Source organism: Mytilus edulis, chromosome 11, assembly GCF_963676685.1.
Source record: "Mytilus edulis chromosome 11, xbMytEdul2.2, whole genome shotgun sequence".
Classification (NCBI taxonomy): domain Eukaryota; kingdom Metazoa; phylum Mollusca; class Bivalvia; order Mytilida; family Mytilidae; genus Mytilus; species Mytilus edulis.
In genome coordinates, this window is record NC_092354.1 from 47,357,262 (window position 1) to 47,481,743 (window position 124,482).

General features: G+C 32.5%; 5 protein-coding genes across 5 annotated transcripts; 3 read left to right on the plus strand and 2 right to left on the minus strand.

Moving 5' to 3' along the window:
• The first annotated feature begins 7,543 nt into the window (after positions 1-7,543).
• Positions 7,544-9,347, plus strand: LOC139495721 (orexin receptor type 2-like). Its single transcript, XM_071284051.1, has one exon. The coding sequence runs from the start codon at positions 7,649-7,651 to the stop codon at positions 8,735-8,737; it is 1,089 nt and encodes a 362-aa protein (XP_071140152.1). The 5' UTR covers positions 7,544-7,648; the 3' UTR covers positions 8,738-9,347.
• A 15,121-nt stretch (positions 9,348-24,468) lies between these two features.
• LOC139494867 (aplysianin-A-like) lies at positions 24,469-33,206 on the minus strand. The gene is made up of 7 exons (XM_071283025.1): positions 32,986-33,206; positions 32,414-32,611; positions 31,487-31,679; positions 30,623-30,727; positions 28,195-28,410; positions 27,448-27,553; positions 24,469-25,158 (listed from the first exon to the last, which is right to left on the minus strand). The coding sequence occupies exons 1-7, from the start codon at positions 33,110-33,112 to the stop codon at positions 24,484-24,486; spliced, it is 1,620 nt and encodes a 539-aa protein (XP_071139126.1). The 5' UTR covers positions 33,113-33,206; the 3' UTR covers positions 24,469-24,483.
• Positions 33,207-40,947: 7,741 nt separating this feature from the next.
• Positions 40,948-67,695, minus strand: LOC139495724 (sterile alpha motif domain-containing protein 9-like). Its single transcript, XM_071284053.1, has 6 exons — positions 67,615-67,695; positions 49,255-49,586; positions 47,897-48,110; positions 45,950-46,029; positions 41,396-45,101; positions 40,948-41,037 (listed from the first exon to the last, which is right to left on the minus strand). Exons 2-6 carry the CDS (start codon positions 49,550-49,552, stop codon positions 40,980-40,982), a joined length of 4,356 nt encoding a protein of 1,451 aa, XP_071140154.1. The 5' UTR covers positions 49,553-49,586; positions 67,615-67,695; the 3' UTR covers positions 40,948-40,979.
• A 152-nt stretch (positions 67,696-67,847) lies between these two features.
• Positions 67,848-97,416, plus strand: LOC139495725 (uncharacterized). The gene is made up of 10 exons (XM_071284054.1): positions 67,848-67,951; positions 70,846-70,978; positions 71,444-71,714; positions 72,214-72,884; positions 86,083-86,214; positions 86,582-86,668; positions 87,163-87,841; positions 88,171-88,317; positions 88,706-89,423; positions 96,501-97,416. The coding sequence occupies exons 2-10, from the start codon at positions 70,862-70,864 to the stop codon at positions 96,997-96,999; spliced, it is 3,321 nt and encodes a 1,106-aa protein (XP_071140155.1). The 5' UTR covers positions 67,848-67,951; positions 70,846-70,861; the 3' UTR covers positions 97,000-97,416.
• Positions 74,687-83,716, plus strand: LOC139495723 (uncharacterized). The gene is made up of 2 exons (XM_071284052.1): positions 74,687-75,133; positions 80,626-83,716. The coding sequence occupies exons 1-2, from the start codon at positions 74,795-74,797 to the stop codon at positions 83,026-83,028; spliced, it is 2,742 nt and encodes a 913-aa protein (XP_071140153.1). The 5' UTR covers positions 74,687-74,794; the 3' UTR covers positions 83,029-83,716.
• Positions 97,417-124,482: the final 27,066 nt, after the last annotated feature.

Here is a 124,482-nt window from a genome sequence, read left to right on the forward strand (position 1 = left end):
AGAAATAGACATGAAAAGTGGGGGAATAGTAATGTATCGGTAAAGCATAGGAATTCTATTCGCTATTTCAGAATCTACTGAATGATGGGTAATATATTTACAAGCTTTTACAAAAACGTTGTGATTTGCTTTAAACGTCATAAACGATGAAAATTCAACCAATGACGTGAAGTTATTTTCATTTTTTGGGTTATTAATAAAACTCTAAAAGATTTTAAACATGGCAATTGAGGAAAGATTGAGAGCAACTTAACAGATACATTACAGAGGTTAACAATTTATAATAGGGTTTATTATGTTTGCACCTGTCTTAAGTCAGGAATCTGATGTACAGTAGTTGTCGTTTGTTTATGTACTTTAAACGTGTTTCTCGTTTCTTGTTTTTTTAAATAGATTAGACTGTTGGTTTTCCCGTTTGAATGGTTTTACACTAGTAATTTTTGGGCCCTTTATAGCTTGTTGTTCGGTGTGAGCCAAGTCTCTGTGTTGAAGGCCGTACATTGACCTATACTGGTGTACTTTTATAAATTGTAATTTGGATGGAGAGTTGTCTCATTGGCACTCACACCCCATCTTCCTATATCTATTTATGTTCTAAAAAAACTGCTTGTTAAAAAAGAAATCTAAATCGACTTTTACTGAAGATAGGATATATTAATGCACTGGAATGATGCATTACAACTGTAGTCATCTTGGTTAAGATAGCTATCAATCACGTTCTTGTAATTTCTTAACATACAGTTACATATATCAATCAATAAAATTAACACAATAAAATATAAGGGTCTGTATGAGGCTCTAAGAATATCTATCAATGGAGAACATCTACAGAAAAATAGAAAAAAAAAATAAGAAAAGACAAATACGATAACAACAAGATTATTGAATAATGGGGTATCAACATATATTATCGCTATTTTGTGCATTGTTCCTTTGATATTTTTTTTGTGCTAATTTTTTATATCATGCTACCCGCTTGAGCTAGAAAATTATCGCTAGAAACTAAGGATGTACGTGACGTTGCTAATGAAATTGACATAAAATTGATAACGTCGTCTTAGGTGAAATAGCGATAAACAGAGTATAATTGGTCATCTCAACTCGATTGCTTTTCTCGCTTTCGCCGTACCAGCTCAAGAGAGAAATTCAAACTCGTTGAGATGATCAACGATAACCTATAAAGATATATATAATTGTTGGTAAACCACATAAAGGATAGAAAAATATAATCCAAAACATTAGAGAACCCTCAAACATGTACTGTATGTTGTTGAAAGCTGTATTACTGGCGGGTTACATGTGTACTGTAAAATGGCTTTTCTTACTGAATACACTTGCATATATTTTTATACAGTTTCATCAAAGCCAGTGTACATAAAGAATTTAAATATAGGCAAGCATTGCAGGAGAACACGTGACTGTTCTTCTCCTTTTATATATACAGCCCCTCTAGCCATGCTATTGCCGGGTATCTTAACATTTTTCATCATGAACATCTCCGGAAGGGAATATCTCACGGTTCTAATTTCAGATAATCATAAAATATCAATTGGAACCATACCTCTAAAAATAATATGAATTGAAGACTTCCATAGAGCATTGGCTAAACGAAAAGAAATTGAACGCTTTTGTCCGAATGGGTTAAAGCAGTCAGGTATCTGATAAAATATTGAATCCAAAAAACAAATATGTAAATAATTGAATAGATTCCGTATTCAGAGACATAGAAGACATAGAATAAACATGAATAATACAATTTGCTAAAACTATCCCCTGTCAGTATATGCGGGAAAAGAACGATTTAACAAATGGACGTATTTCTGGGTTACCTTCATCAGAACGCTACGTCATCATCACGAATTAGGTGACAAGTACTAATTGTCAGTGTCTTTATTTATTAGTGACCTGTATTTCCAGTCTTTGATCTTTTTTTTCCCTCAGTTTATATTTACTTGTATTTGTTTGGTTTTATAGCTATTTTCATCTGAGCGTCACTGATGAGTCTTATTTGAATGAAACGCGCGTCTGGCGTACTAAATTATAATCCTAATACCTTTGATAACTATTATGTCTTTTAAATCGATTTACAATACTTAAACATGAATAAACTTTTGACACGTTATATACAATATAGAATTAGACGGGAACGAGCTTTCCCGAAAAATATACATCCCTTTCATTAGAAACAAAAACAATGAAATCATCTGTGTCCAAACAGCACATATAACTTGAGTGTATGATAAACACAAATAAAAATAAAATTGAGGAAGGAAATAGGAAATGAAATGTGTCAAAAGATAACAACCCAACCATATGACAGGAAACAGGACCATAGGCCACCAATGGGTCTTTAAAAGAGCGAGAAATTAAAGCCAGGGGCTCTTGACTTAGGACAGGCATTAAAATGTGTCGGAGTTATACATGGTATGTGAAATCTCAACCCTCCCCCTTTACAGATGAATGAATAGTTTACGATGGTCCAGTTTCAACTTATCTAGAATGGTATGGGTTAAACATGATGATTGTTTTAGTTTTCTAGTTGAAAAAGTACAACTTAAAGTATACATGGGTGCATAGTTTTTTGTTTTAATTTAAACAATGTAAAGCCCCAGTCCCACTAGACCACGATCGCACAACGCTCACCGCGATCTAAAATAAATTCAGATCGTAGTGAGGTCGCAGTTTGAGCGGCATGAAAATGTAAATTTCCATTGCTTTCACGATGCTACTACGTCCTCAGTACGCTTCTACAACGATCCCGCTACGATTATACGAGGTTTTCACCGCGCTTATTCTGCGACCTCACTACGCTTATCAAGATCTTTCTACGCTCATTAGGTTCTCACTACGACCATACCACGAGTTATCCGATAGCAACACGATCTTACCACGCTTCTACTGCGCTTATAGCACGTTCTTACCACGATTATACTACGTTCATACTGCGATCTTACTACGTTCTCAGCAAAAACGTCAACGTCGTGTTCCATATCAATACAGTTCCATTCCTTCTGTTTCTGATTAATACGTAGATTTCTCTGAAACAATACAGTCATGCCACCAAAATCTACTAGAACACGTGGGCGTGGTGGTAAGGGTTGATGTAGAGGCAAAGGGAGTTCTGATAGTAACGAATCCTGATCCAGCAGAGATGACGGACCGATCAATGCAACCTAAATTACAACCTATTGCTGGTTCATCAAGCTCAAATGACGATATTTTAGTGAACGATAGCAGAGATGACACACATGTGTCAATATTAGTAGAAATAGGAAGATGTGATATGAGTCAATGAGACAACTCTCCATCCAAGTAACAATTTATAAAAGTAAACCATTCTAGGTCAAGGTACGGCCTTCAACACGGAACATTGGCTCACATCGAACAGCAAACTATGAAGGGCCCCAAAATTACTAGTGTAAAACCATTCGAACGGGAAACCCAACGGTCTAATCTATATAAAAACGAGAAGCATGGTTGGGAAAATGGACAAGAAGTCCTTATTACAAACAGACAAACAAAACCTTGAGAGATTTCATATATTTAATGTGAAAATGACAATAAGAATGAAAGTCGTAGTATGAACGTAGTGAGGTCGTAAGAAGAGCGTGATGAGGACGGCAAGGGCGTGCTAGAATCGTACTGTGGTCTTGAACAGCGTAGTGTTAACGTGGTATGGTCGTAGTGGAAGCGTAGTTGGGTCGCGTTGAGAACGTGATGGTCGTAGTGAGGTCGTAATAACGTCGTTGTGAGATCGTATTGCAGTCTCTCCGAATAGAATCACGCTCTCGCTACGATGGCACAGCGACCTTTGCGATCTTTCCACGACCTTAGTGCGCTCTCGCTACGCTTCTACTACGATCTGTTTTCATCACGACCGCACCACGATTGTTTTGAACATCTTCAAAGTTGGCCACGCTCATCACGATCTTGAAGACCTCACCACGACCGTGCTACGACCTTACTGCGATCTACACGATCGTCCTACGATCATCAAAATTTGCATTTTTTCGCAAATCGTAGTGCGATCGTGGCCTAGTGGGACTGGGGTATTATAATTATAGAATAAAAACCTCAACTAATTTATATTAAAGTTATTAGAGTTATGCTGATACTAATATCAAATTCTGTTCTCCGGAGTTTATACGTTACGTTAATTTATTTAATAAATATTTTATCATAGGAGACATTTTCACCATATTCTAAAAAATGCATTGCATTTAAACTAAATTTGAGGCAATGAGATGAAGAGCTATCCTTTTGACCAAATAAATCACAGCAGTCAGATTATTATTCATCTTTATAAATATATTGTAACATTTTTATTTTCTTGAGGCAAACGCTTTATATTTCTGTTCCTTGAAATGAAAAGAAATTCCAGTTAGGTCAAAAACGCAAGACACGTCACTCTACTTTTTTCTTTAATAAATAATTGCCTTAGTAAAATGCTACATGGAATATGTTCAGTAACATAATGCTGTTACCAATTTTTCATCTATGACTATAAAAATGTTTTGTGTTATTCATATAAAATAAACATATTATTTAAACAGTTATAATTTTATTTTATAAAAATTATACCAAGAATATTTGTATCAAAGGGAAATAACGAAAACAAAAACATGTTCCTTATAATTTACCAATTTATAAGATTGTTTAAAAAATGTGTGCCAAATTACATAAAATAAGGAAACAGTTAACATTATTGATATATATATTTATCTTACCTCCTATACATTTCTGGGAATGTGATTGGTTAAAAGCGTCCTCGTGGAAACCGTGTATATTTGATATTAGGTTAGTAGGGAGGCGGGGCTTATTTCATACACGGTTAGTAGTGGAGTTACGTCCCTTTATATTCTATATAAGGTAGCAGGGAGGCGGGGCATATTTCATTCACGGTTAGTAGTGCTGTTACGTCCCTTTAGCAAAACAAAACAGTACGGATAAAAAATCTTAAAAGATTTCAACAGACGAAGAAATTGATGATTAAGATTGAAATAAATTCATAAAACACATTTAAATCTAACAAGTTGTCATTGTTGGCCTCTGTTCTTGTAGGATTAATGGAGTAGCTTCTTAATTATGTTAATGCTAACTCGGTATTGAAGACTTGGTCATTCTGATAGGTCACTGGTCTAAATTTTACACGTGAATATAGTCGGTAAGATAAATTCGTTACATAGTCTGCTAGTGACGTAATACGGTATATATGGGGTCAGTAAATTCCATATGGGGATTCGAGCTTCGCTCTCACCCCATATGGAATTTACTGACCCCATATATACCGTATTAGGTCACTAGCACACTATGTAACTAATAATATGTAGGACACGGATATGCGATAGGGTCGCTAAAGTGCGGTGGTCACGCTGAAGTACGATAGTCTACGCAGACGTGCGATAGTTAGTTCGCTGGTGTGCGGGTGGTCTATCTGACGCATGTTCACTGGTTGAAAATAAACAGATTATTTTAAGAAGTACATGTAGAATATTTGAGAGTATATAAATCTATATGCAATTAAAAAAGAAAATGTGGTATAATTGGTAATGAGACAACTATCAACAAGAGATCAAAATGACACATAAATTAACAACTATAGGTCACCGTATGGCCTTCAACAATGAGCACAGCCCATACCGCATAGCAGCTATAAAATACTCCGTAATAACAATGTAAAACAATTCAAACGAGAAAAACTAACGGCCTAATTTATGTACAAAAAATGAACAAAAAACAAATATGTAACATATAAACAAACGACAACCACAAGTACAGGCTCCTGACTTGGGAAAGGCACATACATAGAGAATTTAGCTGGGTTAAACATGTTACTAGGATCCCAACCCTTCCCCTAACCTGGAACAGTTCAGTGGTTTAACAGTACAACATAAGAACGAACTATAAAATCAGTTGAAAAAGGCTTAACTCATCAGATGGATAAATCTACAAATACAAGAGGACGTGGATGGGTACTTATAAACAAACTTTACAACGAAAAGACACTAAGTACAGATCTGACAGCACTCGCAGTTAATGACAGCTACATCAAAGCCACTAACAACTTATAAAAAAAATCCTTCATCTAAGACTAAATTATCAATCTGTACACATCCAACATCCAATAGATTTAGTGTTAAGACGTCATAAACAGTCAGAAAAGACATGACATTGTACAATGCCAAGATACAGGTATCGACAGATTGTAGATCCATGAATGAGTATAACAATAATATTTAATTTGCTTTTAATTTCCTGACAAAATGACAAAACCATCAGTCAGTGATGATGTCTTTGTGGTTTCAAATGCTTTTAATGTTCATTCTTTTTCGTATTGGAGTAATGCAGCGTTATAGTCTGTTGAGCTGGCTATGCCATATTTTGGATTAAGACGTATAGATAAATAAATGTTTGGCACCCAACCGCTAGTATACATTCAATTTCTTTTGTATGGCCCCGAAACGAAGATGTCGGTGCCATATAGTTTTACCCTTGTCCGTAATTCCTTAATTCTGTCATTCCGTCATTCCGCAACAAACCGTTATACTGAGTTTTTTTTCTAAACGTCTACAGATATTGGGCTGATTTTTGGTATGTGAGTTAACTATAATGAGATCAAGTTCAAGTTTTGTTCCGCTCCGCTAATTTTTGCCAAAATTACGGGATTTGGACTGATAAATTGTTTAAAATCACAGTTATACGGACTTTTTTTCTAAACGCTTTCAGATATTGGGATGAATTTTGGCATGTGAGTTACTCATGATGAGTTACAGATCAAGTTTACGTTTTGTTCCGCTCAACTAAATTTTGCTGAAATTACGGGCTATGGACTTTGATAAATTGTTGAAATTCACAGTTTTACGGACTTTTTTTTAAACGCTTTCAGATATTGGGCTGATTTTTGGTATGTGAGTGACTCATGATGAGTTACAGTTCAAGTTTAAGTTTCATTCAAAAATATCTACCTTTAATAATATGGTTATTGTTATATACGGCAGCTGTGGCGTTCCATAGGTATCGGCCATGTGATAGTACATCAGTTTTATCGACAAGTGAACGTATGTAAATACTAATGATATTTTATATTCCCTTTACATAAACATACGTCTGTTTCGATTGCCCTGTTCTGTTCCGTTGAGTCTTTGGTAGCGTAGCAGCCCTTTAAAATCTCCTGAAGAACTCGGATTATTTGAAAAAAATAACTTGGTAGGACAAACTTTATGCATGCCGAGACAAACCGTATATTAAAAGAGTCTGTTTTGAAGTCAGTTCGTTTTAAGTGATTTAATCGTATCTTACTTAGAGCTAGTTTCAAAGTTGTGTTGATCTTTATAAACATAATACTTTTTCAATATTAAAAATGTTCAAATGATCGATACAATACACATGTGCTTATGTCACTATACTTGACACACAAGGTTAATTGGTACATACAAATCGTGTTGATTAACATGTATCTATATTAATAATCCTTTTCCCTTTCCGCATCTATAAATATCTCTTCCGATTTTTTTAAGAGACGAAAATGATTTACGTATTTCTTAAAAAATATCTATAAATACGTAAACATGTATCAGGCATATCATTAGAAAAAAGATTAAAAGTTTGGGAATAAAGGGATTTTACGAAAGACAAACAATTAAGTAAGATGGATGTTGAAGCTTGGAACTCCGATCTTATGGAAGATATGCTACCGAAAACAATATTTTTGATATGCTGCATGGTGATTGGATTATTTGGAAATGGTTTCACCCTTCTTATCTATTGCGTGAAAATGAAAATGTCTGATGAAAGATATTTTATTCCAGTATTAGCTACGGTAGATCTTTTTGCAGCAACCATATGTCCTATTCTAGGAGTTATGGAAAGTAGAATGATCGTGACCTTTAATAATGCATCTGTCTGTAAAATATTTTGGGCAGCTGCATCCTTTTTGACGTTGATGTCCGTCTTTGTTCTAGCTGTTATAGCCATTCAACGGTATTTAAAAGTGTGTGGTTCCGTCGGTTCTACTATGAATATTTTCTGGAGAAGAATATCACTTATGATCTGTATAGTATTATCTGCAGCGTTTGCAGCGCCAATGATTATACTCCATAGCGCTGTGGAAATCACAAACGTAGAAAAGAACTTAACAGGGTTCCAATGCGCAAGGACGAATGAAGAAGACGAAACTGTAGTAATTATCTATGGAGTAATATTAGTATTGACTATACTAATTATTATGACACTTCTTGTAGTCATATACTCGAAAATTGCGTTGAAATTGTACCGCCATTATAAAAGTATTGAAAAACATGGAAATTCAATGTGGATAAGGCAAAGCGATGACCACGAAATGCATACTAGTGATACCCTAGTGACAGGATCTAGCGATGAACACGGTTCTTCCAAGGACTATGGTTTGCAAGAAAAGGAATTTAAACCACAAAAGATTCCAAAAACAAAAGTTGACAAAGATAGCAAAAAGACAAATATAACACACAAATTGACAACAATGTTTATGGTTATAACTATGTTTTTTATTTTGTGTTATGTTCCAAAAGTTATATTGCTTGTTATGGAAGGGCTTTATGATGGATTCTGGGAAAATATGTCGGACAACCTACGACATGTTTTGACTTTGGTGAATGAAATTTATATAATCAACAATATAATTAATCCTTTTATCTATGCTTTTATGGATAGTCGTTTTCAGAATGAGAGTAAGAATTTATTTCATTGCATTAAAATATGAATCAAAAAATATATAGCATAGCTGGGACATATTATATTGACTTTTTATAACAGTCCCAGAGCAAAGTAAACAATGTACAAAATGCAATTCGGATATGAACGATTCTGTTAAGAGTAATTTACTAGATTTATCTAACTAGATTTTAAACCTCGGCTTTGGTGGAAGGGGTTTTAATACTGTATACTTGAATTATTTTGGGGTTTTTTTTCTCTCGAGTTTTTCTAATGTATTCTGTTCTTCTTTAAAGCACCAAATTATACACTATTTTTATTTGATTTTTTTTTTCGTTTATTTGTTTGGTTTTTTTTTTTTTGTTTTTTTTTTGTTTGTTTATTGGGCGTGGTCAAGTATGTATTCCCCATCTAGACCTTCATAATAGGTCAAGATTGGCAGTAATAAAATATGTGTACATACACATATATAATAAATTTTTATCTATCACCACATATACTATTTTTTTGCAGTATTTACCTAACAATAAGTTGAAAACAAATAGTTAAGTATAAAAGCTATATTCATACACACTATTGTTCGGTGAATATTAAACATTTTGATTTCCAAAACATATTTCTGTCACATTGTGTGTCTTTAAAATGAACATTGATTAATCGATTGTTGTTTTAACGCCACTTCCAACACTATTGTACTATTTCGTGGAAGTCAGTTTATATTGACAAAATGTTAGAAATTATTATAAATTAAGGAATGTATCTCTGCTTTGGCTATACTTTTGGGACCTTTTGGATTATAGCTCTTCATCTTTTATATAAGCTTTGGATTTCAAATATTGTGGCCACGAGCATCACTGAAGAGACATGTATTGTCGAAATGCGCATCTGGTGCAAGACAATATGTACCGTTAATGTTATAATATTGACTGAGAAAGCCTGAGTGACTGGGGAGAACTACCGACCTGCGTAAGGAAAACTAACAATCCTAGTCGATTAAGATTGGAGTCGAGTGCTCCTGCATCGTTTGTGATATTAAAATGAACATAAACATCTGTTCTTTTTTGACTTTATGTAGATCGGGACCGAAGTAATTAATTGAAATGGTTTCACCTTGTGATTGTAGTTGTTACCAATCATATGTAAATCAAAGTTGTCCGATGATGTTGATATTGATCATCACACCTTCAGTTTACTAAAGTTCTGCGTATTGAATGTTATGGCTAGCTGTTATAAAACCAAGTTTAATCCATCAATTTCTATATAATACCCCAGTCCCACTAGGCCACGATCGCACTATGATCTGTGAAATAAATGCAAATTTTGATGATCGTAGTGCGATCGTGTAGATCGCAGTAAGGTCGTATCACGGTCGTGGTGAGGTCTTCAAGATCGTGAAGAGCGTGGACAACTTTGAACATGTTCACAACAATCGTGGTGCGGTCGTGGCGAAATCAGGTCGTCGTAGACGCGTAGTGAGAGCGCACTAAGATCATAGTAAGATCGCAAAGGTCGCTGTACAATAGTAGCGAGAGCGTAGAGAAAGCGTGATTCTATTCGGAGAGACTGCGCTACGATCGCACAGCGACGTTATCAAGACCTCACTACGACCATCACGTTCACACTGCGACCCAACTACGCTTCCACTACGACTATACCACGCTGTTCACAACCATAGTACGATTCTAGCACGCCCTTGCCGTCCTCATCACGCTCTTCTTACGACCTGACTACGTTCACACTACGACCATCATTCTCATTGTCATTTTCACATAAAATATATAAAAAAAGCTCCCTAGATTTTGTTTGTTTGAATGTAATTATCCATTTGCTCTAACGGCATAACCATGCTTCTCGTTTTTATATAGATTAGACCGTTGGTTTTTCCGTTTAAATTGTATAACACTAGTAATGTTTTGGGTCCTTTATAATGTGCTGATTGATGTGAGCCAAGGCTCCGTGTTGAAGGCCGTACCTTGGCCTATAATGGTTTACTTTTATAAATTGTTACTTGGATGGAGAGTTGTCTCATTCGCACTCATACCACATCTTCCTATATATATTGATACATCTATGTTATCTCTGCTATCGTTCACTAAAACATCGTCATTGAGCTTTATGGACCAGCAATAGGTTGTAATTTAGGTTGGATTTGTCGGTCCGACATCTCTGCTTGGTCAGGATTCGTTACTTTGCTACCTCTGCCTCTACATCAACTCCTACCACCATGCCCACGTGTCCTGGTAGATTTTGGTGACATGACTGTATTGTTTCCGAGAAAACTACGATTTAATCAGAAATAGAAGGAATTGAACTGTATTGATATGGAACACGATGTTGACGTTATTGCTGAGAACGTAGTAAGATCGCGCTATGAACGTAGTATAATCGTGGTAAGAACGTGTTATAATCGCAGTAAGATCGTGTTGCAATCGGATAACTCGTGGTACGGTCGAAGTGAGAACGTGAAGAGCGTAGAAAGATCTTGATAAGCGTAGTGAGGTCGCAGAATAAGCGCGGTGAGAACGTGGTACAATCGTAGCGGGATCTTTGTAGAAGCGTAGAGAGGACGTAGTAGCATCGTGAAAGCAACGAAAATTTACATTTTCATGCCGCTCATACCGCGACCTCACCACGATCTAAATTTATTTTAGATCGCGGTGAGCTTGGTGCGGTCGTGGTCTAGTGGGACTGGGGCTTAAGGAAATCATTCCACCTAGTCAGGAATGTGTTTTCCATCCGTTTGACTTGTTTTAGCTTTTAAAAAACACTTTCAGATCAAAATATTCCTTGTAGGTTGGTTTTTTTGTAATATTACTTTTTTGATATATCCCTGGTTTCTGAATGTTTTGCTTTGAGCATTCCTAAATAAAATAATACAATCAAATCAAGAAAAAAAATCTTCGAACGCATGAATTTTATGCAGCATGTTTTTATTCATATTTTTGTAGCCCAATGTTAATTTTCTGTGGGATTCAAAACATATTTTGACACTGGGCCATCGTATGAAAGTAATGAATAAGCTTAACAGAAATAATCAAAGATGTGTTGTCAACACCCAATCACAATTTAAAAAAAAATGAAAAACATAAAATAGCAAAATAGCAAAAATGACGAACATCAAGGAAATTATAAACGGAAAGTACCTTATCAAATGGTAAAATTTAAATGTAAAACACTCCAAGCAAGTGGAACAAAAACGACATATTCCTGACTTAGTGCATGCATTTTCTTTATTTAAAAGGTGGTGAACTTAACCTGTGTCCTTGACTGATGTGTTTTCGACTAATAATTTATTTAAAGAAGTACAAAACTATTTCTTACGAGGTTCCTGAATAAAAACACGTACATACATATGTGGTTTAAACTATTTTCTTTATATCTCAACTCGACCAATCCTTTTAAATCAGTGCATAAACAATGCGTGCTTAAAAGAACGTTCTACAAAAACAGTACAATAAAAGCATAAACATTAAAAATAATGGTACGTTTTTTGTATAATAGATTTCAATAGCATAACATAAATCTTATTTTATAGCGTTTACAAAAACGCTTCAGCTTTTTGCCTGGTTTGATTTTTGAACTGTGCATACAAATGTATACTCAAGCAATCAATCAGAAAATTGTCTTATACATTTCGTTGCAGTCGTTGCAATTGTGGCATAAGTACTGTTTAAACGTTATATATTATTAAAAAGAGAGGGGAAATATATCAAACACTTCCGTCTAGGAAAGACTTATAACGTCATGGCAACTATTGAAAAACGATAAAAAGACAAACAATAGTCTGAAATTCACATCATAAAGACCAAATAGCATGAACCCTAAACGAATACGTGGTTTTCTCTGTGATCTTGAGTAAGTTAGTAACATAAAGTTAGCATAACAATATTATTGATTTTTGATGTTAGACCTTGCTAATATATTTGTAAATCTTGACTAGCTGTTTATGTGTATTATTCAAAGTATCTATCCATCCATTATATTTTCAAGATAACACAGTACAATTTCGTAAAAATCGTCCTTAATGGGTAACAAGTCTTAAACGTAGATCTCGTCTAGTCGGAAACGTAAGTGATGAAAAGTTTCGCACGGTCTATTTTAATTTTCAAAATAATAGCCTTAAACGGAAAAAGGTCGTTATGTAAGTGTAATGATTCCTTTAGGATGTCGAATAACAATTTTGTCTTAAAAGGACAAATGGGTATATTTCATATTCATTTAGAACGACATACAATGCGACCATATAGATATAAGATGATGTGGTTTCAGTGCCATTTTGTCAAAAATTTGAAAATTAAACCATTGTAGCTAAACCCATTCAAACGGGAAACCAACGGTCTGTAATCTATATAAAAAAACAAGAAACAAGAAACACGTATGAAACCCAACTACAAACGACAACTTATGAACATCAGGTTCCTGACTTACATACAGGACAGGTGCAAACAAATGCAACGGGTTAGAAATGCTAAATCGATAAATATAAAAAAAAGAACATGTGGTATGATTGCCAATGAAACAAAAGACCAAAATGACACAGACATTAACAACTATAGGTCACCGTACGGCCTTCAACAATGAGCAAAGCCCATACCGCATAGTCAGCTATAAATGGCCCCGATAAGACAATGTAAAACAATTCAAACGAGAAAACTAACGGCCTTATTTATGTAAAAAAAAAGACTAGCAAATAAACTATGCAATAGATAATGCAAACTTATTGAAAAGTTACCATTATACAAATTGACGAAGTAAAACAGCTTGATTTTAATCGTAATTAAATTTATTTTCTTAACATTATTATAAACAGTTTCATTGAATAATTCCTCCTCTAATGCTATCATGCTGTCAATACCATTTCTGTTACTCACTCCACCTTGAAAATATCTCCCGTTTCGATTGGCATTGATTCATTTCTTGCGCCACCAAGCTAACGATCAACGATGCTGAACCCTTTTCTGTATATAGTAAACCTCGTGCAATTATTAGTATCCATATTTCATCTCCTATTCGAAAGGATTGAAATGATATGTAATAAGTGCAATATACACTACTTTTATTGTTGATCTTTTTTAATGATTTTTTTTTGTTGGTTTTTTTTTGTCAGTTCAATAGTTTTCACAATATTGTCATGCACAACTGCCTTCGTTTATATTATATATGATTTTGATCCATTGACGGCAGGACAAATCATGAAATAAAATGCAAACATGTGGTCAAATGTAATTTTGCTGAGGTCAACATCTATAAATATGAGTTTCTACAGGGGTGATAAAAAAAAACTTCCTAACTAATTTGCGTTTTTTTTTTAATCAACTTACGGCGACCAAGGTTCGACTTTTTTCATTCATCTATATAATCGTGTCGTGAAAACAAACCCACCAAAGACACCGAATTCTGTATCCACGCCAGACGCGCGTTTTGCCTACAAAAGACCCATTAGCGACGCTCGAATCCAAAAAAGTTAAGAAAAGGCATGACCAAAATTCCTAAAAGATTTGCCAAATACAGCCAAGGCAACCCATTCTTGAGGAAGAAAAGCCTCAGCACCTCAAAAATTCCACATTTTTGTAAACAGTTATAAATAGAGTCTATTATAGGTTGAATAGCAAAGCAGAGATAAAATGCGTTTACAATTCCTTTTCAAAACCTCAAAATACATTTTAAATTTAAGTGTTTACTCACCGACATCCATTAAACTATCCATTTTAAGGTCAAGGATCAGTAAATGAACTAGTCCATAGATTTTTTTTAAATTTAGAACTTGATTAGATATTGAAAATATACATCAGAAAATGTAAAAAAAAGTATATGTCACCGACTTCGTTTTCGAGAAAAAAATCATTTTTAAATGGTCCGAGAGGGTACTTAATTACATTGAATATAGAGGGGGAATCTGTATTTTTCTTCTACAATTTTCTGTTTCCGGTATAAATCACGTAAACCGCTCCATAGATTTTTTTTTTTAAATTAACATTTTCTTCCTCTTTGTCTTACGAATTAGATGATGTTAAAAAAAAATATGGTCACCGACTTCGTTTTCCCTGTAGAAGCGACGCAAACTCAACATTTTGGAAAAAAAAACCATCAAAATTCGTGACGTCGTTATTTTTATTACATAACGTCAAGTTATCATGCTAATTATTTCCAACGTTCTTCGTGTTGATCATGCACGATTAATATGTGTTTCGTATTGATAGATTCTTTTTATCTGGATAATTATCATTAATTTTTATTTTGTATTTCCGATATTCTTTATTCTTTATATTTAGGCACCCCATTATGCTCTTTTTCTTTTTTCTTTTTTTTTTTGCCTTTTATTCTGCAATTTTTGCCCATTATTCTGTATTCCGTTAACCTCAATCAGACCCTCTTTTATGGAACATTTTTAAAAGAAATTATACGTTATAAAAAATATGATACATGTATGTTCATTATCAATACACATGTCTAAAACAATTACTAATTCAAACAAAAATACATTGCAAGTACATGAACGCAAAAATAGTAAAAACATAAAAATAGAAATCATCAGGTTTACTGTCTACAATCTACAAGTTGACGCAATAAAAGATGTAATTGAAACTATAATTTGGTATGCCCCCGCAACTGAAAGTTGGGGGGGGGGGTGTTACCCCTGTCCCTCTGTCCGCCGTCCTTCTCCTATTATAGTTAATCCGCATAACATCTACAGTTTGAATCCTAGAACGTTTTCACTTTGTTGTCTGTTAGTACATATATTGGAGGTGTGCATGTGGTCAGGGTTGTGATCTTTATTAATATTTGCTCTAAAGGGAGATTGTTGAATTTTGTCACTTTTTTGGGTAACCAATTCGTAAATCTCTTAGACTATAGTGTAGATCATCTGTTTGCATTTTTTCTCCGTTCCGATATATGATTTGGCAAATTTTTGAAAACAACGGTTACTTTACTTTAGCAGCGGAACATGTAATAGCTCGTTTTTTGGTACTATATCACGACAGATCGAGTTCTGTCCATATACTACTGCTTAACATCGCATATATAAACAAACATTATATCAACGATTCTACAAATTATTGAAAGAGTGTCGTGCGGTTATTTATACATCTTCAAGTTAACAATTAAAACACGCAGACAAACTGACATCTTTGTAAATATTTTTTTTTGTTCTGCATAAAATTTATTGTATACAAGTCTACAAAAACGTTTTAAAAAGTTTAGTAAATAGTTATTTTTCCATAAGTGTACATGTGTATGCTCGAAGTATATATAGAATCAGTACATGATACACAACATGCGACAAAAAAAGGGGGGGGGGTAGTAATAACAGGAAACTAAATTAAACTAAGGCTTTGATCGATGTAAACTTCAATAAAACTGGAAGTTACACAAGGGGAACAGGAAAATAAGAATATATTGCATCACTTACGACAACCTTTGAATTGACCAGTGACTTTTTTTTATTTATTACTGACCAGCCACAACGAGATGATCCAACGAGTTTTTAAGGGTTTATATGAAGTGTGGACCTAAATGTTCTTTATCTTTAAATACAACGCTTATTCTGTAAAATCCTCAATAAAGAATTTTGTAAAATTCTTCTATTATTAAATGATTTCTTAATTCTGTACATGGTTCTTGTCTGTGTCAACACTGTTGTATTAAATTATTATTGTATTTTCTGTTGTTATTCTTTATAATTTTGCAAACTTTTTTGTTCAATTTTTACATTCGCCAGTATCCGTTATTCTGCAACTCCCTTTGAGATCTTATTATATGTGACAATAAATTAATGTCCTTCTCTCTCTGATTTTCGCTTTTTCTCAAGACATTGCACGGTCTTTGAAGCACGGTGTATTTTCCAGAAGATACATCGTGTAAAACATTTACAAGGAAACCAAACATACGGAGATTGAGATATAACTTAAAAACAGATGTACAAATTAATGTTTAATATGTCTACCAAAATAATCCCCCCCCCCCCCCCCCAAAAAAAGAAACACACAAAAAAAATAAAAAAAATATAATCGCATACAGGCTGAGACATGACTCGTAAATGTTTGTTTTGTTATTTAGTTCATCCACACAAATGAGGGAGGGGGGAGGACCGGGATCGGAACTCCGGGATCGGGTATTTTTAAATACAGGATTTCGGAATTAATCTTTTCGGGATCCGGGAATCTTTTTTTCGAATTTCGGGATGGCGGGATTTATTTTAAATTACTTTAAATTCGGGACCTCTGGATTTCATTTTTTAAAGTCCGGGATTTCGGAATCGGGACCCTTCCTATTTTTTTAGTAGGTATATAGTAGTAGTATGATATAGAGATGATCGATATAATCTCGTTCTCGACCTTCAAGTTTTATGGGTGAAATAGAATTGATAACAGTTCTATTCTATATTTGAGATGCTACTTTCAGGGTACATTTTTATTTTTTATTCGGTTAATTTTCACCCATATATATATATATATATATATATATATATATATAGAACAATTTCCTTTGAGGAGACAACCATACGAATCAATACTAGTAAGACAATTCTTTTAAGGATCCACTGAATGTTCTTTTATTAGGATAATATTCCATGTATAACTCTTTAAACCATAAACTATTTATACATGTATCTATTAAAAAGATTTGTGTTCTATTTTTAACATCGAAACTTTCAACAAAATTGCGGACGTGAAAGAAAACACCATTAGAAAAAAACAAACACGTCAGAATACAAAATGTAGCGATGGATTAATGATCGTGAGACATCATTTTTGTTTATTTTTCATTTGTTATAGTCTAAAAACTGTTGTATGAATATTAAATTATTGTTCCGACCGTAAAGAAGGTTAAACATTTAAATGTATTATAGTTTAGTGTCATCTATATGACTGACTGACAGCAGCGGAGAATTTATGACCAGTATTAATTTATGTGGTTCATTTCCTTTTCGCTACTTTGAAAATATTTTTAATTGTTCCGAATGGTGTGATAATTTTCAAAATAGGGGATATCTAGTCTTACCGTACAAGACTAAGTTTAGTATTAATGTCCCAAACTTGCACCCCATTCTGCTTATTTCCTGCTACACGATGTCTTTTCCCAGTGAATATAGCATGTATAGGGTTTTTGTATGGACAGTTTTGACATACTACGTATAGAATACAGGGGCGGATCCAGGATTTTGCAAAGTGGGGCGAAGTTTTTTAAATTCGCCGAGCGGCGCGAGGCGAACAAATTTTGGGACCTTTTTTTGGCTAAAAAACATAAAATAAGTGTAAAATGCACTTTTTAAACGGTTCTTGAGGTGGGGCATGTATATTTAATAGTTGCTGTCAAGTGTAAGAGTTGGACATTTTTGATGTTGTATTCTCCCCATAAATTGTCTATCATAAAATTATAGTATGGGTCAAAAGCTATGAACTGATATATTTGATGTGGGACTTGTCAGTAAAAACAAGACATGGAAAATTCTCGCTTGTTGTATGTTAAGTTAGCATAAACTCACAGATTTCTTGTTGTAAACAAGATACACGCCGCGCTATTCGATGAATTTTACAATACGAGCGACACGAGTTAAAAAAGACAAACAAGTAATTTTTATACAAATGTTTGGTTGATATGTTTTACCCAACACAATTGAAAATTAACCAAAAGCTACGAATGAGTCTGAAATGACAACGAATTTATGAATGACGGTCGACAAATGGAGACATAAAGGCCACACCAGCAGGCAGGTTGCAGTCTGATCTTGATAAAAGTATTCGATATATCAGTTCATGCAAACCCCCGTCCCGAAAAAAATACGCCCGTTTTTTATTCATTATGTTCATTTAATGCTATATTATTCTGTTGGAAATTTTCGTTTCTATTAGCCAAAAAGTGGACAAGATTATTGTGTTCAATCTAAATACGGCCAGACTCTCAGATCTCAGACTGCCTCCTCAAACAATGGCTCGAACCTTACACTTTAAATCTATCCAGAGCTTATACTGACTGGGGATAATTATTCAGCTATGTTATTTTAAGATAGGCGCGGGCGTTTGGGGTTAAACATAATTTCGTAGGTAAATAATTTTAATGTGGAACTTTTTTCATGAGATTATATTAGAGTATAACTTTTTTTTGGTTGAATTGTGAAATAGAAGTCAATACGTTCTTGCTCACTCCTTTGTCGCTTTGAAGGTGTCATGATTTTTCATGCTCAGAATTGCAAATGTGTTCCTTTAATTTGAATTTCAAAATGACTAAGTGACGTTTTTTCGACGAACTGGTCAACTCAACCATACCGAATCACTCTACTGTGATGCGACTGCCATATAAGTGAGAGGTTTAGCGCTATAAACCCAGGTTAAATCCATCATTTTCTACATTTGAAAATGCCTGTACCAAGTCAGGAATATGACAGTTGTTGTCCATTCGTTTGATGTGTTTTATCATTTGAATTTGCCATTTGATTAGGGACTTTCCGTTTTGAACTTTCCTCGGAGTTCAGTATTTTGTAGTTTTACTTTTGAAATAATCAGTAAATACTGGCGAAAAAAAATCTGTATATGAAAAGAATTGTCTCATAAAAATTAAATACACGGGAAATGGCAAAGTTTACGAAGTCTAGTCTAAGTCCAAGCAAAAAGGGGGGCGTACGCCTTCATGCCCCCTCTGTATCCGCCACTACACGCAGTTACTGACAGCTTGTTCAAAGCCAATAACAACTAATAAAAAAATCAAGCATCTAAGACTAAATTCTCACCAAGATTTCTGTAAATCAGTGTTGATTGAGACCCACTGGAAAGAAATGCACCACTATTATTCTGTGTAACAGATTGTCATTGTTGCGTCAACCAGATTGATTTCTTGTTTTACTTCATTTGAATTTTAAAAGTGTAAGAAACATTGATTTCTTGTCCAAAAATACCGTGTGTTGCACTTATAAACATTTCTTCCTGTTTTTAAAACATGCTAAATGTTTATAATTACATGATTGTGTAAATTAACATTCAAACATTAGATGAATTGCATTTATTTCAAACGTGCCAGAAAACATGCTCATATTCGAATAAGCTGACAATAATTCAAGTGAAACAGGGATGGGGATATACAAAGTACTGTAAAAGAAAAGTTAGAGTATCTATACTAATAAACGAGAAGACCTAATTTTGTGTGTCGCTTCTCTTCCTTCTACAATGTATTAATCATCATGCCTCTGTGTTCTATATAGGTATAGTCGCATTTGTCATCTTTTCTTATGATTATTCAGTTTGTGTTATTTTGGGAGGAAAACGAAAATAAAGGTGTCAGACCACCAATTAAAAATCCCTATCTGTTCAACCGAATCTTGCAATTTTCACAGCTATCTAAATATTTTACCTTAAGTTTAACTTCAAGGAAACCAGGTATATCCTGAATTGTACATGTATCACCTTTCTACATGCCAATTTTCAACCAATGTTTAAAGTCTTATATGAAATTTCTGATCTTGAAAACACAGGTACTACCATAATAACTCCCTGTTTTCTTGAAATCTTAAATTAGTGTACTATGTAGCGCATTAATCCTGAATTTTTAACGCAAACTCATAGACAAGTGAATTTTGACTCAAAATGGTTTAAATATATTTCCCTTTCACCAGAAGTTTCATTTCTGCATATTTGTTGGTTAGTTTAAGTAAACAATGACATCAAAAGTACTATTTTGTGTCAGAGTTCAATATACTGTCGAGACCGCACTGTTTTTCTGTAGAAATAGTGGTGAGCAACAGTGGTCAACAGTTTTCACACTTGTTTTAACTGGTCGGCAGATATCCAAACTCAAACACCTGATTTTCGTTTTGAAGGTCGTCTTCATGACTTTTCATATTCATTTTCAAAATCCTGTAGCATTTCCTCAATTTTAGCAAACAAGTTCTTTCTCCTAGAAGATACATACTTTCCGTCAGATTTACCGTTGTCCCATTGAAAAGTCGCCGGTTGAAATTTTAACATTGCAAAATCTGGTCAAAGGGACGTAATTCGTACAAAACGTCGCAATATTTCGCGGAATCCGCTAGACGGCGTTCATTTACTGTTACTTGACCTTAAAAGTGTAAAATCAGAGAACATCTTGTTTCTTTCCAAATGGGAAATATCTATCCTTAGTGTATATCTTCTTTGCGAACTTACGTGTATAGTTTATTCATTTGTCGGTCACCTGAAATAGGACCATAAAATATATTTATATAATAAAACACTTAATAACAGGAGATGTGATGTGTTATTCTGTATTGTTTTGACAGTACACCAATAACACGAACAATTGGAATAAAAATTTAGAGTCAATGGCTAGAGATAAAGGAGGGGTATTTGTTCGTTTTGTATGATTTTTAATTTTGGTTTCTTTTATATATTTCGGAGGTTAGTATGACGTCCATAATCACTACACTAGTACACATTTTTGTTTAGTGGCCAGTTGAGGCAAGCCTCCAGGTGCGGGATATTTTCACTGTATTGAATACCTATTGGTGGTCTTCGACTGTTTTCGGTTCTTTGGTCGGGTTGTTGTCTTTTCGTCACATTCCGCATTTACATTCTGAATTTTAACAACTTAGCAAAAACATTATTCAACAGGTATCTATATATATACCAAGAACTTTAAAAGTGACAAAGTTCGACAACCGTTTTTTTTCTACTTTCGGTTTTTGTACTTTTTACTCCAGTAGTGTTACAGACTTCGATTATTTAGACTAAAATTTATGATAGAAGAGATGATTTCTCATTTCTTATCGTTAATTATCCATTTTTAGATGGTGACGTTCCCTTGTCACCATCTTACGGTGTTTATATATCTCAACGTGTACGAATCGCTCGTGTATGTAACAATGTTTTAGATTTTAACGAGAGAAATTTAGTATTACTGACAAATTATTACACCAGGGTTTTCGATATCACAAACTAGTCAAAACATTTACAAAATTTTATCATCGATATAAGGACATCATTCGTAAATATAGCTCAACATGCAGACTTCTTATACGTTCAGGTATTTCACATCCAATATTTTATGGAAATATTCTTTATAAAGCACAAAAATGTCAGTATTCACCTCAAAAGCTAACAAAACCTTTAATTAGACTTATTAAGCAAGGATATAGTTACGATACTATTGCCAGGTCATTAAAGATTGCATATTTTGGCGTTAATATTGATTCACTTATAGGGTCTTTGCATCGGAACTAAACACCTTATTTAAAAACCAGTTGTTGGCATGACACGGCATATGTTCTTCTCATATATGTTATAATGGTATGATACTAAACCGCTCACGGGAAGGATTGTGCCTGATATTCATATGATGAAGACATACTCTTTCAATCAGTTTAATTGAAGTCTGGAGCTGGCATGTCAGTTAACTGCTAGTAGTCTGATGTTATTTATGTATTATTGTCATTTTGTTTATTTTCTTTGGTTACATCTTCTGACATTAGACTTGGACTTCTCTTGAATTGAATTTTAATGTGCGTATTGTTATGCGTTTACTTTTCTGCATTGGCTAGAGGTATAGGGGGTGTGTTGAGATCTCAAAAACATATTTAACCCCGCCGCATTTTTGCGCCTGTCCCAAGTCAGGAACCTCTGGGTGAAATTTGGAGTTTAGTATGGCGTTCATTATCACTGAAATAGTATATATATTTGTTTACGGGCCAGCTGAAGGACGCCTCCGGATGCGGGAATTTCTCGCTGCATTGAAGACCTGTTGGTGACCTTCTGCTGTTGTCTGCTTTATGGTCGGGTTGTTGTCTTTTTGACACATTCCCTATTTCCATTCTCAATTTTATAACATAACAGACCTTCCCAAACCAGATCCTCCAATGGTTATAAAAATCTTAAATCTTTACATAATTCCTGAAGATAAATATAAAACAAATTATGTCATATGTCTGTGCTTTTTCTTTATCGCTAAAAGTTCAAGATACCAGTCATTAATCATTCCACATGCTTACTCAGCAACACGTTATATTTATGTGTTGCTTTTTTGAACGATCACAAAACAAAAACAAAATGTATATTTTCGTTTGCGGATTTGTTCATGTTCGCGTCTACATACATTTTAAGTTAAATGCACGTAGTTGTACGTTTTCATGTTCAGTTAAATCTTACTTATTTGTCATTATCCATCACAGTTATAAGATAAAAAAAAATGCATAAGACGCATTGCATTACTTTTACAATTAAAAAGTAACTAATTGAATTAAAGATCAAAGGCCTCAGCACTTCTTATCAATATACGATATATTAATTTTTTTTATGTGACTGATTGAAAGATGTTCCACGTGTAACATGGCACATACACACATCTGTCAAATACTTACTGAAACAAGTAGTTTATTCAACAGTATTATGTGAAATCAAATGTCGGAAAGAACAATTCTTAACTCTGATATGGAATTGCCTTTGCAACTTTAAACAAAGACAAGCCTAAGTGTAACATATTCAAAAAAGCTAAATTAATGAGCCTTTATATATGAGAGTACCACACAATAATTACATGTAATGCACGGTAAAATCTTTCAATAATCTTGAAGGGACGACATACCATACAATCTTTGCATATCCTACTTAATTGATTGACTGTTCCATATGCTAATGAAACGCATTTATTTGCCGCTAGACCTTTAAAAAAAAAAAATTACCAGTTATACTTTATTCCGTTACAATAGACGTTACCGTCATTTTACATCAAAACTAAAATGACAATTTAACATGTTCAATACCAACGGTAATTCGTGTAATTTCCATTATGAATTTAACACTTTACAATACGGTGTAAACTAGACTATAAGTTCACTATTTAACTGTTTATGACATTAATTAAACAAAGAAATCCATCATATTCGCGATCTCTCCGATTCAGGTTGTAAAACAACAAATCGTCATCTTGATTTCTCCCTCATCCTGATCATCTTTAATGAATCATCGACTTTCAAAAGGAAGGGACTGAATAGTGGAGTGACAAGTCATGAAAAAGTCGCTTATATAAAGAGTTTAATGGATCGAAATACCTCACGGCTGAAAATTCACCTAAAAACTAGTTAATTGATAAAATTATTTGTTATTGTTTGTATACCCTTTCAAAGTTTATTTCTTTATGTTTTATGCCTCAAAACGCAAGTAGAGGGATGGCATTACACTGTAAACAATTGGTTAAAATTCACATTCGCATTCCTAAATAGTTCTTCATTAATTTTAAGCACTCTCAATCCTACATTTTTGCGTCTGAAATATGTATCAAAAACTTGTATGAGAAATGTTTTGTAAAAGTTCGAAAACATATTGATAAATTTTGTTTAGAAATTATGTCTATCTGATATGGAAATTTGCATTGTAACCGATCACCTCTCTCTATGTTGAGGGGGCAATTAACACGCTGCTGTTTTTTGTTATTCTCAATGTAATTATTTCTTTTTTTTTTGTTAATCCCATGATGCAGACACCGTAAACAAATTGTATCAATATTTATAATAATTTGGATATCTTAACAGGATCTGCTTACCCTTCCGGAGCACCTGAGATCACCCCTAGTTTTTGGTGGGGTTCGTGTTGTTTATTCTCTAGTTTTCTATGTTGTGTCATGTGTACTATTGTTTGTCTGTTTGTCTTTTTCATTTTTAGCCATGGCGTTGTCAGTTTATTTTAGATTTCTGAGTTTGACTGTCCCTTTTGGTATCTTTCGTCCCTCTTTTTTAACACGACTGTCTGTGATATATCGTTTACATGGCATAGTTTTTAACCGCTTGTAGGGCTAAATATGAATGTATACTAGTAGTTTGGTGTTAAAGATTTATTATTTAATACGTTTCAAACCAAAATAGGGCATAGCTAGCTCAACAGACTGTAAAGCCCCGTTACTCCAATATGAAAAAGAACGAACATTAAAAGCATTTGAAACCACAAAGACATCATCACTGACTGAAGGTTTTGTCATTGCCATTTCAACTATCGGCAATATATATCCTGGCCTCCATGTCTGCCATGCACCACCGTATGGATAATTCTTCCAAACCATCCAAGCAGCATTTGTAGGTCGTGGTATAGTGTTGATAGGAATTCGATATATATCAGACAAATACTTCCTTGTTACTTGATCTAGTTCAGTTCCATTTTCAGAAGTTTCGTTTCCATTCGCTCTGTTCAATAATTCCGCCCAGTAAGATACACTTGTATCTGCGTACATAACCTGCAGTACAGACTTGGGGGGACTAAGAGTTGATGTACCGAAATCGTACGTTTTTCTAAACGGAGTGTCTGATCTTATATAGTCAGAATAAACCGGAGATTTCCTCCACCATGGATAATCATAACTGAAATAAAGCTTTGCTGCGGGAATATCTTTTACTGCTTTGGTCAAATATTCTCTAATAAGAGGTTGGTAAAGACCCTGCCAGTCCAGTTTTTCGAGTGACAATCTATTGGTTGCAAGGATGACTTTCTTTGCACACTTTTTAATTGTGCATTTTGACTGAAATAAAAACAGAAACTTTTCTTTATGAATAATACAAAACGATGTTTCAAATGTTTATAATATATTATACAAAATATAACCATCTACCAATTAATAGTGGTTGTACATATAATGCTTTGATATTGGCCTGATATTTCTGTTTTGATATGGATTGTGGCTGTCTTAATAGTTATCAAAGGTACAAGGCATATAATTTAATACCTCAGACGCGCTTTTCGTATTAATAAGACTGATCTCTGATGCTCATATTAAAATAGTAAAAAGTTGAACCACAATTGGTTGGTTGAACCTGGTTTTGTGGCTAACCAAACCTTACAATGTTAAACATACCGCAAAAATGACAACACTTCATGACAATAACTCAATATAAATAAATGCAGAAATACTGAGGAGAGATAAATACATAATCAAACAATAGACTAGTCTATTTAAAAATGCTAACCACAGAATAACAACGAATACCTGAAGTAAATTTACACCGCTACTCAAAACAGCATAATAGAATAACGAATAAATCAACGCCACAAAAAGTGACGTCACAGGTAAGTTTATAACAATTAGATATAAATCGAGGTTAGGTTTGTTTTTATGTTATTTGATGTATTTTATAACAATTACAAAAATGTATTATATTGAAATCAGTTACTAATTCTGATGCAGGGCTAAGTGTGCATATGGCATATACACTATCATTTACATCGAAAGACTGTACTATATACAAGAAAAAAACATCCAATAATACAAAACATTATTATCTTTCGAGTGTGATGTAAAGCTAGCGCTAAAACCAAGTTTAATCCAAAAAATTTATCTGAAAATTCGTGTACTAAGTCTGTTCTTCCTGTCGTTATGTTGGTTGCTTTTGATGGATTGTTTGGTTTAATCAAATTGTGCGGGATACCTTCTTTTTAAATTTATCTGTTTGTTAATGTATTTGTTTTTGGACATAAGATATATCTGTATGAGCAAAGGATAATGATGGTTCTCATCTTTTATAATCTCAGATTCTCTTGGCAATTGTTTTTCTCTCAAATTATACTCTATACATCGTGAATGAAATGTGAAAGATAACAAAGGGATGTTTTAACATATTAGCCGACAATAAACTTTTTGTCGTATAGTTGTCTCATTGGAATTCATACTGCATCTTCTTATTTTATATTGAAAACGACAAGAAAAAAGTAAACAACAAAATACAGAAAACCGAAGAAAAGTTTAAATCAAACAAATATAAAACAGCTGTCATATTCCTGGCTTGGTACAGGAATACAGTATATAAAATAATGGCGGATTAACGATAGTTGTATAGCTAGGTAAACCTCTCACCTGTATGTCTGATAAACCTCATTATAATGGTAACAATGGGTTAACAAAACAAACAGACGAATAGAAATATAAAAAAAGGAAAAAGATTCAAACACAGCGAAAGTACAAATAACAGTCAATAGAACAGAACACAAAACAGAAAACTATGAAGACTAAGCAAACTTAATCTTCTTAAAAATGTTCATTTAACAAAATATAGGAAGATGTGGTATGAGTGCCAATGAGACAAGTAACCATTTATAAAAGTAAACCATTATAGGTCAAGGTACGACCTTTAACGCGGAGCCTTGGCTCACACCGAACAGCAAGCTATAAAGGGCCCAAAAAAATATTAGTGTAAAACCATTCAAACTGGAAAACAAATGGTCAAATTTATATAAAAACAAGAAACGAGAAACATTAATGAACTACATAACAACGTCAACTAATAGCGTATTTCTAAGTGGACTACCAACAATTTTAGATAAAAAAAAAAGAAACGACTACAAAATATTTCTCTACATAGCTATATCGTAATATTCAATAGGTATTCAAAGCATATACATATTTGGAACACATTAAGGATTTGTATCATATGTAAATGTATCTCAAAACAAAAACACCAAATTCCAAGGAAAACTTATAAAGGGAAAGTCCTTAATAACTGACAAAATTAAACATATCAATCAACGAAACAATTCGCCGTTTCAGAATCTAATGCATCCTGGGTAATATTTTCAAAAGTGTACACCAAAACGTCGCGATTGGTTAAAAATGTCATAAACAATGGAAATTCAACCAATGTCGTGACGTTTTTTTTATTTTGGGGTACGAACAATGAAACTACCCATAGTCCTTAAGATTCTGAAACGGCCAATTGAAAACGAACTGCCATATTCCTGACTAGTGCATGAAAGAAGAAAAAGATGGGTAATAACTGGTTGTTTACGCTTAAATTATTACAGCCATGACATAAATTACCGTTGTATCCCTGCTATTGGAAAACGTAGGTTCGAAAAATAAGTTGTAATATCCGTCTCGTCTTTTCCTGATGGCCTTGAGGTCATGATTATACTTGATAGAATGCCTTCAACAAATTCATTGAAATAGCAATATTTTATTTAATTATGTTTGACATAATATGCAAATATGAGAGAAGATATGACGTATTGCCGATATAATCAGCCTATTTAATTTTGTCATATATTTAATTATTTGATAGTACATATTAGTTTTAATATGTCCCTTAACATAAACATTTGTCAGAAAAATTGAAAGTATAAGATAGTTACTCAGATAAGAATGTGAACTTAACTATTCGACTTCTGTTTTGATAGGCACGAGTCTTCCTATAGTTCAGATTAAAAATAATTCGATCTGCTTGTCATTACTACATGTAAACTGTTTGTGGTGTGAGTTAACGATATTATCATAAAAATATATCAAAACATTTTAACCGGCTACGCCAGTGTTAAATTAGATAACGAATCTTCAGTATCAATTAAAAACGGTGTTTTTTGATAGAACCGAATATTTGTTATATGAAATTAGTTGATCAGGTTTTTTTTTTTACATGCACGTTTCACGGTAGAAAAATGCGTGTTCAAACAAATAACCTCATGATTTATTTAATATATTTATTTTTCATAGGGAACAACGCCTCCCTTTTAAAAACAACCGCTGTACAGAATACATGTGTAGATTGTTAATGATCCAAATAAATCTCACCTTTCACCTGCATGTAAAAATCGTCGAAGTAATTCATTAGGAATAGAAGAAAATCCCGTTGCCACAGTCAAAACTTCCTCACTTTTTGTAGACGGTGGTGCTGTTTGAACTGCAAGTGAGGCACTATCTTCCGTTAATAATGTAAAAAATGCAGTAGTTTCTTTGATGTACTTTTGTGCCTCAGCGCTTAAATATTTATGAAACAAAGACTCGACACTGGAAAAAAAACGTTTGGACCTTAGAATTAAGCAATATCTCAGTTCCGTAGAAAACTGTTCTTACCATTAGTGTAATCCAGCAAAAAGTGTATAATCAAACTATATTGGAATATACATATATATATATATATATATATATATATTTAGATTGTCAATAAGCTGAAGACAAAATCATAGAAAATTCTCCTTTTATATACACACGTCGAATATTTGTTTTGGAAAATATATGACTGAAAAATTAGCGCCTATTAAAACGAGAATGTTTCTGTTTAGTTTTGAATACTAATGAAATATTCAAATCAATTTCCAACATGGGTTCTAATGACAATAACACTATATTTATGCGCCAGGAGCGCCTTTCTAGAGTATCCTTCATCAGTTGTCATACATTGTAATACTGGAACCAAGATCGACGAAAGTCAGGGATGTTGAACACCTTAGCACACGATCACTTTTACAAAACGATACTAACTGAGGGAGCAGGCATATTGTTTTTCTTCTTACCTCTTACTTTTTCATCGAGGAATATAAATATATAGATACTACTCCCATTTGTCTGATAATATACCAATATTAAAATGTGGTATGGTTGTCAATGTGACAGTTACATAAAAAAGGCAACAATAGTATACCGCTGTTCGATAGTCATACGTCGATTAAGCTCTAGAAAAATTTCGGGCTACAAACTACAAAATGAACTGCAGCAAAATCCAATACCAACTAACACAGAAACTGACTAATGTGAGTTCATTTATTTTCGTTGGTACCCATTTTCGTAGATTGAGGAAAACTTTGTTTTGTCGATACTTGATTTCGCGGTTATGCCAAAGTCTACATACAGGCTGTGGTGCTCATATATCCACGAAAACCACAACAATTGGTATCTAACGAATGATAATGAATCCACAGTATTTGACGTCAACTGCCATATTCCTGTCATTGTACAGTACATCTATGAAAATTGGTAGGTTGAACCTGGTTTTATGGCAATGAGATTTCAAATTACATCGATGTAACTAATCATATCTAGTCGTACGCCATTCACGATTCTCAATATAGTATAGAAAAAATAATTAAGCAGTGTCATGACGCTGTATTTTTCTATCTCTCTTCTCATTTGATGTACGCATTGCTAAAGAGGCATAACAATTAAAAATGTTTAAGAAGGCTATTGATACTGAATTAGCACAAGGAATTTTAAAAAGATGAAAATAGACCAACCTAGACGACAGGAGTGCAGACTGGATTCTCTTTGACAATATCAGTAAGAAAAAAGATAAATATTCTAGATATGCTTCTTTGTCTTTTTTAAAATTTTTCAATACTGTAAAACAACGTATTTTCGCGACTGTTATATATTAAACAAAACATATTGCACCCCGACTTCCTTAATAAATGTGAACAAACATCACACACAAAACACCCTTTAAACACGAAACATTGCATTCCAATTATAATATTTCCTTTTGATTATTAAACAAGGACACTATAAGTTAGATCAAGCTTTCAATATGTCATGCGTTGTTGTAACAGTCACGTACATAAAGAACACTTGCAGTTATGTTGCATTTTTCAAGTTTGTTTATCACCTAGCTAACGCTCTACTTTAAACTAATGCACAATAGTCGCTTCAAAATGAAGATGGTAAAAACATTATGAAAAATCTACAAAATGTACTCATATGAACTTGAATTTTGAAATCGTACATCAAATCGATACATCATGAAATTCAATTATATCGAACAATTTGTGAACAGCAATTTACGGTAAAAAGCCTATTTCTTCATTATTCATAACTTATGGCGTAAAAAAGACTTCACTCAGTATTACTGTAAACCAACTTATTTTCGCGGATACTTTATTTCGCGTTCTACCCTTTCTTGACCACTTCGCGGGTATTTAATTTCGCGATTTTCTGATTTACTTGATAAAGTTTAATAAGGAATAATTGAAGTTTTACATATTCGCGACGATTTAAATTCGCGTTTTTTTTTCTACTCGCAAAAGTCGCGAAAATAAGTTGGTTTACATTATACTTTTTGCATGGCAATATACAATGCCGTTCGATGTATCAAATTTCTTTTATCAGGTTTAAAGTGCGTATGACCAACATATTTTGTTTTGCAATCTGTATATAAATATGATCGTTAATTTATTCCATATTAAAGAATTTTTTTTAAACGTCATCAAACTTCATAATAAACACATACCTTTGTTTATACATGAGTACTCCACTTCTATCTCTGACGAAAAACTTTTTATCAGCGTCTGGAACATTGGTTGTAAGCACATCGGTGTAATTCCTAAACACCTCCCTTATTTGAACGATAAAAAATAGATCATCACTTTTATTTGTATTATGTAAGGAGTTATTATTTGCCAGACACCAGTGAAATATTCTTTTAAGTATATCCCTATGCGCGTTGATGTCATGAAAACTACAACTGCATATAGATTAACTCATCACATACATCAGGATTAGAATTTTGCACACTTTTTTCGTCTACGCAATAAGCACCAGTGACACTCAAATGAAAAAAGTTACAAGAGTCAATCTCACACCACTCACGGTCTTGTCTGCTGATCTTTCCTTTAACCTTTTATTAAGATCGTACACAAATGCTCATATATTTTAAGCTTGGATTTTCCTTAGACCTTGATTTCTGTTTTACACTAGCTTTCCATTTTGTTCTTATGTTAAGTGCATCAATATATTTTTGTTAGTTTTATCTAAAATTTATTCATGATGCATGTGCACTGTAAACCAATTTGATTTTTATAGGTGATTTCATTAAACGCAATCATCAAACTTAATTGCATGTGATCCTAGTTTGTTTCACATTTTGTCTTTTCGTAATGGTCGCTTTTATTAATTGCTGGGCGAAACTATGGTTTCTATAGTCATAACCAATCCTTTCAAGGTGGTTCTTTCTCTTTACTTCTTATTATAATATTCCATGGACATTTTCTCTTTTAAACCCTAATTTGTACCTATTATTCAAGATTTCATTGTATTTTCTATCAGTTTTCCAAACCATTACCTCTACACCTATTTATTTGTTTAAAATATATACCATGTTAGTTGACTAACTGTTTTCTTTTCGTTGGGTCGCAGTCTGTATGGGGTTTTATTACCACCCAATTCGTCAAACCGCAAGTGGACTCCTCGTACATAGACAGTGGTGTCAGGTGATGGTCCAGAACCTAAATCGAATCTTTTGACCGGAAGCCCTAACTGTTGTATGGTGTCGTGTAGTAATGCATGTGCTAAAAAGTATATCAATAAACAGATTATGAAACTAAAAATCATAAAGTTTTAAATCAAGTAGTTATCAAATAAAACACTGAAAAGCCCGAGTGCATAGTCAAAATCAAAAACGGAAAAGAGGAATGTGTCAAAGAGACAACAGTCATACGAAAGAGCGGAAAAAACCTCAAGCCACTAATTGGTATATATCGTAGCCAGAAAATTCAGGTAGGGGGTCATTGACCCGCAAATAATAATGTAACACGTTCAGCGAGTAAACACAAAACAATATTAGAAAACTATTATTAGAACAAACCAATAAAACTAAACACACACACACGACTTAAAGTTTTAGAGTTTTGGCCAATAACTACCTTTTTCCTCTCATATGAAACTTCAATATCATTTACCAAATTTTAAGAAGACTATAGATGTATTTTTTTCGATTAAAGACCCAAATAATACCTTTGGAAATATAAGGTACAAGTCTAAGTCAGCTTTTTTCAGCCATTTTTTTTTTTATATGAATCAAACATCATGGAAAGGTCTACCATAAGCTATAAATAAAGTTAGCTTATTTCGTTACTTAACTAATGCTCTTCTGACTTATAGTATCAATTTTCAGTTTTTAGATTTTAATGAATTTAACCTGAGTATATCTGTAACATGTTTGTGTCATGTTTTATGACATAAACATGATACAGTGCTATTTTCTAATATAAATAAATAAGTATATCAATAGTTTTAAACTTACATCTCCGTAAATATCTCATCCCACCCAACTCTACATTTATATCTGGGATATCTGGGAACTGTACTGTGTACAATCTTCCTCCGACCCGGTCTGAGTATTCGTATATAGATATTCGTTTATTTTGATGTCTCAGTCGCCATGCAGCGTACGTACCGGCTATACCTGCTCCAACTATGGCTATATCGTCACATTTTGGTTCTAAAATTATTATATTCATTTGTATAATTAATACTTTGTATGCAATGTGATTGGCAGTGAGGTATGATCACTACTATTACTAATAACCAAATGTTTTAAGAGGAGAATATATTATAAAATATCTAAAGGCTATCCATTTGAAACCTTGATAAGATGTTTGAATATTGTATCCAATCAGTGGTAACATAACTGCATTCAATATGACCTTGCCATAAGCTTCAGTGGTTGTCCTTGTTTTCTATCATATTTGTTTTCAATTTATTTTTTTTCCTATCGATCAGACCGTTGTTTTTTATTTGATTTTTTTCAAATTTAGAAATTTGCTGTACACACATTCTCTCAACCGGTAGGCAATTAAACAAAGGAAACCTTACCTTCAGTACTTCCCCTGCCACGAGCATTCTTTAAAATGTGTTTTTTATATCCTAAACAAACTGGTTGAAATATCAGAATTATTATAACTAACTGCAGTAAAACAGATCGGAGAGACGTTGTTTTCATCGTCTCGAGGTTAATGCAGTCTCGATTATGAGCTTTGAAAAATATTATTGTAACAATGTAAAAGAGGAGATGATGTACGATTGCTAAAAAACAACTGCAATTTCGGTGCATAGTGTATGTTTTAAGAACTTCGCTTTAAACCAATCACATCAATAAGAAAATCACGTGTTTAGAGAGAAAAAAAACAACATTTGTTGACGATGTTCACATTAAATACACTGTAATAAATAGTCTTAAGTTTGTGTTAAATGCTATTTTGATGTAGAATTTAAGCGGTTTATAGTTGTATTACATATAGAATTATGTGTGACAGTTGTGTTTTTGCTATCGATATAGTTTAAGTAACAAATATGAATTTAACTAAGTTTCCGGGTTCAAGGTTATTGGAATTTTCTCAGAATTTCCTACCTGTGTTTAGTTTTATCTCCTTTCGTTAATTATAAATTTAGGTCCACATATGCTCAAAATCTTTCATATTCTTAGCTGATTTTACCGTCAAACCGGAAGTAGGTTTTAGCTCTTGCAGAAGCGCGAACTTTTAGTAAGTTAATTTCATTGGTCTATTGATAGCTATATCAATCAGAGCATGATAAAAATTATCCGTAGTCTTCGAGTAGATAGTTATTTTATGTCCTAAAAGCTAGGTTCATTTAAGTTTTTTTTTTAAAGTCATACTTTTCTACTACTAGTACATAAGTCTGTATATGTCTTATATGCATTTGTACATGTCTAAAGGCGACAAGTATGTTACCGAGGGAAGTGAATTCAATTCTAGTTTTTGATACAATCTACTTTGTTCAGTACCAGAGAGGATTGTTTCAATCCAATATATTGGTATTTAAACTTGCGCAATTTTGTGTTTTATATAGAGTCTCTTTTTTTGTAAGATAAGGTTTTGTGAAGACGATTTATAGATACTACCGGTTAGTCAATTGTCACACGAAATCTGGTTTCAAGTTAGATAAATAATATAAATAAGTATAATTTGTTTGATTATATACTGATCACTTTTTATATTTTGTTATAATAAAAAAAAAAAATCTTTGTTTTTCAAAGCCTATACAAACATCTGAGATGTTCGAATCCTTGTTTTGTCCATCGTTAAGCATGCGTCAAACGTCAAACGTAAGATTTAAATTCGTATCCTCTAAAAGGGGGCCGAAAAATACCAGAGGGACAGTCAAACTCATAGATCGAAAAAAAACTCACAACGCCATGGCTAAAATAAAAAGACAAACAGGCAAACAATAGTACAGAAGACACAACATAAAAAAAACTACAGACTAAGCAACACAAACCCCACCAAAAAACTGGGGGTGATCTCATGTGCTCCGGACGGGTAAGCAGATCTCTAATTAAGCCATTTTTCAACTACCAAATTTGCGATTATAAACTTGGTATAGAAAACATTGAACACAGAAACTTTATCTTAGTCATTTGTTGTTACTGTCAACTGTTTAATTTGATTTTGTCGATAAAGGTTTAACAGACAGGACACAGGTAATGTTACCCTGTCGTCACATCCGGTTGTTCTTACTTTGCACTTCTTGCGATTTCTGTAGTTTTATGGTGTTACCGTGATGTGTCCTTCTAATGGAGTTACGAAATTTGATCATCGGTTAACTACTGTAGCATACATATTTTAATGCAATTTAACACTAACAAATTTTTTTAGGAAATCATAAAAGGGTACTGTAATGTGATTTAATCATAAGATTGCTCTTTTATTTTGAGCTAAATGTGAACTAAAACAACGTCGATTTCTTCTTTCAGTCGGATATATATTACGCGTAATGCCTTCATCTAACTCAGTCATGTCTTATGTCCATAAAAGTTCGCTCTGTTTTATAGAAACCATCCTGCTTAATCAGTTTTTATCGAACCGTTTCAACACGCGCTTTTTTTTCAAGCATAATAAAATCATTTCCAATAATTTATTATTTATTCTAAAACCATTTGTTGGCATGATAAAGGTTATGTCTTTCTCATATATTTTATGATGGTATGATTCTAAATCCCTAACGTGAGGGATTGTACTTGATTTTCATATAACGAAGGCATAATCTTTTAATCAGTTTAATTGATGTCTGGAGCTGGCAAATCAGTAACTGCTTATAGTCTCTTGTTGATATATGTATCATGTAACAAAACTAACAAAGGCCAGAAGCTCCTGACTTGCGACAGGGGCAAAAATGCGGCAGGATTAAACATGTTTTAGTGACCTCAACCCTTCCCCCTAATACATCTAGCCAATATACATATTTATATATGACTACATGTATCGTTTCTAATTATGAATATAAAGAGAACGTGGTTAGATTCACAATGAGACAACTTTCCACCAGAGTTGCAAATGTTGTAGATGTAAGCAACTTTCGGTAGGCGAACAGTATTGCATATTAAACTTGTTACGAACAGGATTTAGATTGACAGTTTTTTATAAACATACGTTAAAAAAGAAAGAAAACTGTCACTTAATTCTTTGCATGAGTTTGAAATTTTTTAAACAAATGAATTTTTAGAACACCTGTTGTTCATTATAAGTTTGTGTTTTTTTTAAACAGCTTTATAAAAAAGAAGATGTTGTATGATTGCCAAAAATGACACAGACATTTACAACTATAGGACACCGTACAGTCTTCAACAATGAGCAAAGCCCACACCGTATAGTCAGCTATAAAAGGCCCCGATAAGACAATGTAAAACAATTCAAACGAGAAAACTGACGGCCTTATTTATATAAAAAAAATGAACGAAAAACAAATATGTAACACATAAACAAACGACAACCACTGAGTTACAGGCTCCTGACTTGGGACAGGCACATACATAAATAATGTGGCGGGGTTAAACATGTTAGCGGGATTCCAACCCCCCCCCCCCCTAACCTGGGACAGTGGTATAACAGTACAACATAAGAACGAACTATACAAATCAGTTGAAAAAGGCTTAACTCATCAGATGGACAAAAATACAAGTGGAAGCTTTGTTTAGGTTAATCTTGGGTGAAAAGGTATAAAAGGACATAATACTTGAATATACAATATGTCGTGACAACCGATTTTACATAGGGAAATGTGGTGCTTATACATTAAAAAAATGATAAAACAATATAGTAAGAAGGTTTCGTTTTTTCATCTTTCTTCTATTTAAATTGTTATAGTATTCTTGTACAAACAAAACACTCACCAAAGATACCAGGCTTATAATTTTTGATTTTAGCTCTAAAAAAACAACTGTAACTATTTCAAATGTTCGATACAGTATGATGAGCGTAAGATGTCAATATTTGAAAAAAAATCATTCTACCTAGGACTGCAAAAAGTTACAAAATCATACATACTGTAAAATAGAGCCCGATAACATATTTTTTTTTGGTTTGGGTTGGGTTGTCCATTATTCAATTTCTATGTATAATAGTTTGTGAGGACTTTTAAATGATCCGAATATGTGTCGATCTAACCAATTGCGTCTTTTTTGGTTGCTCACCCAATTTTTAACCAATGTAACGGAACTATGTATATAGAGTGAACTGTCATAGAAGTTGAAAGTTAAGCTAGCTATAAAATTAGGTTTTAGCCGCCGATTCTTTGCAAAATATATGTTCTTTACCGAGTTTGAAATATGAGTGTTGATTTCCTATTGTTATGTTATTTGATGTAGTCAAGCGTTTGGTTTTGTCAGTTTTTACTAAGGTCTCATTTTCGCTGGACTAGTATACAATTTTGTTTTAGGGCTTAAGCCCGCCTCTGTGTCAGGATTTTCGCGCTACGTTGAAGACCAATTGGTGAGCTATGTCTATGTTTACCCTTTGGTCGGGTTGTTGTCTCTTTTTGTTGTCTTTTCGTCAAATCTTCTAATTTTCCTCTGTCTCATGCATTACAGTGTGTTTCGGCAATAAAGATGTTTAGATTAGTCGAATGGTGATAAAAAAAACTAATTTGAAAAAAAACATGCATTATTCTGTATATTATTTAATTCAAATTCTTGGCTACAGGATAATAAAACAGATATCGTATTGAGACAAATGTCGAAACTAATATGTGTGTATATTGGGATACACATACTGTGTTGGCTTTCTTGTTTAAATGGTTTTACACTAGTAATTGTGTATGTTCTTTATAGCTTGCTGTTCGGTGTGAGTTAAAGGCTTCGTGTGAAAGGCCGCTCTTTGTCCTATAATGGTTTACTTTTTGATGGAGCGTTGTCTCATTGGCACTTACATTCATTTCCTTTTATCTATTGTAAGATATAACCACTGATAGCGTCGAATGATAACAGGGCCGATATGGAAACGGCTAAGTAATAATCCGTATGTTTGTCTTGTACTTGTGTTTTAGTTATCTACTATGATATCATTTTTAGCTCACCTGGCCCGAAGGGCCAATGGAGCTTTTCTCATCTCTATGCGTCCGTCGTCGTCGTTAACGTTTTACATTTTGAACTTTTTCTAGAGAACCACTGAATGGATTGAAACCAAACATGGCATGAATGTTCATTAGGAGGTGCTGAACAAGTGTTGTTACTTTGTAACCGATCCATCATCCAAGATGGCCGCTAGCGGGGGACTTAGTTAAACATATGACACTATGGGAAATGCATACAAATGACTTTTTTTAGAGAACCACTGAATGGAATGAAACCAAACATAGCATGAATGTTCCTTATGAGGTGCTGACCAAGTGTTGTTACTTTGTAGCCGATCCATCATCCCAGATGGCCACCAGCGGGGGACTTAGTTAAACATATGACACTATGGGAAATGCATACAAATGACTTCTTTTAGAGAACCACTGAATGGAATGAAACCAAACATAGCATGAATGTTCCTTATGAGGTGCTGACCAAGTGTTGTTACTTTGTAGCCGATCCATCATCCCAGATGGCCACCAGCGGGAGACTTAGTTTAACATAGGACCATACGGGAATTTCATACAAATGACTTCTTTTAGAGAACCACTCAATGGAATAAAACTAAACATATCATGAATGTTCCTTATGAAGTACTGACCAAGTGTTGTTACTTTGTAGCCAATCCATCATCCAAGATGGCCGCCAACGGGGGACTTAGTTTAACATAGGACCCTATGGACCCTATGGACACATTTCTTCTTTTAGAGAACCACTGAATTGAATGAAACCAAACATGTTTGTTCCTTTCCTTTTGAGGTGCTGGCCAAGTGTTGTTACTTTGTAGCCAAATTTTATCTTTTTTTATATAATTTCAAAAACCCAAGAAAAGTCAGGTGAGCGATACAGGCTCTTAAGAGCCTCTAGTTTAAAGAGTTAAGCGCTCATCTTGTAATGACTATGAGGATATGGTCGTTTTCCAACTACTGTTAATATCGTTATAGAAACATTTTTAAAACTGCAATCCATTAAGATATTGTATTTATACGTGCGGTTTTCATATATGTGTTGCATTTGGCATTACCAATCATGTTGGTGAATAATGATGAACAGATGTTGTGTTTTCTGACACTCTTGCAATCATCCAATAAACCAAATATAGTTGACCTCTTATTTGCTTAAATCATCTGGACATGTTTAATCAATTACGACATTTTACCATTTTTTTTAAATTTTTTATTCTAATAACAAAATCTGAACAATGATGATAAAACTGTGAAACTGTACTCAGTGTGTGATAAGCCTTGTCAGACAGGCATGTACATCTGTCATTCATTCGATTTATCACGTATAGTTGAACTATAACTACCCTGGAACACACAACGAGAATCGACAAATGAACCATGAAAAGGTGGTCATGGTCAGACGAAACCTTGATCACTGAACAATTAAGTCGGGTCAAGGTCAGGCAAACTTACTGCCGTGAAGACATTGCAAAAATTCCATACATCAAATGATGTTATTCCTCCCTCCCCTAAAAACTAAAATATTCGCATAAAAAATATAGAATTTTAACCATTCACTGAACCATACATAAGGTCAAGGACATATAAAAACTTCTAACATTATATATTCAGATATAAAATATTCAAATGCTTCACTTTCTAAAAGCTCTTTAAAAACAATTTACACTGTTGTTCCCATATTATGACACGGAATATGTTTGTTGACTGAAGATAAAGACTAAATTACAATTATAGTATACAAAGTATTTATTCTTTACATCTATAAAACATGTATAATTGCAACAATAAATACAATTCATATTAGATTACTAACAAATTAATATTCCGAACACAATAATAATTAAATGATTAAAATATTGACATATGAAACGAATTAAACACGAGAATCAATCATATAGTTGACCTTTTGGTTAAAGTTTAGAAATAGTTATGAAAGGTACCAGGCATATAGTTAGATACGCCAGACGTACGTACCTGATTAACATTGTTTCTCTTCGTTTTGCTCTAAATACTTAGTTTTTAGAGATATAAGCCAAACACTGCATTCACCCCTATGTTGTATTTCTAGCCATGGCGGCCATCTTGGTTGGTGAGCGGGGTCTTCGGATACATTTTTTAAACAAGGATAATTTAGGCCAAGTTTGAAATAGGTCTAGACGTTTCAGATGAGAAGGTTTTTTATAAAGTAAACGGACGTCGACGGACGTCAGACAAGTGATGAGAAAATCTCACTAGACCATTTGGGTCAGGTGAGATAAAAAATGAAAAACTAGTACTTTAAAATATGTGTCTGTTGTTCTATTTACAACACTTTCATAAAATATCAACTAACTACAACAAAAGGTGAACGTTTCCTATGTAGCATAATCAATTAGTGTTAACAATATTTCATTATGAATTATACAAATACATTTTATTTACACATTCACAGATAGGATTCAGAATCAATTGATTCAGGATTTACAGACGAAAGTATATTAAACCAGTAAAAAATAAAAAGACGTGAGAGTATTGCCAATGAGACTAAGACCTACTATATATATACAGTCGCGTGGCATCATTTGTCTTAGAGTGCGGTTGTAAATTAACATAACCTATCTTGAATTCGAAGATAAATACGCAATTACTATACAAAGTTTAATAATGTATGCAATAACAAAATGTATACTTTAAATTCATTCAGTAATAATAATCTGGTTACATGAAAATACTCTTTCTCATTAATTTTGTTTTAGCAGAGATTGTTATTGATTTTCACATATGTTTACTTCTTCGATTATTTCTGTCATCTGTACATGTAACTTTGTGTTCTTGTTACATCTACAAATTAAAATTCATAGAATAATTATATTTGAATTTAAGGTTGTGTTGTCAGTTAATCATATAAAAATGTACGTAATGTATACCGATTATAGTTTTGACTAAATATAGTCAAAATGAAGAGTCATTGTTTTGGTCATGAAACTATATATTACAGTATTTAAATCTATATCATTTTTAAATGATACAAGACCTACGTGATTGTTTGAACTTTCTATATATTGATCATGAGCTTATTGTGTTAAAAAAATGTATTTCATGTATTTAGCAATCTTTTCTTTTACTTTTTTACTCACAGTTGATATTTCTTTTGAATAATTTATGTCAGCCCTGATTCGATACGCTGAAATATGTACATGATGTACATAAGGGCATCCAACGAAATATCGATACAAGGCATGCATTTCTGATGAAGATAAATTTATGAGAGTACTTTAAAAAATATCATAATCGAAATATTTTCGTTTTATTAAACTTTTTACCAGGACAGAAACTTTACATTGTCTGATTAGTAATTTCTATAAGTAAATTTGATAACACAATTCGAAGTATAAGTGATAAATTATATCGAGTATTTCTCTAAGAACTCTAAGATTGAGCGTCTTCTCAAAGATAAACTAATTTACCAATTATGCATACCATATCATAAAATGTCATCAACTTAGAAATGTCTAATAGTCCATATCCATATCGACATCCTCTTCTTTTGTATCCTCAGTCTGCACTAAACTGTAAAAATAGTAATACATACCATGATAAAGATTTGTTATATATTAGAGGAAACATCATTAAGTTGTTATAATGTTAAAATTGGTCAGATTTATATTGAACAGATGTGTTTTTCGTTGCTTTATATTTTCTGGTCGTATAGGTGTGACCATAACTTTCAAACAAAAATGTTTCGTTTTATTTACGTGACCAAACACAATTAAACAAATAAATAAGATAAATAAGATAAAATCAAAACTAATCATCGGTAATGTTTTAAGGATGTGAAACTGTTTTTGTTCTTTTCATGAGCCCACAAATGGGTAAAATTGTTGAAAAATTTCAGTGTTTAAGATTTATGTCACACGGGTATACATACCCAGTATAATGTAGTTGTTCAGGATACCAGTCTGGTATTTGATAGCATTCAGTACTGAAAAATCTTGCAGAAAACATTTCGATTTCCTCCAGCTGTTTTAGCATAAACGAATTTAATGTGGTCGCTTGTTTAGGATGCTGAAGTTTTCCCCTGATAGACTGAACTGTGGCATTATATTCTCTTTTCAATCTTTTTAAAAACATTCCAGACTCATTTTCTAGAAATATCAACTCATTGAGAACGTAGGTTTCAACTGTTAGATATTTGCGGAAAACATAAATATCTGCAAACGACTCAAAACGCGAAAGAATCTGGAGGAGAAGATTGATGATTCTAAGCTTTCCAAAATCTCCACTAGTTCTTTTCCGATTTAACTTTTCTTCTTTCGCGAATAACTCCATTCCATCTTTAGCCATTTCGATTACCTTTTCAATGTTTCTTTGATCGATGGGTGTCATTTTTTCTGATATTTCTGTCAACTGTATTTTGTAAACTTGTGCATATGTATCCCATATATTTGAATCATTTGGATTTATATCCGTTGCCTGCTTGGCATATGTAGCTGCTAATTCAAATTCTCGTGAATTAATATATAGTCTAGCTATTTCCTGGCATACTCTGGCGCTTTGTGTCACTTGCTTTGCACAGGCGAGTACATCTGCTGCATTTTTTACGTTTTCCTCTTTCATAATCTTCATAACAATATACGCATATCTATCTTTCCGCGAAAATTCGTTTGGAAGTCTTTGTGTTAGGATTCTGTCAACAACACGCAGTACTTCTTTCATTGCCATATTTTTGTTCTTAAATATATTTGAATTTAAAAATTCAAGGAAGATACCACTAGTACTTTGGTTTTCTTGAAAACAGGAGAAAATCTTATTTGCAAATAGAGAATTGATAACTGAAATACCAGTCAACTGTTTACCCCTTCCAGCTTTTGTTTCAGTTGTATTATTTAAAAGTATCTGCAATGGTTCGGTAATATTAGTATCCCATGTTTTCTTTTTGTTTGAATGGCAACCAACTAGTCCCGCCTGAAAGATCATTTGTTTTTTTCCTTTTTCAATTGAGGCCATAATTGGATCAAATGCACTGGCTGGAAGTGCCTTATATTCAGGATCAAATGTGTTTAACATAGATACAAATTTGAGAAGTTTTCTTTCTTTCTCGTTTGTGACAGCATTTACGAAGTCTACAGCCATTCTTTGAATATAAGCAGGATTGAAGTTTTCTTTCAAAATATTGAAGGATATGAGCACTTTCGGCTCTGGCCATTGTTTATTTTGAAACTGTCCCTCCAAATATGTAGCTTTTTTTTGGAACCAGTTTAGTTCATTTGGGGACAGCAGGTGTCGGAGTATGACAGAAGCATATCTCGTAGGATTTGGCGACAATGGAATGATTGCCTTTCGAATACACAAAATTAAAACACAAAAAGGATATCGGTCATCATTTTGGTCCCTTTTCAATGATGTTTTGTTTCGAAAAGAAGAAAGTAGACTTTCAAGCTTGTCATCTTCGAAATCATCAAAAAGCACTATTGGGGGCTTCGGGTCGTCAGTTTCTTCTTCAAACCCTCTCAAGTTTAAAATGTTGTCTATAGTTTGCTCTGTGAATTCTTTAACAATGCAACATTTATAATGTTCTTTTCGTTCCCACAAACATTGCATCGCAGTTGTTGAACCACCAACACCAGGTTGATGATAGATTTTTATCACTTCTATTATATTATCAGTTTTTATCTCTTTACGAGAGAGAGCTTCGTGTAGCTTTTTGTCAAGCTCTGTATGTATACTACGTCTTAAAACGTGATCGCGAAACCAGAAATTGAACCAACTAATGCCTCGCCCACGATAAAACGTGTCTGCACTTTGACGTTCGATTTCATTAACTTTGTCTTGGTTTGTAGACATTTCAGGATCTTCACATTCGTTCGTACTTAATATATCGATATCTCGAAATTCATGCTGCTTTATATCGGAAAGTGAACATCTCCCTCCATTTGATAAAGGTATTAAACATTCATAAGCGCTGTGTCCTGTTGATAGTTCCCGAATGGTCACGTTTACATGTCTCCATGACATACCAGTGACAGTCCTTTCTTTTACTTCTTTTTTGTCTACTGTGCCTCGTCTCAAGAGCTCAGAAAACCATCGTTCTGCCATTTCATCTTTTTCAGCAATAACCATCCACTGATCAGTAAAGTTTGTGATAATTTCTTCTGCAGCTTCTAAAAGGATGTCGTATTCCTCTGAGAGGAGTAGGAATATGGCCAAAGCGCGTCCTCTAGGTATGTTTTTTCTGTAACATCGTACTGCTTCCTTGAATCCAATGCTATATGTCTGCTTCCATTCATGTTTGGTCATTGCTTCTTGGCTGATTTCCGATACGGTATTACAATGTATCCATTTCCTGGTTTTAGCATCTTCACGGTTGATCATTTGCATAGATGGCGGTATCGTGTCTATGTTATCGTTATCAAATTGGTCAACCATGCAAACATCTAACATGTAGCCTTTGGTGTTTTTCAAATACTCAAGAATATTACTCTTCTTTGTCAAAATACTGAAATCAAAAAATGCACAAACCCTCAAATCAGTGAGGAATTCTAAATTTTCTAGATGTATGTCGTTACCAAGATTACCCAAAAAAACAAGCGGGTAAACATCAGATTTCTTCAACCTGTCATTTTCAGCATGTAAAAGATCTTTAATTTTCATTCTTAGGTCAGGTCTAAAACTTGAGGTTTTCCTTTTCATTTCTTCTTCTTGCCTGTGTTTTTGAATCATCGGCAATTTTTTGTGTAAGTAATCCCGTACTTCTGCATCATTGATATGATATGGTTGGATTCCAGCAAGGGAAAATCTATACAGCTTAGGCAAGTTCTCTTTATTAACTTTAACAAAAAATGCCTCGTCGCCAATCAGTGTTGATTCTGGTACAATATCAAGTTCTAAAACTGCCAATTTAGTGTTGTGATGTGGAATAACGTCAACAAACCTTGCAGGACGAATGCATTTGAATACTGAATCATGTTGGTCGCTATAGAACTGATTATATATGGTATTGTTGATATTTTCAATGCATTCGTTACGAGAAAGAGGAATTCCTTTAACTTCACCTTCAAGATAGAAATCTTTACTATGGGATTGCAAACCGAAATAAATTGTTCCGTTTGTTCTTTCGTTTAAGCATGCAGCTGCAAACTCAACACATTCAAGGCTTATTGTATAATACATGTCCGCTTGACCACTGCAGATATTCGAAAATAATTGAACTGGTTCAAGTGGGTTTCCTGGACGTGTCATTGATGATCGGAGAGTCGCATCTTTACGATACCCTGCTGATGCTTCTTTGTCGAACTTACGAAAAGTTTCCAAGTAGAGTTCAACTGATGGATCATCTTTGGAAATATGCCGTCGATAAATGATTTCGGATTTTGGCATATTTTCATCTTCTTCTGCTATAATATCATTCCTTAAATGTACTATTGAACGTTTTTCGTCATAAGTATGATTTGGAAAAAGGTCTTCCATGTGTTCTAACTGTAATTCTCTAAATACTTTCCCTGATATGTTGCCGTCAAGTAACATTTTCGACGTTTCAATAGGGACTTCGTATGCAGCATATCGAGGTGCAATTACCTGTACGAGTTCTTCAGCATTTATGTCTATTAATGGCTTTTTTGGTATTCTTAGGGTTCCTTAAATGAAACAGAAAATTTTCGTTTGAATTCATGGACTTTTAACATTATGATGAATTTTTGTACTCAACATATTTTAAATTTGTTATCATATAATTTAATTTTGAATGTAACGCGTCTTCTGATTGGGTGATATTATTTTGTTATCAGCCCATAGACATAATTTAGTCATGTGACCGTGGCGTAATCAACGTTTTTTCATAGTTTTCTACGGTTTAAAATTGAATTAAGAATTAATTTATAAGAAATGACTGTAATATTTTTTCTGTTACAGTCATTCCTTAAAATATTAGTGAAAATATATTAAACATGAAATTCATGATTCAATGAACAAATGATACACCACAATTAAAGCACGAAGTTAATGTTACAACTTGTAATAAATTTGTTTGAAGCAGTGTCATTTTGTAAAGCCTTATTTTTGAAAAAAAATTTAACGCATACGTAGATAAAGCCATAGAAATATCATATGGAAAAGAACTATAATAACTTATTACTAAACGGATAGCTCTGTATAGAAGATACTATACGTGTCAAAGTATCACCACCAGTTATCTCTTATAATCTTTAGTTTTCAACTGCGATGTCACCAAAAGAATGTCAAACTTTTTTTATACGCACAGTGCAGAATTGAAGACAAAAGTCGTACTCTGGGAGATAATAAACATGATAGAAACAGTAGAAAGTCCACCGTTGTAAGCTTTTCCAGAAAAAAAATATTTTTTTTTTTCGAAACACACAATTAAATGAATACATCGAAGAACTGCTTGTAAATAAAGAAAAAATCATCTGTTGATACATATGTATAAACTTATTTTAGGAATAAAAAAAAACTTCATGTTTTATACCTCCTCTCGACTTTTCTTCTACATCAAGGAATTTCTCTTTTCTAGACACACAAATTCGTTGTAGGTTTCTAAATAGTGATCTATGGTGGTTAAAGAAATAATTGTGATCATCTATTCTTTTATAATTATTGAACACAGTAGTAATATCCAAGTATTTAACTATATATTAACACAGTAATAACTCAAATCATCAGTAGAAATTCAGTAAGTTTGACTGCGCGTGCGCTTATCTTATAAACATAACGTTAAACCTCTTATGCATCATATCAAGGATTATGTTTTAAAATTTGTGTATATATGGTGATGATGTTTATACTATGTATATTTGTGTGGTCATTGATAGAATTTAAAATTTGAATATAAACGGGTCCAAAAACATATATCTGTAATCTATTTTCAAAGATCAAAGATACCAGACAGTAATTAACATTCCGTGCTAATATGGTGTTACCCTCACAGACAAAATGGCAGGTAATATCGTTTATATAATAACACTATCTAATCTGTGGAAGATGAAAATTCACTTAAATTCGAGGACACAGTTTCGAGATTGACTATCTAGCTTCTTATGCAAAGAGATAGCAAATTCGCCGATGCCGCATCGATGTCCATATGTATTCATTTTAACAACTGTTTTAATGTAAAAATCATTTTTTTATAAAATACTTTTATGAAGTAAAATAAACCATTCGAGAAACATTGATATAATAAACAGCTGCGCCATGAGCGCATGATACGCCCGACGTCTTATGTGGAAGTCTTATGCAATAATCATAAATAGTTTATGAGAAAGTTTTAAGCAATAACCATATATTGTTTTAGAGACACGGCGGGACATGTGAAACCCCCCACCCTGTTTTTTTTTACAAAAACTAAATATTACCAAAATAAAATTTTGAATCAAAACCAAAAAGTATACAGATCTTTAGATTAATATATCAAAGAAGTGTGTAAAGTTTTAAGCAATGATCATAACTTATTTTTGAGATACGGTGCGACATGTAAAAAACCCTCCCCTGTTTTACAAAATGCTCAATAACTCAGAAATAAAATTTTGAATAATCACCAAAAAGTATACAGATCTTAAGATTAATAGAACAAAGAAATGTGTAAAGTTTTAAGTCATAATCAATAATCGTTTTTGAGATACTGCACAACATGTAAAAAAAAACCTCCCCCTTTTTTTACAAAATACTAATAACTCAAAAATAAAATTTTGAATCATCACCAAAAAGTATACAGATATTGAGATTAATATAACAAAGACATTTGTAAAGTTTTAAGCAATAATCATAAATAGTTTTTGAGATATGGCGCGACATGTAAAAAACCCTCCCCCTTTTTTACAAAATACTCAATAACTCAAAAATGAAATTTTGAATCATCACCAAAACGTATACAGATATTGAGATTAATATAACAAAGACATTTGTAAAGTTTTAAGCAATAATCATAAATAGTTTTTGAGATATGGCGCGACATGTAAAAAAAAAACTCCCCCTTTTTTACAAAATACTCAATAACTCAAAAATGAAATTTTGAATCATCACCAACAAGTATAAAGATATTGAGATTAATATAACTAAGAAGTGTTTAAAGTTTTAAGTCATAATCAAGTATCGATTTTGAGATACAGTGCGACATGTGAAAATAACACACCCCTGTTTTAGTTATAAAGTGCTGTAACTCAAAAAGTTTAAATCATATTTTCACCAAAAAGTATACAGATCATTTGACCATCATAAGAAACAACTATATTAAGTTTCATGAAATTTGGATAAGTCGTTCTCAAGTTACGGTGCGACATGTTAACGCCGGACAGACGGACAGACGGACAGACGGACGGACGGACGGACAGACAGACAAACAGACAGACGGACGGACACTGGACATTTGTATACCATAATACGTCCCGTCAAAATTTTGACGGGCGTATAAAAAGGATACCCTTTTCCTTTAACATCTTCGTCTTCACTGTTTGGGAATAGGTCCTTGATCTGACATTTTATATGATCATCGTGAATATAGTAATCTTCTCCATTCTCCCTAAAAGTTCGCCTCAACTCTTCTACAATACTGCCTAGGGACACGACTTCTCCTTTTGTTTCGCAAAACTTGTTTCTGAGGACTGTCTTTAACAATTCATTGAGCTTAATGTCATCTTAAAATAATTTAAAAAAAAACAATGTTACGTAATGGTTTCGATGAAAACATTCCAAATGTACTTTTACGGTAATGCATCGTGTTACACATGAAAAAAATCTGAATAATGCAATATTCGTAAACTTCTAAAATAAAATGTATTTAATTAAATCATAATGAAGTGGGGAGTCTTGTCATTAGCTCAAACATACAATTGGAGAATGGGGGACGTACCTTCCTCAGTAATACTCAAAACTAAAATGTTGAAGGTCAAGACTGGATAATAACTGAAATATGTAGGACATAAAAGATGGCTACATCCATTTCAGATAAACTTTCCATGAGAGAATGAAACCTACATTCTCAGTTATTTCTAAATTGAGCATCAGTTTCAAAAAAAATAAAACGGCTGGTGCCGACAGACTGACTATTGAGCTTATGATGCACTCAGAGACTTCCCAACCATAAGCAGCATTAAAGTCGAAGAGCTATTAGATAAAAATAAAAAGTTTATAAAAAATTGAAAACAACACGTTTTATAATTTATATGCGTCCGAAACGCTTTTCTGGATTTACCAGTACCGAAACCGTTGAAGAGCTATATGTCAAAAATACATTAAATAAATTGCCAAATTCTTTTAAAGCCAACTTTTCCTGAGGGAGTTGAAACCTTAGTTTCATAATAATTTCAAAATTTATAAACGGACAATTTTAGTAAAATTTATTAAATCATGTCTGTACCGAAATACTGACTACTGAGCTGATGATACCCTCGGGATATAAGAGATGTGTGCATATGGCTTTTTCTGGGGTTTTTTTTTTCTTCATCAGGTAAGCTCAAACCAATTGGCATTTATGCAGCATTTCAAGCCGATGCTGTATCAGTACTTGAAAACGTCACTTGTGTCAGTATAAAACGTTATTAAATACTGTGCTCGATTTCGTAGATACAGGAGAACCATGAATTTAAATGATTGAAGAATTGCATTTTTTTTTGGAAAGTAATGTATGCAGACTTTGCTAACACCACGACATTAAATATCCACGGAAATGCAAATTTACCACAATTCACGAAAATTGTTTCCCACAGTACTCATCTATGAAAAAGCCTAGATAATCAATAAGAATATTTTTTTTAAATACTTAAATAGAGTTTATATTGCCTTTTTTCAATTTTTCTTCATTGATGCTTGTAGAGTCCAGCGTTTTTGTTATAAACTCCATGTGTTCTGTAATCAGCGCTTGGTGCAGTCCCAAATAACCCTTTGAGTGTTTCATTAAAATCCTCAAAAGTCTTTTTATTTTGTCTGAAGTAGTCCTTTCATATCTAACACGTTCAGAATCATCTACGGTCATGATTTCGTTTTCAATAAGCTGATCCATAACACGTTCAACTTCCGAAATGTTTTTGCATAAATACTGGTGATTTATTGTTATCCTTTGTCTTTCGGTAGGATCCATTTTTTGTTTCTGTTTGTAGTTAACACACTTTCTCCTGTTAATATATAAACATAATTATAATACTAAAATTACGAGGTCCAATTTATGAGCCGTCATCACGTAAAAACGATGAATCAAAGAATTCAACTTTATATCTAACTAATATAGTACAATGCTGTTGATTAAAAATTACACCACTCCAGACCCCTTTGTTTCCCACATAATTAATATTGCCAATAATTAAGAAGTTCCGGGTCGAATCCGATACCGATACCAATAGTATATTCACCTGTTACCTATTACTTTATCTGTACGTTCCGCATCTGACAGGCGCACCACCAAACGCTGTATTTAGGATTTTGCTATATACACGGGTCGTAATCACAGGGTTGACACTACTAAATTCAATCATTGTCACATTGTTCCCGATTGTAGTATTTTAATCAGTATGACTTTTAAGATGACAATACGAATAATATAATTCTGGACTTAAAATAAGGCGTATAGGTACAGCGTGTACAGTTTTCAATTTGTATGCCGGAATGACGTAAAACAGCGAATCAAAGAATTCAACTTTAATTATAACTCATTAAGGACAATGCTGTTGATTAAAAAATACTTCTTTCCAGGGACTTTTGTTTTCCAAATAAAATTAATAATACCAATAATTGATAAGTTTCAGGTCGACGGGTTCAAACAGAAAGATGTTGAAAGCAGAGAAAACTGTGCATCTTATAATCGGCATGACTTTATCAGATGACAATACCATTACTAAAATAAGGCTTACGCATAGTTATATATCTTTAATTCAGCCACAGACCCGCGATATCACGGGTGTGTTCTAGTTATTATGTATCTTTTCATATATAAAGAACCTTATAGTGTATAACCTTGGATTTCACTGGTGATACATTTATTATGTACCTGGCGTAGTTATATTCGCACCGTTTATTTTATTCGACATATCCTTTATATAAATGTCGTTAATCAATATTTATTCTTAGTATTAATCTCGAATAATCATGACCGAATCTCCATATTTTGGTTCACCAAATAATCAGACTGAAACAAATTTAGAACTTGGTCTGTAACTGGTCATGGTAAAACTATATACCAATTATCATATCAATATCTTCCAGTATGACAGTGTGGAAAACTGATTATTTGAGTGAATTTTGTAAGTTCAAGGACCATAACTCTGCACAAATTTGTCAACCGGAACAAATCTCGAATTTGATCTGTATAGTGCGGTGACTGAAGGCAGAATGTCATTTAATCTCCCCATCGAACACACACCTATATAATATATCATTTGAAAGAGGAAACCTTGTACTATAACACCTTGCTGGTCGTAAAGACTTGATATGGTCACATTTTTTTAAAAACAAACATTCAAACATCCAGTTTGTCATCCCATAAAATGTTTAAAGCACCTTAACCTTATAAATAATTTCAACTTTAGGTAAAATCAAATCAATCGGCATGAAAGACAATACTGCAAAAAAAAAATTTAACTTTCATATTTGATGAGGTAAAAATGTATCAAACCAAAGCAAATATGAAATAAAATAAAATTTGCGGATACTCCTTCACGGCCGACACTCGGCTAACCGAGAGATAGGTCGGTTAATCTATATTGAGTATGCGGCTAAATGGGCGGTTGGTCTGTTAATCGGATTGGTTATACGTCTGTTAAGAGTAAAACGCACAATTTAAATGTTAAAATCTATTAAATATACAGATTTTAGGTACATTATAAGAACCAAATAAAAAAAAAGAAAAGTGTCTGACAAAATGATATCTATCATAGAACATTTTCCAACTGTAAAAACATTTCATAGTCTGCGCAGTTTTCAGTAAAACTAAAAGGCGTCGCGAAAGTATGTAGTATTTATGCTTATACGCATAGCAATTTTTGTAATAAAAGGCGAAACAAACAATTTTAGATATCATTTAAAGGACACAAAATCGTACTTTGGTTCTAAAATATAAATTGACATTAGTTAATATTTCATAATTGTAATATATCGTGAGTAACACCACGTTTTAGTGAACATTATGGGAATAAAGTCTGTTAATGGGTTGAAAAATTGAAATTATGTCAGTTAAGAGTTATTTCGCCACGACAATAGTTGTGCTACCTTTATATTTTCCCTTTGAAAAAGTAAAGAATGAGATGCTCTTGAGTTAAAAAAAAAATGAAAATACGCAGCAACAGTATCCTTCTAGTAAGAGCAGTTTTATTTTGACTACGTATTTTATTAAAGGGTGTGTTACTTCAATATAGCGTGATATAGATTGCCTGCTGTAATATACATGAATCTATTATTAACGTTTTCTTCAGTCGTAGTTTTTGTGTCTGTTCAAAGTAGCACGTTCTCAAATCCAGCCGAAAGTGTCTTTCTAATACAACACAGGGTACATCATATAACGTGTTGTCGTTCTCATATGCACATGATATTTGTCACTGGACGTTTAACTCTAAATCGTCAGCATCATCCAATTGGTTCTTTTCTTTTATTACTAAATCATCTGGTGTTAACAAATCAGTCTAAAGAAGTAAATGGAAAGGAGCGAATGCAGCTACATTTGGTTATCTTGAGTTTGTTTTAATTCATTTTATTTCGTTTAGTTCCTTTCTACATAAGTGCAGAGGGGAACTGCAGTTGTCCGCATGTAAACTATTAGCATTTATTACCAATATGAGTACATAGCAATCCGTTACTGTTTCAACACCCAAGGGTGTTTCATGTCTTTATTCTTAAACAGTTATCATTTTTTTCTTTTCTTAAACAGTTATTAATTTTTTCTATCTGTTTTAGTAATGCATCACTCTCTACTGTCCTTATCTATTATTCTATATTCTGTGTCTCCATCCGGATTCTCGTGTATACCATGAGGGTCCGGATTGGGGTGTTGTTTATTTTTATATTCTTTAAATTGTCTGTTACTTTTCTCTACATTTTATTTATCTTACTCATTATTTTTTCTTTATTCTTTTTATTCTAGCATCCCAATATATTTTACTTCCTGATGTTTAGTTACATTTCTGATGTATACGTTTATTTCTGATTTATATACTGGTTACCAATGTATATGTTCCGGACCATATGAGTATTTGGACCATACGCGTATGGTCATGACCATATGCGTATACTCATATGGTCCGACCATACGCGTATGGTCGGACCGTATAAGTATAATACTCGTTTGGTTATCAACGGGCCGGACTATATGAGTATTTGGACCATATAGGTATTTTTCTCACATTACATTATAAACGTTTCAATATTACAAAACCTTTGTCTAAAAAACTGTGATGGTTACATGACAAATATTAATTTATAATCCAAAAGCTACGTTAAAATTAAGTACTGATGTCATGCTGTAACGATATCGCCTCGTCTTAATACATGTAATATTAGTGTTGGGGTTGCGACTAGCTCATGAACAAAAGCACATCTTACGTTAACGACATTTAATAAAAGAGAGAGTAAAACAAAAAGGCATTTCCGGACATCACTTGTACTGTTCCGTAAAACATATCAAACTGAATTACACATATAATACATATATATATATATCTAAATATATAACAATGCATAGTTAGTTTTCATTGCTAGTACATTCTTGCATGTAGGCTTGGTGTGACATTCACTTTTAAACGGTATCATAGCTTTTTTGCATTTGCAAGAAATTTGTGCACGATCCTTTTTAATTACACCGTTTGTTTGCGAGTGAAAAGCTAGCCTTTTTACAGCTGCGTACAGTGATACCGAGGTCTTTGACCATTCTGATATCTACGGTGTTTTTTGAGAAGCTAGCTCTAGATCTCAAATATCGTAAAATGACTGCAATACACAATATTCACAAGACAACTTAAATGTTACTTTCCAGAAATTTTAGGTATTCATTTTTTTAGTCGACATATTGCCATTCACTTGTTATCAGAAATCGGTAATGACCGGTGGTAAATACCATCGATAATGACCATAGGGATAAAATGTGTTTACTCTAAATTTGACAATTAGGTAAACGATGTGAAACTTCTTATTTATATTTAGCTTATCTTTTTATATGATAGAATCATAAAATTAACTATGTGATATCGTCGTTTTATTGAACGGTCATACCATATGAAGAATTTAGAAGTAGTAAAAGTAAACTGTAACAGAGTGTTAATTACCCCGACCATACGCGTATGGTCGGACCATATGAGTATATACCCATATGGTCATGACCATACGCGTATGGTCCAAATACTCATATATATGGTCCGGAACATAGATACAAATGTGTGTCAATCATGACAACCTAAACAGAATCCACATGATATATGCAACCATTCTTGGATGAAATCAATATGTATAGTTTATAACATGACCTTTTCTATATTAGCCCTGGTATCATCCCGAGACTCTAACATCGGCCTCGAGGCTTTAGCCGAGGCCCGATATAGGTCGAGGGATGATACCAGGGCAATATGGAAAAACATGTGTTGCAGAAAAGAGATAAAAAAGTTCAATTACAACAATTTAATGAAACATAACAGGTAAATCTTAAAAATTTTCAAAAAAGTTTTATCACAATTTAGTTTTTATCATTTACTCCATAGACACATGATAGAAATTTATTGTCACATTTCCACTTATTTCGGAATATGGCATTTGGTCAACAATGTCTGCCGTATCGCCTTCCTCCAATGCGATGAAACGAGCACCGTCATTGTTCGTCAAATCCGTTACTGTTTCAACACACAGGGGGGGGGTTCATGTCTTTATTCTTAAACAGTTATTATTTTTATCTATCTTTTTAGTAATGCACCACTTTCTACTGTTCTTATCTATTATTCTATATTCTGTGTTTCCATCCATGTCTTTATTCTTAAACAGTTACTATTTTTTTTCTATCTTTCCAAAAAATTGTCACCCGCTCAGCCATGTGATAGAGTAAATTAACACCCTCATATTAGCCAATCAAAATATGGCATTTTAACATAAAGTTTAACAATACTTTAATATTACACTTTTTTATATCAGTTTTCAATATTCATTGCCTAAATTGTTCATTGTTCATGTCAGTGTTTCCATATATATTATGTTTCATTGCTCATGTGTTGTTTCCGTATATTTTAGCCACTCGTCTTGAGCCTACCAATTTGATCCGATAACACCCCATACAGCAATAAAATTATACTTTTATTGCCATTCATAACTCTTAACAGACCAATTAACAGACCGGGTTTTATACATCCGACCCATTAACAGACCAGGTTTTAAATAAAGATTGATTTATGTCACCAAAATACAGATTTTTGTGTAGATTTTTCAAACAATGATATCAATTTGGTTGACAAACATAATGCTTTTCTTTTTTCGATGTTCAAAATATAGCATGCAAGTAAATTCAACCAACGTGTCTTTTTGTGTACATTTATGTTTGAGTAAAATGTGTATAAATTTATTGATGAGTAACACGCCTTTTCATTTTAAAAATCGTGCATCGAAACTAGAAAAATAATAATTACACCACTGGATTCAGTACATTGAATTGTTTGTTAGACATGAATATTTTTTATGATAAACATATATTTAAAAAGTTATACAATGAAACATGCAGAATTTTCAATGATTTCCTCGATAACTCCTGATTGACGGACTTTAGCCAACCCGATTAACAGACCAACCGCCGATATAGCCTCATACTCAATATAGATTAACCGCCCAATCTCTCGGTTAGCCGAGTGTCGGCCGTGTCCTTGGTTTTTTTCATACACTACTCGTTTTTTTCTGGGTTTTTGTCATGATTATTGCTGCTTCTATAGTATTATCTGTTGTTGAGTATGTTACTCTGGTTACTGTCTCTTACATGATCGGGTTTGTACCTACAGCCCCCTTTTCCTTCCAACGTACCACAAATGATTGGCAATGCGACTATTTTCCAAAAGAGACCAACTGACACATAAATAAACAATAATTATGTGTCGCCGTATGGGCTTCAGCAATGTGTAAAACCTATACTGCATAGTCTTCAACAAACGGCCTCATTAATGTACAAAATAAAATATGAAAACAACAAATATACTAGTAGTATATAGAAAGAAACGGCAAACCAATGCATTACAGCCTCATATGACTTGACACAACCTCATATAAAATGAGGCGGGATTTAACTTTTTTAAAGGCGCGCCAACCCTCCCCTAACCTGGACAGTTTGTACCATTGCATCAAGCTAAAAAAAAAATAAGCGTTATTTCCATCTTCTTCATTTTCATCAGCCTTCACAAGACGTGTACAAATATTTCCAAAATTTTACTGAGAACTAATATGAGATCTTATTTGTGGTTTAAGAAGGTGTGATGACATACAAATGTCTGCAGATGCTGGAAAACATTATACGAGACGTACACACCTTCTTGAATTCGCCCAATTTCATGGTTGGCAACAGTTGCAAAATAGCGTCGCACCTCACTATACGATGCGCAAAATGCACAAAATAAATTGGACTTTGATGTTTCCACCAGGTGTTTTGAACCAACCTAATGATACATTTGTAAAGCAAATCCTACACAGCTACTTTTGCATAGGTACTATTTATGTACTATTTATGTACCACAAATCTGTAGTACTGGAAATCTACTTTTAATATTCAGTACTAATATTGTGTTACTTTGAATTATTGTAATATTAAAGTAACTGTATTTTACAGTACTTGATTTGTACTTGAAATTTAAGTACTACAGGTTTTTGGTTGCACGGTTACATTTTCAGCATTTTGAAAGTTTGTCTTTTTCAAATCTCATAAGGTTATATGATGTTCAAACATGGAATACTGTGATCATTGTTGGTATCATTTTTGTACCAATATTTTGAGTACAAATCAAGTACTGGAAAATATAAGTACCTAAATATTACAATAATTTTAAAGTAAAGAAATAGTACTAAAGATTACAAGTAAATGTCTAGAACTACATATGTTAAGTACAGAATTAGTACCTATGCAAAAGTAACTGTGTAAATGAAAAGTAGTCAAACTGTTTTTTGTCACAGAAAAGATCGACTCAACCAATGCCAGGCATTTACCCATTTCTCTGGTGCCATTTACCATGAAAGCAATTGCAATAAAGAACGAAGAGACAATTCGTCAGAAGTTGGGTATTTTTCTTTAGAAAACTGTATAATTTCTATGCCTTTTCTAGGTATTCTTGCAGCGGAATGCAATATATGTCCGTTATTTATATCGACTATACTGTTGACATTAAGATTTTGAGGTCAGCTTTTAATTGACTAGCAGCTAATATTGCTTCTCCGATAGCTGCTACTGAATGTTATGTAAGATTTGGCTTGACCTTGTTGTGGTTGTATGACAGACGACTTTCTATAGAAATCAATGAGTTTAGACTGCAGTTTACAAGAAAAATATTTTAAATTAGAATCAGAAAAAAAATCTATAATTATCAAGTAACGTTGTCATGAGGACTAGTTTTTTTAACCATTAAATCGTTGTGAATCGCCAATATAGAATTGGTAAAATCAGTATTGTAATCTGATATTTATGCTTCCACGGGTTCGGAATATTGTTTTTTCGTTTTTAGCAAAATGATAAAGTTTAAAAGATAAAGGAGACGCTATTTCAACTTTAAAATCATCGCCTTTGCTTTCTGCCACAGATAAAACATTCGTTATACGATCATCTGATTAAAATTTGCAACATATAGTTTTCAATCTTTCTCAAATATTTTCTCTAGTTGAACGACTGTATTCTAGAACACGTACAAATACCCAAAACAGTCAGATATTTGTCCTTAAATGTCAAGTTAGAAGCTTTCTCACTCTTAAAGGTGGACAATTTTGTTCACTTGCCGTGTAGGTTTCGTAGCATGAACGATGGTAAACTGCTTGCAACTCTTCAAATACACAAGTGTCAAATGAAACACCTTGATGTACACCTCATCAATCTTTTATTCTTTGCAGATACAGAAGTCGACTTCACTATACTTGCTGAAAATTTAACGACTCTCGTCTTTTCTTTGGACTTGAAGGAGCAAGTTTCAACGGACTTGACGAATCGTACATGTCGCGTAATTTTAACTGAAACTATCCGTCAATTATTTTGATTTTTACAATCTGACAATTATATTTTATGTTTTATAACAAAAAAGAAGAATATAAATATATACAAACAAACTATGTACAATATATTAGAGCACTTAATTGAAAATATTTGCAAACGATACCAAAAAAGGAAGACATTTCATATAGGGGGCATGTTAGTATTTCCTGGCCCATAAGGGATAATGATAGCCTTTTTAGAATTTTTACCATGTTCTAAGACTGCAAAAAATTCTACCGTATTTCAGTTAACTGAAGTACTTTCATTTTACTATTCAGAAATGAATTTGAATAGTTATCATGACTGTTTACTTTTTTTTTATATCTTTCAAAAACTAAGGCCACTAGGTATGAATGTACTAGTATATTCCTTCGATATATCCAAAGAACCCCTCGAAAGCTGCGAGGGTGCAATGGAATCCATGTACAAACACTAGGTATTTTTCATCAGGAAGTGAATCCAATCGCACTGTTCAGATACATTGACCTAAGAAGGGTACACAACCTAAATTCTGGAATGCAAATACTACCGTGCTACATATATATATATATATATATATATGTATATATACATGCATATATACATGCATATATACATGCATATAAATATATCAGTTTAGAGGGAAAACGGTAGTATTACATTTTCCCAGCATTAGGTTCGCCTTTTGTGTACCCAAGACAGGTGAAGGAAGTCAAATTAGAAGCGCTGTAATTGGATGTAAGGGTACAATATATGTTTTTATTTATCTAGGAATAACTACAGTGTGTAAATTTACAATATAAATTTTAAAACCTATTGAAATATTTTCGATATATATTATTATTTCGAAAAGGCTTCCAAAATTTGATAAATTTGGTGCAAAATGACGGTGGGCATGGATAAAACAAACAAGCTCCGTTGGAAATTGGTCATGATACTATTTGGCTCCAATTTTTAGAATACAGTGATAAAGTACTAACACCACACATAACTGTTTTATCCAGGTTTTTATTATAAAAACTGGTAAATTTAGAAAATGTATTGCTAGTATTGTCGCCTATATGAATGGCAGAATAATTAGTACCGTTTTCCCTAGAGCCAATTATTGACCAATTATAATACACAAAATGTGATGGAAGGGAAGTTATTACGTTCCGTGTTAAAATTGAAGTTTATAACTCTATTCTTTTTCCGTTGATTTCTTAAAGTCATAAGAAACCACAAATTAAAAAAATAATGCATATGTTTTTTTATAACTCAATGGATAGTTTTCATTATAAAACTTATGTACATATACTTTTTCTGAAGAAATTCTTTAATTTATTCATATTTAGAAGATGTTTACTTTATTTTAATTGTTTTGTGTTAAACACGTGCTCAATTTCCAAGCTTTTTGTTGATTTTTTGTTGATTGTTGACAAACAGGTGACAATCGTTAAACTTCGGCTTCAAAACACGAACTTTAACTACTTGCCATTTTTTCATAACAATACTGACCGATTGAAAAAAAATTGACGATTATACGAAATCTATGCGAAAAAAAATTATAAATTCGTGCACAGAAGACTAATTAGTTTATGATGTTTGTATGCATTGGTTCAAGAATTGGAAGAACATTATTTTTCACCGGTCACACGTTTCTTATGACCTTAAAGGTTTTTTTCACATTTAGGTTTCGAAATTTTTTTTAGTAACAAGTTTTATGAAGTACTATATGCTTCAAATATTATCGGATAGTTTTTAATACTACTATGAAGAAGATACTAAAGTGTGTGTCTGCATTTGCAATTAAAATTATACCAATTTAAAACAGTCAAAACCTGGGACTATCATAGTATGATAGTCCCAAACTAAACTATTCAAATTTTATAGATATAAAGGAACTTTATACAATAATGAATTAAATATTTTGACAGATGATAAAAGCTTAGGAAATAAAATGCTTCGCCGAGCGCAGCCTGATACGACCACAGAGGTCAAACACTGAACAGTTGGGACAAATTTGGACACAATATTCAATCTTGCTACTACATGTGAAATTGGATTGTGGTCAAATTTTTGACATAATATAGGTTTCTGACACTAAATCGATACGGTCAAAGATCTTACAAATCAAATGTGCAAAACTGAGCAACTTGGATCCCCCTTGGATCATTAACCATCAAACTCAATCCCAGTCTTTCCTTTGTTGTAATGGAACCATTTTAAGGGAGGTATATCTAATGAAGAAGAAAAAACATTCAAAGAATAATTAATTCTAAGTATAAAAATTTATTACAACTGAACCCTTTTATATACACTATTATAATATTATATGTATTTAAATCACAGTATCTGATGTTTCTAGAAACAGCTACAACATATTTTATACTAAAACTAGCAAACCGATAGCAAAAATTACCAACATTAATAAAAAGCTAAAGTAATTGTCCATTAACCAGGTAATCCTTGTTTTACTCCTTTTTTGCCCCTAATTTCTAAACAGATTGATCCATACCCCCCCCCCCCCCCCTTCATCAATAATCCCTACCATTCTTTTGTGGTGAGGAAACTTGTGGTACAATTTCAGACAATTCTATACACTGTGTCACAAGTTATTGTCTGGACACAGAAAAATGCTTATTTGAGCCCCTTTTTTACCCATAATTCCCTAAACCATATGGACTAACCTTCCTTTTGTGGTTTTAAACCTTGTGTTTAAATTTCAAAGATTTATATTTACTTAAACTGAAGTTATTGGCAAATTTCCAATTATACTAACGTTATTGTCAAATTCAATGGAGTTTATATACTAAAGTTATTGGCATATTTCAAATAGACATAATTTAAAAGCAGTGTACATAAATAACGCCGTTAGTTTTCTCATTTGAATTGTTTTACATTGTCATTACGGGGCCTTTTATAGCTGACTATGCGGTATGGACTTTGCTTATTGTTGGAGGCCGTACTATAATTGTTTATTTCTAAGTCATGTTGGTCTCTTGTGGAGAGTTGTCTCAAATTCAAACATTATATTTGGATTACCTCCCTTACACTCCATCCCAATTGTCTTAACTGTGCATTAACCTGGAAACCCTGGTTTCCCCCTTTTTATCCCCTATTTCCTAAACAGTTTGAGCCATAACCCCCAAAGCCAATCCTAACCATCCCTTTGTGATATAGAAACTTGTGGTATAATTCCAGAGAGATTCATACACTTGGACCCCTTTTTTGTCCCTAATTCTTAAATTGTAGGGACAATAACCCCCAAAATCAATCCCAACCTTATTTTAGTGATTATAAACCTTGTGTTAAAATTTTATTGATTTCTATATACTAATACTAAAGTTACTATATCCGGAAACCATCTGTCTTCAAACGACATTGACGACGACAACGACAACGTGATAGCAATATACTACCAAATTTGCGGTCGTATAAAAAGATATCAATTAAATGTAAGCAAACATACTCAAATTTGAATTTTGAAAAAGGGGGTTGAAACTTTCCAATATATAGTACTACTAGTCATTTAAACGACATTTTAGAAAAATGTGACCATACGAAATTCTGACGACAGGGCAGAAAATAGAAAAAAGATACATTTGTCTTTAATTTAAGACTATTTTAAGACGTGTGTGATTTTGGGAGATTAAACTCGCGATCTAGACGACTTTTTATACTTCTGTCACCTCACTAGTAAATTGTCATGCAAAAAAAAACCAATTTACTAAATATCAAATCAATATTTTCAAGTACGAAAAAAAAGGTGAGGAAAACTGATTTGTCGTACTGGTGGATGAACAGACTGATAGACAGACGGACGGAGTGCAAACAAAAAGTCCCCTTCAGCTTCGTCAGTAGGGGACTAATAACTTTAAAAAGATTTTGAATAAAGTTTTCAAGTTCATCCAGAAGAAGATGTGGTATGAGTGCCAATGAGACAACTCTCAATCCAAATAACAATTTATAAAAGTAAACAATTATAGGTCAATGTACGGCCTTCAACACGAAGCCTTGGCTCACACCGAACAACAAGCTATTAAGGGCCCAAAAATTACTAGTGTAAAACCATTCAAACGGGAAAACCAACGGTCCAAATTTTAAAAAAAAAACGAGAAACGAAGAACATGTATAATTTACATAAGCAACTACTGTACATCAGATTCCTGACTTAGGAAACGTGCGATTATTTGCAGCGGAATTAAACGTTTTGATGGTACCAAACCTTCTCCCTTTTTCTGAAACAATAATATAACATCACAACATAGAAAAACACACGATAAAATATCAATTGAAAGGCTATAACTCAATTAAAAAACGTAAATTAACACACTATGAACGAATAAACTTGACCTGTGATACATGAATGCAAACACATAGTTAATAACATTCAAGGCCAAAAGCAAACAATTCAAGGCCAAAAGCAAACAAACCATTTTTTTCGTTTGATAACAAAACATTTAAAAATGGTATGCATGTTTTAGATAAGTCTTACATCGCACCACAAGCACTCTGTATTAAAGTATTTTCGCTCTTCCCTTTTATCGTAAAGGAAGAAGAATAGTTTTAGAATAAAAAATATGACGCACATTTCCTGATTCCGTTTTGTATGTATTTAACATAATTTGAAAACCACTTTTTAATTTCATTTCCGTAAACATTTATTTCTAGATAAACAAATTCATTTGCACTGCCGATATAACCGTTCAATTTGCCATTGGACATAATTATAACAACAGTGAATGAATTCGATTATGTTACGAGTTTCTGTTGATAACTGAATAAAAACACTACCCAATTTCAACTTTAGTAAAATTCTATACATTCGTAGTATATTCAAATTATAACGACAAACAATCAAAAAATCAAATATATACCTTTAAACAAACTTATAAGTAAGGGTTATCGTACCGATATTGTAATTAGATCTTTGAATATACATTTTGTAGTTTACATTGACACTAATATCGATTTTGTCATTAGCAAATTAAAACATGATAACTAATGAGGCGAGATGTATAGAGACACAGACACGTTAATTTTTATCTCTATAGAAGTCGCTCCTCACTATCCTACTACCTGTCGATACATTTATTTTTGGCATTGCACAAGTCATTTCTTCTATGACTGTTCATGACGTTAAAATACTAAATCCCTGGGATGTGTTTTAGTTGATTTTAGTCTCTGATGCATGATTGTTTATTCTTAATTGTTTTTTGCTTTTAACTAGCTGTCAGTAACTGCGAGTACTCTAATTTCGTATTTTCTTGTTAATTCGACCTGTTGATACTGTTTATAATGCTTTTTTGTTATTTTATATTCATATGGATCTGGTCATATACCAGCTTTGATTATTTGGAATATCTTCTAATTTTCACTTCTTTGTACTACATTTGTATAAACTTCAAGATTTACTTGTACTAAAATAATATCTCGCAGTAGTGTCTTGCCATGGCTTTGTTTGGACTTGTTTGTTTGCATTTTGGCCTTAAATGTTTGTCCCTAATATTATAACTGTGCATTTGCATTCAGATATCGCAGATCAAATTCATAGTGTGTTAATTTACGTTTTTTTATTTGAGTTAAGTCTGTCAATTGATATTTCATCGTGTGTTTTTCTATGTTGTGATGTTATGCTATTGTTTTAGAAAAAGGGAGAAGGTTTGGTACCATTAAAACGTTTAATCGCGATGCAAATGTTTGCACCTGTCCTAAATAAAGGCAACAGTAGTATACCGCTGTTCAAAACTCATAAATCCATGGACAAAAAACAAAATCGGGGTAACAAACTAAAACCGAGGGAAACGCATTAAATATAAGAGGAGAACAACGACATAACACCGAAACGTAACACACACAGAAACGGACCAAGCATCAGGCTAAACACCACGAGAATAACAAATAAAACATGAAAACCAAATACATGAATTTGGGATAGACAAGTACCGTGCCACGTCTTATCTCAATTTCTCAAAAATAAGAGAAAACACAAACGACTCAACGTTAAAATGCAACACACACAGAAACGAACAATAATATAACAATGGCCATCTTCCTGACTTGGTACAGGACACTTTTAAAGGGGAATAAAAGTGGTGGGTTGAACCTGGTTTTGTGGCATGCCAAATCTCGCACTTTAATGGCAAAGTTAAATATAACATTGAAATGACAACATAATATTACAGGACTACAATACAAATTAATAGAACATATTAGACAAAGAAAAACATGATTAATAGATAACAAAAAGCATCAGGTTTAAAATTCAATACGCCAAAAACGCGCCTTGTCCACACAGGACTTACAAGTGACGCCCAGATATAAAAGATCGAAAGTGAAAAAAGTACAAAGTTGTACAACACTGAAGATCAAAAGTTGAAAAGGTTTCGCCAAATACGGCATTTTTTTTATGCCCGGGATAAGAACATTCTTTTTATATAGAACAATTCATGCTATTGCAAACAGTAAATTTTATCAAATGAATATGAAAGAGATATACATAAAGAAACTGAAGTATTAACTAATTACAGAAAACTAAACCCGAATACATAACGCCCAGATATAAAAGATCGAAAGTGAAAAAGGTACAAAGTTGTACAGCACTGAAGATAAAAAGTTGAAAAGGTTTTGCCAAATACGGCATTGTTTTTATGCCCGGGATAAGAACATCCTTATTATATAGAACAATTCATGCTATTGCAAAAGGTAAATTTTAACAAATGAATATGAAAGAGATATACATAATGAAACTGAAGTATTAACTAATTACAGAAAACTCAACCCGAATACATAATGCTATTAAAGTTTAACACAGAATAGACACACCCGAATCAGTCCAGGCGTCAACGTAATTAAAAAAATGTGACGTCACGTGACCTAAGTCAGGAATCTGATGTACAGTAGTTGTCGTTTGTTTATGTAATTTATACGTGTTTCTCGCTCCTCTATTTTTTTATATAGATTAGACCGTTAGTTTTCCCGTTTGAATGGTTTTACACTAGTAATTTTGGGGCCTTTTATAGCTTGTTGTTCGGTGTGAGCCAAGGCTCCGTGTTGAATGTCGTACATTGGCCTATAATGGTTTACTTTAATTTATAAATTGTTATACAACAGTTATCTCATTGGCACTCACACCACATCTTCCTAAATCTATGTAAAATCATTTTTCTTTAACTTTCATTATTGAATAATGTTAATGTGTTCAAAATTACAATAGTTTTCAACTAACTTAACACATTTGATATTTTGTAGATGCACAGAGGGAAAATGGCACTCAATGAAAAAGAATATTCGTTTTTACCCGCTTGGATATTATGCGTGATAAAATCCTGCAGAATTAGCATCTGAAAACAAATTGAAGATAATGCTGTTGTGAATATTAGTGAACACGATACTATATTGTATACGATAGGATTACGACTCGCAAATAAAAGCTGTTATTTAGCAATGAGATATTTGATGTTAAATGTATTACTACGATCCAAATTTCTGAAAAAATCTAGTATCAGTCGTTTTAGTGACAATTATCTAGTGTAAAATCATTCAAAAAGTAAAACCCACGGTCTAAGGGATGACATCAAAAGATCGATGTAGGATAAAAATAAACTTAAATCAAATAGTTTGGGGGTGGGTGGGGGGGGGGGGGGGGGGGGGGGTTCAACATTGCTGCACGTTTTGTTAATCTAAAATCGATTTTACATATATCCCTATTGGTCAATCATTTTTTCCCAAATTAAGTTAAGAAGGGGAGGGGTCAGTGAAAAAACTATGTGAATTAACACTTATGAACCACATCAACAAACAACAACATGCACTGAATACACGGGTGTCATTCGGTTTAACGAGAGAAATGATCGTGAAAGAATATCTAACAGTGGTCAAGTATATTAGTGCGAGACGATGGTGAAAGCTCTGGTACCGGATCGTGAAAGACATTTCATGTAAATTCTAGGTCAGAATCTGTGAAAAAAATCGCTTAATTTTCAAAACGCGGAACAAATCCGAACAAAAAAATATGTCTGTCAAAATGGTTCAACTTCCTCAATATTACTGTGCAATAAGATAAGGAAAATATACAGTACTTTATGAAAAAACACAAAAGGTGCTATGCTTGTCTATTGAATTAATTTTAAAAACCACGCTATATCATGACATATTTGAAATTTAATCTTTGGTGTATCTGATAGTACAGTAAAATAAAAGTATGCTCTTCCTTTAAAAGCTTTAATTTGTTTATGAAAACCTTGAATTTTGTTGAATTTTCATTGAACTTGATCGTGAATGATTGGGCAACGCATTATTTTAATCGTGAAAGATAATGCGTGACCAGACTAGTAATCCAAAATCAATATGTCTTTTATCATTTGATATACCTGCAAAAGCCTGTATTTTTTTAAATAAGAATGAACATTAAAGCTATCATTTTTTTTAATTCAACACTTTACCTCGAAAGTAATAGAAATCAACTTAAACTTCTACAACAGTACTTTCTTAAGTTCTATGTATCTTTATATACAACGTAGCAGATGTGGATTGATTTCCAATGATATAACTACATGTATCTACTATACAGACTAAAGAATACCAAAGCGCAAATTATGAAATGTATCGTCCGCTTTACTTATGATAGTAAATTTGTAGAATGTCTGTCATATTAAGGGTTTTTACTAGAAGCGTCAAATACGCTTATTATTGTCAATGAGTCATGAAAAATGGATCAAATTCAGATGAAACATGCCATACAAATCTCTACAAACATCCCGTACACCAAATATAGGAGTTCCGATCCTCACAGTACCTTAGAAACTGACAAATGTAAAAGTTATGTTTGGCTAATTGATTAACCTCATGCTCTCATTTCCAACATAACTTGGCAAATTCATCTTTCGGGAATTTTTTAGTAAACAGGAGTGTTGTATTTGTATACTGACATGGGGCATTTAACTTCTAAGGCACATGTGATATTTTCTGAAGTTATCAGATTTTTCTGTGATGCTCGTAAACTTCCGTCGGGGGACACACCAATATAATATCACGACTTCCATTTTTATACGCCCGTCAAAATTTTGACGGAACGTATTATGGTATAAAAATGTCGGGCGTCCGTCTGTCCGTCTTCGTCTTAACTTAAAATGTATTTCAACGATTTTTGAAAGCGAAAAACGATGGTGCTGCAGACAAATCAACTTTATTGCAAATGTCCATGATACATTCGTTACATTCATTAAATTGTGAAATAGCATTTAGGATACAATTGTGTGCTTTAATAAAGTGCATCTGAAATTACAGCCTTTTACCTGAATATATCTGTTTTAATCACATCAATAACGTAGTAGTTAATTTCCTATTGATCTTTCAATATATCGAGTGCGTAAGTTTGTTTGCTAATAAATGGGGCATCTCTTTAATCGCAAGACTGAGATTGAAAGATACCTATCTTAAGCTTGTAATACATTCATTCTTATCTAGTTGGCTTAGAACCATGTCGTCGAAATGTTTTTACACGATCATATAAATCCATTATGTTTATACATGGTTTGAAATTGTTCCTTACATTTTAGATTCCTGACTTAGGACAGGTGCTTACATATGCAGCGGTTTTAAACGTTTTAACAGGTTCCAGCCTTCAACCTTACCCAAAACAGTAGTGTAACATTACGACATAGATGGACACACTATAAAATATCAAATAAAATGGCTAAACTCAAACAAAACGACATATTAACAAGAACAAATAAATCGGCATGCACTGAACGAATAAAATTTATCTATGACACAAAATAAATATGATATTAATTAAAAAAAGATGTAAATTGATGTCAAAAGACAACTAAAACCATAAACATAATGGCGTCTGCTTAACATAACCGATTTTATTTATTTTTTTAATCTAGCAAACTTTCTATGCATTTATTCCATGACAAGTGTTCTTTTGATACTTGAAAAAACCTGACTGTATTGTTTAGATATCGGATAAACATTACAATATACAGCATGTATAAAATACTTACACATTCGGTTGTTAAATCATCCATCTGCAGCAGTATCGTCATGCGTAAACTGTATAACTAACTATGCATTATGCTAATGAACTATGATTTTTATCATTTTAAACACTATAAATAATTAATTGCTACTTTAAAACGTGAAGTCAAATCAATCGGCAATGTGTCATCGATTACACTACCTTATCAACCAGAGGAGGGACGACACGACAGGTGTCGTGTGCATAAAAAATTATATCACGTGACCGGAAATCGGCTTGTTTACCGTTATGTGATTAAGAGATTAGAGACGACTAGTTTGACATTTTGATGAGGTGATAACGGTGATCAATGATAGTGAAAGGTGAGTTATGTTTGTTTATGCCCTCCAGTTATATAAATATTTTAAGGGTATAATATGAGGCAGGCATTACCTGTAAATGGGGACGAAGTCTGTATGAATTATTATTTTGTAACTCAATTATTTGTCCAAAAAAAAAGACACGGAAATACAGTAACGTTTCCGATTTTGGTTCTGTTGTTAGGGATTTTAGTTGTGACGTTATTTAAATTATGACGTCATATGCAATGTAAACAAGAAACGCTATCATTAGGTAACGTTTTTTCATATCAAGGAATTATTAAAAATGAAATAAGTATTGCGCGTTCCTTCCTATTTTATACTAGACTGATAAATATATATTTTACTCAAAGTTTCATACAAACGAGACCGGAAAAGGGAAGTATATTGTACATTTCTGCGCAGGTCCGGGATTTCAAAACATGACATAAAAAAAATTGAACGATTTTGAGTTCATTAGTACAATGAAAAATTCGGGAAATTTTCCCGATTTTTTTTTTTATTGAATTTTCTACTGTTATTGGGGACTTCGTCCCCATAATATGAGGCAGGCATAACCTGTGAATGGGGACGAAGTCTGTATGTATTTTTTTTTTAATTCAATCACGTTGATAAAAGAAACCGAAATACCTACGTAACGTTCCCGATTTTGATTCTGTTGTTAGAGAATTAGCTGTGACGTTCTTTAAGTTATGACGTCATATTCGATGTAAACAAAAGAAACGCTTTCATCAGGTAACGTTTTTTTATATCAAACAATTATTAAAATTGAATTTGTATTGAGATCCAATCTTATATTTTACTAGACTGATAAATATAATTTTTTTCAAAGTCTCATGCAAACAAGACAGATATCTGCGCAAAAGCGGAGAAAACCGGAACAGGAAGTAGATCTGAAAAAAAAAGTTAACGATTTTGAGTTCATTAGTAGAATGAAAAATTCGGGAAATTTTCCCGATTTTTTTTTTTTTTTTTTTTATTGATTTTTCTACCGTAATTGGGGACTTCGTCCCCATATTATCGAATTAGTGTAAAACAACGATTTTTGTAAGAAAATGAAGAGTTTAAAAAGGGTACTATCGGAAGCCATTACGTTTTTCTCTCTCAGCCTCTGGACCTGATGTCAATTTTTATAGTCGCACAAGAAAACCTTAGGAGATTTAAAGTTAAAAATTTAACATGATGAAGAATATTCATAAAGAATTTTAAATTTCAAAAGGTCTCCTTAAGTCTCCACATTTGACTACACAGTTGACCACGGAAAATTCCTTATTTTTCAGTTTTTTGCTGATGATGCATGAAAATTTCAAGTGAAGAAAATTAAAATAACGATTTAGTTGAACAACCCTAATCACACATACCCTTAAAATAAAGAAAAATCTATAGGTCATGTGTCATAAGACAACAAAAAAAATGTGCATATATAGCTTTAAAAATAATTTTACATGGTTTAGATACATGTACAGATGCAGATTAAGGGGGGTTATATTAAAATTGATACATAAACTGATTTAAAAGTATCACTCAATACACTATCTTTCCATGGGTCTCCTTTTAAAAAAAACTGTAAATAAAGGTTTTACATGTTCATGTGCATGATGTATGTTATCAAAATGATATGAAGTATACATGTACATGTATATATGCATATGTTTAAAACTATAAATACATGTCATGTACATTTACATGTATGTCAGAGAGCATATAGAAATATGGAGATCATACATATGTTGTATGATTCTCATTGAGACGACTTAAAACTAGAATTCCAAGTTTAAATGGTGATTTTTTTATTTTTTTTAAGTATTCATGTACAATGTATTTTTAAACTTCCATACATGGCTTTCAAATTGTAAATGGAGATCAGGTGCACATCATGCACAATGGTACTACAATATTTTGCGTTTCTATTGCATGTATTTCCTGACTTTTCATAGGCGTATTTGCCAGGGGGCACACTCCACCCCCTCCCAGTTCAGGTCACCAAAAAAAATTGTCAAACATTATTTAATTGCTACTGAAAATTCTTTATCTAGATCAGAAATGAATCACAGCTTGATTTTACCTCTTAAACAAGTTGTAAATTAATACCAGCGTCCACATGTGTGATTTATGACAACTTATCAATGTGTGTGTAAATATTGACACCTGTGTGTTTTTTAGTGTCTCTTTGCAATAGCTTTAGAGATTATGTAACATACATGTACATGTTGATTGGAATAGTATGAATTTTTAATCAGGTTTATAATGCAATAATGTTGATAACATACAAGTTTGTTTTTGAAACGGAATGTCTTTTTTCCTTCCCTCATATTTTCAAAGAAAACAACAATTTGTCCCCCCCCCCCTTTTTCCACCTGTCCAGGAAAAATGAATTGACATTTCTAATAAAAAAATAGTAAATAAAGTGCTAAAATAATTTCCTAAGATCTTTTTTGTAACAGAATCTTGGATTTCTCTAAATGCCCAAGCAGTTATGTTTGTTTATTTTTCTTGTTTCAATTGCCATGTACATGTATTGGGCTAAAAATTGGTAAACAATAAGGAAATAATAGTGTTTTACAGATATTAGAATAATGCACAAAAAAGTAAGACTGTTAGTGAGGCCAAAAAAATACCAGTTGATAAAAAAATATAGAGGTGATGAAATAAGAAAATATTGATTGATTGTTGGTTGTTGAACATCCAGTGGCAAATATTTGATCCATGTTAAGGAAGAATATTATAAAGAGCAATTGGGTAATAGTAGAAAAAAATAAAAGATATAGAAATCTAGAAACGATGATCTGAACCCCCTTTTTGACGTCCAATATTTGCCAATGGAAAATATTTATGCAACTTGTTGATTACATGTATATACTATTCTATATTCTTTATAATTTCTGTCTTGATTACAGACATGCAGTTGATGAAATGGATACTCCAGTGACCAGATATGTTTCAATTTTGAAAAATCCAAAGAAAAACTTATTTCAAAGTCCTGTTGACAGTGTCAAGGAGAATTATTTACCAGTATTTTCAACACCTTTGGTACGTATAATGCTTAAGGCAATGCTCAGTTAGATATAGTTCTTCTTAATTTAATCTTAAATGATTATTGATGGTCAATTAAAATACATGTAGGATTACAACGTACATGTAGCTAAAAAATGGAATTTAATTGCTGTAAAAAAAAGTTTTGTGTTAAAATGATGATACATCCTGTTACGTACATGAATTTTCACTTAGTTAATAAATAATTTTACAATGTTTTTGCGCATGAAAATCATACTGAATGAATTTTATGGAAATATATTTGTGGAGACAAAAAATTACAGGCCCAAATAATTTTGTACAAGCTCGAAAGTTGGCCAAACTGAAGTGTGAAGACTCGATGAATTATGAATGTGCATTTTTTCTGTGAATCTGTACACAATGAATATAAAAACACTATTTGTTCTGAAATGAATTTGTAGTTAAAGTCTGACTTAATTTACCAAAACTTTGAAATTTTAGGCACCATTGAGCATCTGTTCAAATACTCAGAAAAGGAATAGGAAACTTGGCTGGTCACCTGTTAGACGTACACCAGTAAAGAGTCCCCCAAAGAAGAAAAGCAGAGAAGGACCATGGACCGATGATCAAGATCGTAGTCTTATTGAATTTGTGGCTCTCCATAAAGATTTGCAAACTAGTAACAGTGAATGGCCATCCATGAGATCAGACCATGTGTATTGGATTAAAGCAGCAGAACATATTCAGATGATAGATGGTTCCACTCGCAGTGGTAAGTCAAAGTATAATTTAAATTATATTAAAATACCTCTACATTGTATACATCATGCGTTTTTTCATGATCAAGGTCACCTGGGTGTGACAGAGACTGAGAGAGAGACTAAAATTGTGTTTATTTGGCCTTGCTTTGTGTGGTTTGAAAACAAACTACCATGTTGTTCATGAATTTGTGTACCTGACCAGTAGCATGAGTAGTATGTTAGACATGTATGATACATGTAGTTGTGTAAATATTTCAAAAGTGATACATATGTACATGCATTATATCAAATACTCATTATACTACGTATATGTTGAGATTTTCATCCTGTTGAAGAGAAGCATTAACCCCAGATAATTAAATGGATGCCATGTTATAGCAAAGGTTACTTGAAGATGTGTTTAATACACCCCCCCCCCCTTAAAAACAAAATAAATTAAAAAAACTGACCTACCATTATATTTATTTACTCTTGACATTTAACTATAGATGTTTTTTCCTAATTTTACAGCTACATCATGCAGATCCAGGATAGTTAATAAACTCAGAACAACATATTCGACAATTTCAGAAGCTGAAGATGCTTACAGCTGTGATTATGAGGACATCAGGGAGGTCAGTAATGACTCTGGATTCCTGGAACCCGAGAACATTACCAGTTTATCACCTGCAAGTGACGTCATTGAAAAAGTATTATTCAAGTCACTCCAAAGATTAGATGTTCAACAATCAACAGAACTTATTAAACAGTTTTTTCAGCAGAATTCTGAGATGAATAAGAAAACTTTGCTTAATTCATTACTACAAGAGGACAACTTATTAAACATCTACCACATTTTTGATAATAGTGATACCATTACGGCATGCCAGAGATATGAGATGGTATTAAAAAACTTTGTTAAAGTATCAAGGTCAGACAAACTATGTCTTCTAGACACACTTTTTAAAACTGTATGTGCTGAAAATGGGATAAAACAACCACCAGAGAAATTTCCAAGCCTATCACTGAAATCAATGGATATACTGCAGAAGAAAGAGAAACCAAATGTGCTACTAGATTTTGCCAAATGTCTCGGCACCACAAGACCAGAATCTGATAGTCCACTTATGCCAGTTGACAGGATGCCCTTTGGTTTGATTCAGTATCAGTTGCAGTTTTTCAGTAATTCAAATACAAAGAAGGTAATTATCTTAATTAAATTTTCAATTATTTTTTTTCGTACATGAATTGTTTAAATAGAAGATGTTAATATTCCAGAAGTTCAGCTGTCAGAAGCTAAAATTTATTAGTTGGTTGTAACAATATTTTATATTTTCTCAAATGTATATATTGCAATTGATTAATAATTATGAATGGTTTATTAATCCTTTAAATTGATAAACATGGAGTAGGTATATGAGAATATCTATTTAGAATGTCACAAGTACATGTATCATTTAAGAAGCTGTGACGTAGAAAATATTCGTTCAAAATAGAATAGAAGAATATTTAATAAATGAAAGTATATTCAATAGATAGAACAAAAACTTTACAATTAAATAAAGAGGTTCATATTTTAAAGAGAAACATAATAAATTGATTTAAAAAGTTTTAAACCAAGTTACAACGCAATGTTATGTAACAGGAAATTATAGAAAACATTATCAAAAAGATTGTGACATGTTAATCCCCCTGAAATAAATTAAGCTTTAATAATTATGAAAAGGGGCACATTTTAGACAATAAATCATTATCAATAGGGATAGCGTCCCGCCGAAGGCAAAGCGATTATTTTATAAAAAAATAATCGTCTATTGTATAATAGGTTTTAGGGAGGAGTAACTCAAATTAATTTTAAATTGAGGAATAAATTATCTTTTGATTGGACAAACAAATTTAGGTTGATCTTTGAGTGACCACGTGGAAAAAAGGTTTTAAGGGATAAATTTTGATAATAAACTTCACTTGGTCACTTGATAGCAAGAATAAAGATATAGCCTGAATTTGTGTCCATTATATTTAAGGTATGTAAAGTATAAGTGTTAACAATTAATTAAGAATAATAATTTAACTCTTAATGGATTTATTTTGTTAAATCAAATTAAAGTAAAAGAACTTATTCAGTTACGATAAGTATATATATATAATTTGTAAAGTTTATAGGTTTGTTGAATATTAGGTAATTTAATCAAGAATTTAAGCATATGATAAGTTCCGTAAAGATTACATGTTTGCAGCTATTGGTTTTATTTTATAATATTAAAAGGGACATAATTTGATATTGTTTAGAACGATACTCGTTTAAAGAAAACAATTTTAGAAATAATAAGAACCAAAGGAATATTTAAAATGATATTTATAGATAAGTTCAACTCTAAGATATTCAGGAAACTGAGCAATAAGCCGTAAGTCTTGGGAAGGCGGAAATAAATAGGTTTGATCAACAAGAGAAAATGTTTATATCACCGGGATACTAGGACTATAAAATAATGTTTATTACTCAAGAATGCAAAGATATAAGTAAATATATATTACTCGAAAGTCCTTAATTAATTATGTCTTTCAATTCTGATCATGCATTTTATAATATAAGTTATTAATTTTTATAAGAAATAAAATATACTGCCAGTTCAATTTGAGCTTGAAATGTGAAGATTACATACGAGATTGAGATATACAATTTTACAATGTTCATTGTTAAAGGTTTATAATAAAGTATTTAGTATGACAAATAGTCAGGGACTATCCAAATTGAGTGTTTACTCTAATTTCATATATATATTTAAAGAATGTAAAGATGAGAGTTAGTTCCCTTGTTAAAAGATGATTTTGGAATATACAGAATTTATATTTAAGGTTCTTTATATGCATGTATGTTTCTTTTATTTTGATATCGTTAATTCATAATGTATGTACAATTGTAATTAAATGTTCATGATGTTGACTTGGTCACTTGATAGCAAGAATAAAGATATAGCCTGAATTTGTGTCCATTATATTTAAGGTCCAGCGGCAAAAAGTTATCAAGTATAACACGATACGAAACACCCCAAGTATCGACACAACAGATTTGGTGGAGGAGAGAGGAAAGAACGGTACCTAAAATTTAGAAATGCCAAGCACCCCCCTAAATAGAAACTTGCGGTCGACCAACAAAACCACAGAAGGAGACCAGCAAACAACAGAAAGTGTTGGAACAACACCTGGTACAAGCGGAATAACAAGAACTGGTACAACTGCAAACACAACAACTGGTACAACCGGAAACACAGCAACTGGTACAACAGGAAACACAACAACTGGTACAACCACAAACACAACTAGTACAACCACAAACACAACTGGTACAAGTCAAATAACTACAGTGGAAATACATCCAGAAAGTGACACACAAGGAATAGTACAACATACAAACATGCAACAACAGGACCAAGCACAACAAAATCCACAGGTACAACCTTTTATATTTAATGCAACAGCACTCCTTCAACCGTCAATATATGACGGATCTTCAAAACCTTCATCATGGATTTCCCAATTTTCATCGTGGACTAAACTGCAAAACCTAACAGACAAAAACGCCATAAATGCGTTAACATTCTATCTATCTGGTCCAGCAAAAATTTGGTTTCAAAGTTTGCCAGATTCAGCAAAAACAAATCTAGCATCAATTATAAAACTACTAGAAATAAGATTTACAACATCAGATGATGAAGATATTCTTACAACACAAGCGTCAAATGAGAGTGTACATGAATTTTTAGACCGACTTACTCTAAAAGCTACAAGTCAACGAATCCCAGAATGCTTAGTTCTAAAAATAGCAAGAAAAGGGTTTAAACAAGCGCTACAACAATCCATTATACAACAAAATCCGAAAAACATGGCCGAATTGAGAGAAGCCGCCGTCATTGCAGAAAAATGCTTAGCATCAAACATCAGTCAACAAATCTCAATCAATGCCATTTCACAAAATGACTTTAAATCGTTAAGTGAGACAATTAAATTATTATCTGACAAGGTAGAAAATTTAAATATTGAAAATCAAGAACTGAAGGCCAACTTTGGCAAGGCCAATCAAAATGATCAAAACAAGCCAAATTGGCAAAATAATAGAACTCCTGGCAGAAACTTTAATGGTCAAAGAAATTTTCAAAAGAATTCAAATTATCAACAAGCCAGACCAGCTTACAATTCAAATGCCAGGAACTCATATAATAAAACCAACACATGCACAGCATGTGGCAATATGTCATGTTCAGGCAAAAGGGAAACTTGCGATGCAAGTGATAAAAAATGTTATAAATGTGAAAGAATTGGACATTACTCAAGGCAATGTCATAGTATCAGAAACATAAGAGGCGAAATTATTAGGCACTAGGGACGCGAGCCTATTTTTAGGCGGCTGTCTAAAAGTGGGCATAGTGGCAAGTCTCCAAGAGTTAACTTAATTACCCCCATGGATAAAAATAAAATTACAATAGAAATTTATGATGTTAAAACAATAGGACTTGTTGATACAGGTGCCTCTATCTCATGTGTCTCAGAAAACTTGATAAACAAGTTAAATCAAAGTAAAATAGAACTTGAGAGAACAAATTTCATGAATATTTATGGAGTAGGAGGTGAAGAACATAAAGTATTAGGTAAAGTTACACTCCCACTTAAATTTCAAGGACTTGTCATTAAACACAAATTTCATGTAGTTCAAGATTTACAATATCCTGTAATTTTAGGTGATGACTTTTTATTACAAAATAAATGTAATATCCATTATCCCTCCCGTACATTGTATATACATGAAGGGTCACTACAAGTTTCCCTCCTTAGTACAAAATCTGGAAAAGCAAGAACGGCTAAAAGATTTAAAGTACCTGCTAATAGTATGGCAAATGTTTCAGTAAAAATTTCAGATATTTTTTTGAATGATGTAGTATTATTAGAACCACTACCTTTACTAAAAAAATATGAACTGATAGGAGCCTCTTGTTTAGTAAAAGTTTCTAAAGCAGGTTCAAAACTTCAAATTATTAACCCTACTGATATGGCAGTCACAATACCTAAATTTAGCATAATAGCAAATGTGATGCCAGTGGTTGAAGATAGTATTCAAAGCTTATCTGATGATAAAAGTGAAAAACAAAAAAACAAATGTGTAGCAAATATAAATAGTTCAAAAGTGAAAAGGGAAAAAAGTAAAAGATCTAAAAGTAAAATAGATTTTGACCTTGACTCATCAGATATGACAAATGATCAGAAACAAAAATTTTTGAAATTTTTAAATGTAAATAGAGATGTGTTTGCAGCTGACTTGTCTGAATTGGGGAAATGTAATATAGGGGAACATAAAATTGAAACTACTGACAACATTCCTATTAGAGTACCCCCATACAGAGCAACCCCCAAAGTTAAAGCTGAAATAGAAAAGCAAATTGACAAAATGTTAGAGAACAAGATTATTGAACCATCCACTTCCCCGTACAACAGCCCAGTTGTGCTCTGTCAGAAAAAGGATAAGTCCTTTAGATTTTGTATAGACTATCGCAAGCTAAATTCTAAGACAACTGTAGAATGCTGGCCTTTAGCAAGCTTAAATGACGTTTTTGACGCTATTGGGGAAGCAAAAGCCACTATATTTACTAGTCTCGATCTTTGTCAGGGATATTGGCAAGTCCCACTCCACAAAGATTCACGGGAAAAAGCTGCTTTTGTAACTCATTCAGGAATATATGAATGGACAAGAATGCCATTTGGTCTGAGAAACAGCAGTATTACTTTTTCAAGAGTTATAAGTCAAGTATTACAAGGTTTAAACTGGAAAAATGTATTGGCTTACATAGATGATATTCTGGTATTTAGTAAAAATTTAGAAGATCACATGTATCATTTAGATCAAGTTTTTGACCGACTCAAAAAGGCTAACCTCAAACTAAAACCAAGCAAATGTCACTTTGGAGTTAAACAAGTAAACTACTTAGGCCATATTTTGACAAAAGAAGGTGTTAAAACAGATCCTGAAAAGATTCATATTGTCAAAAATCATCCAGCTCCTAAAAACCAACATGAGGTACGACAATTTCTAGGCTTATGTAACTATTACAGAAAATTTGTGGAAGGCTATGCAAAAATAACAATTCCATTAAATTCCCTACTACAAAAGGAAAGTGAATTCAAATGGACAGACAAATGCCAAGAATCATTTGAATTATTAAAATCAAAGTTAATATCTGCACCAATTTTGGCATTCCCAGACATGTCAAAACCTTTTATTCTAACCACAGATGCATCAGGTCAAGCGATAGGGTATATACTTGGTCAAAAAGATGACCAAAATAGGGAAAGAGTAATATCTTTTGGTGGTCGGGCCCTGAAAAAGGAAGAAAAGAAATGGACTGTTAGTGAAAAAGAATGTTTGGCTGTGTTAGAAGGAATTAAACACAATAGGGTCTATTTATCCCATGACAAATTCACTGTTTTCACTGACCACAAAGCTCTATTATGGCTAAATAAGGTTAAAGATACAAATGCAAAATTAGGAAGATGGGCACTAGAGTTGCAGAATTTTACTTTTGATATCATCTTCAAAGAAGGTAAAAATAACAAAAATGCAGATGCAATCTCAAGAATACCCTACCCACCCACCCCTGAAAAGGTAGATATTAATCAAGTCGAAGTACTAGGCTTAGAAACAAATGAACCAGAAGATGTAAGTATGTTAACAGAAATTACATTTGAATATGAAATTCAAAAACCATATATTGCTGCCATAAATGATACAAATGACAAGGAGGTAAGATTAAATGATATGTCAGAAATAGCAAAGCTACAAAGACAATGTACAGAATTGTCAGACTTAGTAACCTTTCTAGAAAGTGGTATATTACCTCAAAATGATAAAAAGGCAAAAAGTATAATATACGAAAAAGACCTGTACAGGTTCGGCACAGAAGGTGAGTTAATACATCAATACCTACCTAGAACAAAAGGAGTACCTAGATCAGAAGTGATGATTGAACAAATTGTACTTCCAAAATGCATGAGACAAGAAGCTTTAGAAGCATACCATGATTGTAGAGCTGGTGGAGGTCATAAAGGTTTTCGTAGAACATATGCAGCTTTACAACAAAAATACTACTGGTCTGGTATGTATCAAAATGTGTACAAATATGTCATTTCTTGTGATGCATGTCAGAGAGCAAAAAGACCAACAAATAAACGACCAGCACCATTGATGCCTCTGCCAGTCGCAGAAACATTTGAAAGATGGCACATGGATATCTTATCAGGATTTCCAACAAGTAAAGATAAGTATCAACATGTATTACTAGTGGTTGACAGTTTCTCACGATGGGCTGAAGCATTCCCGCTAAAAACACAAGAAGCTAAGGAAATTGCTCATATTTTGTACAAAGAGGTATTTACTAGATTTGGAAGTCCTAAAACTTTGGTGTCTGATAGAGGTCAAAATTTCTGCTCAAAGCTCATACAAGCTTTATGTGAACTTTTCCATGTTACACGTCACACAACAAGTTCATATCACCCACAATCAAATACAACGTGTGAAAGGATGAATAGTACAATAGCTCAGACCTTGCGTACATATTGTACTAAAGACCAAATGAATTGGCCAGAGCTAATTCCCAGTGTTATGATGGCTTTACGGATGTCACCAAACACAGAGTCAACAGGATACTCCCCATTTCATATGGTTTTTGGAAAGGAAATGAATATACCATTTGATATCTCAGTTAAACCGAAAGAAAACATAGGTAGGTCAGTGAAAGAACATATTAATGATCTTATAGAACACTTAAAAGCAGTCCAAACAATTGCCAAGAATAATGTAAGTAAAAGTCAGGAAAAAACTAAGACATACTATGACAAAAAGGCAGCGAAACCAAAATTTCAGGTAGGTGACAGAGTTTTGATGCAATGCATGAAAGTACCTAAAGGGTCGGCACCTAAACTCCATGAAAAATGGGTAGGTCCTTTTTATATTAACCATGCCAATGAAAACACTTATAAGTTAAGAAGGTTAAGTGATCATAAATTGATAAAGTCAAGAATCCATGCAAATAGAATAAAAATATATGTGGATCCTAGGGACCATAGGCAACCCCAAGTAGATAGACAAGTAGACGAACAACAGACTGACAATACACATGACGGACAACAAAATAATGAAGAAAATATTCAAGAAAATGATAACAATGATGTTCAAGAAAATGATAATGATAATGTTCAAGAAAATGATAATCAGAATGAGAATGATGAATTAAATGATGATAATCAATTTGAAGCTGAAAAGCTAGTAGCAAAGAAAAGACAAAATGGGCAAAATTTTTACAGGGTCAAATGGGTTGGATATAAAAAAACAACCTGGATACCTGAAAAAGACATTGGTGAAGGTCTGTTGGTTGACTTTCACAATAAACATACCAAAGATGGAAAAATAAGAAAAAGAAAACATATGACATGTTTTCAAAATCAAAAACATAAAGATTAAATGAGAAAAATATAGAATAAAAATCAAATATTAAGCTTTAGCTATAAAAATTAGGAGGAAATAAAAATTAATCCTATATAGTCAAGCGAAATGAAATTTGATAAGGAGAAATGGAAAAACTATAAAGGAAAATAAGAAAATCTTACCCTAAAACTATGCGCATAGTAAAATATTGAGGGAAATAATGTGAAATAAAAAAAAAAAAAGAAAAAAAGTATGATTTGTAGAGTGACCAAATACATGATAAATTTCAATACGGCAAACAAAACAAAAATTATCAAACCTAAAACAATATTTGAACTTTCTTTGTTAGAATCATGAGAATAAATCAATTTAGGTAAAACTAAAAAGATAAATTAGTGCTTATACATAAGAAAAACGTACGATTTCTAATGTGTATATCTTGGATCTAACAGACAAAAATTCTCTCGTTGTAGATAAAAAGACAGGTGTCTGCTTTGATCAGCCCAATTGCCATTTTGTTTTGGATATTCATCATGTTAGCAGCTTTCATTCAGTTAAGTGAAGCAAAGTCTACTCATAAACAAATTCTTAAACTTAATTATGGCATTATATTTAAAAAACAAGGTAGAATTCATTTTGGAAAAGATGTCTGGAAACATACCTTTCAAATTAAAATGCCAATAAAGAAAGGAAGTGTAGAAATTCAACAATGTAAACAAAAGCAAATATGCAGAAGATACAATGAAATGATTGTACAACTAGATTTGTTGCAAAAGCAAAATGTGGTTAATTTAAATGAAACCGTAAATGTGATAAAAGAATTAATACCAACCAACAATCCAACACTAGTCAAAGGTAGAAGAAAATCTAAAAGAGCAATCTTATCTTTCGTGGGGCAATTATCAAAAACTCTATTCAATACAGCAACTATGGATGATGTAAACCTATTAGCAAGGCACATAAATGCCCTAACTACTAGAACATTAAAGTTAACAAATACAATGGCTCAACATGATCAGCATGAATCTTCATATATGGCTTCTGTGGATAAAAGAATTTCAAACCTAGTTACGCAAATATCAGACAATCATAATGAAATTAATATGATGCAAAAATCTGTATTAGACAATGTCAGAGAAGCAGAAAATTTATTTCTGCATCTTCAAGCAAAGATAATAGAATCATTTTCTTTATCTTCAAAAATTAATCAGCAACTGGAACAATTGAAATTGGGAATTTTTGATTTAGTACAGGGAAAATTGTCTCCCTTACTAATAAAACCTTCAACTATAACCAGCACACTAAACAGGATACAACAGGTATTAAACACAAAATACCCAGGATTTTATATTTCGCAAACTAGTCAAAATTTTTATTATGATACCAAAAATTTTGTATTTTCAAAACATAAATCTGATATATTTGTGATGTTAAACATACCATTAGCATATAAAATGTCAAAATTTGACTTGTATAAAGTAACGTCTTTGCCATTTCCACATAATTCAACAACTCATGCTACACAATTGTTAAATACCCCTAAATATATAGCTATTACAAAAGATAAACAATATTATATAACATTGTCAGACCAAGAAGTAGAAAAATGTACCAAATATAATGATAATTTTCATTGTCAGTTTACGAAATCATTTTCAACTAGTATAAACTCATGTTTAATATCAATATATAATAACCAAAAAGAGAAGGTAAACCAATTGTGTGACTTCAGATTTTTACATGATGTAATAAAACCAAAAATTGTTGCATTAACACAATCATCTGTAGTAATATATAAAACCCCCCAGTTAAATATGGATTGTAATGGAAAACAAATAATAAAACAAGGTTGTGATTTTTGTATAATTCAAATCCCATGCAGATGTTCTATTTTAACTAAAAACTTATATATTCCACCATCATTTACAAATTGTAAAAGATCAAATAATATAACTACTATATATCCAATAAATCTTGCTTTATTACAACAATTTTTTGATGCTAAACAATTAAAAGATATTCAACCTAATTCTACATTTAGTACATTACCAAATATTGCAATTCCAAACTTTAAAATGTATAATCATTCTTTTTCAACATTTTTGTCAAATGATAGAAGAAATCATTTAAGCCTTACAAAAATGGCTGAAGCTACAAAACAAGAAGGCATGGTTTTCCATAATTTGGCAGAGCCACTGCTAGAAGGAATCATAAATGTTAAAGATAGTTGGCCTGATTTAAATGGTATTTTAGGCATGATAGGAACAGTACTAGCATCCATATCATTTATTTTTGCTATATGGGCATTCTTTAAAATAAAAAAACTAACAACAGCAATAATAATACTTCAAGGATCTTGCCATGTAAAAGCTATGACAGCACCATCATTTATTTATAAAAACATTCAAACAACAACATCAAACCCAATTTCATCAAATTTTTTTAATGAACTAAAATTTAATCATATTTTGGTGGCCATCATTGGTATTTTGATTGTCATTGTGGTTTTTCTTGTATTATACAAAAAGAGGAAAAGTTCTCAACACACATTTATATCATTAGAGATAACCACAGGTTCAAACTGCTTAACTCTTCCCCTTTGCAAGCTACCACTATGTCCATCATATTGGACTTTTTCAATGCCACCAGAAGTTGAAAGTCTCAGTGTTTCTGGAATTTTTAGACCTAGTTTACATATTAATTGGGAAGATTTTATCATAACGAATACTTTGACACAAAAATCTATAGTAGGTCCTAAAAGTATTAAAATTTCTTTCTGGGAAGCTTTACGCTTAAAACAGATTTTAAAACAACCATTTTTTGTTTATATTTTATTAAAACACAATAATATGTACAAAATCATAAACGAGCCTTGAGTTTTGTTGATAATTGCCTGAACATGAATATTTTCTATCTTGTCATCATATAAAAAAATATATAGTAAGGTTAGGATTGTGAAAAATGGCACCGGATTATTAAATGACATTAACATTAGTGGAAATGAGAAAAACAGAGGAATTCGAAGAAATGAAATATATGTGAATATTGGAGAATACTAAGGAACTACAAGATACCATGTGTTATACGTTCAACATAGAAGGATAGGATTCAATAACATCATTATTTTGTGTGGAGAAACCAAATGTGTAGATATAATTCATGGATATTGTTACAAGAAATAACCGAATATAATGTATTTTTCCGTATATTGCGCGACCTTGTTACCTTTATACAAAAATTATCTCGTATTCTGTTTTTACTTATTAACAAAAATGTAAATGTGTTTTATTTGTGAAAATGTATGATCATATATATGTTACATTATGTTTGAATATTAATCATATGTTGTATTATTTTGTTATAGATATTTAACCATAGTTACTTCTTTTCATCCAGTAGAGGACGTGGAATCAAACAACATATTAAATGCAAAGATTTTTTTGTTAAACCAGGTGCCAAACTTTTTGATCTTTGTGAAATTGCATTTCAAAAATTGAAAAATATAAAAGAAAAGAAATTAGTTTACATTATGGCAGGAATTCCTGACATTTGTGTTAAAGACAAGGACTACAAGAAAACATATGAAGAAGTATATTTTGACAAAAAAAGTGACAAAGTCATTGAAATTAAACATGCCGTAGAATTTATTACAGAAAGGTTAAGTAAAATAAATTGCTATATCATTTATGTTCCAATTACAACAATGAATATTGAAAAATGGAACTACCATAGACTTTATATAAATAAAACAAAATTCCTTCTTCATACAGAAAAATATATGAAAATGCAAGACAACTTAAATTGGGCTGTTCATCAAATAAATATATATATCATAAGCCACAATAAAACATCTGAATTGGCAACTCCATTAATACAAGCATATGTACACAAATCTACTGGATCAAAGAAAAGATATGCATATGCAAAACTGGTGGATGGTGTTCATCCATCAGAACAATTGATTCAATCATGGGTAAAACAAATACAAAAAACCATGAGTGAAAATGAATCCAGGTTACAAATGTAGAATAGATGAAAATTGATGTGCATGTATATATGTATATATGTTATTGGTGTAATTTTTTTTATATAGAAACAGTAACAATGAGTATTTTGATGTTATTTTATTTAGCATACAGTTAACTTTGAGGGACCAAAGTTTTTTTTGTCCGACAGGGTATTTGTGACGTAGAAAATATTCGTTCAAAATAGAATAGAAGAATATTTAATAAATGAAAGTATATTCAATAGATAGAACAAAAACTTTACAATTAAATAAAGAGGTTCATATTTTAAAGAGAAACATAATAAATTGATTTAAAAAGTTTTAAACCAAGTTACAACGCAATGTTATGTAACAGGAAATTATAGAAAACATTATCAAAAAGATTGTGACATGTTAATCCCCCTGAAATAAATTAAGCTTTAATAATTATGAAAAGGGGCACATTTTAGACAATAAATCATTATCAATAGGGATAGCGTCCCGCCGAAGGCAAAGCGATTATTTTATAAAAAAATAATCGTCTATTGTATAATAGGTTTTAGGGAGGAGTAACTCAAATTAATTTTAAATTGAGGAATAAATTATCTTTTGATTGGACAAACAAATTTAGGTTGATCTTTGAGTGACCACGTGGAAAAAAGGTTTTAAGGGATAAATTTTGATAATAAACTTCACTTGGTCACTTGATAGCAAGAATAAAGATATAGCCTGAATTTGTGTCCATTATATTTAAGGTATGTAAAGTATAAGTGTTAACAATTAATTAAGAATAATAATTTAACTCTTAATGGATTTATTTTGTTAAATCAAATTAAAGTAAAAGAACTTATTCAGTTACGATAAGTATATATATATAATTTGTAAAGTTTATAGGTTTGTTGAATATTAGGTAATTTAATCAAGAATTTAAGCATATGATAAGTTCCGTAAAGATTACATGTTTGCAGCTATTGGTTTTATTTTATAATATTAAAAGGGACATAATTTGATATTGTTTAGAACGATACTCGTTTAAAGAAAACAATTTTAGAAATAATAAGAACCAAAGGAATATTTAAAATGATATTTATAGATAAGTTCAACTCTAAGATATTCAGGAAACTGAGCAATAAGCCGTAAGTCTTGGGAAGGCGGAAATAAATAGGTTTGATCAACAAGAGAAAATGTTTATATCACCGGGATACTAGGACTATAAAATAATGTTTATTACTCAAGAATGCAAAGATATAAGTAAATATATATTACTCGAAAGTCCTTAATTAATTATGTCTTTCAATTCTGATCATGCATTTTATAATATAAGTTATTAATTTTTATAAGAAATAAAATATACTGCCAGTTCAATTTGAGCTTGAAATGTGAAGATTACATACGAGATTGAGATATACAATTTTACAATGTTCATTGTTAAAGGTTTATAATAAAGTATTTAGTATGACAAATAGTCAGGGACTATCCAAATTGAGTGTTTACTCTAATTTCATATATATATTTAAAGAATGTAAAGATGAGAGTTAGTTCCCTTGTTAAAAGATGATTTTGGAATATACAGAATTTATATTTAAGGTTCTTTATATGCATGTATGTTTCTTTTATTTTGATATCGTTAATTCATAATGTATGTACAATTGTAATTAAATGTTCATGATGTTGACTTGGTCACTTGATAGCAAGAATAAAGATATAGCCTGAATTTGTGTCCATTATATTTAAGGTCCAGCGGCAAAAAGTTATCAAGTATAACACGATACGAAACACCCCAAGTATCGACACAACAAAGCCAATATGTACACCAGGTAAATTGATTTTTTCAAATTGTATCTTAAACTGTGTGTTGACGTTACATACAATACATTTATTTAAAAAAAAAATCATACATAACTTGTACCATGAATATTGTATTCTATACATTACAATATTTCAGATATCAATACCTGATGATTATTATCAATGGTTGGAAACCTTAGATGCAGAATTTGAAGACAGACTAGGTCGTTTGATTAGAGGACCAATGTGGAGTGGCCTTCCTTCTTCAGATGTTGGTGATCCACTGAAGGTATACATTATTTCATTTCTTTCAATAAAACTACATGTAATATCCAAATTCATGTCGTATTTTTGTGAGTCATACAAGTTTGAGAACGAGTTATTAAAAACAATGTTGACTCTTTGGTAAGCTTGTATATATATATATATATATATGTATAAAGACTATGTATTAATATTTTAGAAACGAATATCGTGAATATTTTTATTTTATATTGATTTAAAAAAAATATTTTAAAATATATCAATTAACCTTAATTTGAAGTTTTTCAACTAAAATTTGTTTTGCTAACATTTATTTACCCAGTCGGATTTTGTCAGCCTAGTCACATCAAACGAATAAGGATAACTAAATTATGGTCTTTTATTTTAAATAGGCACGTGTCAATATCGCAGCTGTGAGCAAGAGAACAATTCAGAGAAGAACTTCCACCTCAGAATTTACCACCACCCCGAAAATACAGGTATATTTGTAATTCACAAGGGACATAATACCTTTTTCACCACTACATTGATAAATAAATTGTAGTGGAATGTGAAAGAGACAACAGCAACTATATATATATTTATATAGAGAGAGAAAGAGAGAAGTTGAAGCTATGTCAATGAGGCATCAACCAAACAACGCAATACACAATCTAGAAGTCAACAAACATACTGTCGTCAACAGTAGTTTTGTTTAGACACTAATTACATGATTCAGTAATACCAATGTTGAAAAAAAAAATGTTAATAAAGAAACAGCCCAACAAAGCTCAGCTGCTTTGTCTTGACTTACATTTTATGAATGTTACATACATTTACAATTTGTTTATCTGTGGTTATTCAGTTCTGAGGTTTTATGAACCATTCAAAATTTAAACTGGCCAATTAAAAATGCCTTTGTCAAAAGCATGATACAGAAGTATTTGGTAACATTCGAAATTCAATATATAATGTTCTTGTTTTTCTCTTTTAGACTCCGGCAGTAAAATCTATTACTGAAAGTAATCCAAATGGGCGGTTTTGGCTTAAGCTAGATGGAACCGATGTTAAAGAGTCCTTACAACATTCAGTAAAAGATATTTGGAATGGGGATGTTGACCTAAATGATGGGCAGCTGGAGGTTTTACGTACGGAATACCAATCTAGACTCGCCTGGATAAACTCTGTACATTCCACCACTGAAGAAGACCTCAAAACTTGTTTAGCAACAGGCTTGGTAAATTTAGAGCTGGATGAGAAGTTTCTTCAAGATGCATTTAAGAAGGCAACAGACGACTTTAGAAAGAGAATGAATCAAAAAACTGCAAATTCAGAAACGCTGAAAGGCCTGAACTGGGAAGTTGTAGAATGTAACACTCTGTTGCAGCAGTGCTTGGCATTCATGTCCACGTTTAAAAGTGATTCAGTCTCTAGAGCAGCTATTAAGTCAACAAGTCAGGAATACCAGATATATTTGAAGAACCTATTCAAGAAAAAGAGGACAGCAGCAACCCACATACTCGTTATTGCCATTTCTGATGAACAGAGGAACGTAAAGCCCTATGCGTTACCAATCCAGTACCTACCTTACAGATCTCTGAGAGACCAATATGTCAGAGACATAACAGCACCAATTAAAGATGCTTTGACACAGGCTGGAATTCATGTTGTTGGTAAGTTAAAATAATTTTAATTGTAGAAATTTGTTTTATATATTAAAGATACTGAAAAAATATTATTTAGATAGACAAAAATCATATGACCAAACATTTTATATGAAGATATGCAGTCACTAAACTGTTCTTATTACTTTGAGCCCTAAAGACACACAGCTTTACTTTTGCATTTAGTGGCAGTAGACGCCTTCTGAAATTTTGGAACTACAATGTACTTTCTTGTATTCCCTATTATATATTAGCCAAGTTTCTATGTTTATATATGATATGTTTATTGAAAATACAATTTACAAGGACTATTTTATTTAACCTGACATCTTTTTCAGGTCTAGTAACTGATGGAGAATTCAATTCTCTTAGGACACAGGGAGACACTGGCCCTCTTCACACTTGGCAACTAGTTCATGACTCCAAAGAAGTTGTCCGAAAAATGTCAAAAGCAACATTGGAATCCATGCTTACCTATGCTGGTGGTATGTATTATATTTTTAGAATAATAAAAATAAATAAGCAGATGTGGTATGATTGCCAATAAGACGGCTCTTAACTAGAGACTAAATGACACAGAAAGTAATCATACAGCCTTTAACACTGAGCAAAACCCATACCGCATAGTTACACATGTTTATTATACATTTACTTATGTACATTGTCTAACATATTTTGGACCTCAATTATTGTTTAGTTAAGATTTGAAATTATTTTTAACTAAGAAACCATAACTATCATTTAAATTGCAACAAATTTTTGTTATTTATGTATTGTGTGATGATTCATATTATTTTGGTTTCTTTTACATGCTTTATGAAATATTTTGATTTGTGCCAAACATTTATATTTCTTCTATACTTTTTTTTATAGATGACGATAATGGCATCCCATTTGCCGAGTTACCAAATAATTATATACCATCACATGTTTTAGTGGACATTGTTGACATGTTAAATGATGGTCTTACTTTTGAAGACAGCATTGTTTATTTGCGTGGTAAACTAGTACCAGAGGGGTACACACCATATCCATTCCGCAAAGATACACCAGAATCCTCCATTGATAGATTAAGAAGTTTAGTATCAACATACGTTTATAGACATACTATCACCACTTTGAGATCAGAGGGGAGAGATTTCTCTCAACACTTGTATGTGCCAGAAATTGATAAGACAACGTGCCAACAGTATCATGAGAGAGGTGACCATAATCATATTTTGAAACGCATAGCTACATCCACAAGGGAATGTCGATATCAAGAACTGGACCCAGAGGCATTCGACAAGGCATTGTTAGATCCAAGAGCAGGTCTTTCTCATGCTGCACTTACTGGACAGAGACCCCAGTCCGTAGAGGATGCAGAAAAGCTGTTGTCTTACCATGTAGCAGCCAGTATGCAGCGCAATGGATTTGACTGTGAGGCTGAATATGTTTCAACTGTGGCTGCTTGGCATGAAGCTTCAGATGGAAGAGGAATGGGACAACTGAGACGTTGCAAGGCAAATTACCAAATGTTAAACTACATCGTAGCAGACCTTATGCCGTGGTACCAGGAGAACTATGACTTCACATATATCGATGTCAACCGGTAAGTGTGATAGCTCAAGCATGATGTTATTTTCTTAGCAGTGTTAATCTTTACTTATTTGTAAAGTTGGTTTCATAAATACAAAGCTAATAATGAGACAATATAATGTTAAATTGCAAATAAATTGATTGGTATTTGCTTATCATGTCCAGTGAAAAATATTTCATGCATGTTCATTATATTATTGTTAAAGGAGACGTGACACAATTTTTTTTTTTTTTTTTTTTTAATTAATTAATAAATATTGGTCAAATAACATATTGTAATAATTTTTTCTTGTCAAAACCTCATTTAACGGCCTTTTAATGCTCAAAGAATCCAGCGCTTGTCGTAATCTTTGATTTTTAATGAGATACCGGTCACGTGATCGTGATGACGTCAGTGGATACAATCTGAGAAAATGTCTCAAAAAGGACGAAGTCGATCATATTCCTGTAAAATTAAACAATGAACGGCGTTGACAGCAGTTTTCAAGGCAATTCTCAAACTTAAGATATTCAACCGTATCAGTTTGAGCCGTTACTTGTTGAAAATAATCAAGTAGAAGATATAAATTCGTCATCCGACATTGACGATCTTTCAAGCAATGCCGATATAATATATCAATAATTAATTTCACCAAAAATAAAGAGATATTTCTTAAAAATGTTTACGTTTAACAGGTAATTGAATTACATTTAATAATACAAAAAGACAGGTCATAAATAATGTAGGACAGAAAGTCACAGGACAAAAAGTCACAGCCAAAAAGTCACGGACAAAAATTCACAGGACAAAAAGTCACAATATTTTTCGAAATTATTTTTCATATAACAAGAAAAAATAATTTTAAAAAATACAAAGTTCTTGATCTATTATATATTAAGTAACTTTGTTACTAAAATTTATTCAAAATAGATATCAATAATGATCAAATAATTGTTATAAAAACAACATGTCAAAGTGGCTTGGTATCTATAAATGGCTTTATTGTGGCATGAATTATATCCTTTGCATGATTTAGATTTAAATTTTTTCATTAATCAAGCTTCATGAAAAATTTCCTAAACTCGAAAATGAATAAATGTAATAAAATAAAAAATAGAACATTTCAAGATCACTCTCTTATAATTTAAAAACAATTCTCAACAATCGTCATAAATTACCTATCACCTTACCAAGAGTGTTGGGTGTAAAATTTGAATTACTAAAGCTGCCCGAAATAAATGTGTAATAAGAATGACATAACAGGTGGGGGTATTATAAGTAAGATTTAAAGAAGTTTTAAAACAGTAATATATATTCATATGTCTTTTTCTCCTCCATAATAATCCCATTGAAAATGTTCTATGAGTACTGGCTTATTTTTTTTGTGATATTTTTTCCGTGTGGTATATCCTCAGTCTATAAATTGTTTTGTATTTTGTGACTTCTCTTCAACTTCGACAAAGTTTGGCACAGGGGCCTTATATGGAAAGCTTATGGTATTGACGGAAACTTATTGAATTGGTTTCAGGATTATCTACACGACAGAAAACAGAGAGTAGTAATGCATAACAGAAAGAATTAAAAAAACGATAGGCCATTGTGTAAAATTGAAACGTTTCATTTGTACGGCCCAAGGAAATTGAATATCATCTAACGCAATTGAGATGTTCCCCTTCATTCTAAACAATGATCTATTTAGAGCTAATATTATAAATTTATAAATGATCTTTCTTGTCATTGTGGGTCAGATATTGATGATGTCTACCATTACTTCTTTGTTTGTCCAAAATACACATTATGTAGAAAAATCTTATTCAATAATCTCAACTGGCTATCCGAAAACATTGTTTTAAATACAAAACTATTAATTTGCGGACACATGGAACTTTTGAATGAACAAAATATTAAAATTTTCAAACATGTTCAAAATTTCATAAAATGGTCAAACAGATTTTTTGTGCCTTGATAGAGGTTATTGTTACTGGCACGGAACATCATTGTCATCATCAGTACACACGTCACCGTCACAGAATCATATGACTTTTCAAACTTTCTTTTTCTCTTTTTTACGTATGAAAGCTAGTATTATTCTATAAACTGTTTTCCTTATATGCATGTCCATTATATCATACATGTACAGGTAGGGACTTATTTTTATGGATGCCTTAATCCGTCTAGATGTCAGACTGGTCGGACAGTTGTCCCAGTGTAATAAACACCTGCTGTGCAATATCCAAGTGGAAGGTCGTAAATCAATCTGTACCAACTTGATTAGAATTAAATTTTACCTGTACAGATATATTAGTATTTATGGAGGATAGATAAATGTAAAATATTGTTTTGTATTCAAAGAGAAAGAATTAAAATTAAAATTAAATATAAGAAATAAAATTAAAATTAAATATAAGAAATAAAATTAAAATTAAATATAAGAATAAAAATTAAAATTAAATATAATTTTATTTTTTTTATAATTTGAAAATGAAATAAAGACGATTTTTAACAATATATTGTGTTGCCAATTATTTCAATAGTTTTGTGCCAATAAACTATTTTGTATTTGTATTTGTAAACCGTAAATATTTCATCTAATTCAAAACAATAAGCCTAATAACAACCAAGACTGTTTTCAATAGAAGTTAAATCAAATTGTTGAGACTTCAATCCCGTAAATTATACGCGTTTTCGTTGATGGTTATATTATTTCCCGCTTTTAACGTCCTGTTCCTTTATATGTTATTATAAGAAACTCAATTTTAAGTATAAGGCCAACATATCGTATTTATGAAATATATATAGGCATTGTGAATTAAGTTATTTTCCTTCTGATACAACTTTCCCCGTCGGAGCCTCTACATCTATTCACACCTGCCAATCATTTCTCGCAAGTGAAACATTTTGGTCAGATAGATCACTCGTGCTTTCTATTTTGACATATTTCCCGTTAATCTCTTTGAAAGTCAAACAATTGGTTTCCTTTAATACAATATTTATAACGCCGAGATCATATTTCGATTCCTATTTTTTTTATTTTGTTGACACTCGAGATAATATGCCTTTCTATTTTCATGTCTAAAATATTTTATGAAAATCGCCGGTGTTATAAATATATTTTACAAATTGTATCAAATCGATACACGAAAATCAAAGTTTAACCTTATATAGTTTATTGACTAAATGCACATTTATACCCCAATGGGGTTGAAGGCTAGTCGTACTAGTCATGATCAGCTGTCTTTACTTTTTCGTCGTACTTCTAGTCATTCTAAAGCTCGCGCAGTCAGTTTGATTTTTTAAATCGATGTTGTATTATTTCCGAAGTTTAAAGGAGATTATTTAAATGGGAATCCGGGAAATGACTGATAAAAATAAAACAAAAAATAGTTAAAGAAGACTAAATCGTGTTTTTATTATACATGTATGTAAATCGATTAAATTTCTATTCTGGTAAATCGATCAAGAGCCTCAAAACTAAAACACAATACTGTCAATCATTCCACATCAAATTTAATCATGAATGAATTTTCCCACGGTCGGTCAGTAAGGTCACCTGTGTTTACTGTTACGACATTTCCCGCCATATAAAAATCTCGTGCAGTGGACAAAATCGATCTTTAATATCTTTTATTAGCATTCAATATTATTGTGAGTGGAGTCAAGTTAAAGTTCAACCACGTGCACACGCTGTTGATCACTGATATGTGTATCATGGAATTGTCTTTTCACGGCAATTTTTTCTTTTAGATTGCTATAAAAAAAATTGCTATAAAAAAAATATAACATACAAGTTTCCTTTGTTACATGGATTGTGCGTAAATTAATATTATGCAAATAAGTTCGGGATTTCGGGATTAACCCTTTCGGGATCTGGGAATTCTTTTTTCGCGATGTCGGGATTTAAATTTATTTAAATTTGGGACCTTGTGACTTCGTGTTTTTAAGCCCGGGATTTCGTGATCCGGACCCCTTTTACCCCCTACCCCCAAATGCAGATCAATTATATTAATTTAGCATAATGAACAAACACGAAAATCTTAGAATAAACTTATGCCCGGGAAGAATCAATATTTTCTTCTAGTGTTATTATTTGCGTTCTATTTTAGTCATACATCTCCAACTTTCGGACAATATTTGTTTACAGTAAAAAGTAAAAACTACAAAGAATCATCAAGCTACTAATAATATACAAGTGTTGCTCACTGTAATTATTTTTATCTCGGAACTGACACAACAGACAGAATATTAAATACAAATTTTAGAAATATTTTGCATGTGACCGCGTCAAACTAAAATGTATGCAGCAGCACTTGAGATAGCATTCTGCTAATCAATGGATTTACGTGGAAAATAAATCAGTAAAATAAAAATAACCGTAAGCTTCAAGAAAAATAGAATACATGTAAAAATATATATGTTTAAACAATTTATGCAAACAAATAACAAAAAGATGCAAAAAATAAAAACAAACGAAAAGGAACATAAAATAAAAAAAAATTTTAGGAACAAAGAAAATAAATATTAACAGTTGAAATATCAAAACCATAATTAACAAAAATAGGCTATTTTCATTAAACAATGTTTTCTCCAGTACTTCACCTGTAAAAATATTTTATGTCAAATACGATGTAGAACTAATGTAATCAATAAAGTGACTGAGGGGTTAAAATTACAGGTAATCTGATTCTGAAATCAGTGAACCGTAATTTTAGCAACACGGATTAAGATGAAAGGACCATTCACACCTGGATCTGTTGTTTAATGAACATACTACCTACCATAAAAATGTCCGATTATTCATATCCGACTAGACGGATTAAGACATCCATAAAAATAAGTCCCTACCCGTACTGTACTTTTATTGTAATTTTATATTGTAATATGGAGAAGACTTCATAAGTATGATTTACTTGTGTCTAATCCTTTTTGCTTTAATTTAGCAAGTAAAATATGTTTTAACTAACTCAGTCTATACTATACATTATCTTCTACTCCCAGGTCTGTATGAATTGGATTTATCTGCATTATTTGTGTTAAAACTATGTTATTCATCTCCATGTCTTATGCAATATAAAGACTTGCATACATTCACTAGCCAAAATATTTGTTTCTCATTCAAGTCACCTTTTGCATATAATTTTTCACCACGATAACCTTGCATCAATGGTCTGTCATTTTAAAAGCATCACTTGATATCTCTTCACAATTTATTTTTTATTAAGAAATAAAATGATTTTTAATAAATAAATAGAATAGGTATAAGTACTAATAACTTATTGCAATACACCTTTCATACTTGCCTAATTTTTATTAGAAAACTCAGAAGGAAATTTATGTACCCACTACAGGTTATGTATTAGTTATGGGGACTGACAGGCTTTTTTTATTATTATTAATTTTTTACTTTAGAAGCATTTCTTCTTAATTCTCTATTTATTTTGCTTAATATCTAATATTATTATACTCCATTCTTTACTAAGTAAATTCACAAACACATTATTTTGTATCCGCCCCCTTTTTTAAGCTGCACTGTCAGTCCTCTTTCTCTATTCTGTAAACCCCCATATCCGACAGTAAGGTATTGACTATTGTTTATTCAAACAGGTTAAACAGATATGCATTACGTAACTTATATCTGTAACCATTGCTCTAGTATATTTCCAACCTCACCTGTGCACCCAGCAGGTGATCATGGATGTACACAGATTCGACGCATGTTACGCAATAGTGCGTATTGCCGATGTCATATATATATATATATCACCACCCGGGGGCATGCCACCTGTAGTTTTCAACTTCAAAGGTAACCCAGCACTGCAGAGAAAGTGTGCCGCATACCTGTTACTTCTGATCGATGTTGATGACTTTTAATTTATTATTTCCAATTTTAGTGTACACACCTGCACACGTGAACAGGTAGTGAGGTACACGCAGGAGGTACACAATACCAAATTTTAAACATTGAGATATATTTGGCTATAAAATTATACACAAATATGACTAAACTATTAAAAAAATTATTAATAAGGGACGCAAAAAATATTTGCGAAGAAAAAGATGTTTTTCTCCCTCAGCCATTCTCCGCTTCTCACAAGCTCCCCGCTTAGGTGTGGCTCAGCTGTTGTTGGTTGTGTCAATGGAATGTCAGGTACCGCATTTGGACGAAGTTTTGGCTTCATAGTAGGACATCCCTCGAGATTCTTCATAACTTCTGGGTCACGATCGTAACCATGGTAACATGCATTTGTAAAGTTGGCGGAACAAAGTCTATGACTAGTGCTTGGTAGGAAGTCCTATCTCTTCCTGGGACTAGTCTGCGGGTTACTCAGAAAACGGATTTTTTTTTATCAAATTGTCCTTATGCCTATTGTTGCATCTACTGGCAGAACACAGAACCATTTTTGATCAGTCATGGGTTTTGTTGGAAGATATTCGAATATGAAATTGCGCTTATTATGCCTTTACACCCGTCAGTCAAATATGATTGATGTAACCACTGACGTCACAGCCTCGTTCTGAGTGACTTCCGGGATTGAAATATGCATAATTAGTATGTCGACAGATCGATACATTTAAATTTATTTTTTATCCATTTAAACGATAATTATATTGTTATCAATGTTTTTTGGGGGTAATTATGTATAAATAAATATTTATTTACGAAAAAAAAAAAAAAAAAAATCATGTCACATCTCCTTTAATAAAGGTTTTGTTTCTTATAGTGAAACCTATTACTTACAATATATGTTAAAGCGGCAGCATATTGCAAAAAAAATAATTTAGAACCAAAACTTGCAGAGTCAATGGATTATATATAAAACATGGAAAAGGCCAAATAAAAACACCAGCAATACCTTGACTAAAGTAATAGCAGTCCACAAAAACATATGTACAATATCATGATTTTTTGCTTGTGTTACATGCATATATATATATAATATACCTTTTTGTGATATAAATAAAATTGAGAAGGGAAATTGGGAATGTGTCAAAGAGACAACAACCAGACCATAAAGCAAACAACAGCCAAAGGCCACCAATAGGTGTTGCTTAAATTACATATGTATTGAATGTATTATATACTGTGTTCTTACCTACTTCATTTTATTTCAGACCAATGGATAATATAAGAGGATTTACTAGAGAGACTTTTGTGGAAATCACAACCAACATTGAAAGCCAGGAAGAGAGACGCCTACAAAATACTGAACTTGGATACCCTGAGCACCCCAGGGCAGCTACAACTGATGATGTTGAATGTTTTTTTAGTTTGACAAGAAGACAGATCGGTGACACTTTTACATTATTAGAATTCCAAAACCAATGGGCCAAAATAGTGAGAGAATTTTGCAAACGTTTGGACCCTGAGCTTCCTTTTCATTACTGGACCAGAAATGAAAGGTTTAGAACAGAAGAATCATGTTTCGATGATAATACAGATAGGAAAAGACTTCACACTGTACGGCACACCCAAAGGGAAGATTGTTCCATTTTCACATCAGGAAGGGCCTTCCTGCCAGCCAGAAACAAGCAAAGCATAAGACAACATTTGTTTCGTGTTGATGTTGGTTTACCCCCAGTACCTGACAACATGCAGCCTGGAAGAAGTTAATATTTTCTGTGTTGTTTCAGTGTTGTAACTGTAAATTTTTATCATCAGAATTCCATGTGATGTTTTTATAAATGTGTAACTGTCTGTAATGTAAAATAGAGCAATATTGTTTTTAAGATAATTAAATAGTATGTGATAAAAAAAAACTTATGTTTTACCGTGATAGCTTTAAATCATTGATAAAGTGCAATTATATCTTGTTACAATAGAAACAATATAAATGTTTATAATAAGATGATACGTGTTCTGTGATAGTCAAGGAAAACCTAGTCACCATATGAGTTTCTGTACATTTGATAATTTTTTTTAATTTCATTAAGCCACCTTATTTTTTCATGAAGACCCCATGCCCATGATACCAGTAGTTCTGACACTTAGATTTAATTGTAAAATGATCTTATTCCATGAAGTCCCCAATACTACGGTTACTTCATGTACAAATGTACATAGATTTAATAGAAAAATTATTTAATCATGTCATAATAAAGTCATCATATATACTAGTTTCTGTACAAAGTATTGTTAGAAATTTTTTTTGGGAGATCAATAGTGCATAATGAGATTTTATAGGAATTAGTCTTTTTAATTTGTGATATCACCATACTAGTGCATATATATAGAGAGAGGATAACTGTTTTTTATGATGATCATGTTTATTTTGTCACGTGAATTAAAAGATAAATGTTTTGTACGAGATAACCATAATAGTGCGTGAAGAGATTTGATAAATGTTTTGTACGAGATAACCATAATAGTGCGTGAAGAGATTTGATAAATGTTTTGTACGAGATAACCATAATAGTGCATGAAGAGATTTGATAAATGTTTTGTACGAGATAACCATAATAGTGCATGAAGAGATTTGATAAATGTTTTGTACGAGATAATCATAATAGTGCGTGAAGAGATTTGATAAATGTTTTGTACGAGATAACCATATTAGTGCGTGAAGAGATTTGATAAATGTTTTGTACGAGATAACCATAATAGTGCGTGAAGAGATTTGATAAATGTTTTGTACGAGATAACCATAATAGTGCGTGAAGAGATTTGATAAATGTTTTGTACGAGATAACCATAATAGTGCGTGAAGAGATTTGATAAATGTTTTGTACGAGATAACCATAATAGTGCGTGAAGAGATTTGATAAATGTTTTGTACGAGATAACCATAATAGTGCATGAAGAGATTTGATAAATGTTTTGTACGAGATAACCATAATAGTGCATGAAGAGATTTGATAAATGTTTTGTACGAGATAACCATAATAGTGCATGAAGAGATTTGATAAATGTTTTGTACGAGATAACCATAATAGTGCGTGAAGAGATTTGAAAAGAATATGATTAATTTTGAGATATTACTAATATAGTTTATATTGAGATTGAAATCACCATACTAGTTCATGTACATATTCTCATTATTGTTGATAATAAATTTCTTCAAATATAATCCAGTGGTTTTTTTTTTATGCCCCACCTACGATAGTAGGGGGGCATTATGTTTTCTGGTCTGTGCATCTCGTTCGTCCGTCTGTTCGTTCGTTCGTCTGTTCGTTCGTTCGTCCGTCTGTCCCGCTTCAGGTTAAAGTTTTTGGTCAAGGTAGTTTTTGGTGAAGTTGAAGTCCAATCAACTTGAAACTTAGTACACATGTTCCTTATGATATGATCTTTCAAATTTTAAAGCCAAATTAAACTTTTGACCCACGGTCCACTGAACATAGAAAATGAAAGTGCATGTTTCAGGTTAAAGTTTTTGGTCAAGGTAGTTTTTGATGAAGTTGAAGTCCAATCAACTTGAAACTTAGTACAAATGTTCCCTATGATATTATCTTTCTAATTTTAATGCCTAATTATATTTTTTATCCAATTTCACGGTCCATTGAACATGGAAAATGATAGTGGGAGTGGGGCATCCGTGTACTTTGGACACATTCTTGTTTGGTATGATACAGCAACAACAAATGGAAGTTTATTTGACCTTGACTGGCTATACACCCCTTGCACGGTTGTTTGAAAGAGCATTCATTCCTTATCTTGGTTGTGTATGCATTTACCATGTAAACAGTTGCTTATTCCATCTTTTTTTTGTGTTTAACGCAATATTGGCTATTTTAGTGGTCAGATTTTATTATTAGAGGAAGATTTGACTGCCCGAATAGACCACCGACCCTGGTCAAGAACCTACAATGCTTTATGCATAAGATTTGAGGTGCGAGTACCTGTCTAGTGCAGGGTTTGAACTGTTTGGCTGCCTCAAGACAAGTTTACAAATTGTGTGCTTAAATTGCTTTCTTACAATATGACCACAAAATAACGACACTAGTGCTGAACAACTTGTTTTATCTTGTCAGATTTTTCAAAGTGCCTATAGCAAATTAGGATCCAATAGATCAGTCCATCTTTTTTTGTATGATTCATTTTTTTTTTTACTAAATCAGACTGGTTGTTTTTTCATTTGAATTGTTGTACGTTATACCACATCAGGACTTAAAATAACTCGGTGGCTATACATTTATAAATATTGGTTGTGTGCTCATTGTTGATGTTGGTTAAATAAGAGAGTTTCTAATAGTCACATCATTTGAATTCTGGTTGAAAATTTCTCATTGGCAATCATATCATGCGGTTTCACACCCCATAATTTTGTAATAAAAATTCACTTACAAAAAAATGTACAAGTACAACAGATACGTCACAACCTGAAAATTGATGCAAAAAAGAATCAAGACCAAACAATCAAAATCAAAACAGTCAGTTACAAGTCTAGACAGACTGCTTAAAAAGAGCCACTTCTGTTTCTAGAACCTGATTTAAAACCATTTATACTTCCGTCATTGATGCATGAAATCTACATAATAAAATACAGAAAGCCTTAAACAACACTCCACTTGAACATAAATCTATTTGTACAAACAAATCAATCACATGAATCATATGCACACACAATGGGTTGAAAATAGAAGCAAAAATTTGTAAAGTCAACATAAATCTTTATTACAAATTATATATATATATATATATATAAACATTGATCATCTTGAGCAAGACAAGAGATATTTCATGAACATTTAGAAATGTCCCATATACATGACATACGGTACAGTTGATCAGAACTCAGAGTTGTACATATTGTCCTGTGCATCTGATAGCCACTTGCCCGTCTTACATAGCAACGGAGAACCTCTTAACTTTCTTTCATTAATGTTTTTCACAAACCATGAGGTAACATGTTTAACTGTAGTTTTCACTAGTTCATTTTTCTTCATTGCTGCTGCAACCTTGGGGATATGCTGAAGTCCTACATAACCTATGATTTTATGTGCATCGAATTAGTAATCAAATGATTTACCGTAGTTTCACTTTCATTGTTGACATTCTTTTTCTTTAAATAACCAGTACACGTACAATGCATGCGTTGTCAATCTCTAGCTAGGGGTTAAATTGAAGTTCACATGAATACCGGTTAGAATGATGATGACGTTTTCACTTGCAAGTGAATCAGTCAAAAATTATGTTTAATCGCTTATTTCAACAAAATTAAAGGAAATTGATTGCTAAAAGCAAATTATTATTTCATTATTCCAATTTGATTAATGATTGATCTATAAAAATCATACTTTATTTTTTTATATATATCGTAGCTAGTGCCCCTTTAATAAGTACATGTACATAGTTTTATCAAGGATTTGTATAGTAACTATAGATCACTATACACATCCTTGGTTTTATAAAGTCCTTCATTACTTCAACCCCGTGGATAAAATTTAAATGGCGAGACGATAATTAATAAATTATCTATCTATCTATCGACATGCGCCGTTATTTGGGATTTTAGAATACGTCACGGATGACCGATGATCATATTCAATACCACTGAATCATCATTTGAATTTTGTCAATTGATCTTTAATGATTAGGACTGATTGGTGATGGCAGAGAATGTGTCTCTGTTGATGGTTTTTAACACATAGAAGTAAACTTTACAAAAAAAAGTTTACTTGGAAAAATATATAAAATTATATCAGAGACATATAATACATTTTTCTTTGGTATGTAATAAATGAAGACGTTTAGAAATATAAAAAATCTTCACATAGTTGGGAAATTTTCTATTCAAGTTATATCATTTAAAAACGTTTAGAAATATAGATCTTTTTCGATGTACAATTTGGTGTAATAATTGTTTGTCTACTTTCGTCTATTTATATTGCTGAAATTCTTTAATCAAGGATTTGTACAAGCCCTTGCTATAATATAATGAATCTCGTCGCCAATATCACCATAATAACTTAAAGAACAGATACAATCTTATCCTAAATAGTTTGCCATCTAACAATTCAAAAAGAAATTTTGAGTCGAAACTGAAGTACCAAATCTTTAAAAAGAATCACCTTTTTGGAACAGTATAGACGTCGAAAATTAAACTGTATATATATATCATTTTTTCAAAACTCCTGAAATAATTTAAAATTATCTTTAGACAGCTTTCATATGCAAATATTTTTAGAAGTATGTGAGCGTATTAACCCCCCCCCCCCCTTTTCTTTCTATAATAAACTATTGAATGAATCTGAATCTATAAAATTTATTTGTAAACGATTTTGTGTTTGCTAATTAATTGCGGTCCATGATGTCAAAAGTCAAAAATGTCTCCTTGTGTATAAGTTATTGATAAAAAAATATTTGAAGCCGCCAGAAGAATAAATCATTTCCTGAACTCAAATACATTTATTTGTAAATAAAGACAATTTGCCTAAAACATTCTCGCATATATTTAAACAATTGTAAAATAATTAATTTAACGACTTTCTTTTCCTTTTTTACTTTTCTTCTTCAGTTTTTTTTTTATACCCATTGATTTTTTTTATCCTATTTTCGTATAACATGTTAGCAGTTGAACGGAATTAAGTACATTTTTCAGGAATTTACAACTTAAATTTTCAACAACAAAATTCCACACTTTTTCACTTGATTTTTTTTTTTTTCTGTTTTGAAGGCGCCACCAGTGACCCCGTAGCACACATAACCAACACCTCACATGGCGTATTCACGATGTTGAGGTATTGACATACAATCACATTTATCAATATACAGCAAGTATTTAATTTGTGTTGAATGACAGTTGGTCAGAATTTGTTAATTGAATTTTGAACAGATATATCATGTTAAGGAGTGGTATTTGCGAAAAATATCAGTCGAGAGAATGTTAAATTTCACGAGCCGTAAAGCGAGGGAAATTCATTCTCAAGACGGATATTTTTCGCAAATACCCCTCAATAACATGATATATCTGTTTAATTACACCGAATGTTAATGTACTAAAACGCATTGATGATCGTGACGTTACAAGCGTCCAGTCGGATAGAGTATTTTTTGGCAAATGGAATAGGATCCCAGTTACGGTAACCAGTCCGGTACCCACGAATGTAGTTCTTAAAAAAAAAACTATAACTTTTCTCTAAAATGGTGTAGTGTCATTATTACACAAGTTCTGAAACTGAATGTAGATTTATTTGAAAGGGTAGGCTTTCTAGTTTGAATTTCTGTAAAAAAAATGATTGATTTAAATAAAATCTGGCGTCAGTGCATGGAGTAAATTGTCTAAATTCTAGCCTTTATTCTTCACCGGAAGTAGACTGAGTGACCCTGTTGTCAATCAAAACAAAATTTTGCAACGGAATGCCGGTCATGAGGCACTGAGATTGCACTCAGAAACTTGGAACCTAATGCCTAACATGAAACAGAAGTCCCAAGGTGGCTATCAAAATTATTTAACGAACAGCACCCCATTTATTTACTATGACTTTCAATGTGTTCCAATGGGGCAAATAACTGGGTCCCCGTTCCAAATACCACGGCAGAGAGGGTAAAAAAGGCTTATCCTTTTATAAAAAAAATTTTTTATAGCAAATACCCCGGCGGCGTTAAAAATGAACGATATTCATTTGATAACAGTAAATTGGTGAAAAATACACTGGCTATTAACCAATCAAAACCCCGGATTCTTACATAAGGTGTAATTATACCTGTAAAAGGGTCACTACTAGCTGTCAAATTCATGTTCATCGATTTTAATCAAATTCGCATAACGTGTGGTGTTGAATTGTTTATTAAAATAATCAGGCGCGTAGCTCCCTATACGCTAACACGCAGTTGCGTGCACTTCGATTCGATTCAAAATAAAAGTTTTATTGGAGATTATGACAAAATCAGACAGTAACTTGTATCTTTTACAAGATTTGAATTTGTAATACTCAGACATGTAGTTTTGGAGCACATTTTACAGTGTACGGTTCATCAGTTTGGAATGAGATGTACCAATCGGCATTAGAATTATCAGAACCCTTCGATATCGTTAGAATATACCGAGTTAATGTGGTGACAGACTACCGGAGCCAATCACCTGCAAACACGCAAAAACAGTATTGGAAAGTCTCATTATTGTTTGCGTTCATAGACCATATGATAAGGGAACTGGAGTCGCGTCTAGCCTATTATCAGAAAATCGCTTCTTTGCGCTGTATCTGCTTCATCGTGTTGTAGAAAATATCACAAACGAACAAATCTTAACATTGTCTGAGACATACGAAACTGACCTGGCATGTAATTTTAACAAATTTAATCGGGAGGTCGCTCGATGCAGAACACGTACACTGGTTTAAAACATCTTGCGAGTGCTACCATGGAGATCTATCAGTGTACTACGTATGTTGAAAACAAATGTACGATCAACAATGAACAACGACAGTTACTAGCATCACTGCATATTCATCGGGATTTCAGTGTGAATATTGACAAAGTAATAGAGAAGTTTGTTTCTGCCTATAGACTTAAAGAGCCTAACCCCAGAGTAAAAGTGGGGGGGGGGGGGGGGGTCCAACTATATACTCCCCATTCAAATACATTGATTGTCCAAAAAAAAGAGGGGGTTCCAACCCCCGGAACCCTCCCCCTGGATCCGCCACTGGTATTACTCTATTCAGAAGATTTATTAATAGTTTAACATTCATATTTTTTTTATAAGTCCTATCTACAGATAGCTCCCCTTTTAACCGTCCTATGACCGAAAACCGAAAAAAAAACCACTTTTTTTCTGCATAAAAGGGTCCCAAAATTTTTTCGCCTCGCTCCGCTCGGCAGTAGTTGCTTGCACATCGTTTCATTCTAACTACGCCCCTGAAATTCCACGCACAATCTTGGCTGATATGCATAAAACCATTATTTCATGAACCTGCATGCAATATTGACTTATCACAGAACTAAAAGCATAAACTGTTACCACCGAAAGTCCACATAAGAGGGTATGGTGGATGTAGAATAGAGAATAACGGGCAAAGAAAAAAGGAACAAAGAATAGTGAAAGAAAAAGAATAATGGTAAAACGTGTAAGTCATTAAAAATATAGCTTAAAAAAAAGAAGCCTCTGTCATCAATTTGAGGAATTTACCCAAGGTTAATTTTACGGCGGCTTATTTTATTTTGGATTAAAAATAAACACAATTGACAAGTTTCCTTCCCCTGCATTTTCGATCGCACATGTAAATAGCACGTTGGTTGCAAATAAGACACTGATACATTACAACACTTGCCGTCAGTATAAATTAAGAAGGTATAGAAAATTAATGCACGCACACTATTATCCTTCACAGGCCTAAATCGTTAGTCCGCAAACAACGAGGGTGATAAAAAAAAACCAGCACTTTGAACACAGCCACCGGCATGCTATGAATTTGAAAGCTTCCCAAATTAGCAACTATCAATTTCCACCCATAGAAAACTTTTGTCCTTCTTTATGAAAAATGAAATATGTTGATATTAATGGTATAAAGGTTAAATCAATTTATTCATATATTTGACCGACTAAAATGAATTGGGGAATTTAAACCAATTCCTATAATTAATGCTATTGTAAGTGATAAAACTATTAAAATTTATATCAGATCATATCAGGGTGATTGAAATGAGGAAAAGGGGGGGGGGTGGTGATCAGGTATACCCCCTTCAATTTGAGAATATGCTATTATCTTGTAAACGGTTTAGATCCCCACCCCTAAACCATATATATTCTTGAATGGGACAATAAAACGAATCAATTAAAATTAAAGGGAAGTCCCTGGGGGTCACCCCACCCCGTTCAATTTGAGAATGTGCTATTATCTTGTAAAGGGTTTAGATCCCCACCCCTAAACCATTATATATTCTTGAATGGGACTATAAAACAAATCAATTAAAATTAAAGGTTAGTCCCTTGGGGTCACCCATCCCCGTTCAATTTGAGAATGTGCTATTATCTTGTAAACGGTCCAGATCCCCACCCCTAAACCATATATATTCTTGAATGGGACAATAAAACAAATCAATTAAAATTAAAAGGAAGTCCCTGGGGGTCACCCCATCCCATTCAATTTGAGAATGTGCTATTATCTTGTAAACGGTCAAGATCCCCACCCCTAAACCATATATATTCTTGTATTGAACAATTAAACACATCAAATGAAATATAGGGAGAGTCCATGGGGGGTCACCCTCACCCTCATATGTTTGAAAAACTTTTAAATGGTTGAGATCCCCAGTGGTTAAGTGAAAAAAATTCCTGATCACAGGGGGAGGATTCTTGGGGTTGGAAGTTCAACTTGGAACCCCCCCCCTTTTTTTTTTGGACAATCAATGCATTTGAATGGGAACATATAGTTGGAACCACCCCTCCTAAATCCTTGGTTGGGAACAGGGAACCCCCTTTATAAAATGGCTGGATCCATCCAGGCATACCATCAAGCTAGCTATTAAGGCTTTTAAAATATGAAATAAATCAAACAAGGAAAACGGTGTAGGCAACTGTTTTGAATTAAAAAAAAAGCCTTTATTAACAATGTTAAATTTTGTGTGCATTTATTTTTGCTTATTTTCAATAACAAATAAATAATGGACAGAATTTCGTGATTGATTATTGTAATTTACGAAAAATCTGCATACATGTTATAAAATTAAGAAATAATTCATGGAAGCCATAGATTGTTGGAAATTTACACATGGCCTGGGCCGTGATATTCGAATTTTATCCTGAGCGTTAGCGAGGGATAAAATTAACGAATATCACGGCCCAGGCCATGTGTAAATTTCCAACAATCTATGGCTTCCATGAATTATTTCGATTCTAATAGGACAAATACGGTCATTAAAAAACTGAAGCGAGGGTGGGTATGCTGTTTGTGTGGCTGTTCCTTTTTACTCCCCGTTAGATAAAGCTCAGTCAAACATCTTAACAAATCTGTAGCTTTCGTGAATAACCGCTAGAAAACATCTGTTCAATTCTTTAAATTCTCAAACCCAACATTTCGCATTTTTAATTTAAATGCTTTTCTCGTAAGCTTCCGCGTCAAATCCAAAGTTGACATTTCGTAACTAAGGAGCCGCCATGTTGACTTGCTGAAATCACGGTTAATTGCGAATAATGCAAAAGAATAAAAAACAAAACAAAACCTACCTCAAAAATCAGTTTTAATATGCAATATTATACGAATTTCGATGGTTCACGTAACAGAAAACTTTCAACTTTAGCGGTTTCATTTGTATAACGTCATGGTTTGAAATGACTTAAATGCGCCAAAAACATTAATAGACTTTCGCGGAATTTAATTTAATTTTTATTTTGTTGATTTCTCCGAGATTTTGTGCATTACTTCTTTTTATTATGCATCCGAATAAGAATAAAAGTTGTTTTGTCTTTTTTTAATTGCACTTTTTAAAATAATAAAATCGGCAAAGGATCTGCGAATAAGTTCCAATGCATGTAGATTTACGTGGGAAGTATATTGTAATAGCCATTATTATGTATATCTCTGAGTCTGCGCTAAGTATAGATATATCGAGAATTTTATCACAGTGTTGTTTACAAAGCGAAAGAAGCACGTCATATAAGAATGAGAAGTAGAAACTGGGAATTTGTCAAAGAGACAACAACACAACCAAAGAGCAGACAACGGCCGAAGGTCACCTATGGGTCTTCAATGCAGTGAGGAAATTTTGGCACTGGTGTTCAGCTCATAAATATGTCTTAGAAATGAGAATGATATACAGCTCTCATTTGCATTAATAAAAACCTCACAATATGTTCTGAATATCAGAATATACAGTATTGCAAGACACTCTCATATTGTACACATGGAGCTGAGAAACTGTAAAATTAATCATGCTAATTTAACATTTAAGTCCTCGGAATTAATCTTAATATGCATACAAAGGAATATAAGTATGCAAAAGACATATATATATATATATATATATATGGTCTTCAAAAATAAGAGTATCAATGCTATTAATTTCTGACAAGATCTTAATCAAGTAATAATTTTGGTTTGTTTATTAAGCTGGGAAAAATTGTTTGTATCAACAAAAATAAAAACACAAAGTTTATCTAGAATTATGTTTTTATCATTTTTTTATGTTTAGATCATGTAGATTGTCAGCAAGATGAAAAGAAAAAAAATATGCAGCTCAAAAGTCAAAATGTGGATAAGCTGAGGTTCAAGGTCCTACTTTTGCCGATTTTCATATTTTGCATGAATAAATTTAAAGTTTATACCATGGACAGCAGAGAAAGAAAAAAAAACTTTTCAATTTTCCTGCTTCTGAAGAATAAATGTAAAACATCTTGTTTTTGGTAAGTTTAATGCTCTGTCTTAATAGTGTTTGTGCATTCATCTGTCCAGTCCTTCCTCTAAATTGTATCCTCTTTAATTTTTTGGTGAGTGTTTGCCATGAATTTCAGTAAGTAGCCTGTGGATTTACATATATATATACCGGTACTCAAAATTTAGTACTAATATTAAGGGATTTGCATGACATCCTGTCGAATGCTTGTTAATCATGTTTATGTTCCAGAACATATGAGTATTAAGACTACGCGTACAGTCTGCCCAATTTTAAGAAGTTGGTCAAGTTTATTAGAAACAAATATACATTACAGATCAACATAACTGAAATCTTATTAATAGATTAATACAAAAAGTTTAATTGCAGTAGAAATAAAAATACATGTTTGGTTGAGCTCTGGTATTAGACAGTACAAGTACCGGGTATACTCAAATGGTCTGATTGTATGCATATGGTCGGACTGTAAGAGTATACTTATATGTTTCGGACCGTAAACGTACCATCCAAATACTTATATCATGTCTGGAACATTTATACATGTCTTAAAACTAGTATCTGACAAACACGTTGGTGTTTGTGAACTTGGTAATAAGTTATTCGATAGAAATATAATGTTTTCAGATTATAAAATTTATCCCATATTTACTTTTAATAAAGAAGAAGATTATTGATGTATGTATAACTGTAAAATGAGACAGCAAGCCAACAACACAAACAATAAGTATAAAACAATATATTTTTTTGTATCAATGTTATAATTTCCAATATGTCCGAAGATTTCAAGGTATTTTTACATTGAAATTAAACACAAATTGAACTCTGGCAGAACTTCAAAAGCTTAAAGATATATTGTTTCTGTTGTCTGCATTTTGTATAATATATTGAAAATTTTAGTGAATAATGGAATATGTTATTATAATTGCCTAAAGTTTTAACATTGATCTTCATATATATATATGATATATATAACTTGGGAAAATACCCAAATATTTTAAAGAAGAATAAATTAATTGATTGTTATATACCGGTAGTATTAGAATAGGAAGATGTGGTATATTGCTAATTTGACAACTCTCCATCAGAGACCAAAGGATGTAAGAGGTTAGCAACTGATGACACTGGACAACCTTTAACAATCAGTAAAATCCATACCGCATAGCTATTTTTATTAAAAATCATATTATTGCTACATGTATGCAAAAAATTTTATATAATACTTCAGATTTTATTGGTTTTTTTTCAGAAGGATTGAAATTCATCACCTAGAATAAATGGAGAAAACATAGAAACAAGACCAGAATAAAATCAAAGACAAAAGTTGGATCAGCTATTATTTTCATCACTCAGTCAATGATTTGAAGATCTTTTAAATACCAAAAGATATTGAAACCACAATAATGTCAATGTTCTGTGCTGAATGACCAAAAAGTGTCAGGACTATAAGATCACACAATGCTGGATGATAAGAAACTATTAATGTTTTGTGTGGAGAGATATTGTGAAAAAAAAAGATTTACTTAAATAGCTACTAACAGGCTATTATTTGAACTTAGAATTATTTTTAATTATGGAATTTGCTTGATTTCTTGTTATTGAAATTGTTAATAAATTCCATGTTTATTCTGTACTGAAATGTTCTGTGCTGCGCACAACACTTTCTATTACAAAGAAAATAGTATTTTTCAATAGAATGTACTGTGCCGTGCACAACACTATCTAACCAAAATACATTGTATGGAAAGTGTTATTAAAACCGCTCAAAAGATCATAATACTAAATAAACATGGAATTTATTAAAAAATTTAAACACAAGAAATTATGCAAATTCCATAATTGAAAATAATTCCAAGTTCAAATAATAGCCTGTTAACTGTAAATTCAAGAATTATTGTGAGGGTTTATATTTGCAAAAATTGCAACACAGTTGTAAAAGCAATAATTTAAACTCCCATTCAGAAATATTTTATATGAATTAAACTGATCTCAAAATCGTAAAAAATTAAAATCTCATTTTAGTCTTAAATGACAAAAATCCAATAATAAATGCACGCAATAATTTCTGAATTTACAGTACTAGTATGTTCAGCCTTATATTAGAGTTTTTCATTGATTTCAAATGGTAAATAATAGTGTTTCAAAGTATTCTATAATTCATAAATAAACATATATTGATACTTACATTATCTACTTTGTTGTTTAAAAGATAAGTTTTGAACAGTTATAGAACAATATGTTGAATTAACATTTCCAAAGAAAAAAGATATTCAATTAAAAAGATTCATCTTATAACAATTTACTACCAAGAATACATTGTAACATACACATTACTGTATATTTATATCTATATATTTATAATTTGAATCCCATAGGATTTTATTTTGTCCCATGGGATATTAAAAATCCCATGGGATATTAATAATCCCATGGGATTTTTTTTGTCCCATGGGACAACAAATATCCCATGGGACTAAAATTATCCCATGGGACAAAAAAAAATCCCATGGGATTTAACCAAAATCCCATGGGATAATGGTAAATCAAATGGGATTTTGCCCTGTCCCATGGGATATTGAAAATCCCATGTTTTTATAAATCAAATAGCAAAATAAATATAATAGTAACAGTAGAAAACAAATGAAATTATTGAATCCCATGTAATTCCGCACATTTTGGTTATATACATGACACTGTAGCTCTTATTTGAGGCGGAGGCGGATTTGCAAATGAGTGTTTTGCAAATTTAAAGTGTCCAGTGTTTAAACATTAACCAAGAAAACTGATCATTGACCAATGAACAATGAAAATAATGTCAAGGTCAGATGAACCATGCCAGGCAGACATGTACAGCTAACAATTCTTCCATACAACAAATATAGTTGACTTATTGCTTATAGTATAAGAAAAAACAGACCAACATGCAAAACTCAAAACTGAGCAATGAACCGTGAAAATGAGGTAAAGGTCAAATTAAACCTAGGAAACTGACATATAAATCATAAAATATTAACACACCAAATATACATTGTAGTTGACCTATTGTATATATAGTATTAAAAAAATAGACAAAAACTCAAAACCTTAACTTTGACCACTGAACCATGAAAATGAGGTCAAGGTCGGATTACACCTGCCAGCTAGACATGAACACCTTACAATCATTCTAAACACCAAATATAGTAATCCTATTGCATACAGTATAAGAAAAACAAACCAAAGCAGAAAAACTTAACTGTTACCACTGAACCATGAAAATGAGGTCAAGGTCAAATGACACCGGCCAGTTGGACAAGTACACCTTACAGTCCTTCCATACACCAAATATACTAGACATATTGCTTATAGTATCTGAGATATGGACCTTGTTCACTGATCCATGAAATGAGGTCGGGGTCAAGTGAAAACTGTCTGACGGGCATTAGGACATTGCAAGGTACGAAAATACCAAATATAGTTATCATTTTACTTATAATAAGAGAGATGTAAACGTTAAAAAAAAATCTTTACTCTTTTTTTCAAGTAGTCACTGAACCATGAAAATGAGGTCAAGGACTTTGGTCATGTGACTGACGGAAATTTCGTAACATGAGGCATCTTTATACAAAGTCATAAGCCTGTGACTGAGGGGTGATGCCAAATATTCTCCATTGACCTACCACTTGTGGTTCCCCATAAACTGACATAATGACAAACTTATACATGTAAAATAAGCAAAAGTTTCAAAGTCAAAAGACCATGACTAAGGGGCTGAGCTAAATTATCTCCATGGAAATGAGATATGCCGATGCTTACACAAATACATACCAGTTAGCATTGACCTTCCACTTGTGGTTCCCCATAAACTGACCTAATCACAAACTAATACATGTAAAATAAGCAAAAGTTTCGACGTCAATAGACCATGACTGTGGAGGCAGGTTCAAATGATCTCCATGGAAATGAGATGTACCAATGCTTATACAACTGCATACCAGAGATGATTGACCTACCACTTGTGGTTCACCATAAACTAGACCTAATCACAAACTAAAACATGTAAAATAAGCAAAAGTTTCAAAAGTCAATAGACCATGACTAAGGGGGGATCTTAAACTGATCTTATCACAAACTAAAACATGTAAACAAAGATAAAGTCTTAAGCCTGTGACTGAGGGGTGATGCCAAATATTCTCCATGGAAATGAGATGTGCCGATGCTTATACAACTGAATACCAATTAACATTAGCCTACCACTAATTGTTCCCCTTGAATTGACCTAATTACAATGTACAAACCAAAACATGATAACTCAGAAAATAATTTTAAAGTCAATAGACCATGACTAAGGGGGCAGAGCCAAATTATATCCACGGAAATCAGATATGCCGATGCTTATACAACTACATACCAAATATGATTGACAAAATGTTCACTGCATTATTAACTCAACTCAACTGACACCATAAATCTATACTAGGTTGAAGTTTATGGTGAAAACTGTCCAGTAACCATAAAATATATCTGAAATATTAAAACGAATTTTGTCTCGCCTTGACGGAGTCAAAAAGTGAGACATAGGTATGCTGTTTCCGGCGTCGGCGGCGTCAACAGTGTATTAGTTTGTGATTAGGTCTAGTTTATGGTGAGCCACAAGTGGTAGGTCAATGATATTTGGTATGCAGTTGTATAAGCATCGGCATATCTCATTTCCATGGAGATGATTTAGCTCCGCCCCTTAGTCATGGTCTATTGAATTTGAAACTTTGCTTATTTTACATGTATTAGTTTGTGATTAGGTCAGTTTATGGAACCACAAGCGGTAATATCAAAATAATGATTAAAAAAAATTGTATATAAAGCAACTTAATAAATTTTAAAAATGTTACCTTTGTTTTGTTAAACCAATAATTTAATATAATCATGATAAAAGAACATTCGGGCGTATGACATTTGCGCCGATTTTGAAAATTTCCATTCTTTCATTTGCGCCGATTTCATTTTTTCATTTGCGCCGATTTTATAATTTCTCCTAATTGGATTTACAGGTAAAAATAAATTAATACTTTTACTTGTACTATAACTTGAAGGTTTATTGGTATATCTGATTATAAACGTTGTTCACTTATGTTTAATAGATATAGGAAGATGTGGTATGAATGCAAATGAGACAATTCTCCATCCAAGCTGATTGGAAGACTATTTATGAAAGTAAACCATTTTTAAGTTTATTTTGATTCTAATTGTTCTGGAAATTCGTTGTAACACGATGGACATATTGTAACGACCCGATGAGTCAATTCTTTAATCTTCGACAGCCATACATATCGGAGGGTCAGTGTCCAGAAAAATAACATATCTTGCCGATGTACCATTAAATCGTGTAAAGCCAGAGTCACAACGGATTCTGATTGGAAGACTATTGTCAAACCAAAACACAGAAAGAACATAACCATGTGGCAGTTGACCGAAAGACCGAGGCTGAAGATCTACGAGTACGGTAAAGGAAAAGTCTGGAGATGTATCTTCAAAGACTGGGATGAAAAGTTATCTCATTGGCACTAATACCATATCCTCTTATATCTGTTTACATGTAATTTACCCGTAAAAAAAATAGAAATGAAAGATGGCACTGGTTAACTTACAGAGTATTTGAATATACCAAACTAGATGTGCTTGTTCCTTTTTCGCGTCAATTTCAGAAGTTTGCCGTAACGAACTCATTCGGTACTGTTGAAAGACGGACATACGTGTACAAGCATGGACGGAGTTCTTCATATCATTATTTTCCCCGACTAAGACGAACGTTTAGAAATTATTGCATCGAGTTTGTGAATTCATTATTTTAAAATAGTTAAGATATAAGGAAATTAAAATTATAGGTATAATATATGAATGAAAGTTTTGATTCTAAAACGTTATACATCTATCTTAAAATACAATCCTTTTATTACTACCTCATGTGTTTTCAATAAACGAGACAGTAAATGTTAAAAAAAAAAAAGTTTTTTATTAAAAAATTAATTTAGAAATAATTTTCCGTTGAAAACTACGAAGTAAGATTTCTCCAACAGGATAAAATATAATAAATCTAAATTGCTCATTTTGGAAATTAAAACAAGAAAAGGTTGTTGCCGGCATTGAAAATCGAAATTTGTTTTCAATCTTTCCGGTAACAGTCGTAGCTAAATGAAAGGGAGCGATTTAATGTAAGATATTATTCTTGGGGCAATTGTTTTTGTCATTAATTAAATTTACAACAATTTAGTTTTAAACACCGAAAATTTTGATTTTAATTCACATTCGCTGAGAATTAGTTTTATTAATATTTTTTGCCTTACAGCTAATTTCCTAATGCATGTAGGGTAAAACTTTGGTTGGCTTCCTTGCTTTGTTTGTATAAATGTTTACTCAAGCTCTGTAATTAAGATTGACATCTTTCTATATAGGTAAGTAAACCTGTATATATGCTATTTAATTGAATTGGACGTAATCAAAATATAATTATACAAAATTTATACATACAAAGCCAGCAGGCAAACCAAAGTGTTGATCTACATACAGTAGGAAATTAGCTGTAAGCTTCAGTGAGATTAGACAATATGATTATCATTTCTCCTTAAGACAATTTGAAATGAAACTAATGACAATAAAAATGACCCTTTGTCATCATTTTATTTTTACTATAAGATTTTGTCAAATAAGCAGTATAAATAAATTTTAACTTCATTGCCAGATTGGACATTATTTTACGAGAATCATCCAGACATCAGTTACATGCACATATTCCCAGTATGTCAAAACTTTTAGCAATAATTGATTATCGGCCTAACCTTGTGAATACTCAATTTAAAAAAAAAAATTGACACTAAAATTAGAAGGATCATTGCATAAGGAACATGTTTACTAAGTTTTAAGTTGATAGGACTTCAATTTCGTCAAAAATTACCTTGACCAAAAACTGTAACCAAAAACTTAAACCTGAAGCGGGACAGACGGACGAACGAACGGACGCACAGACCAGAAAACATAATGCCCAGGCGCGGATTCAGAGTGGGGGGGTTCCGGGGGTTGGAACCCCCCCCTTTTTTTTTTGGACGATCAATGCATTTGAATGGGGACATGTAATTGGAACACCCCCTTTGTCCTGGGTTAGGAACCCCCCCCCTTTTTTTAAATGGCTGGATCCGTCCCTGATGTCCATAAATCGGGCATAAAAAAACTTTCACCTGACCTGATCCAGTCAGGATTCTACTTCATCAAAATTATCTCCCCATTACGCCAGTTCATTTTCAAAATCGTAGAAATCGAAGCCATTGTAGGGATGACGCGCTGCCAATTTTGCTCTCGGAAACCGATAAATTTATTCACATTGCACCATTACGATCCTTATATGTCAGTTGTATTTTAAAAGACAAATGTATCAACTATAGCTAATGAGCATCAGTTAATGATCTTGTATGCATTGATTCAACTTAAAACTATTGTCTGATCGGTTGTCAGGTGGAATTTTCGAAAATTCATAAACATTTAAAAAAATTCTCATTAAATATTTCGTGGAAGGGCAGACTAGATTTTTTTAGTGGTTGAAGACTATAAACCCTAGTTTTCACATACAAAAAAAATATAATTATTCGAAGATATGCATTTTCATCATCCAACTTGAAAGACTGTCGTCAAGTACTTCCTGTAAAAAAAAATAGCTATTCGAACACACCTTCTCTGTTTTTGTGATTCATTAGATAGATATTTCACTTGACCCATATATTTCATCTTTTAGTACTGTGATTTTTTTTTTGTTATAAAGTCAACCTGTAGCTTTGATATATAAAAATGATAGAATCTGAAGCGAGACGATGTATGAAATATTCTTGCTTTATACGATATCAAGACAAAATATTCAACTCAAACACACCCTAACATAAAAAGGTGCACTCGATTTTCTCTTTTCGATACAATTGTTACCCATTTTGGGGATTTTTTTCTTGAGTCAGATAATGGAAGGGCAGACACGAAAATTACTGAACTAATAGATATATATGTTTTCCGTCCGTGGTAAATTTAAAAAAAAAAATCGGTGGTTATGCATTTTCTACATCCAACTTGAAAGATACCCATGTGGTCGACTTGATATCTAATTGTTCTGCTTAACTATGTACTAAATAAATTGAAAACGTATGCAAATGGTGTTTTTAAAATAAAACACTTCGTAATTGAGAAGAAAATTGTAATTTTGTTTGTTTCTATTAACTTTTTAAATTTTTGTCACTATAGTAAACATTACAGTAAGCATTTATCGCCTTCTCTAACAAAGAGCTTCGATTCTTTTGTTCTATTTCAACCGGGTTTCCGACTGAATCGGCGCAAACGAGAGACAAAATCTACGCATGTGAAAAATTGAAATGCAGAACGGCGCAAATGCAAAAAGTCGAGATCAAAATTTATATTTTATTATTTTTATTAGAACGAAGGTTAAATATAGTGTAGAATCTTATGTGTCCATTTGTGTTATATTTCCACAGGATATTAAAGTAGCGTGACGCATAATTATAGTTCCTCTTTTCTTGGGAGACGTAGCGTCCTACGTAGCATACACCATGTTGGAATCCGAGAAAAACGCGAAATAGGACGTTAATTATTGACGTTTATTCATTGCTAGAAACAACGTCATAGAGCTTTTATGTCCCTACAAAGTTGCGTTAGCTGATGCGCATAAACAATAGGCTGTTTGGTATTTAATAGACTTGATTTTATAAGCGAATCTTATTTGCACTTCTTTTTCGTTACACGTATATTTTTAAACATGACTGTAATGATTACTGTTTAGATTTAAACTTATACATAGAGTATTTAAATAATACTTACAAAATTAGTTGTTAAATCATCCGTCTGCAGCATCGTCCCTTGTAAACTGTAGAAATAATAATTTAATATACTAGAGACCCCTCGTCCAGGTGCAGGTATAGTTTTATCAATGGGTTGTTTAAATTCAGTCACCTGTGAACAAAAACTGTATTGCAATTTTAAAATGTTAAGTGTAATTCATTTCAATCGTGAAGTCGTTTAATAATAGGTGTTGTCAAGGACACAACAACACCGATTATATCAGGCGTCAAAAGGATCATCTTACTTATGTGAAAAATTTTATTGAAAACGACACATTTGATTCTTCCTTGTTCTATAAACATTATAACAAGTTTGTTTGTATTCCTCCATGTACTTTTCAACTTTCAGATATTTTAGATTTCAATGACAACTTGTAATATTATTCTGTTTCCAAATAGTATCGTAAAAATTGTAGAAACTATCATATACTCATATTAGTACGGTGACCAGACCAAATTTGTTTTAATTTAATCGTCAAACATACTATATGGCTATATTATATATCATTGGATTCGGCAAAATGAGCACTTTTGGAATATCGATGTCGTCAAAAAGAAATGTGGTAACAGTTTTACATAATGTAAGGTCATAGATCAACATACGGTTTTCTTTTTTTTTTCCTTCTACACTTTCAAAATTGAAAGATATAGGCAGCATTTTGTGTAAAATTTCCGATACAGACATGTTTTATAAATTAATTGACAATGAATAATCTCGAAAATTAAAAAAAAATGGAGGAACTTATTACTAATAAAATTTCGATTAAATCTGAAAATTGGCGTTTTTCAAACACTTGTTCTGTTATACAAGATCAATACAAATTCCATTACAAATACAGTAGATACCTTGCCGGGTGACATTCAACCTCAGCAATAAATGATAAATGTTGTGTTCAATTAAAGCCTACTATCCCGACCGTTTATTTTGCAAAAGCTTATGCAAGTAATTCTTTACAACCAAAAACCACTTATTACCAAGGAAATAGTTACAATTATGAAATCAAAATGATCCACAAAACAGATTTCATCTAGGAGTATCTTCTGGTTCATCTGTCAAGGAATTTCTACATAATTCTGACCCTTAACAGGAGCAAAGCTCCGTACACGTTATGTTTTGTTATGAACAAATACATGACTTTTTACATAGAGATTTTCCTTACATGAACACACAAGATCCTGCAATAATTCTACTGACATATGCCCTTCAAAATACACGAGGTGTTATTATTGATTTAATTTTCGCCAACCGTATTCTGAAGGTGACGGAATAGGGGGTTAAGCAATGTGTGATGCGGTCCACAGGGATGTGACCTGACTATACCTACATGTGTACGTCTTTACTGGTGGCAAGCTTGACGCGCATTTAACTCATATCATGATGGAATTATTAAAAGGGATTCTTTAGACCATACATCTTTGAAACTAACTGCATAAACAAGGGCTTCGTCTTCGTCAGAATTCCCGAAGCTCTGTAATTAAAACAGTCATTGTTTGTTATTATCAATACATTAAACCAATGCCATACCTTTTTCAGACTGGTGTAAGTTGTGAGTGATGGGCAAAAGAAAGGCAGGGAACGTGCATAAGAGACTTCCGAATCGAATGGCTTCACCAAATCAGGATTTTCAACAAACGACCCATACCAACAAATTGCTGGCAGATTCCATCATTACGTCTTTCAACTGAACTAACAAAGCAACGTTCACTCTTAGCAGTAAAGGAATTGACTGATTCGGTACCTCTTCTCTGGCAAACGATACACTTTTCAAAATTAAAACACATGTTTGGCCTTTTTGAACCATAAGGACCTAATCGTAAAGGACTTTCTAATTCAAACATTTTCCATATAATTACAGGTCCTAACTCAGATTTGGTTCTTAATTTTTGAAATATATAAAAAGAAAAAAAACATATCAAATAAACTTAAGAAAATAAGAAATCTTTTAAAAATACATATTTAATGCAAAATATTCGTAGTGTTCAATTTTTACAAAAACTCTTCAATAACGGATTAATTTTGCTTAACTTAGTTTAAAATTGTTAAAATAAGGTGTAACATCAATGTATATAATAACATAAAGCATATCACGAATGTTCTTTTTAGAATGTAAACCTTACAACTTTTGAAAGTCAGTTTTTCTTTAAAGTAAGGGAACGTACTTCAAGGCCCATTTTACAAATATTGCACCGTACGATTTTTTTACAAGAAGTCAAAATGTGAATTGTATCCTTTGAACTACCAATACTGTGATTTATAGCCGTATAGTCCGAATGATGATTCAACACCTTAGATTAGCGACTTTTCCTTACTTGGTCACCGTACTATATCTGATAAATACGCTCAATGTACCAAAGTTACAATACACAGTCATGAGAATATTATTAGTACTGCTTGCAATATTGTGTTCGGTATTGAATGTGCTTTCTGTGGACTGATATGTATGTCGTGGACACTCGACATAGACTCAATTTGAGAATGAATGACCACCGGTCTAAAGTTTATGATTCTTTAAACAACAAATGTAATTATATACATTTTAATCAGCCTGACCATTCAATGAAGTCTGGATTATAGACAAAACAATTTATTCAACAAATGACCATATATTAAGCACACCATATCGTTTTCAAAGAGGAGAATTTTGGATAAAATATTTGGGAACAGCCATTCCTTATTGATTCAAATACAAAAGTGATGGTGTAGGTATTGTGTTTTAGTTCAGGTTTAGTACTGTCAATAAATAACACTTATTTATCACTTTTGATCGACGAAATACAAGTCATAGTCACATAATTTATATACCATCTGCTGTACACAGTTAAAATTGATAGTCTGTTAGCGTCTGTTTAATAATCATTCGGAATTCACCTTTTAGAACTAAATTATACTCAAGTCCATTATATGAACTTAAGCTTAATACAAAAATTTATGATAAAAGAGATGATTTTTCATTTCCTATTGTTAATTATCCATTTTTAGATGGTGACGTTCCGTTGTCACCATCTTATGGTGTTTATATATCTCAACTTGTACGATTCGCTCGTGTATGTAACAATGTATTAGATTTTAGCGAGAGAAATTTATGTATTACTGAAAAATTATTACACCAGGGTTTTCGATATCACAAACTGGTCAAAACATTTACTAAATTTTATCACCGGTATAAGGAAATAATTCGTAAATATAACTCAACATGCAGACATCTTATACGTTCAGGTATTTCACATCCAAAATTTTATGGAAATATTCTTTATAAAGCACAAAAATGTCAGTATTCTCCTCAGAAACTAACAAAACCTTTAAATAGACTTATCAAAAGGGGATATAGTTACGATACTGTTGTCAGGTCATTAAAGATTGCATATTTTGGCTTTAACATTGATTCACTGATAGGGTCTTTGCATCGGAACTAAACACATTTATTTCCAAAAAAACAGTTTTTGGCATGACACGGGTTATGTTCTTCTCATATATTTTATGATAGTATGATACTAAACCCCTAACGGGAGGGATTGTACCTGATATTCATATGATGAAGACATAATCTTTCAATCAGTTTAATTGAGGTCTGGAGCTGGCATGTCAGTTAACTGCTAGTAGTCTGTTGTTATTTATGTATTATTGTCATTTTATTTATTTTCTTTTGTTACATCTTTTGACATCAGACTCGGACTTCTCTTGAACTGAATTTTAATGTGCGTATTGTTATTCTTTTACTTTTCTACATTGGCTAGAGGTATAGGGGGAGGGTTGAGATCTCATAAACATGTTTAACCCCGCCGCAATTTTGCGCCTGTCCCAAGTCAGGAGCCTCTGGCTTTTGTTAGTCTTGTATGATTTTAAATTTTAGTTTCTTGTGTATAATTCGGAGTTTAGTATGACGTCCATTATCACTGTACTATTATGCATATTTTAGGGGCCAGCTGAAGGACACCTACGGGTGCGGGAATTCTCGCTACATTGATGACCCATTGGTTGCCTTCGGCTGTTGTTTGCTCTATGGTCGGGTGGTTGTCGCTTTGACATATTCACCATTTCCTTTCTCAATTTTATTCATTACTATTTCAAGAGGCCCAAACTAATTTCGTTATTGATTCTTAATCTGTTTTTTAAAGATAAGTTACGATAATAAATAACATTGATTACCGTAGACTATTAACCCTTATCAACTATACTTACAAAGATGAGGTAAACCGTTTGTTTATCTTTAGAGGGGAACACGCCAGAAAATATTTAGAAGCCATCAGTACAAGCAAGATTTACCACCAGAAATCTGTACAAAATAACTGTTCATAGTGACTGCACTCATAAAACTACTCCTGTGATTTCATATACTTACATCTCTAGAATATACTTAGAAAATTGCAATTTTAAACATTGAAAATTATCTATTGCATCCACGATTTTCAACCACTAGAGGGTTATGGAGGCCTTACCCTCTGGAGAGCTCATGTGCATCGACAACACACAATAAATTATTATAATCCAGTTGATCATGTTATTACTGGTGACCAGTAAAACAACAATAAAGGCGTATATGACAGCAATATACGCGTATATGACAGCAATATACGCGTATATGTACAAACCCGTATATAATCGTATAAATGACATGAACGGCCACTCATATAGGATCTTCTTAGTACTAAACGTGAGCTATCCCTGAATATGACTGTTTTCCCGAGTGTGAACTTCCATTTATATACGTGTCTCAGTATTTATATTACCAACATTCGTGTATTTAGTTATGATGTTTCTCTTGTATGTTTAGTTGATATTTTATTATGTCTTATGTTCGCTGTTAGAGCTGATGTAGGTCGTTATTTATTTATCCCGCTTTCTTATACGTGTAGGTCCTATGGGTCATTTTGTGCGGTTTACATGTTCTTATGCACTATTATCTATACTATTAAACGAGAAGACCTCATTTTTGGTGTCGCTTCTCCTCTTTCCACAATAAATTAATCAACACGCCTCTGTGTCCTATAGGTACAGTGCATAGTCGCATTTGTCATCCATTCATATGATTATTCAGATTGAGTTATTTTGGGAGAAAAACGAGAAAAAAGACATCCGGATATTGTCCCGTCATTGGACGAAATTTTAAGTCAGATTATACTTCCGGTTTTCGTTTTTCTGTATACTTTGAACATACACATACTACGAATAAAGTGTATTTTCAGAATTTTATCTGCTATCATTTTCAAGTTTACTATCCACGGCGGTCACAGAGTTTACTTAATAGAGGGTCTGTATACTATATCAATGACCACCATGGATCGATTAGTAAACTTAGAATTGAAAGAAAATACACTTTATTTATATAGTAATGAATGTTCATAATATACAGATGAGCGCTTAAATTATTCATGTGAACTTTTGATACCTTTTCTGAAATTCTCCAGTCATTAAATCTTTTACAAAATTCATTGATTACAAAAGAAAGAAGATGTGGTATGATTGCCATGTTGAGACAACTCTCCACAAGAGACCAAAATGACACAGAGATTAACAACTATAGGTCAACGTACGGCCTTCAAAAACGAGCAAAGCCCATACCGTATACTCAGCTTTAAAAGGCCCCGAAATGACAATGTAAAACAATTCAAACGAGAAAATTAGCGGCCTTATTTATGTACAAAAAATGAACGAAAAACAAATATGTAACACATAAACAAACGACAACCACTTACTCAAATGTTCATAACATACTAAATGTATGTTCATATTGAAATTGATAGAAAACCAAAAATTGTGAACTTTGGAAATAAAGGTGGAGGGTTAAAAAAAAAATTCCTGTCCCCAATAACTTATGATACTTTTGCTGAAATTCTCCAGTCATTCGATATTTTACAAAATTCTTCTAACAACACTTTACATACTTTAAACTACGCTCTGAATGCCCGCGATTTCGCGGGTGTGTTCTAGTTGTATTTAATGGTGTATTTCTATGTTCTGGTGTTCTATTTTACTGTATTCATGTCACGTAGAGTATTTATTACAGTAGTACATTTGACACTGCAATATTAACGGGCGGTTTGGCTCGCCATAAAACCAGGTTAAACCTTTCATTTTTCATAAAATGTCCTGTACCATGTCAGGAATATGGTAATCTACAGTCCGTATCTATGCTGGCGTTTACTTTTTCAGTACTTCGTGTTTCTGTTATTCTGCTGTTTTCCTGTTAGATTTGTTATGTGGCTTCCCTCGATTTTAGTTTGTTACCCAGACTTGTTTTTATCTAATCGAATTATGACTATTGAACAGCAGTATATTAATGTTGCCTCCATTCAATCATCTAATCAACGAACTGAATTATATATGATTAAAGAGACAATTCATACGGTAGGTAGTTTCTGGCTCGGATCGGATTTTTCGAGTGAAATCAGTCTACTTTTTTCGAATATTGATCAGTTTTGATCGAGTGGTATTACACGCGATCATATTGATTTACTTCTATTTCGTTAATTCAAAAGTTGTATTCGTAACCGTTATTCTGTTGTCTGTTTTTAGAGTAAAATTTAAAACGTCAGATTTCATTATAAATAAATAGTGAATAAGGAACAAGACAATATTTGGCTTAACATTAAATCTAGTTTGAAACTGTTACTTAGCGGAGGACAATATTATTTATTCTCAATAAGTCACAAAAGCATATTACTATATTGATCAATTTTGATCCTTTTCAATGTAATTTTAACTTTCTGTTCTGAAACGTAAGTGTTCACTGGATTGTCGATGTATCAATATATAACAATGATGGAAAAGATAGCAGCAAGAATTACAAGTACTGAACAATTGAACATCGGATGGCCACAAGTTATGATGCATGGTCACAAGCTCTTGACTCAGAAAACAAAATCACATCTCTATACCTAAAAAAAGGTTGAGATTCATAAGATTCATTTTCTGAGACAAGTTCGTGTGTGGATAACAGGAAATTTTACCTCACCGTAATAGCTATTATTGTAGTGATATAATCATTTGTTATCAGTATACTCCGGGTTTTTTTTAATGTTATATATAATTTTCATCCAATTTTCATCCAATTGTATGTCATTCTATTCTACTATCCTAATAATAGTGCAGTGCAAATGCATAGCGATCACTCTTCTGTAATAATTCGTTTTTCTTATAGATTGGATTTGACATCCATACTGCCAATTCTTCAATAGCATGTAAGGTTTATAAAAACGTTACGATGTTTTGACCATACAATAGTTCTTCCATACTTTTTGAAGATGCGTCGAAGGGGTTTGTTTTGTAAATAAATTAAATAAATTCCGGGGGTTGGAATCCTCCTTTTTTAGGACAATCAATGCATTTGAATGGGGACATATAGTTGGACCCCCTCTTTTTGTCCTGCGTTGGGACCCACTTTAAAAATAGCTGGATCTGCCCTGGCATGTCAGATTTCAGAATTGGATTTCGTATGATTGAGAAACTGACCCAGTAGTGGCATTCACAATAACAAAATCCTTGTAATAATTTCTAAATTTACAGTTCTTAGTAATATTAGTGTTTGCCAGTAAAACTCCCCCCTTATATCCTGGGTTGGGAACCTCTCCCTTTTAAATATGACTTGATACGCCACTTGATGTTATGTATATGAAACTTTATCATGCTTTTATACTTGACTGACTTTCTCGAGATAACCCAGGCAGTTATGATTGAATGATTGATTATTATATTGTGTTTTACACTACTTTCATCACACATGGCTATACCATAAAAGCCAGTGTCCTTGGTGAAGGAAGCCTGAGTACCAAGAAAGTTGGGAAAACTGAATTTAAAAAAGAAAATATCTGCATCAGGAAATTATTATTTTTCGTGTTTAGAGGTATTTTTTTTAATGTCTAGGAAATACGGAATATCAAATTCATAACAAATAACATCACAAAAGTATAAAAAGTTTGCGTATAAAAAAAGAATATTATTTAATAAATAAAATGCATACATTATTAAATA

Bases quoted from the DNA above. Each gene is read 5' to 3' on its own strand.
- LOC139495721 (XM_071284051.1), top strand. From the start codon at position 7,649: ATGGATGTTGAAGCTTGGAACTCCGATCTTATGGAAGATATGCTACCG.
- LOC139494867 (XM_071283025.1), bottom strand. From the start codon at position 33,112: ATGAAAACAACGTCTCTCCGATCTGTTTTACTGCAGTTAGTTATAATA. The intron at 30,728-31,486 runs GTATATATTTTA...CGTTCAAATAAG, and splicing joins ACAGTTAGTCAACTAACATG to GGAGGTGTTTAGGAATTACA. The intron at 27,554-28,194 runs GTGAGATTTATT...AATTTGTTGAAG, and splicing joins TTTTTACATGCAGGTGAAAG to GCATTCTATCAAGTATAATC.
- LOC139495724 (XM_071284053.1), bottom strand. From the start codon at position 49,552: ATGGATCCTACCGAAAGACAAAGGATAACAATAAATCACCAGTATTTA. The intron at 45,102-45,949 runs GTATAAAACATG...GTTTCATTTAAG, and splicing joins AGAAGAAAAGTCGAGAGGAG to GAACCCTAAGAATACCAAAA. The intron at 41,038-41,395 runs GTATGTATACCC...CTATTTTTACAG, and splicing joins GAACAACTACATTATACTGG to TTTAGTGCAGACTGAGGATA.
- LOC139495725 (XM_071284054.1), top strand. From the start codon at position 70,862: ATGGATACTCCAGTGACCAGATATGTTTCAATTTTGAAAAATCCAAAG. The intron at 70,979-71,443 runs GTACGTATAATG...TTGAAATTTTAG, and splicing joins CAGTATTTTCAACACCTTTG to GCACCATTGAGCATCTGTTC. The intron at 87,842-88,170 runs GTAAGTTAAAAT...CATCTTTTTCAG, and splicing joins GGCTGGAATTCATGTTGTTG to GTCTAGTAACTGATGGAGAA.
- LOC139495723 (XM_071284052.1), top strand. From the start codon at position 74,795: ATGCCAAGCACCCCCCTAAATAGAAACTTGCGGTCGACCAACAAAACC. The intron at 75,134-80,625 runs GTACAACCTTTT...CTCTCGTTGTAG, and splicing joins AAGCACAACAAAATCCACAG to ATAAAAAGACAGGTGTCTGC.